This window comes from Cornus florida, unplaced genomic scaffold (assembly GCF_030987335.1).
Source record: "Cornus florida cultivar Cherokee Brave unplaced genomic scaffold, ASM3098733v1 CherokeeBrave_3.0.0_Hap2_Chr05, whole genome shotgun sequence".
NCBI classification, from domain to species: domain Eukaryota; kingdom Viridiplantae; phylum Streptophyta; class Magnoliopsida; order Cornales; family Cornaceae; genus Cornus; species Cornus florida.
The window spans coordinates 72,026,206-72,159,501 of NW_026775575.1; the positions used below are offsets into that span (position 1 = coordinate 72,026,206).

General features: G+C 38.7%; 5 protein-coding genes, 1 long non-coding RNA gene, 1 other non-coding gene and 3 pseudogenes across 10 annotated transcripts; 1 reads left to right on the forward strand and 9 right to left on the reverse strand.

The window, feature by feature from the left end:
* Positions 1–34,020: 34,020 nt before the first annotated feature.
* LOC132310590 (small nucleolar RNA R71) lies at positions 34,021–34,127 on the forward strand. Its single transcript, XR_009482649.1, has one exon. It is a non-coding gene; the product is annotated as a small nucleolar RNA R71 (small nucleolar RNA).
* Positions 34,128–47,478: 13,351 nt separating this feature from the next.
* Positions 47,479–56,085, reverse strand: LOC132310214 (hyoscyamine 6-dioxygenase-like; annotated as a pseudogene).
* A 1,411-nt stretch (positions 56,086–57,496) lies between these two features.
* Positions 57,497–59,599, reverse strand: LOC132306814 (hyoscyamine 6-dioxygenase-like). The gene is made up of 4 exons (XM_059804384.1): positions 58,855–59,599; positions 58,503–58,738; positions 58,073–58,394; positions 57,497–57,946 (listed from the first exon to the last, which is right to left on the reverse strand). The coding sequence occupies exons 1-4, from the start codon at positions 59,056–59,058 to the stop codon at positions 57,698–57,700; spliced, it is 1,011 nt and encodes a 336-aa protein (XP_059660367.1). The 5' UTR covers positions 59,059–59,599; the 3' UTR covers positions 57,497–57,697.
* Positions 59,600–59,775: 176 nt separating this feature from the next.
* On the reverse strand, positions 59,776–63,618 carry LOC132306812 (hyoscyamine 6-dioxygenase-like). 3 transcript variants are annotated; one of them, XM_059804381.1, is made up of 5 exons: positions 63,328–63,618; positions 61,352–61,610; positions 61,013–61,263; positions 60,599–60,917; positions 59,776–60,276 (listed from the first exon to the last, which is right to left on the reverse strand). In XM_059804381.1, exons 2-5 carry the CDS (start codon positions 61,553–61,555, stop codon positions 60,028–60,030), a joined length of 1,023 nt encoding a protein of 340 aa, XP_059660364.1. In that variant the 5' UTR covers positions 61,556–61,610; positions 63,328–63,618; the 3' UTR covers positions 59,776–60,027. The 3 variants fall into 3 exon arrangements, with proteins under 3 accessions (XP_059660364.1, XP_059660365.1, XP_059660366.1); XM_059804382.1 differs by having other exon boundaries at positions 61,352–61,613; XM_059804383.1 differs by lacking the exon at positions 59,776–60,276 and adding an exon at positions 60,298–60,524.
* Positions 63,619–64,914: 1,296 nt separating this feature from the next.
* On the reverse strand, positions 64,915–66,723 carry LOC132310215 (hyoscyamine 6-dioxygenase-like). The gene is made up of 2 exons (XM_059808416.1): positions 65,847–66,723; positions 64,915–65,307 (listed from the first exon to the last, which is right to left on the reverse strand). Exons 1-2 carry the CDS (start codon positions 66,183–66,185, stop codon positions 65,059–65,061), a joined length of 588 nt encoding a protein of 195 aa, XP_059664399.1. The 5' UTR covers positions 66,186–66,723; the 3' UTR covers positions 64,915–65,058.
* A 669-nt stretch (positions 66,724–67,392) lies between these two features.
* LOC132310216 (uncharacterized) lies at positions 67,393–68,857 on the reverse strand. The gene is made up of 2 exons (XR_009482577.1): positions 68,471–68,857; positions 67,393–67,645 (listed from the first exon to the last, which is right to left on the reverse strand). It is a non-coding gene; the product is annotated as an uncharacterized LOC132310216 (long non-coding RNA).
* Positions 68,858–69,361: 504 nt separating this feature from the next.
* Positions 69,362–75,042, reverse strand: LOC132309460 (uncharacterized). The gene is made up of 5 exons (XM_059807765.1): positions 74,639–75,042; positions 72,074–73,114; positions 71,908–71,974; positions 71,720–71,821; positions 69,362–69,370 (listed from the first exon to the last, which is right to left on the reverse strand). Exons 2-5 carry the CDS (start codon positions 73,108–73,110, stop codon positions 69,362–69,364), a joined length of 1,215 nt encoding a protein of 404 aa, XP_059663748.1. The 5' UTR covers positions 73,111–73,114; positions 74,639–75,042.
* A 9,943-nt stretch (positions 75,043–84,985) lies between these two features.
* On the reverse strand, positions 84,986–88,321 carry LOC132310217 (hyoscyamine 6-dioxygenase-like; annotated as a pseudogene).
* Positions 88,322–90,949: 2,628 nt separating this feature from the next.
* On the reverse strand, positions 90,950–114,105 carry LOC132306815 (hyoscyamine 6-dioxygenase-like). Of its 2 annotated transcripts, none has more exons than XM_059804385.1 (5): positions 113,527–114,102; positions 102,564–102,804; positions 102,169–102,419; positions 101,718–102,036; positions 90,950–91,652 (listed from the first exon to the last, which is right to left on the reverse strand). In XM_059804385.1, exons 2-5 carry the CDS (start codon positions 102,768–102,770, stop codon positions 91,404–91,406), a joined length of 1,026 nt encoding a protein of 341 aa, XP_059660368.1. In that variant the 5' UTR covers positions 102,771–102,804; positions 113,527–114,102; the 3' UTR covers positions 90,950–91,403. The 2 variants fall into 2 exon arrangements, with proteins under 2 accessions (XP_059660368.1, XP_059660369.1); XM_059804386.1 differs by lacking the exon at positions 90,950–91,652 and adding an exon at positions 98,107–101,338 and having other exon boundaries at positions 113,527–114,105.
* Positions 109,843–112,467, reverse strand: LOC132309461 ((S)-8-oxocitronellyl enol synthase CYC2-like; annotated as a pseudogene).
* Positions 114,106–133,296: the final 19,191 nt, after the last annotated feature.

A 133,296-nucleotide genomic window follows, 5' to 3' on the forward strand; every position in this document is an offset into this window, starting at 1 on the left:
GGACTCAGTTTTTGACGCCGTTTCTTCCGTTGTTCATCTTTTATCATTTTAAATCTTTTTGTTCATAGAGTTTTGCCGTTTGAGCACGTCTGCTCAAATTTCACTTTTCCAAACCCGGCGAGGCCCTTTCGGGACACTTTTTGAGATTTTCTATAAATAGGGGACTTAAAGAAGAAAAGTCAGATTTTGATCATCTTCTTCCCCCTCTTGGCCAGCAGCCATGCGAGCACCTTGGGCTGCCACCTTTTCTTCTTCTCCTCCACTTGATTTCCTAAGTGAAAAGTCTTCGGCCTTAACGTTTGTTATTCCCCTCGTCGTGCTCTATCTTTCACCCTTATTAGAACTCATTTCTGACCATTTTTTGAGTTTGGGTTTGAAGTCAAGTTGTGATTTTGATGGGGCTTCTTGGGGGTTCATGTAGATCGTGTTGTCCCCGACAAAACCCTTCGGCATCGTCGGATTCGGAGCACTTTTTTTCGGTGGGCTTTTGAGATTTTCATCTCAAATTAGGGTAGGGGATGTTTTAGGATTGTTTATGTGTTGTATTTAGTGTTTCTCATGATTATACAACTTGTATGCATGCTTTTTTTTAAAATCTAGAATTTAATTTAATTAATTTCTATGACTAAGATTTAATTCTCATGATGTTATATGACTTAGAATTAAATTGTGGCATGCTATAAAATTGAGATATGTTTGTTAATATATATTAAATTAGAATTATTTGAATAAGAATTGCACTTTTTATTTAATAATTATCTTTTGTGAAAGTTTAATTATTATGGATGTACCTTGCATGAAATTAACTTGTAGCATGCTTTTAAATTAAGTCTTAACATGTTGTTTAACATACTTTAATTTGAGAGCATTTGGTTAAGTATGAAAATCTAGAGTTTTTAATTAAAATGATTAATTAAAATCTACTTAAAGGTTCTGTTGGCTTAATTAAGTTTTTAACTTAATATTTGTGATGACTAGGACTTCTATACTAGTATATACTAATTTGGGACCATTTGATGTTGTTTTAGAATTTAGTGATTTAATTATCATGTTTTAATTAAATTCCATCCTATTGATCTAATGACCTAAGTAAGCTTTTAATTTGATTCATATAATGAATAAGTTATGTTGTTTAACATGTGTTAATTATGGTTCATTTGATTGAGATATGAAACTTAGAGAAATTAATTAGGTTATATAATTAATTTTCGTTTCTATTGCATTATTGATTAAATCATGTGTTTATGTTTGAAGCATGATTTTAGACTTGTAATAGATTTATGCGATTATGTTTCAATATTGAATTATATTGTTATAGCGTATAACGAATCGCACACTGAAGATTCGACATGTGATGTTATTATAGCGCGTAACGAATCGCGCTCTAAAGATTCGACTTTGTCATCCTATAGTAGTTGTGGATTTAGAACATGTATTATGTGGTTTTAACCTACTTGTGCATGGAATGTAGTTTCATGCTGTATATATATATTTCGTATATAAGTTGTTAACTTATTTATTTTGGAGTCGCTTGGGACATGGTTACTGTAACATGGCTAGAGTTTGGCTCTAGTGCGGGAGGCATGAGTTCTCCCCGTCAAGATAGTGCGCACTAGGGGTGGTATTACCAGCGGGTTAATCCCCGTAATAGCCGTTGAGGTCTCGGCAGAATTCCGAGCTTAGATGTCCAAGTGTTCAACTAATTGATTTCGCACTTTTAGATTTCTAGTTGATAACCTAGAGAATCTATGTCTTGATGTGTGGTATTAGATATTTTAATTATACTAAATTGCTATATTTAGTTGATTTCGCACTTTTAGATTTCAAGTTGATGACTTTGAGAATCTATATCTTATTGCTTGGTATAGCATGCTTCTATGTTGGTTAAATTGCATAGATGACGAGATGAAAGCCATTCCTACACACCAAATTGATGTAGTGAATGTGCGGTTCAAGAAAACCCTTTTGGGTCAAGTTTAAATTTATAAAAACCACTACCAACACTACTACTAAAGTAGCAAGAGTGAGTAGGGATCGTCCCAAGGGATTGTGAGGATCGAATAATGTCGTGGAATCGTTATTAGGGCTAGTAGGTCGAGTGATCAAACAATTGGTTGGTTAGTTGATTAAAGAGCAACTAAATTAAACTAAGTAATAGCAAAGAAAATGCAATTAAGAGTAAGTAAGAGAGAGGGAGATCTTGGGGTTTAGAGATCACCACCAAGCAATGCATTTATATATCATTGACAAGTGATTAATGAGGACAAATGGTGTGTTGCAATATTGGTGTGTGTGTGTTTGGTTGATTCAACAAGCAATGATGACTAGTTAAGCATGTATTGTCTAAACATCATGTGAAAGGCACAATATTTCTAAGCAATGAAGCATATATTGTCTAAACAACATGTGAAAGGCACAATAAATCAAAACAAGTCATTAATTCCTTTCATTAAGCTCACAATCCAAATACAACACAAGGATAGAGACATATGCTGCTTGCATTCAAAAGCTTGGATCATCAAACAACAAGCATAGATTGTCCTCCCATTTAACACTACGCTACAACTACACTACATCAACACTACTAGCATGAAAATAAATTAGGGGAGAGGCATAATCCATCAAGAAATAAGTATGAACCATTGATAAGCACCGAATATTACATATTCAAGCACCCTTTCTTGCATTAGTTAAGTCCATAATTAGAGGATAATGTACAATTTTAATTCAGTTGTGTATATCTTTCTGATTTCAGGTATTTTTCCCAAGAATGATCAAAGAAGCGGTTTTGACAACTTCCCGTTGAAATACGTTTGCCGTATCGGGGAGTTATCTTCGGGAGCTAACCTTTTCAGTCACCGTTTTTGTGAAGTTCATGGCTTAGTGTTCATGGTGGAAGCCGCATCAGTGCTCCAGCTCGGAAAGGCTTACGAGAAGCCTTGGTTTGAATTGCAGGAGCAAGGCCCCACGGGCGCCCGCCAAGCCACCGCGGGTGCCCACCAATTCCCTCATCTCTCTACCCCATTTCGCGGCGCCTTGCTGAGCCCCCGTGGGAGCCCCCGCGAGCCACCGCAGGCGCCCGCTGCGCCATCGCGGGCGCCCGCCAAACACTCCAGTCCCCCTCGAGCCACCGCGGGGGCCCGCTGACCTACAGCGAGCAGCTCAACTGCCCCTGAATTTCATCGTCTTGGTCCCCATATCCTTCTTTTGTGTGGTCTAGCTTCATGCAGAGGGGGGAGCTCAGGATATTCAGTATGGGGAGTAGGTTTTGATGTATAATAAGGGGAAAAACTTATTATTTTAGATATCTCATTTTTTGCTAAGTTCTAGAGAGAGAAAAAGTGAGTTTGGAGGGTCTTGGGTGTTCTTGAGCTTAAGGTGTGGAAATGGAGAGGGATTCTTCATCTTCTCCTTCATCCTTCGTCTTCATGGGTAACTAACTCCCTATCTAGGGAGGTGATGAAGCCCCATTTTGTAAGCATTGCTATGTTTTCATTTATATTTGGGGTATAATGTATATATGTAAATCTTCCATGAACTAAAGCACTTCATATGATGTAATGAATCTCTATATCTATAAATGATCATTTTGAGTCAAATATCTTGTCTTAGATTGTTTTTCTCTCATGATTATATTGCTACATTTTCATAGTGACAATAGAGATGAGTTCATGGAAGTGTTTTTATTGGCATGATATTTAGGAATTTTGATAATCTATTGCTTAGGGCTTTCCTTTGATAGATTCTTCTTGATTTCTATTTCATATGCTCCTATTATGAGATTAAGGGCTTGATGATCTATGGCTTAGTGATCATGTCTAAGGTTGCATCCTAGTTTAGGTGACCAAAACATGTAGTGCCTTGATAGGTTATTCTTGTATCTTGTTTTCATATATTTCTTGAAGATAATGTATCAATGCTATGTTGTTGCATTCCATGGTTATACATATATATATTTCCCCAAGTAAATCATGTCTAGGTATGCTTATGGATGGGTAGTGGATTCACTTCCCTAGTTCCCATTTTAATTGTCTTTGCCTCTTTACTTTTTGGCATTAATGTTTTATGCACTTTTCAATTCATAATCTTAGTGACAATCAAATAAATCCTCTATAACCCCCCTTATCAATCTAAAAATGACTCTAGACACCTAAGTTGCCATAAACTAGCAGTCCCAGTGGTTCGACTTACCCGACCAATAGCCCTATTTTATACTGATTTGTGCTATTGCAAAGGTTGATGTATAATTGACAACCGATCAATTTTTGGCGCCGTTGTCGGGGACTTGCACACGGTTTAGCAACCGAAGTTCTAGGGTTAATTTTGGTTTGATTTTCGATATTGTGATTTGTGAATATTTCTCATGCGGTTTTGACCATATTGATGTTGAAATTTGTTTGTGAGATTCTAGGGACTTGATGCTTGCCGAGGGAACGCTAGCAAATTTGTAAGTCTAGAGGACTGCAGGTAAGTCTCTTGGCCTTTTAGTTTCGAAATTGTTAATATTGTGTAGGTATAAATTTGGTGATAGTTAAGTTGTGAAGCCCTTGTTGAGGCTATTTTCTTGTTTATTTTCAATTGCAAAGCATCGGTCCTTGTTGTGGCCATTTCATTTAATTTCTGTCTTGATAATTGAGGAGAAATGGAACATTGTATGTGGAGTTGATGGTGATGATTTATTGTACTGATTGTGAGATGTGTTGTTGATGTTTGGTCATAGATCACTCTCCCTACCCACTCTAGAATCTCCAGTTGATATAAATTCTCTTGAAAGAACTCTTAGACGAACCCTTAGGGAATCTTCTAGCATAAGAGAGCTTGAAACTGAATTTGACACAATGGATGAAAATGTAGGAAATGTCGAAAATGAGGGGATTAATAATGATAGGGCCAAAATTCCAAATGTGGTTCCCATGACTCTTAGGGACCATTTCATCCCTACCACTTATGCTTCTCCCTCTTGCATAGTGATGCCAAATATTGAGGCCGCTCAATATGAAATCAAATCTAGCACCATCCAAATGCTTCTATCTTTTCATGGCTTTGAAAATGAGGACCCTTATAAGCACCTTGATGAATTCCTTGAAATATGCTCTACCATCAAGTTAAGGGGCTTTCCTGATAATGCTCTCCAATTGCATCTCTTCCCATTCTCATTAAAAGAACAGGTAAAATATTGATTGAACTCCCTTGCTGCTAATTCCATCACCGCATGGGCTCAACTGCAGCAAGAATTCTTAAAGAAATATTATCCAGTGAGTAAAACCAATTTAATAAGGCGTTCTATTCTTAGCTTTTCACAAAGTGAGGGTGAACAACTCCATGAGACTTGGGAGCGATTTCAAGACCTCTTAAGGAAATGTCCGCACCACTTAATTCCAAAATGGCAATTGGTGCAAGCCTTCTATGCTGGGTTAACCAACCCATATAGATTCATGGTTGACTCATCTTGTGGAGGGATGTTCATGTCTAAAAGTGCGGATGAGGCATGGACCTTACTTGAAAATTTGAGTGAAAACTCATTGCAGCATAACTCTCGTAGTGGTCCAACCTCAACCAATACAAAGAACACCAACCCTTGTCAACCAAAAACACTGAGGGAGGAATCTTCCCAGGTGGATGCCATAGCTCATAAATTCTATCAATTGATGGCACCATATCTCTCCCCCTCTTTGTCTCAAAATTCAGCAAGTGTAGTTTGTGCATCATGTACTAGCTCATTCCATCTTTCAGAAGATTGTCCCACACCAGAACAATTTCCTAATTCCAATCAAGAGCAAGCAAATGCAATGTTCTTAAGGCCTAGAAATAATCCATATTCCAATACTTACAATCCCGGATGGAGAGATCATCCGAATTTCTCGTGGAGACAGCAAGCCCCATAAAATTCAAATTTTCAAAATCAAGGGCAACAAAATCAGCCCTCTTCTCAATTTCAAAATAGGCAATTTCAGGCCTCCTCAAGCTATCGTCTTCCTTACAATCCAAATGTCTCCAATCAACCCCATGTGTTCCCAACTGATGAGATTGTGGCTGCAAACAAACAAATGATGGAATCATTGAATAAGCAAATGATGGATTCCAACAAGCAACTCTTGATATCTTTGTAACCCACTCTCCAAATGGTTCATTCTCATACTCAGTCCATAGCTAAGCTTGAGAATCAAGTAGGCCAAATAGCTAACTTTATGAATCAGTTGCTCCAAAAAGACAAGGGAAAGCTTCCCACTTAACCATTTGAAAATCCTAGAGGGATGCATGTGATTGACGAAACCCCTCCTCCAAGTGGGACAATTCATGAACAAGTCCAAGCAATCACCACCCTTAGGAGTGGTCGTGTTGTTGACAACAAGGTTGATGGAAACAAGGATGAGAAAAATTCTCCTTCGAAAAATCCAAATCCAAGTCCCAGCTCTTCTAATCCAAATCATACTCATGAAAATCCCAAGCTTGTCATCCCAAATGTGAAAACTTCTTATGAGCCTAAAGCTCCGTTTCCTCAACGTCTCCAAGAGTCAACACATATTGGGAATAAGAATTGCAAAATTCAAGACATGTGGGAAGTTTTCAAGCAAGTAAAAATCAACTTGCCTCTCTTGGATGCTATAAAGCAAATCCCTCCCTATGCAAAATTTCTCAAGGATTTGTGCACTCAAAAGCGCACTTCCAAAAATCATTTGCTAAAAAAGGTGAGATTAACTGAAAATGTGAGTGCAATCATTCAACACAGTGCTCCTCCAAAGTATAAGGATACGGGCGCTCTAACTATCACGTGTGTCATTGGCGACACCAAGATAGAAAGTGCCCTCCTTGACTTAGGAGCTAGTGTAAATTTGATTCCATATTCAATTTACTTACAGCTTGGGTTGGGAGATCTAAAGCCAACCTCCGTGGTCTTGCAGTTTGCCGATAGATCAGTCAAGCACCCATGAGGCATTCTTGAGGATGTCATTATCAAAGTCGACAAATTCTACTTTTCGGTAGACTTCGTGGTTCTTGACACAGAACCGGTCTATGACCCAAAGAAGCATATCCCGTGATCCTCGGTAGGCCATTTTTAGCTATGGCTAACGCTTTAATTAATTGCCGAACAAGGGTGATGGATATCGCCTTTGGAAAAATGGAAGTCAAACTCCACATCTTCTATGCAACTCAACATCCTTCTGATGAGGATGATTGTTCCTTATTGATGTGATAGATGAAGTGGTCGAAGAATCCCTCCCCTTCAGTCTAAGCAATGATCCTTTGGAAACTTGCATGTCTCATTTTGACTTCTCAAACTTTGATATTGACCAATCAATCCAAGAAGTAAATTCCTTGCTTAACATTAATGCTGTTATGGAAACTCCTCCTTGGAAAATTCTAAAAGAACCGCTTCCTCAACTTTCTTCCACTCCTTCGGTCCCTTCCTTGAAGTCTCCTCCACAACTTGAACTAAAGCCACTCCCGGCTCACCTCAAGTATGTGTTTCTTGGTGCAAATCAAACTCTTCCTATCATCATTGCTTCTGACCTTTTAAAGGATCAAGAAACTAGCCTTTTAGCAGTCTACAAGAGCACAAAGAAGCTATTGGCTGGGCAGTGGCTGATTTGAAAGGAATCAACCCTTCTATTTGCATACATCGCATCCATATGGAGGAGGACGCTAAACCTTCTAGAGATGTGCAGTGCCGGTTGAATCCCAACATGAAGGAAGTGGTCATGAAAGAAGTGATCAAGCTATTAGATGCAGGAATCATCTACCCTATCTCTGAAAGCAAATGGGTGAGTCCAACTCAAGTTGTTCCTAAGAAATCCGGCCTCACCGTCTTTGAAAATTCCGCGAGAGAGCTCGTGCCACAACGCACCACCACCGGGTGGCGTGTGTCCATTGACTACCAGAAACTTAACTCTACCACTAGGAAGGATCATTTTCCACTCCCATTCATTGATCAAATCCTAGAGAGGTTAGCCGGCCAAAGCTTCTATTATTTCCCTGATGGTTATTCCGACTATAACCAAGTGGCAATTGATTCGCAAGATCGAGACAAGACCACATTCACATGCCCCTTCGGAACCTTTGCTTATAGACGCATGCCTTTTGGGCTATGCAATGCACCGACCACATTCCAAAGATGCATGATGTCCATATTTTTGGATATGGTTGAAAAATTCCTAGAGGTATTAATGGATGACTTCTCCATCTTTGGATCCTCCTTTGACTCGTGTCTCCAAAATCTATCTCTTGTACTTCAAAGGTGCAAGGAAACAAATCTCATTCTAAGTTGGGAGAAAAGTCATTTTATGGTCCAAGAAGGCATTGTTTTAGGACATGTCATTTCAAAAAGGGGAATTGAGGTTGACAAAGCCAAAGTGGAGTTAATCTCCAATCTCCTTCCTCCAAATTCGGTCCGTCAAATCCGTTCCTTCCTTGGACATGCCGGTTTCTATCATCGCTTCATCAAAGATTTTAGCAAAATCTCTCTGCCCTTGTGTAATCTTCTTGCCAAGGACGTTCCATTCAATTTTGATGAAGCTTATATGGAAGCTTTCATGAAACTACGCACTCTTCTCTCATCCGCCCTAATCATGAAACCGCCTAATTGGTCTCTTCCATTTAAGATCATGTGTGATGCATCCGATTATGCATTAGGCACGGTTTTGGGCCAACGTGTGGAAAAACTTCCATACGTCATCTACTATGCAAGCAAAACTCTCTCCGATGCTCAGTTAAATTACACCACCACTGAGAAAGAATTGCTAGTTGTGGTGTATGCCTTGGATAAATTTCATTCCTATCTTCTTGGATCCAAGGTTATTGTTTTCTCAGATCATGCCGCTCTTCGGTATTTGCTCGCTAAAAAAGAGACCAAACCCCGTCTAATTCGATGGATACTCTTACTTCAAGAGTTTAACATTGAAATCCGGGACAAAAAAGGGACCAACAATGTTATCGCAGACCATCTCTCTCGTTTACTCATTGAAAAATCTTCTAAATTTGCTGCAGTCCGTGATTCCTTTCCGGATGAGCAACTTTTTTAGATTTCTCATTCCAATCTCCTTTGGTATGTGGATATTGTCAACTATCTAGCGATAGGTAAAATTCCATCCAATTGGTCCAAGCAAGAAAAAAGACCGGTTCTTCTCCCAAATTAAGCATTTCTTTTGGGAAGATCCGGAGTTGTTCAAATATTGCCCGGATCAAATCATCCGGAGATGTATTCCCGACCATGAAACCACAAGCATCCTAAATTTCTGCCACACTCTGCTTGTGGGGGACACTTCAGTGCCAAAAAGACCGCCGACAAAGTCCTTCAAAGCAGATTTTATTGGCCATCCTTGTTTCGGGATGCATACAATTTCTGTAAATCTTGTGAGCGATGTCAACAGCTCGGATCCATGTCCTGGAGGGACATGATGCCCCTCACTCCCATCTTAATCATAGAAATTTTTGATGTGTGGGGGATCGACTTCATGGGACCATTTTCATCTTCTTATAGTTATTAGTACATTCTTGTAGCGGTAGATTATGTTTCCAAGTGGGTTGAAGCCGAAGCTACCAAAACCAGTGATCATAAAGTAGTGATCAACTTCATTCAGTCCAACATTTTTAGTCGTTTTGGTACGCCCCGGGCAATCATTAGTGACGGTGGAACTCATTTCCGAAATCGTTATCTTAAATCCATCCCCTCCAAGTACTTCATCCTCCACAAGGTTGCCACACCTTACCATCCTCAAACGTGTGGTCAAGTGGAAGTATCTAATCGGGAGATTAAGCACATTTTGGAAAAAACGGTTCGACCGGACCGCAAAGATTGGTCATTAAGACTAAACGATGCGCTTTGGGCTTACCGGACAGCTTATAAGACACCCATTGGCATGTTGCCATATCGACTTGTCTTTGGCAAGGCGTGTCATCTCCCCGTTGAACTAAAGCACCATGCTTATTGGGCCATAAAAAGGCTCAACTTTGATCTCAAACAAGCCGGCTCTACTCATAAATTGTAGCTCAATGAACTTGAGGAACTTCGAAATGATGCATATGAAAGCGCTAAAATCTATAAGGCAAAGACTAAAGCTTTTCATGATAAGCACATTGTCAAAAATTCTTTTGCCCCTAGACAAAAAGTTTGGCTTTTCAATTCTAGATTGAGACTCTTTCCCGGTAAACTCTGTTCACGGTGGGATGGTCCATATGTCATAATAGCCGTCTTTCCTCATGGTGCAGTCGAACTCCAAGATCCTACCAATGGATCTCTCTTCAAGGTTAATGGCCAACAGCTTAAGCCTTACATTGATGGCATAATCCCTTTTCGAAAAGTTGAGAAAGTCCTATTAACGGACCCAATCTACGAGGATTAGTGCGCCATGCAATGCCTAGTTCGTCTAGCTATCGACAATAAATTTAGCACTCATAGGAAGCAATTCTTCCAATTTCCAAGCTTCCCTCCTTCAAGTTGCCTTGGCTAAAAATTTTTCGAAAATTCGCTAAGTATAGCCAAAATGTGACCTCTTAGGGAATTATCTCGAATTGCATTCCAAAAGTCACATGCGGTTTTCTTAGTCATTTTAAGGTCTCGGTGCAATTTTTGGACTTTTACAAGGTTATTCCGGCAATTTTCTCTACGAATCCAAAGATAACGGGAGATTCGGAACTCAAGTCTAGTGTTTTTGAAAATGCGCTTCAATTCCTGTTCCGCAGGTTCTACGAGGTATCACGGGTCCTTAGACACTTAAACTTTCAAATTTGGTTGTTTTTTACCCTGGCCCGGCCTTGCAAGGCCATCTTAAGATGCACAAGGCAGCTGCAGAGAGGCACCGCAGGCGCCCGCCGTGCTACCTCGGGCGCCCGCCAAATGAGGCAGTACACAAACCAACTCCCGCGGGGCCCCGCCAAGCTCCCGCGGGCCCCCGCCATCCATTCCGCGGGCGCCCGCCGCTTTCACAAGTAGGGTTTTAAATGGGCTTTCAAGCCCATTTTTCCCTCTTTTCTTCTCTCTTTAACCCTTCTCCCTCTCTACTCTCGCCCCCATCTCTCTCAAACCCTCAAACTATTCCACTCTCTCTCCTAATTCCTCCCTAATCCTCTCATCCATTCATCTCACCCATCATCATCCTCCAATCTCCATCCTCATCATCCATCATTCAAGCTTGAGGAGATTAAGTCCTACACCTTGGGTAAGTGTTTCTACCTCTCTTTTTCTTTAAATTTTTGCACTAAGGAGGATGGGATTCTTGTTCTGAGGGATTGGTGATTGTTGGGTTGTGGTTGAATCTCCATTGCAGGTTAAAATTTTGGGGTTTTTGCATCTCTAACCTTATTTTTGCTCTCTTCCCAATTCTGTTGCACACCAGGTGTTCGTAGAAATTCTCGAACCAGTTTTCTTCATTCCAATGGCTCCTAGGGTTATTTCCAAGCATGCTCGGTCACCCGAGGGCCCTTCTAATGCTCCTCTGACCCCAAATTAGGCTGAATGGCCAATTGAAACCGAAGCTCGATTCGATATTGCAACTACTTTTGAGAATAATTTGGAGACCGCATGGTCCGTCTGCGAATTAAGGGCCCGTGGCCTCGCCTCTCTTTTCAAACCGCGCGCTCATTCTTACTTCCCGCGTGTGGTTCGTCTGTTCTATGCCAACATGGTCCACTCATGTGAGGAAACGGACAAAATAAAAACCACCATTGATGGCTATGTTTATGAATTCAACTTAGATGACCTTGCTATGGCTATGGATTGCCCCTTGGTTTCGCCGGTGGATGAGGCGGGCCTCGCCCTTTATGTTGAAGGTCCCGATCAGCTTACCTTAGCGGATATTATGGGAGAAATTTGTCATGGTCAATTCACCTGAAACAGAACCACAAACACCAATAAATCTTTCTTACCATGCCGGCTCTGGTTTCTCGATTCAGTCCTGGCCAAAAACGTCCTACCCATGCCAGGCCATTCCGAGCGCTAGGGGGAATTTTTGAAAACCCTCTACTATGTTAAAAAGGTGTGTTGGTTTTAGGTCCCACAGCTTGTCTGGGACCAATTACTAAAAATCTATAATGAATTAATCTTGGTTCGGTCATGCACCACCACCACCTGGGCATTCCCATTTCCATACCTTATTACAAGGTTGCTAAAAAATATAGGGTTTTGAGCCCCCTGTGGTGAACAGAAAGAGAAAGATGTGTTGAACTTCAACCTTAGGGTCTGGAAGTCTAGCACAGCTCAGCTTCAGACATCCCTTCAGGCCCGCATTGGTGACGAGTTGGATTGGGGTGCTTCGGCCCCCCCATGGCTCCTACTCCTCCTCCTCCTGATGCCCCCGCTTCTCCAGCTACCCCTTTTATCCCGTCGCCGGATGTCATGACTCGCGCCGACTATCTCACCTTGGATGCTCATCTCGATGCCTTTTCCTTGCTCTTTGATGCTCTAGAGGGTGCAGTCCAGAAAACTCAAGAGAATCAAGAGATTCTGCAGGCTATGCTCCAGTCATTAATTGACCGTGCACCTGGCCCACCTGGTGCCTCCTCCTCAACTCCAATGGTGGAGTGATTTCATGTTTTTCTTCTTATTTCCCATTTCAGTAGTACTTTTTAGACTTATTTTAGGCCGCGTTTGGCATTTACTTTTCAGTTGTTCTTTGGCACTTATAACTACATCATTTTGCTATTTTGCATGGCTTATAGTTTTTAGTCAAATAAATTGTAGTTATTTTCATTGAATTTGGATTCATATGATTCTTGCCTTGTATAGATATCTTTTGACAGGTTTTTGAAACCAAGTTTGGGGGCATGCTCCGGGAATTTACGAGCTGGCCTATTTTTGCACCGCCACTCCAATCCTATCAACTTGGTACTATTGCTCCTTTCCCCCTTTGTTCATTCTCTTTGCTTATCCTTTGTTTTCTCACATTGGGGACAATGTGACATTCAAGTTTGGGGGTGCATGTGCATGCTATTACATTTTTGGTGCATGAGCATGTTATTGCAGTTTTGATATTTTTTGCTCATTTGATATTTTTGCTCATTTTTTATGCTCGTAAGTTAATAAAATCGTATTGTTTAAAGGGAACTTTTTGAAGGTTGAAGCATGTGCTTAATACTTTGTGTATAGAAGCTAAGAAATTTTTTTTTTTTTTAATTAAACATGTTGATTCATAATCGGTTTGTATAAAAACTTCAATTGAATTTTCATCGGATTTCACACTATTATGTTTCACATTGCACATTTGCACACCGGAAACCTAATTGTGAGATATGCAACCCAAATTGACCCTGATCGAGACTCAGTGATCTGAATTGATGACCCTAATGAATGGATATCCTTGGCATAAGTTGAGTAAAAAATAAAATAAAAAAAAAAAAATTTCAATCAATGACCAGTCGAAGTTCGTAGCCTTTCCAACTTGAGTTATTAAGCCCTAGGAATGTTTCTACATTTAGCACCCTAAAGCCATCTGGCTTGGGAGTTGTTGTCCTAACACTTGTTACATGGGTTGGTTAGAAAGCTTAAAGAACTTAGACATTGTACGGTTGTTCAAAAAAAAAAATAAAGATGGTTAGTCGAAATTCGTAGCCTTTCCAATTTGAGTTATTAAGCCCTAGGAGTGTCTTTACACTTAGCGCCCTAAAGCCATCTGGGTTGGGAGTTATTGGCCCAACACTTGCTACATGGGTTGGTTAGAAAGCTTAGAATTCTCGACATTGCATGACCATAGTAGGTGATCTTTTGTTTTGATCAATAAAATTGTCAATAAGCAATAAAAATTGTTCAGTTAATAAAGTTATGCCTTGGAGACCTCATTTAGAAGGAGATTTAAGGATGTGAAAATGTGTTCTTGAGATTGGAAAAAGAGGGTAAAAGCAACATATTAGGAAGCTGGCTCACTTTCACTGAAGCTAGAGTTCACGTTATTCAAGAGATGACAATTGAAGTGTTTATATAGACCTTGATGATTGATACATTTAAGTTGAACTTGTTTTGCCATTTTGTGTTAAGGCTTCATATATGCAAGGTAGTCTGCCTAATGTCTATCTTCAAATCTTCTGTACACCAAATCATAGTTGAGCTTTGTCGATATTTGTATTTCATGATTGATGCATGTGTTAGCATTTCATTGGTCGTCATTTGCATTAAGCTCTTTGTCTTGTTTTGGTAAAGGACTAGCAAAATGTAAGTTTGGGGGTGTGATAAGCACCAAATATTACATATTCAAGTGCCCTTTCTTGCATTAGTTAAGTCCATTATTAGAAGATAATGTACAATTTTAATTCAGTTGTGTATTTCTTTCTGATTTTAGGTATTTTTCCCAAGAATGATCAAAGAAGCGGTTTTTACAACTTCCCGTTGAAATATGTGCGCCGTGTCGGGGAGTCATCTTCAGGACCTAACCTTTTCAGTCGCCGTTTTTGTGAAGTTCATGGCTTAGTGTTCATAGTGGAAGCTGCATCAGTGCTCCGGCTCGGAAAGGCTTACGAGAAGCCTTGGTTTGAAATGCAGGAACAAGGCCTCGCGGGCGCCTGCCATGCCACCGCGGGAGCCCGCCAATTCCCTCTTTTCTCTGCCCCATTTCGCGGGGGCTTGTTGAGCCCCCGCGAGAGCCCCCGCAAGCCACTACGGGTGCCCGCCGCACCATCGCCCACCAAACACTCCAGTCCCCCGTAAGCCACCGCGGCGCCCACCGACCTGTAGCAGGCAGCTCAACTACCCCTGTATTTCAGCATCTTGGTCCCCTTATCCTTCTTTTGTGTGGTCTAGCTTCATGCAGAGGGGGGAGCTCAGGATTTTCAGTATGGGGAGTAGGTTTTGATGTATAATAAGGGGAAAAACTCATTATTTTAGATATCTCATTTTTGCTAAGTTCTATTGAGAGAAAGAGTGAGTTTGGAGGGTCTTGGGTGTTCTTGAGCTAAAGGTATGGAAATGGTGTAATGACCCGGCCTTTTTCCTCCTTTTCCATTTTTGGCGATTTTCTTTTTTCGTCTTTTTCCTATTTTGTCTTTTCCCTATTTCGTCTTTTTCCCGTTTCTTTCATTTTTCCTTGGATAACCTTACTTGTTGTGCTCGGATTTGATTCCGGTTTTGCATGCATTCATGGTATTTAAATTCCATGACATCTACATTTTTACTTTTGTAGAAATGCATATTAAATGCTTACTTTCTTTGTAAAAGCCATGAAAACAAGACTTTTTGTAATTATCCATAACTTGAGGGGTTTTAGGGTAATTAAGTAAACTAATTATTTTTCGTCTTAGAGACCATTTTGCAATTTAATTTGGAAGATATTTTCAAAAAGGACTTGTTTCCAATTTCTGAAAAGTGTAACAAGTGTCACACTCTCATTGGTCCACTTGTTGACATTTGTGTGGAAACACTTTGATGCGTTGGATGATGACATGTGGAGGGTGGAGATTCACCCACTTGTTGGCCTAGGATTGGTACACTTGTTGGCATGAGTGGTTGACAAATGTAGGTTCAATATTAAGTCTTGGAAGTTTACATAGGATGGTGACAAGTGTAGGCTTGAGATTAAGCCTATGAATGAACCATAGATTCATGACAAGTGTAGGTTCACCATTTAGTCTTGCATTACGTGTGTGAGAGAGGTAGTGTAAGAGCACAAAGTGAGTGGAGGATTTCTAGCCCTTCCACTCACCATTTTACACTTTATCATTTTCATTTTCACTTGTCTTCAAGAACCATAACCTAGCCACCATTGGAGAAAAGCTTGGTTAATAGCTTTTTTCTTCATTTTGGCCTCCTTCCACTCACCTTAAACATAAAGCCTTGGAAGACAAAAGCTTCCTCTCTCCCCTCTTCATTAACCCTAAACTTGTTTTCCATTTTGAGCTTGGTTGCTTGGATTATAAAGATTCAATTCTCTATTGAGATAGGGGGTGTTATCATTTATCATCCAAGTGATTTTATTTGTTCCTATAGTGATATCTAAGTTATATGTTTGTCTTGTATTAAAATGAGAAATAAATGATTAATTGTGACTTGTATGTAATTCACTTTAGACTTGATAAATAACATGACCATGGCTTGATTCATAACTTATGTTAATTTGAGGTCATTTAGAGTTATTTTAAAATCTAGAGGGATTAATGAATTAATTTAATTAATTTTTATTTATATGCTCCCATGACTTAAATCAAGTTTTGAAGTGATTTATATAATAACCATGACATGTACTACAACATATGTTAAATTGAGCATGTTTGGATGATAAGTGAAATCTAGGGAATTTAGTCGTTTTATTAAATTGTTTAAATTATGATTTTTAACTTATATCATACTTGTGAGGTTATGTTATTGTTGTTGAATGATATTGTTGTAATTAGTGGCAAATAGCATAATGATCATTCAATGTTCTTCATGCCATTTTAGTTGAGAACTTAGGGCATGTATTGTGTTTCCAAAATTGATTTGTGCATGTTGATGGCTTTACATTGTAAATATATATGTTATATTGATACATATATGTAATGTGCACAAAATGTTAATTTTGAAAACTTGTGGATGTCGTTGTTATGACTATGGCTAGGGCATGGTTCTAGTACGGGGGAAAGTTCCTCTACAAGTCTAGTGCGCACATAGGGAGGTTACCCATGGGCTAGTAACCCTAAAGTAACCACGTTGTCGGTTTGATCCGGCGTGACGTACAAGTATCCACTTTGGTTTGATTTTGCATTTAAATTCCAAGTTGTTAACCTTGTAAAATTACATCTCATTGTGTTATGTTGAAAGTTCTATTGTCACTTGCTAGCATAAATTAAATGGTATTGGATTGTAACTTGGTACAAAGATAAACCCATGCATTCCCTACGAGTAAACTTGTTTACTCACCCCTAAGTTAATAGGTGTTTTACAGGTAAAGAAGCCTTAGTGTGGGATGCACAGCATTCTTAGACTCACTAGAGTTCTTGAAGTATATTTTGATGACATAGAATATGCATATGTTAGCATATCTTGTCCTACTTTTGCTTACTTTAATAAAACTTGTACTTATTGTCTAAGTTATGTAATATGCACTTAAGTGCACCTTTTGACACCCTTAGAATGTGGTTGTAATAAGGCCAAGGGCCAAATACACTTATGTGAAATGTATGCTAACTTTGAACTTCATTGTTGCCTATATAAGATATGTGGATTAATGCATTGAAGGGTTTTATTTTGCATATGACATGCCATGAGGCCATAGGCCATTACAACACATCTATTTTATCACATTACATATGCTTGCATGCTTACTTTGGCAAACAAAACCATCCTTGATGAAACAAAGACTCTAAGTAGCATTTTTAGGGAGTTTTACCCTATTCTGTTCTAGGGTAATTTCGGGTATTTCAAAATGCGTTTTTTTATTTTTCCTCGTAAGTCATATAGAAAACACAATTTTGAGGGTGGTTTCTTCTTTGTGTTTTTCCAAAAACTGCCATATTAGCCCTCAAAAATCGATTTTTTTCCAAAAAATCATTGCTGCCAGGTTTTTGCCGACTTTAGTACAAATATACTTGGTACTATTCATTGACTTTTTTTTTAAAAGCGTGATGACCGATCCGAAACTTCCAGGGGTCTTGTGGGTGTATTTTAAGATTACATTTTCAATTTAGGCAATTTAAAAACCTTCCGAAGCCCTATTTCCTTTCTTTGGGCAGTAGCTTGGAACGATTTTTGACCTCTAGACCTGATTTTCTTGAGGGTATTTTGGACCTTTTGCAATGCATTTTTTTGGTTTCCGTTTTTGTGTCGAGTAGAAAACTTGATTTTAGGGGGGGTTTTTTCTTTGTGTTTTTCCAGAAAAGTCCGTTTAGATGCCCGTTTTTACTCTCAGTTGCAGCAGTAGTGGGTGACGGCACTGTAGCTGTCACGGCCTTCGTTGGGCCGCCGCGACGTTGATTTTGTTTTTGACCTTTCTCCCTCATCCGAACTCCAAATCAAGTGAGTTTTTTTTTTTAAATTGATTAATTTTTCATTGTCTTCCCAGTGGTGTGCTCGATAGCACTTGAATCCATTTTTTTTACAAAATGACCATTTTGCCCCTAGGTTCCTTTTTGTCTGTTTTTGAAACGACTCTTCCGTATTGGTTTTCCTTTGGGTTCCATGACCTCATTGAGGGTCACATTGGTGTCTTAGAGATGCATTGTATCTCTAGAGACCGTTGTTTCACCTTTCGCTTCCGCATTTCAGATCCGTTATCAGGTCATCTTTTGGTCATTATTGACGTACAGGGTTTACAAAACTTGGGCCGTCACAAGTGGTATCAGAGCTCCTAGGTTCGAAAACCTTAGGACGATGGGTTTTGGGTGCACAGCATGCTTTTGTTAGTGTACTTTGATTTATTAGCATACATTTGATAACATGTTTTTGGCATTATAACATGATTACATATTTCTTGGTGACATACTTGTTATTATGATATGTCTCTATGTTTGTATGCTTATATGTTTAAGAAACATCCTTGTTTAACATATTGCTTAAGTGCTTAGTTGTTTAAACAGCCTTCCTTGATTGCCTTATCATGACCGTATGTTACATACCTCATCTTGCTTTGTATTTCTTACTTTCATAGTACGAGTTGCATTCGGTCATAATAACTTATGCTATTATTGACCTCTTTCATTGCATATGTTTAGCATCAAAGTTGTCACACGTGGGGAGTCTTCGCGTCAGGGCGTTGAGGAGCAGGTGGATGACATCGAGTTTACGAGGGGTCCAGGGAGGCCTAGGATTCCAGTTTGTGGCACGGGTCCAAATCTACCACGAGCTCTGACTTACGAGGAGCAGATTGCACAGGGAGTGGCTCTGGGGATGTCAGAGTCCATTCAGGTGATGTTTCGCCAGCAAATGGCGGGGATACAGATTCCAGTACCGGTACCAGCACCGGCAGCAGTTGCTAATAAGGTATTGGACTACTTCATGAAGTTACAGAGGGTTAAGATCGACCAGTTTGCAGGGAGTATGGATCCGCTTACTTCATAGGCATGGTTTGATCTCATAGTACGCAAGCTCGATAGCATGGCAGTACCTATAGACCGATTCAGGATCTCCTTGACAGCCTCTATGTTCATGGGAGATGCTGATATCTGGTGGAGGTCTATGACCAATATCCACGATGTGGAAGTGATAACTTGTGAGGAGTTCAGGACATTATTCTTTGACCGCTTCTTTCTTACGGCTATAAGGTATGATATGAGAGTGCAGTTTACAGGTCTCTATCAGGGCAGGATGAATGTCATTGAGTATGAGACACTTTTCACTTCTCTTTCCCGTTATGCACCAGAGATGGTAACCACCGATGAGCTCAGGGCGAAAAAGTTTCAGGATGGGTTACATCTTGATATTAGGCTACGAATTTCAGTGTTGGATCTGAGGACTTATGGGGAGGTAGTACAGAAGGCTATGCTAGTTGAGGCAGAGGACCGAGATCAGCTTAGGATCAAGGGTTCATATAAGCAGCCACGTGGAGAGGCTTCATCAGTATCCGTTGGGGGTCAGTGGAAGAAGGCTAAGGCTGGGGACAGTTCACGCACTCAGGGATAGTCACAGCAGGCTCGGTCTACATCTGCAGGTCTAGTATCTTCGAGGTCAGCCAGGGGAGTCATTTGTCACCACTGTCAACAGCCGGGGCACATCAAGCCTCGTTGCCCACAGTTGCAGTCTCAGGGTAGTCGTTCTCAGACTAGTAAGTCTTCAGCTTCGACGCAGGGACTTCAGGGGGTTTGCAATTACTGCAAGCAGCCTGGACATTTCAAGAGGGAGTGTCCGCCCCTACAGAACAGGGTACAGAGTGGTGCCGGCCCACAGGCCACACCGGCACAGTCGATAGTTGCACAGTCAGGTTTCAGGGTGCCTCAAGCACCACAACCAGCTGCACCAGTCAGTTCGTATCCAGGTAGGAACCCTACACTTACTGCTTCCGGACATCAGTCAGCTCAGCAAAGCAGTTCACAGTAATCAGGGGCTCAAGGACAAGCTTACGCACTGCCACAGGCCGATACCACCGCAGGGACTTCTACAGTTCGAGGTATCTTTCCAATTTTCAGTTCTTGGGCTAGAGTTCTTGTTGACACAGGTGCATCACATTCATTCATATCTGCATCATTTGCACATTCTTTGGGTCTGGAGGTCACATAGCGGGATGGTTTCCTTTGTGTTGACACACCAGTTGGTGGTCCAATATTTTTGGACCGTGTTTGTCAGGGTTGTGCTATCGAGATAGCTGGATGGACGTTGGAGTTTGATTTTGTTGTTTTCGACATGATGGGTTTTGACATCATTCTTGGGATGGACTGGTTGTCTTTCTTTCATGCCACGATTGATTGCTTCCGTGGGCGAATGTCTGTTTGCACTCCCGTGGGGGATTGTTTTCACTTCGTGGGAGATCGGAGCGATTCCCACCCAATGATGATTTTCAGTATCGGTGACTGGAGTCACCACAGGTCCTACTTGGCTAGCCTGTTAGTTGACGAGGGTAGCAGTCTGGGCCGTGTTTTTCTGACAATTGTAGACGAGTATCTGGATGTCTTCCCGGAGGAGTTGACAGAACTCCCTCCTCTTTGGGAGGTTGTCTTTGCCATCGATGTCATTCCCGGTACTGCACCTATTTTTATGGCACCGTACCGTATGGCACCGATAGAGCTTGATGAGCTGAAAGCTCAATTGGATGATTTGAAAGCTAAGGGCTTTATTCGTCCTAGTGCTTCACCCTGGGGGAGCACCGGTTCTTTTTACGAAGAAAAAGGATGGGTCTTTGAGACTGTGCATCGATTATCGCAAGCTGAACCATGTCATAATCAAGAACAAGTATCCTTTGCCTAGGATTGATGACTTGTTTGATCAGTTGAAGGGAGCGACATGCTTTTCAAAGATTAATCTGAGATCGGGTTTCTATCAGTTGAGGGTTAAGGATGAGGATGTATCCAAGACCGTTTTCCGTATACGGTATGGCCATTATGAGTTTCTAGTGATGCCATTTGGTTTGACCAATGCTCCAGCAGCTTTTATGGATTTAATGAACCGTGTATTTAGTGACCATCTTGATCAATTCGTTGTAGTCTTTGTTGATGACATTCTTGTATACTCAGCTTCGGTGGAGGAGCATGAGTATTATTTAAGGACAGTGTTGCAGATCCTTAGGGATAATCGGTTGTACACCAAGTTCGAGAAATGCGAATTTTGGCTACCAGAAGTGAAGTTCCTTGGACATGTTGTGTCAAGGGGTGGTGTTACAGTGGATCCAACGAAGATTGAGTCAGTGATGGATTGGGAGCGTCCAAAGACAGTGTTTAAGATTCAGAGTTTTCTTGGCCTAGCCGGCTATTACCGGAGATTTATTCGGGATTTCTCTCGTTTAGCAGCACCTATGACTCGACTTACCCGCAAGGGGGTCAAGTTCGTATGGAACGAGGCATGTGAGTTTGCTTTTCAGGAGTTGAAGGTCAGGTTGACATCGGCTCCAGTTTTGATCATTCCTGAACGTGGTTTATGTTATGTGATCTTTTGTGATGCTTCACGAGAAGGTTTGGGTTGTGTCTTGATGCAGACAGAGCGGGTGGTTGCTTATGGGTCTCGACAGTTGAAGACTTACGAGTTGAACTATCCAACACATGATTTGGAGTTAGCAGCAGTTATCTTTGCCTTGAAGGGGTGGAGACACTATTTGTACAGGGAGAAGTTTGAAGTTTTCTCCGACCACAAGAGTCTCAAGTATCTCTTCTCTCAGAAGGATTTGAACTTGAGACAGCACAGACGGGTTGAGTTTATGGAGGATTACGATTTTGAATTACAGTATCACCCGGGTAAGGCCAATGTGGTGGCCGATGCATTGAGTAGGAAGTCACGGGGAACTCTTGCTAGCATTTCCCTTCATAGATGGAAGATGCTAGAAGAGCTTGCAGATCTTGGTTTACAGTGTTATGAGGATGTTTCACCGGCTATTTTGCTTAGCCTTGTGGCTTAACCGGCACTTGTTAGCAGAGTTATTGAGGCACAGTTGGAGGATGGGGAGATGAAGGCCATCCATGTTCGGATTTCAGGCGGCGAGAATGTAGAGGGTTGGACCTTACATTCAGACGGTGGTCTCAGGTACAAGGGGTTGATGTTTATTCCATTGTCTTGTCGTGAGGACGTTCTTCAGGATTTCCACCACTCTAGGCTCGCAGTTCATCCTGGAGGTACAAAGATGTATCACAATCTGCGACGACAGTTTTGGTGGCACAAAGATGTATCACAATCAGGCGGCGAGAATGTTTGTCTTGTATTAAATTGAGAAATAAATGATTAATTGTAACTTGTATGTAATTCACTTTAGACTTGATAAATAACATGACCATGGCTTGATTCATAACTTATGTTAATTTGAGGTCATTTAGAGTTGTTTTAAAATCTAGAGGGATTAATGAATTAATTTAATTAATTTTTATTTATGTCCTCCCATGACTTAAATCAAGTTTTGAAGTGATTTATATAATAACCATGACATGTACTACAACATATGTTAAATTGAGCATGTTTGGATGATAAGTGAAATCTAGGGAATTTAGTTGTTGTATTAAATTGTTTAAATTATGATTTTTAACTTATATCATACTTGTGAGGTTATGTTCTTGTTGTTGAATGATATTGTTGTAATTAGTGGCAAATAGCATAATGATCATTCAATGTTCTTCATGCCATTTTTGTTGAGAACTTAGGGCATGTATTGTGTTTCCAAAATTGATTTGTGCATGTTGATGGCTTTACATTGTATATATATATGTTATGTTGATACATATATGTAATGTGCACAAAATGTTGATTTTGGAAACTTGGGGATGTCGTTGTTATGACTATGGCTAGAGCATGGTTCTAGTACGGGGGAAAGTCCCTCTACAAGTCTAGTGCGCACATAGGGAGGTTATCCATGGGCTAGTAACCCTAAAGTAACCACGTTGTCGGTTTGATCCGGCGTGACGTCCAAGTATCCACTTTGGTTTGATTTTGCATTTAAATTCCAAGTTGTTAACTTTGTAAAATTACATCTCATTGTGTTATGTTGAAAGTTCTATTGTCACTTGATAGCATAAATTAAATGGTATTGGATTGTAACTTGGTACAAAGATAAACCCATGCATTCCTTACGAGTAAACTTGTTTACTCACCCCTAAGTTAATGGGTGTTTTGCAGGTAAAGAAGCCTTAGTGTGGGATGCACAGAATTCTTAGACTCACTAGAGTTCTTGAAGTATATTTTAATGACATAGACTATGCATATGTTAGCATATCTTGTCTTACTTTTGCTTACTTTGATAAAACTTGTACTTATTGTCTAAGTTATGTAATATGCACTTAAGTGCACCTTTTGACACTCTTAGAATGTGGTTGTAATATGGCCAAGGGCCAAATACACTTATGTGAAATGTATGCTAACTTTGAACTTCATTGTTACCTATGGAAGATATGTGGATAAATGCATTGAAGGGTTCTATTTTGCATATGACATGCCATGAGGCCATAGGCCATTGTAACACATCTATTTTATCACATTACATATGCTTGCATGCTCACTTTGGCAAACAAAACCATCATTGATGAAACAAAGACTCTAAGTAGCATTTTTAGGGAGTTTTACCCTATTTTGTTCTAGGGGAATTTTGGGTATTTCAAAATGCATTTTTTTTTTTTTATTTTTCCTCGCGAATCACATAGAAAACTCCATTTTGAGGGGGGTTTCTTCTTTGTGTTTTTCTAGAAACTGCCATCTTGGCCTTCAAAAATCGATTTTTTCCGAAAAATCATTGCTGCCAGGTTTTTGCCGACTTTAGTGCAAATATACTTGGTACTATTCATCAAGTTTTTTTTGAAAAGCGTGACGACCGATCCAAAACTTCCGGGGGTCTTGTGGGTGTATTTTAAGATTGCATTTTCAATTTAGGCAATTTAAAAACCTTCCAAAGCCCCATTTCCTTTCTTTGGGCAGTAGCTTGGAACGATTTTTGACCTCTAGACTTGATTTTCTTGAGGGTATTTTGGACCTTTTGCAATGCATTTTTTTGGTTTCCGTCCACAAATCGGTTAGAAAACTTGATTTTAGGGGGGGTTTTCTTCTTTGAGTTTTTCCAGAAAAATCCGTTTAGATACCCGTTTTTACTCTCAGTTGCAGTCGTAGTGGGTGACGGCACTGTAGCTGTCACGGCCTTTGCCGGGCCGCCGCGACGTCGATTTTGTTTTTGACCTTTCTCCCTCATCCGGACTCCAAATCAAGTGAGTTTTTTTTAACAAAAATTGATTAATTTTTCATTGTCTTCCCAGTGGTGTGCTCGATAGCACTTGAATCCATTTTTTTTATAAAATGACCATTTTGCCCCTAGGTTCCTTTTTGTCCGTTTTTGAAACGACTCTTCCGCATTGGTTTTCCTTTGGGTTCCATGACCTCATTGAGGGTCACATTGGTGTCTTAGAGACGCATTGTATCTCTAGAGACCGTTGTTTAACCTTTCGTTTCTGCATTTCGGATCCGTTATCGGGTCATCTTTTAGTCATCACTGACGCACCGGGTTTACAAAACTTGGGCCGTCACAAATGGAGAGGGATTCTTCATCTTCTCCTTCATCCTTTATCTTCATGGGTAACTAACTCCCTATCTAGGGAGGTGATGAAGCCCCATTTTGTAAGCATTGCTATGTTTTGATTTATATTTGGGGTATAATGTATATATGTAACTCTTCCATGAACTAGAGCACTTCATATGATGTAATGAATCTCTTTATCTATAAATGATCATTTTGAGTCAAATATCTTGTCTTAGATTGTTTTTCTCTCATGATTATATTGCTACATTTGCATATTGACAATGGAGATGAGTTCGTGGAAGTGTTTTTATTGGCATGATATTTAGGAATTTTGATAATCTATTGCTTAGGGCTTTCCTTTGATCGATTCTTCTTGATTTCTATTTCATGTGCTCCTATTATGAGATTAAGGGCTTAATGATCTATGGCTTGGTGCTCATGTCTAAGGTTGCATCCTAGTTTAGGTGACCAAAACATTTAGTGCCTTGATAGGTTATTCTTGTATCTTGTTTTCATATATTTCTTAAAGATAATGAATCAATGCTATGTTGTTGCATTCCATGGTTATATATATATATATATATCTCCCCAAGTAAATCATGTCCTGATATGCTTATTGATGGGTAGTGGATTCACTTCCCTAGTTCCCATTTTAATTATCTTTGCCTCTTTACTTCTTGGCATTAATGTTTTACGCACTTTTCAATTCATAATCTTAGTGACAATCCAACAAATCCTCTATAACCCCCCTTATCAATCTAAAAATGACTCTAGACACCTAAGTTGCCATAAACTAGCAGTCCCACTTGTTCGACTTACCCTACCAATAGCCCTATTTTACAATGATTTGTGCTATTGTAAAGGTTGATGTATAATTGACAACCGATCAACCATCTAGAGAATCACAAAAGCATTCCTTTAAGCACTATGTTTTGACAATCTCCAAATCTATAGCATCAATACACATAGACATACATCAATAACACAAAATCTAGAGACAAGTACATGAACATCTATTCTAGCGTACATAGACATATGGATAAAATGAAATGATCAATTGGAAGCATTAAACCACATAAATCATTGAATAAACAAAATCTATATATATCAAAGTGTCAAAACATCAATTACAACACTAATCCCTCAATAATACACAAGATTAAGATATAGAAAGCATGCTTGGGGCTAACTCTAACCCCAAGAGGATGTCTAGCCACTCATGAAGATGTTGCTCCAACCCTCAAGGGCTAACTCTATGGTTGAAATCTGCTCCTTGTTGATGAAGAACTCCTATGGTGTCTCTAGCCTCCTCCTCCTCTAAGCTTGCTCTCCAAGAGATGATATGAAAATAATGTTGGATCCCCTTTGTAAAAAGCAATCCTTATCCTTATATAAGTAGGTTAAAATGACACCCAAAATGAGCTGGGGTCGTGCACACAATATTCCCTAATGATTGGATAAAGGACAACTTTCAATGAGGTGGAATTTTAACTTTTTCGCATTGGAGAAAGTTCGATCGATCAAACCTTGAACTTGGATCGATCGAACTGGCTGAGATCTATTGAACTTAGGCTAGATCGATCCAACTGGCTGAGCTTTTTGGAAAAAGACAAATCTGAGATATTTTTGGGAGATATTTATGGGAAAATGACAAAAATGGTTAGTGGGTAGTACAGTTGTGGATAGGATCAATTATTTGAATAAGGACAAAAGTGTTCAATCGATCGAAGGATGGTGTTGGATAAATCAAACTTTTGGAACTTTATGCTTTTGGTTCAAGGCTTGGATCTATCTTGAAGTGCTGAGATCAATCATTGTTCGATAGATCGAACCTTGAACTTGCATCGATCGAACTTTGCTGCTTCCCACCTTTGGCTTCATTTGCTTCCATCTTTCTCCACTTTGCTCCTTCCTTTGTTTAATCCCAAAATTGTTTCAATTAAGCTCTTATTTGGCTGAGTTAGCTTATTTTCGGGATAAATGCCTGAAAAAGGAAATAATATGAAATCAATCTAAAACGGTAAAGTAAGATAGATAAAGGTACTAGAATGCCTAAACTTAAGGGGTTTAAATACGCAATTTTCAGCGCTCATCACACCCCCAAACTTAAATATTACTAGTCCCTAGCAATGAACTAAAAACTAAAGGAATGAAATAAACAACTATACAAGTATGAACTAGAAAACAATAAATGGATAACGCCACTTTCGTAGGGAACACGATTGCACTTAGCACATGCAACAAGCCTTTTAAACCCCTAGGTTACCCCTAGTGGACGATTGAAGTCTCATGAGGGTTTCCAAAAATGGTACCCACAAACATTAAGCTCATTCTTTCAAAAGAGGCACCAATATTGCAAATAAGCATTGGGAGAAAACTACCTCAAGTATGCAATTTTTCAACCCTTTCCAAGCAATCTCCCAAAATTTCAACATCAAACAAACAAGTATGGTCCTCCACATATCAAGAAAATGATCATGCAAATCAAAACAACTCTAGAATCCTTTTGAGTGGACCAGCATCAAATATGTTGCTATCTTAGCTAACTAAAGAATTAATCACATCCTTACCCTCAAACTAGCACACAAATTTAGTACCGATCATCAAGACAAAAAGTGGACCTTTTATTAAAGCTTTATTCATCTAAGTGCGCTTATTCTTTTCACTCAATTTTATTTTTTTTTATTATTTTTTTTATATATCAAAGATGGAAATATAGTGTAATGTGTTGATCTCTTAAGCTTTCTAGCGATTCATGAGGTCGAGTGTTAGGTTAATGACTCGCAAACCAGACGGCTTTAGGGCATTAGGCATTCAAATACCCCTACGGACTTACAAGATCAAATCAACTAGGCTACAAATCAAGACAACAACCATCTAATCATTTCCTACTTCTCACCTTTTTGGGAGAAGTCCTCACTTTTTTTTTTTTTCATTGCAAGTTCAATTATTAACTTAGAGTTTGGGCCCTCTACCTTTCAGCGCGAGAAGTTTAGTGCTTGATGAGGCTAGAATCCTGGCTACTTAGTGAAAAGGGGTTGTTATCCACCATTATCAAGAATGAAAGTTTTCAAAGCACCACTAGCTCAATTGGGATATAACCAATTCAATAATCAACAAAGCATGTACCCCAAAAATGAATGCTAGTGTGCGCCTATGCTAGTGTAGAATCCTAGAGTGAATCTCAAAACAATCACAAAATCAAGATGATGTGGACCACAAGTGCAAGCATGATATCAATTTTTTGAAAAATTTACTCCTAAATGGTATTCATAAGGCATACAAAGAGTATTGAACTCTCAAGTCAAATAATTTTTAAATTTTAAGTAATATAGTTCTCAAAAGATCAAAATCATAGCTAGATATGGACCAATCATAGAAATATCCCTCAAATACACAAGTTATGCTCAAAATTTGAATTTAAAACTAACACTGTAAAGCACCAGTCCCCCCAAACTTAAATTGCATAATGCCCTCAATGTGCAAAGAGAACAAAGGAAAGAGTATACAAGTGCAACTAAGCAAGAATGATTGGGACTGAAGTATCCGAAGTGGGTGGCATGGCCCTCCCAAACTTGGGATGAACTGTGGTCCTGAAAATTGGCACTTGGATAAATTCATCTGATAACAAAAATGGGATAATCAGTGCACAGTGCTCATGCAAGTGTAAATGGGATAAACAGATAAAGAAATGAGAGAGGTATAAGGGTGGTCCTAGAAATTGGGTAGCACTTTCTCAATGAAGTCACTGTGATGCACCTGATGGACTCAAATATACGGATATGATAATACAATCATATGACATCCATAGCAAAAATAGATATATATAAAACGGATAAAGTGCAGGTACAACAAAAATATCAAAGCCGACGGACCGGCTGTAAAGATAATAATGTACAGTGACAATAGTAAAGTATCAAAAAGAGAATGGGATCATAAGATAGAAAGAACTGGGAGCTCAGGAAGATGAGGTAGGATGGGCAGGTCTAGCTTCGTGGATGTCTCTGGATAAATCTCTGAACATAGTCGCAACATCCATGCGGAAGGCAACAAAATCAGCTTTGTAGGTTGTGAGGTCAGCTCGGATGGAAACAACAGCATCCTCAAGCGTCTGCAAACACACTCTAAAGCCGGGGGTCATATCTGGAGTCTCAGGCATAGATGAATCAGAAGAAAGCTCCTAAGTCTGCTCCTGCTCATGAATGGGCGACCTGGCTGGAGAGTCCTGGTCTGCATCGTCTGCAAGGCGCTCTAAGTCTATGTCTAAATGCTCAGTAGCTGGATCGACTGGTGCGTCGTCCGCTGTGGGATGTGCTGCTGCTGCCTCTACCGGTGCCTCTGCCTCTGCCTGGGCCTGGGCCTGTACCTATGCCTCCTCCAGCTCCAACTCCATTGCAGCCAGTACTGCGTGGTCCTGTAACCTGGTAATAATGAAGTGATAGGTCTTGTTCCAATCCTTCTTGAGGTAGTGATAGAAACCTCTCTCGGGGTGCTCCCAAGGATGGATGGGGTAGCGTTGGTCGATAAGGATCTGGGTGATGAGGTAGCTGAAAGGAAGAGACTTAGCTCATCCAGGCGTCTCCTTGCTGATGTACTCGTCATACAGCTTTCTCATCACGCTCCAGATGAGGGCGGGAATGGACACCCAGTACCCGGTGTAGAAAGAGTAAAGGGCTATCAGATAATCGCCCCTCCTCTGAATCTTGTGCCCTGCCATGTATATATTCTGATAGAGAACGGAATCAATAAACCATAGGTCATCTGGAAGGAATGTCCGAGTGGCGAAGGTCTCGCCACTGGCATGGTGACCTGTGAGAAAAACTGCCATGTAGGCATATGAAGGCCTGAATAACCTTGGATATGTGTCCTGAAGCTCTGGAGGACATCTATATGGACAGCGGCAAGAGTGGGCTAAAGTGTCCACTATAATGGTGATCGGAATGGCCATCGATAGAAGTGACCATCTCGGCTGTGGTACGCGGCGATGGTCGGAGGTTCTGGTAGAACAACCGAACCAGCCGTGGGTAGACCGGCTCTGTAACAGGGGCAAGAATAGCAGTTAGGCCCCTCTGAATAATATCCTGGTAGGCGGATCGGGTCAGCACTGATCGAGAGAAGAAGGCCGTGTCAAACTCTGACTCATGGTCGAGCGTCATGTACGCATATCGAGGCATAGGCCTATCACGCCCCAGATAAGCTGGCTGAGGTGGTATATGTGAATGCTCAGCTCCAGTCTGCGGTGGAGATGGTGATGGAGTGAAAGCAGGATAAGCCACAGAAGTAGATGGTATGTGGTCATCCTCAGGCTCATGAGTTGGTGACTGAGGCGGGGTAGCCTGTGCTGACTCCCGCTGTGCATAAGAGGGCTCTGCTGGCTCCTCTATCCGTGGCCTAGTATGTCGGGTGGGCCCGTGTTGCCTGTTGGCAACGGTCTTCCTTTTTACCATGGCGTGCAAAAAGAAAAAGAAAAACTTACAATGGGAGTTAGTGCCAAAATAAGAAATTTAAAAGCACAAAATAGAATCATGTATGTCAAGTAAAATAGACAGAACAAATATGACATGAATCTATGTAAGTGGTAGAATATGAAACATGCTAAACAATGTAAGTATGAAATGCATCCAATGTGGAATATCACAGGCATTGGGCATAGATATGATAGCATGAACATAAAATATGATGAATGAAGTGTGTGTGTGTGAGATCTGTGAAGTTCGATCGATCATAAAAGGAAGTGAGATCGATCATAAAAGTTGGATCGATCGAAAGTAAGTGAGATCCATCTCACTACTTCGATTGATCGGAGACATGAGTTTGATCGATCTCCAAAGATCGATTGGAGATACTAGTTCGATCGATCAAACTGTGCGACGTTGAAAACTCAAAGGTCACAGATCTGTGACTTTGGAAGCATGGGGCCCACACGAACGTGTTCGTAGGCCTAACAACACATCAAATCAACAAGTATCCATCACAAATCGAGGCCCAAACTTCAACAAATCTAAACAAATCTCAAAATATCTACAAAACATATACACATATATAAACAATGCTTCAAAGGCTCATCAATGGCGGATTCATCATAAAAATGGCTTGGATTCAACACATAGAGCATGTATGGATGAGATTGAAGCTTAAATGAACATGAGATGCTCGGGTCTTACCTCAATCGAAGGAGAGAAGTGGATGCGAAGAGGGAAAGATGGAATACGAGATGAGAGAGAGATGCGAGGCTTGGAAACTCGCCGGAAAGCTTCGCCGGAGATGGTGAAGTGGTTGGACAGTGACGGCGACGAAGAGAGGTTAGGGTTTTGAGGATGAGGGTGAGTTAGATCAATCTTTGTAATCGATCTTGCAAACCCACAGTTCTATTTTTAAAAACATTCCCGACAGAGTTCGATCAATCGAACTCAACTGTGATCGATCGAACTTTGATAAACTCTCTTCAAAGTATTTTTTGATTTTTGAAATTTTTTGAAAAATGCAAAATGAAAATTAAAAATTGGGATTAAAATTAAAAATTGGAAAATAAAATAAAATATTTTTGGTTTTTTTTTTAATTAAATTTAATTGAATAAACACTAATAATTAAAAATTAATTAAAATATAATATTTTTGAATTTTTGAAAACTTTTTGAAAAAAAAAATAAAATAAAATGAAAAACAAATGCAAATATTTTTGAATTTTTGGAAATTTGAAAAGTCAAAACAAAGTCAAAATAATGAAATGAAGATTGAGATCGATCGAAACAAGAGTTCGATCGATCAGACAGAGAGCAAAAATATGCAGGTTTTTGGCTCAGAAAATTGGCTAAGTGTTGGAACATGAGATCGATCTAACTGGGAAGTTGGATCAATCGAAGAACTTTCAGATCAATCTTGGAATGTTTCGAACGATCAGATAGAGAGCTGAAATATGCAGGTTGATGCAGGCTCAAAATTTTTCTAAATGTTGAGTCATGAGATCGATCAAACTTGGAAGTTGGATCGATCGAAGGTCTCTTGATCGATCTAAGAGTTAGTTTGAATGATGGGACAGAGAGGTGATTTGGATGCAGGTTTCCGCAGGTCGAAAAATTTTCTAAGTGTTGGATGCAGAATGGAGTTCGATCGATCGAACTCAAGTTTGAGATCGATCGAACTATGCAGAATGCTCAATAATGACATGAAAGCTTATGCAATCCTCACCAAAGTTCCTTTCAATGCATATGAACCAAAAACAAGTATCTAGACTTTGCAAGAAATGAAATGAAAGATAGAAATGGGGGAGGAATAGGGTTTTGACACCCTACGAAATGTTTTTGCTAGTCTTTAATGTCTCTAGGAAGACATTAGGCTCTTTTAGCCCGGATCAAAGATCTTATAATGCATCCCCTCCTTGTTGGGGTGATAGATGCTTTGAACTCCTCCCAACAAATGGTTCTTTGAAGAACTTGTTGGATTAAGCTCAAAAGAAATCTTTGGTCCCTTGTCTATGCAAGAGTTTGAAACAAGACTTTTAGAATGCAAGGTTGAAGATGATCCTTTGAAAGTTTTGGTTTTACATAAAAGCTCATTTCCTTGACATTGAAGATCATGGCATTCATCTACAACATTAACTTCTCCTTCATATTTGTCAAATGAATTGGGTGTGGGATTAAAGATATTCAACTTCACCTTCATGTGGCCAAATGAGATCTTCATTATCCCCGTCCTACAACTGATGTTGGCATTGGCGGTTACTAAATAAGGACGGCCAAGGATAATGGGAATTTGGCTCTTTGGATTGGAAATCGGTTCCGTGTCTATGACAACAAAATCAACCGGGAAGAAGAATTTGTTAATCTTTATCAAAACATCCTCAATTATACCCCTAGGCTTCTTAATGGATCGGTCGGCAAGTTGCAAAACTATCGACGACGGTTTCAATTCACCTAAGCCCAATTTGACATAAACCGAGTATGGAAGAAGGTCAACACTTGCTCCTAAGTCAAGAAGCGCCCAATTAATGACATGATCACCAATAATGCATGATGTAGTGGGTGAACCGGGGTCCTTAAACTTTGGAAGAGTGTTATGTTGCAAAATTGAGCTTACTTGCTCGGTCAAAACCACTTTTCTTGGTGCTTGGCTCTTATTCTTCCGCTTTTGGGTGCACAAGTCTTTCAAGAATTTGGTATAAGCCGGAATTTGCTTGATTGCATCCAATAATGGAAGATTAACTTTCACTTGCCTAAAAATTTCCATGATTTCATTGGTTTTTGCCTTTTGCTTGTCTTTTGAAATGGATCCTTTTAAGGCATCCGAAAATGGAACCTTTGGTTCAAACACTTTTTCAAAATTCTCTTTTGAACTCTCTTCAACATAAGAAGTTTTCAAATCATTTTTCAATAAAACCTTTTCAACATCATTTTTCAAAACTTCTTTTTCCAACACATCTTTCAAGACTTTCTCATTCACAAGGTCATGTATATGCAATGAAGGAGGAATGGAATGTGAAACGGAACGGGTGACAACTTGAGGTTGCACCGGTTCACTCTCTTCATTAGACATTCCAACTTGGTTGTCCACAATCATACCACTCCGTAAGGTAGTCACCGCATTAACATGTTCAATGGTGTGGCCTTCCGATGAGGAATGGGTTTCCACAACACATTGTTGCTTAGGTGGGGCATTTATAGGCATCTTTCCCTTCTCTCTTGCATTGAGAGTGCTTGCTATTTGCCCTACTTGGGTTTCTAGCTTCGCAATAGATTGAGAGTGAGAATGAAGCAATTGAGTGTTAGCCTCTAAAGTGCCCAAAGCATTCAAAACTTTCTCTTCAAAGGTGGAACTTCTAGTATTACCTTGGGAATAAGATTGGTTGGGAAAATGAGAATTAGCAAATTGATTCCCTTGTGATTGATAGGGTCTATAACCTTGGGATCCTTGGTTTTGAAGTGGAGGTGGAATGTATTTCCCTTGAAAACTGCCTTGGGAAGGGTTTGAGCCCTTTCCCTGGTTTTTCCAAGAGAAATTCGGATGATTCCTCCAACTTGGATTATAATGCGTGCCATAAGGATTGTTCCCTTGGTTCACAAAAGCTGCATTGACTTGTTCATTAGGTTCACTTTGCACTTATCTGTGAGGACAATGAGAAGTAGAATGAAGAACACTAGAACAAGTTATATATGTTTCATTTGATGCATGATAAGAATGGTTAGGGAAGAAAGATACTTGGTTCGCCAAGTTTTGATTAATCAAAAATTGATCAAACCTTTGAGATAAAGACTTCATTTCGGCGGCTATTTCATTTGAATGGTTGACTTGATGTAAGCCAACACTCTTCCTACCTTGTGAATTTCTACCATTCTTGGATGATAGTGTTATATGCAAAGAATTTTCACTCATGCTCTCATAGAGACGCCACACGTCATCCTTATGCCTATCAATGTATAAGCCACCCATGGAAGCATCAACCATACCCTTATAGTTGTCCAATAAGCTCTCAAAGAAATATTGAACTAATTGCCATTTGGGCATGTCATGATGTGGACACTTCCTAATCAATTCATTGAAGCGTTCCCATGCCTCATGAAATGTTTCTCCATCCCCATGTTAAAATTCTCGAATTGAGGTTCTGATGGCATTGGTCTTAGAAACCGGATAGTACTTCTTCAAGAATTCTTGTTGCATTTCTACCCAAGAAGTGATTGAAAAAGGCCTAAGATTGTTAAACCAATACTTTGCCTTGTCTTTTAAGGTGAATGGAAAAAGTTTGAGTCTTAAAACCTCTTCCGGCATGTCCGTAAATTTTACGGTGGAACATACTTCAAGAAACTCATCCAAATGCTTGTAAGGTTCTTCACTTGGAAGTCCATGATAGTTAGGGAGCATTTAAATGGTTTGTGGCTTAATTTTATAATGATGTGCTCTAAATTAAGGCAATTGGATGCATGTAGGTGCATTATACTCATTAGGCACATAATGGTCTCTTAAAGCAAGAGGTGGATTAGCTACTTGAGGTGCAACATGAACACCTTGGTTTTAAATTCCTTGATTGTTGATGGGAGGTTGTGGAGCATACATTGGCCTTGGCATTCCATATGAAACTTGGCCTTATTGTTGTGGTGGTTGGTGAATGAATGGCCTAGGCATGCCTAATGGTACTTGTATATTCTCATTGTGCACATTGGAATGAAGGATACCTTGTTGGTCTATGTGACCAAGGTCCTCAACATGATTATCATTATGGTCATCCATTGATAGATTGGCTCTATTTGAACTTCCTCTTCCCCTAGGATTTCTAACGATAGATTCAAGATGCAAATCAAGAGGCACAAGAGTTGGTCTCAATGAACGACGTCCATGCATGCACAATGCAAAACACAACAAACATAAAGAATGACAAACAATATGCCTTCACAACAATGCAATTAGACTTCTTCCACAAATATTTAATTCATACTCCCATACTTTAACAACAATGATGCAAGACAATTAAAAATAAACCTCCACGCATGCCGACGATTTAACTAAGGGATTGAGTAAAGAAAATCTCACAAAGGTCCTTTAGCACTTCAACTCCAAATTTTAAAGCTTAGCTTAGCAATTTTAGAATTTTTAGATTTTTGTTTCCTTTGCTTGCTTGAATTAAATGCTCAATGGCTCCTTTGCTTGCTTCCTCACCAACAATGCACCTTGTTAAGTAATCAATACAATAAGTAACTAACAAGAAAAATAGAAGTAAAGTAAAGACACGATCAAAAGAGTACTAATCCTAATCAATTCCACAAATCCGACGTTGCCAAATCTAATCAATCAATCCCCTGCAACTGCGCCAAAATTTGACGAGATGAAAGCCATTCCTACACGCCAAATTGATGTAGTGAATGTGCGGTTCAAGAAAAGCCTTTTGGGTCAAGTTTAAATTTATAAAAACCACTACCAACACTACTACTAAAGTAGCAAGAGTGAGTAGGGATCGTCCCAAGGGATTGTGAGGATCGAATAATGTCGTGGAATCGTTATTAGGGCTAGTAGGTCGAGTGATCAAACAATTGGTTGGTTAGTTGATTAAAGAGCAACTAAATTAAACTAAGTAATAGCAAAGAAAATGCAATTAAGAGTAAGTAAGAGAGAGAGAGATCTTGGGGTTTAGAGATCACCACCAAGCAATGCATTTATATATCATTGACAAGTGATTAATGAGGACAAATGGTGTATTGCAATATTGGTGTGTGTGTGTTTGGTTGATTCAACAAGCAATGATGACTAGTTAAGCATGTATTGTCTAAACATCATGTGAAAGGCACAATATTTCTAAGCAATGAAGCATATATTGTCTAAACAACATGTGAAAGGCACAATAAATCAAAATAAGTCATTAATTCCTTTCATTAAGCTCACAATCCAAATACAACACAAGGATAGAGACATATGCTGCTTGCATTCAAAAGCTTAGATCATTAAACAACAAGCATAGATTGTCCTCCCATTTAACACTACACTACAACTACACTACATCTACACTACTGGCATGAAAATAAACTAGGGGAGAGGCACAATCCATCAAGAGATAAGTATGAACCATCAAGAGAATCACAAAAGCATTCATTTAAGCACTGTGTCTTGATAATCTCCAAATCTATAGCATCAATACACATAGACATGCATCAATAACACAAAATCTAGAGACAAGCACATGAACATCTATTCTAGCGTACATAGACATATGGATAGAATGAAATGATTAATTGGAAGCATTAAACTATATAAATCATTGAATAAACAAGATCTATATATATCAAAGTGTCAAAACATCAATTACAACACTAATCCCTTAATAATACACAAGATTAAGATATAGAAAGCATGTTTGGGGCTAACTCTAGCCCAAAGAGGATGTCTAGCCACTCATGAAGATGTTGCTCCAACCCTCAAGGGCTAACTCCATGGTTGAAATCTACTCCTTGTTGATGAAGAACTCCTATGGTGTCTCTAGCCTCCTCTCCTCTAAGCTTGCTCTCTAAGAGATGATATGAAAATAATGTTGGCTCCCCTTTGTAAAAAGGAATCCTTATCCTTATATAGGTAGGTTAAAATGACACCCAAAATGAGCTGGGGTCGTGCACACAATATTCCCTAATGATTGGATAAAGGACAACTTTCAATGAGGTGGAATTTTAACTTTTTCGCACTAGAGGAAGTTCGATCGATCGAACCTTGAACTTGGATCGATCGAACTGGCTGAGATCTATCAAACTTAGGCTGGATCGATCCAACTGGCTGAGCTTTTTGGAAAAAGACAAATCCGAGATATTTTTGGGAGATATTTATGGGAAAATGACAAAAGTGGTTAGTGGGTGGTACAGTTATAGATAGGATCAATCATTTGAATAAGGACAAAAGTGTTCGATCGATCGAAGGATGATGTTGGATCGATCGAACTTTTGGAACTTTATGCTTTTGGGTCAAGGCTTGGATCTATCTTAAAGTGCTGAGATCGATCATTGTTCGATCGATCGAACCTTGAAATTGGATCGATCGAACTTTGCGGCTTCCCACCTTTGGCTTCATTTGCTTCCCTCTTTCTCCACTTTGCTCCTTCCTTTGTTTAATCCCAGAATTGTTTTAATTAAGCTCTTATTTGGCTGGGTTAGCTTATTTTCGGGATAAGTGCCTGAAAAATGAAATAATATGAAATCAATCTAAAACGGTAAAGTAAGATAGATAAAGGTACTAAAATGCCTAAGCTTAAGGGGTTTAAATACGCACTTTTCAGCGCTCATCAATAGATATTGTGATTGTGTTTTGTTGTTCAAATGTAGCTTAGGAGTGATCCTATAGATTCATTTGGAACATAGACGTTAGGTGGCATGACCCACTTTAGTCGTTTACACACTTTTAGATTTCAAGTTGATTACTTTGAGGGTCTATGTCTTGACATGTGGTACTAGAAATTCCAATTTATGCTAAAAGGTTATGTTTAGTTGTTTACACATTTTAGATTTCAAGTTAATTACTTTGAGAATCTATATTTGGTCGTTTTGTATAGCATTCTCCTATATTGTTTGAATTGCATGAATGATGTGTTTTATGCTAGAAATGATCTTAGGCAGTTTAGGATGCTCCTTGAATCTCACCTTTGACACAAACGCTAGGTGGAATGAACCACGATGTTTAAATCATGCAAACATGTAAAACGTTAAGTCAATGCATGCTCATTTCCTACGAGTAGCTTTATGTTGCTCACCCCAAAGTTACTGGGGCATATTTCAGGTACAGGATACAAGATTGGAGATTTGCACTTGCTTTGGTGATTTGCAGAATTGAAGTTTCTTTAGAAGCATTCTTGTTCACATGCAAGTGTTAGCATGCTTAAGTTTTGCCTATGAAATGTAATTTTTCCAACTTAGAGGTTTGACATGTTAAATGTTGTAAATGAATTGTAATAAGGCCATAGGCCATTTCAGCATATTTAAAATGTTGTTTTACACTTGCGTATATGTTCACATCATCGCACACTTGCATATAATTAAGTTTAATCATGCAATGGGGGATTCAAGTGAGGCTTAAAGTTTCTTTTTTTAGTTTTGGTGTACATAGTCTAGTTTGAACTAGATTTTGTCCCTTTGGTTGTCATTGGTGCCATAGGGTACCATTTGACCCTTTTCATGTTAGTTTTCGCTTCCGGCTATTTCTTTCAACTCCGTGACTTCACAAAAGGTCACATTGGTGTCTTGGGGATGGTTTATATCTCTATAGACTTTGGTTTTATCTTTCGCTTCCGCATTTTGAATCCTTTATCGGGTCAACTTTTGGTTCATTACTGACACACCGGGTTGAAAAAACTTGGGCCGTCACAAGAATAACTCACTAAAGTGCAAGAAAGGTGTGAATTAGAGACCCCTACCTCAAGATTGTGTAAAACCCCCAGTTTTACACTTCAAACCCTAGAATTAGAGATTCTCCAAATAATGGCCAAAAAGGGATTGGCTCCGATCAATTCGAAGCCCTTGATGCACTCTTTAATTTGCCGCAAACAGCACTTGAAAATACTAAGAGATGAAGGAGAGATCTTGGATTGAAGATTGAACTCAAAAGAAAAAAGAAAAACCAAGAAAGAGATGGGAGAGAGTGCACCTGTGGGAGAGAGAAGGAAATGGAGACCAAAATGTGGTCTTGGTCCATTTTCTAAAAGATTGTGGGCCCTACCTTTTTCTTTTTATTTTTCCTTTTTCTTTTGTCTTTAATTTACACCACATACACATACATATGCACAACTATATAAAATGCACATAAGACACATCAAATAAAATGCATGGAGTGCAAATGGACCCAATCAAAATCCCCGGATGCAACAATGCCGGTAGCGGGTCCCACACGGGACAGTCCTGCCCAAAAAGCTGAAAAATGAAAAGATAATCACCCTTACATTTCAAAGAGTCCTGGACTCAATGAAATGTCCCAAATAACTTTCAGACACAACCGGTACACCCCGTAGTGTCCGGTACGCAAAACGGTAAAAGACGAAAATGCCCTTGCGGCGATAAAATTCCAGAAAAAATAAAAAATGCTGAAAATTAGAAACATCACAGTTGCGCTGTTGGAGTTCATCGATTGAGGTTCTGATTGAAGAGGTCGACTTACTTCCACAGAGGGAGGTATAGCCTCTAGTTTTTGTAGTGTTTGTTTTGAGAATGGTATTGATTGGTAGGATGTGAGGCACGGGTTGCCGAATGGTGAATGTGTTTCTAATGTTTGTTATTTATGGAGATGGTCAGAAGATGTGTCATGGATAGTAGTTTGAGGGTGATTAGGTGATGCGATACGAGTTCTACATCCAGATGTTTTTATTGATGTTTGAATTGAGCAGTGCCTTGAGGATAGGTGTTGGTATTGTTGAATGTTATGCAGTTAGAGAATGATTATGGGATTCCATTGAGGGTAATAGGAATGATTAATTTTGGTTTTGAGATATCGGGTGTGAGATGATCGGTTGGTCAATTAACATCAACCTTCGCAATAGCACGAATCATTGTAAAATAGGGCTATTGGTCGGGTAAGTCGAACCACTGGGACTGCGCTAGTCTATGGCAACCTAAGAGTCTAGAATTGTTCTTAGAATGATAAGGGGTAATAAGGGTTTGTTTGATAGTCACTAAACTAGGAATTCAAAGTGCATAAAACAATAGTGTGCTAGGAAGTAAAGAGATTATACAATAGAGAAGAGAATAGGGAAGAGACTCCACAACCATCAATAAGCATGCTAGGATATGATTTACTTAGGGGAATAACATATATGTATAACCATGGGATGCAACAACACAAATTATTACATTCCCTTTAAGAAATTTATGAAATCAATAGGTAAGAATAACCTATCAAAGCATTGCATGTTTTGGTTACCTAAACTAGGTTGTAACCTTAGACATACTCACTAAGCATAGAGTTATCAAGCCCTTAATCACATAGTAGAAGCACATGACATAGAATCCAAGAATAATCTATCAAAGGAAGATCCTAAGCAATAGATTATCAAATCTCCTAAATATCATGCCATTAACAACACTTCCATAAACTCCATTCCATTGTCACTATGAAAATGTAGCAATATAATCATAGGAGAAAAACCATCTAAGACAAGATATTTAACTTAAGATGATTATGTATAGATATTGAAATTCATTACATCAAATGAAGAGCTCTAGTTCATGGAAGGATTACATACATATATTAACCCCCAAATATAAATCAAAACAAAGCAAAGCTTACAAAATGGAGCTTTATCACCTCCCTAGAGGAGGTTTAGTTACCCATGGTGGCCCTAGATGAAGGAAGAAGCAAGGCTTTCCCCTCCATTTTCGAGCTTCCTCCTTGAAGCTTCAAGAACTCCTCCTCTTTGCTCTCTTCTTTCTCCAAAAATCTGATCCAAAAGTGAGATTTATCATGTGTGGCCTCCCTTCTCTTCTTTTGTATAGGTAAGGCCTCTCTCTCCCTTCCAAAAACATCCCCAACCACCTCATAAAGAAGTAAGTAGAAATGAGGAAACCAATGCACAAGTGGCTGCCAAACTGAGAATTCCTGAAGGCAATTCTGCCTGAATTTCGAGCACTCGAAGCAAGGCCTCGAGCACTCGAAATTGGAGCAGATTGCTCCATGCTTGCTTTGCTTCGCCCGGACCTACTTTGGTAAAATGGCTATAACTTTGTGCTCCAAACTTGGAATGACAAACCATTTGAATATTTGGAAAGCTAATTCAGAGCTCTAAAAACTTTATGTTTTAGTGGAGATCCAATTCTCAAGTCTGGTTGGTCGAAATTGAAGAACAAGGAAGACTTTCATTGCTGCCAGGCAGTTCTGAGCACCTCTAATAAGAAGATCATAACTCTCTGCTCCAAACTCCGAGTGATGAAACGCTTGAAGATTTGGAAAGCTGATTCAGAGATTTAAGTCTTTCATGTTATGAGGGAAATCCAGTTCTAGAGTTTGGTAGGTCAAAATGGTGAACAAAGTTTGGGCTTCACTGCTGCCAGAATTTCAGAATTGGCACCTTGATATTCAAAAACTCTACAAAACACCCTTCTTGCTCCTTTATTGCAATTGAACCTGAAAATGCACAAAAACATACAAATGAAAGTAATCTACATAATTAAACGAACAATGGACTTAACTAATGCAATTAAGGGCGCTTGAATATGCAATATTCGGCGCTTATCATGAGATAGTTGTATTGAACATTTTGACGAGGTCAGAATTAAATCGAATAATGTTATGGAATTGTTTACCTGGTATGGGTATTATGAGAAGACTAGAGAGCTTTGATGTTAGTCGATGATTGAAACAGTTAGTACCATGTTATCTTTGTTTATTATAGTTATGTGATTGAGATATGATTGGGGTTCTGAGGATAGGTTTATGATTGTATAGTTATTGGGGTTATATAGAGCGACAGATTGATTAAAGAGTGGATCTCGTGGTTTCTTTGAGAACTATATGGGGGTTGTGTTTAAGGTTTCGACCTGAGGACAGGAACAACGTCTGTGTTGAGATTGGATCAATGATAAGAATGGCCTGGCCAACCATTTCTCGTGAATCAATCCTTCTTTAGCACGATGTTGGGTCAAAGGTCAATAATTGTTTCGAGTTGTCATAAATAGTGAGCGTAAGGTATCGCAGGTTGAGTTGGTGTGATAGTGTGGATTCAAGTGCTTGTCTCGGGGGATGAGGTGTATTAGATGGCAACAAGTGTCCGATAAAAGGTTTGTGATACGATCATTGATTATTGAAGATCTTGTCTTGAAAATTTGTGTCTTGGGCATAGGATAATACGTTTTATTATTTTAGTGACTCGTGATTATGTAGTCGTTAGGAGATTCATTGTTTAATCATTTTGAGATTGTTGAATGTGATGATTGCCGAATTATGCGGTTGGGGGTCACTTGTACTGCTATGTGATAATGCAGTTTAAGTATTTGATAGCAAGTATTTGATTTGTCAGGGACGTATAGATTAGAGCTGAGATTGATTGAGAAATGGACGAAGTTCCTCATTTGGGGTTTAGTGTGCCCTTCGAAGGATGAGTAAAGGTTAGATGTTGTTACGTTCTGGGGTCTTGTAACCATTTTCTTTTCGGGCTTTGGAACCTTTCATGACTGTGGGGAGTAGACTAATGTTCATTTGAGTCAGGCGTAGAGCCTAGGTGGCCTTGTGTTAGGACGTGGTAAGAGTTGGTTAACCACATTGGTTTCTGTGGCGGTATTGGTGTCATCCAATGTCAAAGGCAATAATGTTGTTGAGACCTTAGTCTTGGAGTCATGTGAGATGTTCTTCGAGAATGTGTGTGACTGTGGGCCTTCTTCATAAGGAGGGTAGATTTTGAGGAGGAAATCTCTTTAAGGAGTTGTGATGTTTCCAATTTTCAGCATTTTCTATTTTCTGGAAATGCATTGATATAGGGGTATTTTCGCCTTTTCATGTTATGCGTGCGGGATTTTAGTTGGGTCCATTTGTATCATAATTATTTTATTTAGTGATCGCATGTTAAATGTGCATTTATATGTGTATGAGGTGTAAATGTAAGTATAAAGAAAAAGAGAAAATAAAAAGAGGTGGCGGGACCTACCACTAGTGCATATATGTGGCTAGAGACCATTTTTGGTCTCTCATTTTTCTCTCTCCCCGCTAGTTTCTCTCTCTTTCTCTCAAACTTCTTTTTTCTTTTTTTTCTTTACTTCAAATCTTTGAAGCTTGATTACTTCTTCATTACTTGGGGTTTTTGGAAGCCATTTGTGGCAAAACGAAGCCCACGACGAGCTCTACGCGTTAGTACCAACAATTTCAGTTTTGGTGCTTCCTTATGCATTCAAATTTGGAGACCCATTTCAAGGATTTTACTCAATTTAGAGGTAGGGGTTCTTAATCCATGCAATCTTGTGCTTTAGTGAGTTAACTCCCCTTAAATTATTGTTTAGCATGACTAAATTGCTTAGAGTTTAGTAAGTTGTTGGTTGTTGTATATACATATATGTTAATTGTGTAATTATGGGTATTAAATGAGCTATGTGAAGAGCATACCTAAGTGTTGATTTTTTTTATGTTCATCATGCTAGATTTTTGTTGCATAAAAGCATATTGTGCTCTCCTTGGAAATCCTTGTGAATTATGCCTTGCTGATTAAATTTGAACTAGTTATGGGATGATGAACACGTACATGGCATTGATGCATCCATGCACTGGCATTGGGCATGAAATGGGAGAAATCGTTTTGAAATGAAAAAGGGGAATTTTAGGGAAATGTTTTGATGAATAAGTTTTTAGAAAACCCGGTCGCCGCGAAGTCACCAAAGGGCCTGTAGGTTAATGTAGCCTAGAGGGAACTAGGGAGATTACCCTAGCGTGGTTGAGCTATCTGGGCCCCAAATGACGCTACGGGGGTACCAACGGTCAGGGACAGTAGTCAATCCTTCTCTCGGCGCTGAGGGGGTACCAAAGGGGGTTACATTAATAATTTGAAAAGTGAATGAATTGAAGGATTTGAATGTGAAAAGGGGGAGTGACATCAGCATGCATTGCATTTCATTGCATTATATTGTTTATGTTGAAATTTGATATGAGGTTGTACATTCCCGACATATTGTGATCCCGATCCCTATTGTTCTATTCTTTATTTGGATTCACTCACCCCATCATATTTAACATTTTTTAGCTCTCAGGGAGGAAGTGGCGGAGGACATCCCTCCACAAGCATGATAAGGAAACTTGGAGTGTGTTTTAGCACCTTTTGTAGTCTTAGGCCTTCATTTTGTAAATTAGTACTTCAATGTATAATAATAGTGTTTAGTAAAGCCGTGAAAATTTAACTATGAGCCATAGCTCTATGTTGATGTAAATTGTTCATGATGTAAAGCTTACGTTTAAGAATCATGTAACTGATTTTAATGATGTTTTACTTGATCACATGTTAGTACTCTAGTCCATGATCGTTAAGTAACTCATATCTAGTGATTTAATTCGAGTTAGAATCATTGTAAAGTTTGCATTTCAGATCCCCTTTCATTTTCATAAGGCAATATGTCAAATTCCAGTTTCAGGGCTCGAGGGAGCCACTTCGGTCAACCAAAATGGTGTATCGGTCAACCGAACCAAACGGGTGCTCTCAAGATCTCCTGTTTCGGTCGATCGAAATAGGGTTCGGTCGACCAAACCATTTTCACACTCTTGGGATCTCTCATTTCGGTCGACCGATTGAGGGTTTCGGTCGACCGGTTCTTAAGGGTTTGCTTCGGCCAACCGAAACTCCACTTCGATCGACCGGAGTGCGCCTGTTTTGGTTGCTTTGTTCTTCCTTCTTGTTATTCTTCTCTCGACTCGTGGGGAATTATTTTGAACCTTATGAAAACTCAATGATGACCCTTATGATGATGTTTAACGCTAGAAATGATGTGTTTGACGTAGATAACCACGGGTTCGAGTAAGTTCCCGGCTAACGGTTCGTGCCTCCGAGTCTGGGTCGTTACAGAGACCCTAGCGAGGTTGAGCTACCTAGGCCCGCGACGCCTTAGAGTTGCCATGTGGTCAGGGATAGCTCGCTAATCCTCGTCTCGTAACGCCATGGAGTTGCCATGAGTCGGATTGCACTAATAGTTTAAAAAGGTGAAACGGAGTGGTTTTGGAAAATGGGGAACGGCATTACATAGCATGGCATTTTATTGGCATATTGTGTACACTTAGAGTCGGATGACTTGTTTATGTACTTGATAATGTTATTGTTGCTTTATTTGCTTCCCGAGGCATGATCCCATTTACTTGTTTCTATTCTCTATGTGGATTCACTAGGGGAATAAGAGGTGTGTCTTAGACACTTCCTACTGAGCGGTTGGCTCACCCCATTACTTTAATATTTTCAGGACACAGGAAAGAGATGACGGACGACGATCCATCACAAGTTTAGACAGGATTGAAGATCTATATTTTGCTATCTTTTGTACTAGAACTTTAATATTTTGTGAATGTAATCTTAATTATTATGTGAAACTTTAGTTTAATTTTTATAATGTTGTATAAGTTATGGACTTTTAAATTTTAGCTATATTTCATGGACTGTAACTTAATGTAATTAAAGTGCGTTCCTTGTAAAGGATTATGGGACTAGGTAGTGAACTGGTAATTCCTTGTTTGGATGAGATGAAAGAACGGGACTTTTTATGTGTATGTTATTGAATTTTGGAATGTTATATATATATATTTGCATTGTGCGTTGGGACACGATAGATTAGTTTTAAGGCCAAGTGAGACCATTGCATTTTTTATGTATTTCAGCAGGTCGTAGTAGGACTTTTTCTGCAGAGGTCATACCAAAATATTTATTTATTTTACTTATTAAATGTATTTAACAATTAATAATTTTGAACAATAATTATCATGTTCCTTACAAATTTTTCTTAAAGGCAACAACCCATGTCTGAAAATTCACTACAAATCAAATATTTCATATTTCTTAGTAAAATAAAATTCTGGACAAATCTCATTACGTCTATTTTCATTTCTCAAAATTTTATCCTCAAAATTAGACTGTAAGTATAGAATAAGATTAGTTATATATATTGTTGTCAAAACTTACACAAATTTTCAGCAAAAACCTGTTTACCTTTAAAAACAACCAAAAATAGAATTCTAACTCAATCTACATGAAACCAGAACCATCTTAAAGTTTAAAAACTATCTTTTGATACTATCAACTTTTCTTCATACATTCCTTTACATATTTAATCAGATTTTGAAGGGGAAATAAAAAAGGGAAATTCTGATCATCAAAACAGACTTTACAGCATATAATTCCCGAGTTAAAAAATCCACCATAAATTCAAAACTCAACTATTTCAAGCCAAATAAAAATATGTGAACTCCTTATCATGTGTACTTTAATATCTCAAAATTTTATTGACAAATTATGAGTCAAAAGCATAAGAATTCCAGTGACAAAGGTAGAGAGTTTGAGTCTTCCAAAAGGCACTGTGAAAATTAATTAACAGGTCCAAAAAAAAAAAAAAAAGAGCTAAATTTTCTCTTATAAGCTTTCTAGTATGTGGTATACATATAGAGGGAGACAAAGCACATGCAACAAAACACACAAATGTATCTATAGGCTCAAGCAACAACAAGACACATTGCAGAATTTCTTTCTCTAGCTTTTCATTTTAAAACAACTATTTTTCATATTTATGTTTTCTACTACAACTAACTTAAATAGTAAAATCCCTGTGTGAATTAATTTATTTTGCCATAAACTAATGAGTGCGGAAAAAAAAAAAAAAAAAAAATTTAATATTACTTTCCCATTAATTTTATTCCAATTTAAATTTAAGTAAACCTCAACCATTTTACTAACTAAACAAATTTTAAAAAAATAAAAAAAATCAAGATAAAACAGTACTTTGAAAGCAGTACATAAAAAGCACAATCTTGCCCACAATTTTGAGAAAATGACCACATAGCAGAAAAGCTAATGGTTGAATAAGCTATTAACAAAATGAAGATTCAGAGAATATATATACAAAGTCATATGTTTCAATAATATCCATAAATTCCTTTTATTACCTTTAAGCCAAGTGGACATCAATTTGATTAATCAAAGTTCCATTGTTTTGAATTACCCAATCTCTTATTATCTGCCAGAATCAATATTTAAAACTCCAATAATTGCTTACAAGATATATACTCGCATCAGCCAAGAACATCTCCAACAATTTTATATTATGTAGAATAAAATTTTAATATGCATATTTTGCAAGGGTTGCACTTGCACCTTTCTTGTTAACAAATTGATAGAAAATAAAATAAGATAAGATAATAATTAATAATAAACAAAAGATGTGAACTTGACAATGTAGTTTGTATAAACAAAATGAATAAATCACCCATCTGGCAAGCACTGATATAAAATTACAATTCTGTCCGATAAACAAACAATTGATTATGTGAAGGTCATGTCAGGGCAAGTTAATTGTGGAAGGATTTACATATTTAATTTACACATTTTCTAATAGTTTAAATTTTTAGAGGGTCGTTGGTCTCGAGTTCAAACCTCACCGTCACCTTAATTAAAAATTAAAAAATACTTGTTGGACTAAAAAAAGACAACACGTGAGGGGAGCGTGTTGAAAGATTTATATATTTAAGTTGTCTTGTTAGATTGCATTTTCAAACCACACTTATAATAAATCAGGAATATCATCACAATAGTTGATCTAATTTTTTATCATGTGCTTCACTGCAGGAACAAATTCCCGTAATTGGTTATTAATCATTTGATGGGCAAATAATATTATGATTTACACAATTTATATATACTATATATGTCCAGCAAATGGTTTTGAGTTACACTAGCAAGAGAGGACCTAAACCCTACAATATTCATATAGAACCATAGAAGACATTAAATTGAAAAGTACAGAGAAGAAGAAATTCGATATGTTATATCCAAAAAGCAAATTATATAAACATTCTATTAGAATCCAAAGACTGGCTTGGATCAAGCACTCTTCATGAAATTCAAAAACATATAGAATGACCTTAGAGTTTTCCACTTCAGAAGTATCTCGGCCACCAGAATTAGGCCGTACAAATCAGTGACATTTTACTTATTCAATACAACATAATACACAGAAAAAAAAAAAAAAAAAAAAAAAAAAAAAAAAAAAAAAAACATCATATTGCGAATGACATGTTAAAATGAACCTGTGTTTGACATATCGCATGCTAGTATTTTATTCTGCACACCATTACTTTAAACACGGAGCTTATGAGGCTCCAGTACAGTTTCGGTGTCACCACCGCAGGATTTGTAGGTGCTCATAAACTCTTTAAACTCGAAGGCTCTATAGAGTGGGGGACTGCTTTTACTGACCAGGTCTTCTGCAGGTTCTATGACACTGTACAGGGAGGACTGATAAAGGTAACAATGGTAGTCCGAACTTCTTTTGAATTTGTCACTGCTCGATGTTCAGCACCTTTAAGCTTCCCATTACTAATAATCTATACACCAAATAAAAATAAATAAAATTATTTGAATTAGCCATAAGCATCACAATGATTGCAAGGGATAGTCAAATTATAAGTCAAAATAATTTTGACAAAAAAAAAAACAGTGTAGTAGATATCAAATTCCATTTATGGTTTTTAATCGACTCAAAGGTCTTGTCAATTGAGAAACTCTTTCTATCAAAGTAGCAATAATTTGGGAACCATTGAGCATCATAGGATAAATTAATAATGTAATTTAAGACAACATATTTAGTGTCCTGTAATAACAGGGCTATCAAATTGCATTGTCTGCAAACCAAATCGAGCCATCTTAGAACTTAACAACGATAGTAAAATGCAGCATAAGGAATGGAAAATACCTGTAATTGGTGACCTATGTTAACCACAAATGCATTTGGAAGAGGCTCAATACCAATCCATTGACCATCCTTGAAGACTTGAAGCCCGTATACATCTCTTTGAAGTAGAATGGTTATGAGGTTAGGATCACAATGTTTAGGTACTCCTAAAGCTAAGCTTGGGTCAGGGCATGGTGGGTAGTGATTAACTGTCAGTGTCTGAGATTTGGTCAGTTCATCCTCGAAGTACCCCGGTTGAAGTCCTAATCCTTCACAAATCAGCTGCAAAATCCTTAATGACAACTCCCTTACTTCAACTGAATATGCCCCAATCACCTCTCTGCAAAGGAAACATAAAATTAATTAGTTTTCCTATCTATTATATGATTCACTAGGCAATCAAATTTATGTTGTCATATCACTATATCAGTTTTGATTTAAATGCTTTGCTGATCATTTATGCAGGTTTAGGACTATACCGATATCTGGTCGGCTTTTCAGGCCACAATTGCATGTATTCCTCCAAAGGATGACGGGTGGCTCAAGTTATCTCTCCAATAGCGAACCTTTATCTTGGCATCGTTAAAACTGCTCGTGTAAAGCCTGCAGCCATTACTGGAGTCCTCAGAGTAAAAACGTGCCTTGTCCTTGTCTGGCAGATTGAAGAACTCCTTGAATACGCTCCTTGTGTCTTCCATTAGATTTTCTGAAACTCCATGGTTGATCACCTGTTTTACAATTCAGTTTATGGTTTGTCATATCAAAAAATCCAACATACTAGCAGAAAGATTACTATGGTTGATCATTTTTTAACAAATCTGTGACGTCCCGCATTTTTCCGGATTTTTCCCTTTTTTTTTTTGGATTTCAATTGTCATTATTCTCGACACCTCGTTTTGCGTGGTAGGCCCAGTTAGTGTGCAATGTGAGCCCCGAGAGTCATTTAGGGCATTTCTTTGAGTTTGGAACTCTTAGAAGTGCATTCCGATCCATTTCAGGCATTTTCGAGTTTTGGACCGAGGGGGATCCCGTGTGGGTCCAGGGTGGCCTAAGTGCATGGGAATGGCGGGGGCTTATGTGAAAGATCATTGAAGGACATTGTTATTATATTTTTGGTAAATTGTTGCCTTGGGATAATTTCATAGAAGTTGCTTGGAGAAAGGGAGTAATTAGTTATAGAATTTGGGGTTAAGTGGTGTAATTAGTGAGAAGTTGAGAGGGGGCCATATATATGTGATGTTTGGCAAACTAACCCCACTATTCATCATATTCTTCCCCTCATTTTCTCTCTCTATATCTATATGTATATCACCTCCATGTATAGGCTTTCAAAAGCTTCATTTTGAGGGTCTTAGCCTTTGATTTTGAGTGTACCGAAGAAAAGAAAGTTTTTCTCCTTCTCCTCCTCTATGCAACCTGGTGAGAAATTAGAGATTTGACCACTTTGAAATTTCGAAATCCTTTGAACTTGGATTTAGAAGAGGGGCTGGTTTTCTTTTTTTTTTTTTTTTTTTTTTTTGATAGATAGATTTAGAAGAAGGGCAAGTTAGAGAAGTTGTAGAGCATCTCTTGATCTACAAGATGATGTGATTTTGGAGGCCATTTGAGCACTTTGAGATTTCGACCTAGGCTAGAACTTGAGCTTTTGGGGTAGCTTCAAGAGAAAAGTTTGTCCTCCCCACCTTGCTCTTCACATTGATGGTTAGGGTTGCAAATGAACCGGGCTGTTTACATTGATGGTTAGGGTTGCAAATGAACCGAGCTGTTCATAAACAGCTCGGGCTCGACTCGTTAAAAACTCGGCTAGGGCTCGTTCCTTTAGTAAATGAGCCGAGCTTGAACACATTTTTTGGGCTCGTTTAGTAAACGAGTCGAGCTTGAAAAATGCCAAGCTCGGCTCGTTAGGCTCGTGAACAGGCTCGTTTAGTAAAATGTTTATTTATTTATTTTTTAAAAATCTTCTATATAATTTTTTTAGCCCATATAATATAAATTCAGTCCAAAACTGTGTGTTCATAAGCCCAACTTGAGCCCAACTTAAATCTTCATTAAGCCCAAATTCTTTCAACTTAAGCCCAACTAGCTCCACTTAACCCTATCATCACATATATATATTATGCATGTATCAGATCGATTACATTTAAGATAACCTTTGCCGCAACAGATCTCGTAACTTTCAGTTTCAACAAAGCATCTTCTTCCTCTCTTACTGGACGGCTCAACGGCTCTCTAATCCCTTTCAATTCAACACATCTTCCTCTCACTTATTAGTGACAGTATCCGCAGATCTCTGTCTCTCAAATCTCTTTCTTGGGTTTCTTTTCTCTTATGAGGTCTAAATCTGATCATTTTAGTGTTGATGGGATCAGAGGAAGATGCGTAAAATGGTGGTCAGTGAAAGAAATGCAAAGTGCAGCGATGGATTCATGGATTTCATATTAGATTCGTTGAAAACAACCTACAGATCTAAAGATTTTCTTTATTTTTAATTTTTTTTTTTTTAAGGCGAGCTTGAGCCGAGCTGAGCTCGAGCTTGCCGAAATTTTAGCGAGCCGAGCTCGAGCCAAGGTTCACCAGGCTCAGCCAATCCCGAGCCAAGCCCGAGCACACTCCTGGTAATAGCGAGCCAAGCCTAAACATGGTAAAGCTCGGCTCGGTTCGGTTCATTTGCAGCCCTATTGATGGTGTTGGACTTCGAATTGGTGGAGTTTCAAACTTGGAGTAAGCTAAGGTTTTGTATCTTTGAGTTAAATTATGTAGTCCTAGGATGTTGTAATCAATTTCTTGTTTTCCCCTTGAAAGCATGTTTATTGTGGTGGAATTTAAGTAAATTGGGTCCTAAGGTTTCAATTATGATAATCATTTGCTTAATTATTGCTTGAATTGAAATGAATGCAATTTTATGAGTTGTAAAGCATGATGACTATGTTGTTAAGTGTGCTAATTTAGAAGGTGGTATTTACTATGTGTATGTTGTGTATTATATGTGGTTTAATTGAGGCAAATGTTAAGCATTGTGAGTTAAACCATGTCTAGCATGCCAATTATATGACAACTTGCTTACGTGAGACTATCTCTTGCATTGAAGTCAAATGCTATATAGTTTGGTTGCCAATGTGAACTTCTTGAAGATTTATAAGCAAAAGTATGCCGATTGTTCTAATTGTAATTGTGTATTGATGATGGAATGTATGGTTGTCCTAAATTGGTTGTAATACATCTTCATGACATTACCATGGCACAGTGTTGGTGTGGGTAGAGTGGTGTGTGGGAAAATTATGGATAAATCGAGTTAGTAAAGTTTGTGGAGTAAAGGATTTTCTCAAAACCGGTATTGGGGAGGTACTGTTAGAGTGTTTCTCAATTTCATCATAGTGCTTTATTTGAGGTGGAAAAATCTTTAGTTACGGTGGAGCTATAAAGAGATCCTTGTTCGAGGTAGAGCACGTACGTGAAAACATCTTTTGATCACATGCTGATTATGTGAAGAATTGGGTTGTTCAAAGTTGTGGATTTTGGCTTATCTTTGGCCCGGTTCAAGTGAGGCTGAACCAGTTCAACATGCATGTGTAGTTCTCTGGCTTTGGCTAAGGGCTGTACCAGTTCAACTTGGATAGTGAGTTATTAGAAGCTGCGAGAAACAGTTTCCTAATTGGTTTTGGAAGCCAGAAGCCTTGGAGACAAAGCGGAAGATTTGGGGAAGAAGTTGTACATCTATTTTAGAGTTGGAGACTGATATGGTAACTCCTTGTAGGCAAATTAATCCTTGTCCAGCGAGGATTTGAGTTTGAAGACTCTATAAATAGATATGGGTATGAGAGAGAAAAAGAGAGTTGAGATTGTGAGAAAAAATAGTGAATAATCAAGTTTTTGAAGTAAAGTTAGTCTTTCTTCGCCCGTGGACTAGGCAATTTGCCAAACCACGTAAATCTCGTTTTTTGCTTGTGTGTGATTTTTTATCTGTTATATTTGCCAATTATGTGTGTGAAATCCTAACAACGGTTATCAGAGCCATGGCATCAACTATTATAAATGGAAAGTACGTGGTCGAGAAGTTTGATGGAAGAAAGAACTTCAGTCTTTGGCAAGTTCGGATACAAGATTTATAGATTCAGTGTGGTCTACAAGATGCTTTGGGTAAGCTACTAGAAAAGACGGAAGATGTAGATTGGGCGAAGTTCAACTTGAAGGCAATGAGTGCAATTCGATTAACATTGGCAGATGCTATTGTGTATGATGTGATAAAAGAAGATTTAGCAGCGGACATGTGGAAGAAGTTGGAGAATCTGTAATGGGAAAGAATCTCACCAACAGGTTAGTTGTAAAGCAAGAGTTATTTTCCTTTAAGAGAAAAGATAGGGTAAGCCTTCAAAACATCTTGGTGAGTTCAACAAAATTATTTGTGATTTGTCCAACATTTATGTAAGTTAAGTAATGAGGATAAAGCAATTATTTTGTTAACGTCGGTATGCTCTACCCATAAGCATTTATTCAATACTTTGCTTTATTGGAGAGACACCATCTCGGTGGAACAAGTTAAGAGTGCTTTGTTCTCTGATGAAAAGTTAAATGATGAAGAGAGTCGTGATGCTCAGGCTCAAGTTCTTATTACTCAAGAGAAGAAGAGATTTGGAGCTTCAAGAAACCTTGTGCCATTGTCAGAGAAAAGATGCTACAAGTATGGAAGAAAGGGGCATATTCAGTGGTATTGTCCAAAAAGAAAGGAGAGTGCATCTGCTGCCGTTGTTGTGTCTGAAGATACGAAAGAAGAGAGTGATAATGATAAAGCATTATCAATCATTGATAGTAAGGGAGAAGCTAAAGAATGGATACTTGATTCCGCTTATTCCTTTCATGTGTGTCCTCATAAAGAATGGTTTGCTACCTACAAACCTGTAGGTGGTAAGGTATTTATGGGGAATAATGCCTCTTATAATATTATGGGAATTAAAACAATTAAAATCAAGACAACGAATGGTTTGGTAAGAACTCTAACGAATGTATGCCATATTCCAAGTGTTAAAAGGAATGTGATCTCTGTGGGAGCATTGGATTCCAAAGGTTGCTAGTGTGAAGTGAAAAATGGATTGATGAAGATTAGAAAAGGGCCACGTGTCATGCTTTTGGGAAGGAAGGTCAACAATCTCTATATTCTATTAAGAAATACTATACTAGGTGGAGCAATTGCAAAGATGGAATGGAAATCTGTTTCGAGATCCCCTAGAATAAATAATCAAGAACAACAGCAGAAGGAAGAAGTCTTGACAATTGCAAGAGAACCTACCTTTATCCCAAAAGCAAGAAAAGTTCAATTTGGTGATACGAAAGTAGATTCCAAGTCTAATTATTTGAACTTGGAATTTGCTAAAAATAGATGAGTATAGTGGTGTGGCGAAGAAAGACAAGAAGAAGAATAATGAATTTGAGAAAAGGTGGAGATTATTAGAGTGTTTCTCAATTTCATCATAGTGCTTTATTTGAGGTGGAGAAATCTTTAGTTACGGTGGAACTATGAAGAGATCCTTGTTCGAGGTGGAGCACGTACATAAAGACATATTTTGATCACATGTTGATTACGTGAAGAATTGGGGTGTTCAAAGTTGCGGATTTTGGCTTATCTTTGGTTACTGCCAAAGTTGAACCGGTCCAAGTAGGGTTGAACAAGTTCAACATACGCGTGTAGTTCTCTGGCTTTGGCTAGGGGTTGTACCGGTTCAACTTGGACAGTGAGTTATTGGAAACTGCATGAAACAGTTTCCTAATTGGTTTTGGAAGCTAGAAGCCTTGGGGAAAAAGCGGAAGATTTGGGGAAGAAGTTGTACATCTATTTTAGAGTTGGAGACTGATATGGTAACTCCTTGTAGGCAAATTAATCCTTGTCCAACAAGGATTTGAGTTTGAAGACTCTATAAATAGATATGGGTATGAAAGACAAAATTGTAGAGAGAAAAAGAGAGTTGAGATTATGAGAGAGAAAATAGTGTGTAATCAAGTTTTTGAAGTAAAGTTATTCGTTCTTCGCCCATGAACTAGGCAATTTGCACGTAAATCTCATTTGTAGGCAAATTAATCCTTGTTCACATAAATCTCGTTTTTTGTTTGTGTGTGATTTTTTATCTGTTATATTTGTCAATTGTGTGTGCGAAACCCTGATAGGTACCCCTCTAACGGCGGTACTAATTAGCTATAAGGACGGAAGGAGGTACTCGAAGTCCAGCTACTTAGTACATTTTTGGTGTGGGTGCGTTGAAGTCAGTTGTGTGTGTGGTGTGGACGCATAGTGCATGACATTCATTTGACATTAGGATCTTAGTCTGTGCTTGGAGGTTGATTTGTGATTAAAGTCCCTTGCATGACCCCTCCCATCTTACTATGCTCCTACATGGTTGTTGCTATGCTTACTCGACTTGAGAAAACGCCATTTAGGCATCCTATACTAAGTGGTGGTGCTTACTCCTTATCTTAAACATTTCAGGACTTAGAAAGGACGAAGTAAACGATTCATCCTCACAATTGTAGACTTTGTTAGGAAGTGAAACCTTGACGTCAATTGTAGTTCATACTATGTAAAGTTTTGGGTTTAATCGTGTATTATTTTGTATTTATTGTAACGGCAATGTAGAGGCATGTATTTGTTCATGTATATTCAACTAAATTGCCTTAATTGGCTATGATGATGTATTCGAATTTAATTTCGATGAATGCATGATGTAGCAGTTTCATTTAATGTTTAGATGTCATTTTATCATTATGTGAGCATGTTTCTATAATGATTGGAGGTCGATTTTGCATGGTCAAATGACCAAGTATAGTTCAGGTTTAGAAGCCAAGACAAAGGGGTCAAAAAGGGACCAAATGGGCATTTTCTGGGTTGGACGACTGGTCATCGCTTTGAGGTTTCGAATTTTTGGGCCATGTTACTGCTCACCAGTGAGTTTGCGTTCGGACGACCGGTAGCCAGAATCTACGACCGGTCATCACTTGTCATGCTGTGCGCCAGCATGCCTGTCTTGCGCGCACGAAGGTGTCCAAGGTGCTGGACGACCGGTAGCCCATCCTAACTACCAGTCGTCGCTCCCATACTTGGCCGAATTTCCCTCATTTTCTTTCATTTTCAAACCGAACTTCGTTAAATCATAACTCTCTCGTTTCAAAACCAAATAGGGTCGTTCTGGTGTCTAAATTGCACGTTTTCGAGTTGCCTTTCTAATGGTAAGGGTCTCATCCCATAATTCTGATTTTAAATGACTGTTTTACCCTTGTGAATCTTAGGGTCCCGGAGTCGACCCGAAGTTAAAGTTATCACTCTTTTGTGATCTAAAGAGTTTAGAAACGACCATTACGACCTTCATATGACTTTTATTGTATGGTAAGAAGCATAATGACCATTTTGCCATTGGTGTCCTCAGGTTCAGGTAAGGACCCGGTTAGCGCTTTGGACCCCGGGTTCGGGTCGTTACAAAATCATCCATAAAGATTAGTTGTGGCCAAAATTAAGAAGCAAAAACAAATGTATAAACCTGAAAGAATCCTAACTCCTGGCTAGCATTCAAAATCTGTTGAACTATATCCCTTTGATCATGACCCACTGCCTTTCCAAGATCAATAACTGGAATGATCTTGCTTAGAGGAACAATCCCTGGTCTTTGGTCTGGTGGAAGCACATACGTTTCAGGCAAGGATTGAACAGTAGTATACCAATTTGAAACAAGTTTCTCCATAGTCTCTAGTGACTTCTTCTTCTTCTTTTTTGGTGAGAATTGTAGTGATTCTTCTAAACCAAATTTGGATTTATAAGGTATGGTATACATAGAAAATAAGTATAAGAAATGGTTTTCAAATTGTCTACAAAGTTGGCCATCATAGTCAAGCCGGCTACATAAAACAACAATATATAAAAGAAAAACTAATATATATTCCGTTTCTTAAGCTTACTGTACTGTTATTTTTTGAAAATTAAATTGAAGATCAATAATAGAGAATGTAAAGGGACAACAACTAAATATAAATAAAAAACATGATGATGATAAATAAATTGAGAGAAGACCGCGCTGCTGATGACTCAGATTCTGCATATTCAAATGGAAAGCCATATAACATTTGCATCTTATATAACTTCAAGTTTCAATTTTGGTATTTAAATATATGATACGAAGATAATATTATATGGACATGGTATGGTGTAGACATGTACACAATAAGTCAACAAAACAAAAACAAAAATAATACAAAACAAAATCATTTTCCCTCATAATAGCTTACTGAAATAGCTTCACTAATTTGAACATCAATCTAAATATGACCTCCTGTAGATTGGATACTTACCATGACTACTGTCACGCGCACACAGAAGAGAGAGAGAGAAATTTGTTATCAACAAACTATATCCTATCTTTGAAATGGTTGGATGCTTGATATATATCAAAATTATCATTATACGCTGCAATATGTTTGATGTGAAGCAAAAAAATCATTGCAGGAAAATCCATAAAAGTTGATTTATTCCAACGGTGTAATTTTTATGCCACTCTTTGCTTAGTTTATCAATCTATTGTTTCAGTTACCTTTTTTTGGCATAACCTCATTTTTCATTGGAATTCTGAGTACAAAAGCCCCTTCCAGATTTCATTATAAAAATTAATGCTACCAATGCGTGACAACAAGTAGTTAAGTGCTATAAAATGAATTATTGAAGAAATCCAAAAGTACGAAATGAAAGTAGATTTTGCAAACCTTACACTTACACCTTTATTGGGACATTTTATTTTTATGAAAAGTTTACAACAATCTACAAAGCATGGACCCCCACGAATAATTGATCTATCCGACAATCATTGAAATAAAGTGACAATTCAAGGTGATGATAAACTAAGGAACATCATCACAATAATCGATCAAGTTGTTGATCATGTGCGTCATTGCAGGAACAATTTTTATTCATTTAGTGGACAAATAATATTGACCTGAAAAATATTGCCATTTACACTATAGTCCAGCTAATGCTTTTGAGTACCTAAAAACCTGCAATGAACCTTTTTTTTTTCTGTATTTTATTTTTTTTTTATTTTTTATTTTTTTGTTACTGTAATGAAAAATTCATATATAATAGAAGGCATTAAATTGAAAAGTACGGAACAGAAGAAAATTGGATTCTAATAAATTGACTTTCTATAGGAATCCACACTTGGTGGCTTGGCTAAAACATTCTTCCTGAAATTCAAACCAGTGTCCCAGCCACCAGAATCAGTAACATTTTACTTAGTCAATACATCAAACAGCGAAGTGCCAGTTAAAATGAAACTGTGTGTGACAAATCACACATTAACCATTACTTTAAACACGGAGCTTATAAGGCTCCAATGCAGTTTCTGTGTCACCATTGCAGGCCGTGTAGGTGCTAAAAAACTCTTTATACTGGAAAGCTCTATAGAGTGGGGGATTACATTCACTGACGAGGTCTTCTGCAGGTTCTATAACACTGTCCTCAGAAGGAGTGATGAAGGTGGTAATGGAAGTCCGAACTTCTTTCGAATTTGTCACTGCTCGATGTTCAACGCTTCTAAGCTTACCATTACTAATAACCTACCCCAAATAAAAATAAATAAAATTATTTGGATTGGCTATAAGCATATTCAGTGTCCTGTCTTAATAACAGGGCTATCAAATTGAGAAGACTAGTACAGTATAGCAAAAGGAACAGAGATATACCTGTAATTGGTAACCTATGTTAACCACAAATGCATTGGGAAGAGGCTCAATACCAATCCATTGACCATCCTTGAAGACTTGAAGCCCATATACATCTCCTTGATGTAGAATGGTTATGAGATTAGGATCACAATGTTTATGTAATCCTAAAGTTAAACTAGGGTCAGGGCGTGGTGGGTAGTGATTAACTGACAGTTTCTGAGATTTAGTTAGTTCATCCCGGAAGTACCCCGGTTGAAGTCCTAATCCTTCACAAATCATCTGCAAAATCCTTTGTGACAGCTCCCTTACTTCAGCTGAATATGTTCTAACCACCTCTCTGCAAAGGAAACATAGCATAATTTAGTTCATCTAACTATTATATGATTCACGACGCAATCAAATTTATATTGATCAGTTGAGTTGGGCTATAGAGGCTTTGGATTTTACCTATCTAGTTGGCTTTTCAGGCCAAATTTTCATCCATTCCTCGAAAGGATGACAAGGGTGTCTCAAGACATCTCTCCATAAGTGAAACTCTTCATTGGCGTAGTTCAAACTGCTCGTGAAAAACCTGCAGTCCTCAGAGTAGACACTTGGCTTGTCCTCATCTTGCATATTGAAGAACTCCTTGAATAAACTCACTGCATCATCAATTATATTTTCTGAAACTCCATGGTTGATCACCTGTTTTACAATGCAGTATATGGTTTGTCGTTTCAGAAAATCCAATATACTAGCAGAAATATTAGTATTAGTTGATCATATTTGAACAAATTAAGAAGCAAAAACAAACTGCAAACCTGAAAGAATCCGAACTCCTGGCTGGCATTCAAAATCTGTTGAACTGTATCGCTTCGATCATGATCCACTACCTTTCCAAGATCAATCACTGGAATGGTCTTGCAGAGAGGAACACTGAGCTTCTCTGGTCTTTTGTCTGGTGGAAACACATATGTTTCCGGCAAGGATTGAACACTAAACCAATTTGAAACAAATTTCTCCATAGTCCTCTAGTCACCTGTTCTTCTTCTTTTTTTCTTTTTTCTTTTTTTGTCTCCCCTTTTTTGTTTTGGTAATTTTTCTAACGAAATGTGGATTTATAAGGTATGGAACCCATAGAAAATAAATACAAGAAAAGGTTTTGGAATTTTCTGCAAGGCTGGCCATCATAGTCAAGCCAGCCACAGTGTACAACATGATGCATAATATGGTAGAAAAACAAATATATATTCCTTTTCTCAAGCTTCTTGTTCTGTTATTATTTGACGGCACCCCCAACATCATCACAATAATTGATCTAATTGTTGAGACAATAAATAATCAATTAGGAACATCTTCACAACAATTGATCTAATTGAAGATCAATAATAGAATATTTTGACATTGTGATTGACGACACCCCCAACATACATCATCACAATAATTGATCTAATTGTTGATCATGTGATTCATTGCAGGACAAATAATATTGACCTGAAATCTATTGCCATTTATACTACAGTCCAGCTAATCCTTTTCCATTTTCATTTGTTGAGCCTGTAAAAAGTGGGCATGCCCCGTCTATCTTGTACTTCTGTATTTTTCCTTTAATTTAAACTAACCCATTCGAAAAAAAGAAAAAAAAACATGCACTATAATATTCATATAAAACCATAGAAGACATTCTTAAATTGAAAAGTACAGAACAGAATAAAACTAGTTTGTTATATCCGAACAGAAAATTATATAAACTGACTTCCTATTATAATCCACACAGAGTGGCTTGGTTCAAGCACTCTTCCTGAAATTCAAAAACATATAAATAACTTTTACTGTCTTCCACGATGTAAGTATCAGAGCCACCAGAATCAGTAGGCTTTTTGTTCAAACCAGTGACATTTTACTTATTCAATACATCAAATTGAGAAGAGCTTGTTAAAATGAACCGTTTTTGGCAACTCACACTCTAGCATTTTTATTCTCACACAATTACTTCAAACACGGAGCTTATAAGCCTCCAATACAGTTTCCGTGTCACCATTGCAGGCTGTGTAGGTGCTAGAAAACTCTCCATACTGGAAGGCTCTATAGAGTGGGGGGTTGCATTCATTGACCAGCTCTTCTGCAGGTTCTATAACGCTGTCCAAAGAAGGATAGATGAAGGTGACAATGGTAGTCCGAGCTTCTTTTGAATTTGTCACAGCTCGATGTTCAGGACATTTAAGCTTCCCATTACTAATAATCTATACCAAATAAATAAAATAAAATTATTTAAATTGGCTATAAGCATCATAAGTAGTAATTCGACAATAATTTGATAAAAGAAAAAAATGAATAGTGTAGGATTTGTTTCACACAAAATACAAGATCCTTTCTGTAATCAGGAACATTGAGAAGTAATATAATTTTACTGATAGTCCTGATCACAGAAGTAAATTGAGAATATTTCTGAATGCATCTTCTTGTCAGAAGGGCTATCAAATTGCAGTGTCTGAAAACCAAATTGACACACATTTTAGGACTTAACAAGACCAGTACAATGTAGGATAAGGAATGGAAATATACCTGCAATTGGTAACCTATGTTAACCACAAATGCATTGGGAAGAGGCTCAATACCAATCCATTGACCATCCTTGATGACTTGGAGTCCACATACATCTCCTTGATGTAGAATGGTTATGAGGTTAGGATCACAATGTTTATGTAATCCTAAAGTTAAACTTGGGTCAGGGCATGGTGGGTAGTGATTAACTGACAGTAACTGACATTTGGCCAGTTCATCCCTAAAATACCCCTGTTCAAGTCCTAATCCTTCACAAATCAGCTGCAGAATCCTTAATGACAATTCCCGTACTTCAGCTGAATATGTCCCAACCACCTCTCTGCAATGGAAACATAAAATTATGTAATTTTTGAAATTTATATGGTCATATGAGATTTGGTTTAAATGCTTTGCTATACAGGTTTTGGATTATACCTATATCTAGTTGGCTTTTCAGGCCAGAATTGCATCCATTCCTCCAAAGGATGACAAGGGTGTCTCAAATTATCTCTCCATAAGTGAAACTCTTCGTTGGCGTAGTTCAAACTGCTCGTGAAAAGCTTGCAACTCTTATTGGAGTCCTCGGAGTACACACTTGCCTTGTCCTCGTCTGGCATATTGAAGAACTCCTTGAATAAACTCACTGTATCATCAACTAGATTTTCTGAAACTCCATGGTTGATCACCTGTTTTACAATGCAGTATATGGTTTGAACAAATCATCCATAAAGATTGGATGTGGCCAAATTAAGAAGCAAAAACAAATGTATAGACCTGAAAGAATCCGAACTCCTGGCTAGCGTTCAAAATCTGTTGAACTATATCGCTTTGATCATGATCTTCGGCCTTTCCAAGATCAATCACTGGAATGGTCTTGCATAGAGGAACGATGAGCTTCCCTGGTCTTTGGTCTGGTGGAAACACATAGGTTTCAGGTAAGGATTGAACACTATACCAATTTGAAACAAGTTTCTCCATAGTCCTCCAGTAACTTGTTCTCCTCCTCCTTTTTTTTCTCCCTTTTTTGGTGATTCTTCTAAACCAAATGTGGATTTATAAGGTACAAGGTTGGCCATCATAGTCAAGCTAACCACATGGTACAACATTATGTATAATATGATAGAGAAACAAATAGATGGTTTGAAAATTAAATTATGGTACAACATTATGGTCTTAAGCTTGTTGCGCGTTCTGTTATTCTTGGAAAATTAAATTGAAGATCGATAATAGAAAATGTAAAGGGGATCTGACTTTGTAATTAGAGACAGTCCCAAGATACCTTTCCTATGTGGCTTTACAACAAAAATGGAAAGCCAGATAACATTTGCATCTTATATAACTTTAAGATAAGTTTGTTATCAACAATCCATACTCTTTATCTGACACAGAAGCAATAAGAAAATCTAATCAACTGAGGGTGCAAATATATAATTCCAACTGTTCTTAAACAATTCAAATTTGACTCAATATTATTGAATCAGTTCTCGGGTTTGGAAACACATGGTTTGAATCAGCTCATTTACCTATACATTCATAAAGAAAACAATAAAACTATAACGACCCGAACCCAAAGATCCAAACCGTTATTCGAGTCCTTACTCGAACCCAAGGTCATCTACTGTCGCTACATTCATTCCCAATTCTAAACTATAAAGGAACACAACATACCAAATCTGAAAACTGAAATACAGATTCTAAGTTTTCTAAAGTCCTGTAACACAAGGAAGTCCGTCAAGTCCTGTCTAAGCCTGTGGGAGAATGTCTTCCACCACTTCTTTTCCGTGACTTGAAAATAGTAATAAAGGAGTGAACACAACGGTTCAGTAGGAGGTGCCTAAAACGCACTCCTTAATGTTTCCATGAATCCAAACAAAGAATAGTAATTAGAAAAGTGTTCATGCTTTGTCGGAAATAATAATCATCCTATAATGCAATCCCGTAAATGAAATGTCAATGTTTCTCCCCATTTCCAAAATTCCATCCAACGCCTCAATCGTCAAACCATTAATGTAACCCGACCCGAGGTAACTCCCCAGCGCCACGAGAGGATGATTGACTATCTATCCCTGACCTAAGGTAATTCCTTAACGTCATTTGGAGCCTAGCAACTCAACCACACGTAAGGCAAGCTCCCTACATTCCCTCTAGGTCCCATTAACGACACGGACACAAGATAACTCCTTGCCGCCCACTTTTCGCAAACAATATTTCAAAACATTTCCCCAAAAATTCAGTTTGCTTTCCTTTCAAAAATACAATCTCCTCTTTTGAAAAAAAAAAAATCTGTTTTGCCCCATTTGTCACCCAATCTAATGCATGAGTATTACATGCTCTTCAATATCATGTTAATATGATATTTTCAGCCTCAAGTACCACAACAATAATTCATGCTTTGAAACAAAATAACATTTCAGTTTTAACCACAACACCACCACCACCTCTAAGCTTACAACAAAGCAATCCCATAGTTGAGGTAATTTTTAACATAGAATTTTCAGCTTGTAAATTACAACAACCCAACAATTAAAATTACTAAATTTCAGTTTTATGCACATCAACACAATCAACAATTAAAGAAGCTCAATTTCAGTTTTAAAGCACACAATACATCATTAATATAGAAGCTAAAATTTTAGCATTTAAACACATATGACCATAAGAGAAATGTGTAAATCTAAACATGCTAATGACCACATTCAAAGAGAAAATTCACAAGAGGCAAAGGAATTGAGTTTTAGGACAACTCCTACCTCAAACCAAGTAGAGTCCCACAAAACAGCCCCAAATTTGTACTCCAAGGATCACCAAATGGCAGCCAAGAAGCACCAAAGAAAAGAAGAAGATAAGAGGAACAAAGTCCCTTCTTGAAACACCAAAAATTTCCCACTCCAAAGGGAAATTTCGAAATTCAGCAAAGAAGAAGTGGGTTTGATTTTTGCGTCACTGAAATGCTCTCTTCCTAAGGGTCATTTTTCCCTTCTATGGCAGCCCCAAATTCCCTTTAAAAAGAAAGAAGAAGAAGAAAGGAACCGCTGCTAGCTGGAAATGGTCTTAAAAAAATTAGGAGCATGCTGCCAAATATGTGTATATATGTCACACACAAGCTTGGTCAAAGGTTTGACCAAGTGAAAAGACCAAAATACCCCTCTTCAACCACGAAACCCCAAGTATGTCATTTCTAAGTCAAATGTCAACTCTACCCTCTGGACAATTAACATATAAAATAGTTAATTATTGCTAGAAAAATATTTCGGGACCCAAAAATTCAGGCGTGAGACCCACAATGGTCTTCCGGGCCAAAAATTCAAAAAAATTAAAAATGGTCCAAAATGTATTTATAAGAGTCCTAAGCTCAAAGAAATACTCAAAATCAGTTTAGAAATCCTCGAGACACGCTAATCAATGTATGACATGCAAAACGAGGCACAAAAATAAATAAATGCAAAAAATGCGAAAAATACCCAAAAATTCAAAAAAATGAGAAACATCACAAAAACATCATACAAACTTCAAAATAATATATCCCATATGATGACAAGTTGAGCCCTAAAGTTACCACACTCGAGCTCAACTTGAACTTCTTTAACTGGTCAAGAACATGAGTCGAAAATTGCAAACTTAAGTATATTCTGCCTACGCAGTCCTCAAATCTCCCTTCCATTCAATTTTCAGCATCAAGATCCACACTATAATTTAAAGCTATCATCTAGTCATATCTCTCTGTCAACAGCAGTGTCATTCGAGTCAATTTCAGTTCTCTTTCAAACTAGCATCTCAATGTATCAGCAACTACATGCGTTCCTTAAAACTTTCCTCGGTCATTCAATATGCATGGACAGTCTAAAATCAGATGACAACATTTTAATATAAGAAAATATGACTTCGATAGCAGAATGGAACAAGCACACTCTTGCCAACAATTGTGAGAAAATGACCACATAGCAGAACAGCTAACGATTGAATAAGCTGTTAAAAATGAAGATTCAAAGGATATATACGAGGTCATATGCTCAAGAATATCCATTTTCTTTTCCTTTCTATTCCCTTTAAGCCCAGTGAACATCACTCTGATTAATCAAAGTTCCACTGAGTTATGAACACCCTATCTCTTATTATCTGCTATTCTCCATGTAAATCTTCTAAAAAGAACTTTGGGCAACAATGGCTCCTAGATTTGCTTGCAAGATACCGCCTCCAGCCAAGTACATCTCCAACAATTTTATAATTATGTACAATAAAGATTTAATATGTATATTTTGATAACCTTACACTTTAATATTCCTTGTGAACTAAGTTGACTTTTATAGTTTGGTTAAACAAAATGAATAAATCACCCATCTGGCAACCATTGATATAGAATGACCATTCTGTCTGACAAGGTGATAAACACACAGCTGATTATGTGAAGGTTCATCACAATAATAGATCTAATTGTGTTTGACATATCACACACCATAATTTTTCTTTTGTACACCTTTGCTTTAAACATGGAGCTTAAAAGGCTCCAAGACAGTTTCTGTGTCAGCGTTGCAGGCTGCATAGGTGCTAAAAAACTCTTTGTACTGGAAGGCTCTATAAAGTGGGGGATTGCATTCATTGACCAGGTCTTCTGCCGGTTCTATAATGCTGTCCACAGAAGGATTGATGAAGGTGACAATGGTAGTCCGAACTTCTTTTGAATTTGTCACTGCTCGATGTTCAGCACTTTTAAGCTTCCCATTACTAATAATCTACACCAAATTAAAATAATTTAAAGTAGCTATAAGTATCACAACGATTGCAAAGGTATATATTATATGGGATACTCGATCATAATAAGTAATTCGACAATAATTTTAAAAAAAATAAAAAAATAAAAAAACATGCAGTGTAGCAGATACTAAATTCCATTTTAATTGATTCAAAGGTCTTGTAATTAGAGATTTTTGTTATAAAAGTGTAGATAATTTGAGAACCAGTGAGTACAATGGGATAAATTAATAAAATTTAATTTGTCAGATTGATTATGAATGTATTTGTGGACTTATTTGACCCACTAAAACAATACAAGATTGTAAACCACAAATGCATTGGATGCATCTTGTAGAGAAGTAATATTAGTTTTTACTGACAGTCCAAATCACAGAAATAAATTAAGAATACATATTGAATGCATCTTGTAGCCAGAAATATATATATATGCACTGTCTGAAAACCAAATTGAGCCATCTTAGGACTTAACAAGAGACACAAGACTTGTAAAATGTAGTATAAGGAATGGAAATAGTACCTTTAATTGGTAACCTATGTTAACCACAAATGCACTGGGAAGAGGCTCAATACCAATCCAATGACCATCCTTGAAGACTTGAAGCCCACATGCATGTCCTTGATGTAGAATGGTTATGAGGTTAGGATCACAATGTTTAGGTAATCCTAATGTTAAACTTAGATCAGGGCATGGTGGGTAGTGATTAACTGACAGTAACTGAAAGTTTGTTAGTTCATCCCGGAAGTACCCCGGTTGAAGTCCTAATCCTTCACAAATCAGCTGCAAAATCCTTAGTGACAAATCCCTTACTTCGAATGAATATGTCCCAACCACCTCTCGGCAAAGGAAACATAACATTATGTAATTTTTCAAATTGTAGACATATCAATTCTGGTTTAAATGCTTTGCTATACAGGTTTTGGATTATACCTATATCTAGTTGGCTTTTCTGTGTCACCATTGCAGGCCATGTAGGTGCTCAAAAACTCTTTATACTGGAAGGCCCTATACAGCGGGGGATTGAATTCACTAACCAGGTCTTCAGCAGGTTCTATAACGGTGTCCATAGAAGGACTGATGAAGCTCACAATGGTAGTCCGAGCTTCTTTTGAATTTGTCACTGCCCGATGTTCAGCGCTTTTAAGCTTCCCATTACTAATAACCTACACCAAATAAAGGGAAAAAATTATTGAATTGGCTATAAGCATCACAACGATTGCAATGATATATATTATGTGGGATAGTGGATCAAATGTTAATTTGATAAATGAAAAAATAAATAAATAAATGAACTGTTGTATATATTAAATTCCATTTATAATTTTTAATTGACTCAAAGGTCTTGTCAATTCAGAAACTTTGGCTATCAAAGTAGAAATAATTTGGGAACCATTGAGCACCGTGGGATAAATTAGTAAAACGTAATTTAAGTCAGACTGATTTGAATGTATTTTAGGACTTATTTCACCCACTAGACATACAAGATCCTTTACGTAATCAGGAAAGTTGAGAAGTAATATAAGTTTTCTGATAGTTCCTATCACAGAAATAAATTGAGAATACCTATTGAATCCATCTTGTTGCCAGAAATGTATATATACATATTCCGTGTCCTGTCTTAATTGTAAACTAATTTGAAAAACTCATACACATACATAAGACAAGCCGACAAAATAATTAGGTTAAGCATAGATGCAGAAGCCATTAATAAACTCAATAGGAAGCCAGAAAATGAAGAATTTCGACCTCTGCTTTGGTCTTCTACCCTCGACACTTTTTCACTCACATCTCTCAATGGCGCAAGACAGCCCTATGGAGAGTATGTCGTGTGATGGTTGGGACCAAGGCTGTATATGGTTGGCACACCTCCTTCCCTCATTCAAGGGACAAGAGGATGTGTAACGTCTCAAAACTAATACTTTTTAAACAAAAAAAAAAAAAAAAAAAAATTCGGCATGACCTCCCCTAAAAATAGGCCTATCACAACCTGTTTAATTGCATTTTTAACCTGTCACGGCTCAAATTCCGAATTCACGGCAATAGTAGATGATAATACACAATCAAATGACCTCGATAATACCTCAAACTAGTATTACTCTCCCCATGCATCAATAAGGTTTACATGTTATCAAATTCACATCCAAAATATCATCAAATACCTTACATTACATAACAAAGTTTTGCAAAATATACATATACACCTTCACACTTTCAGTGCTTTGCAAAAATAATGGGAGATATACAAAAGAAACAAAAGTGAGCTTCTAGTATCGCTCAAGCTTGAGGTGGGTTGTCGTCCACCGGTTCTTTTCCAAGACCTGAAAAAATATATATAAATAGTAGGGTGAGCTATATGCTCAGTAGGTGACACTTAAGACACAATTCTTGTGTCCTAGTGAATCCAATCAAAGCATAGGCCAATGGGAGATAGGGATCATATAACATAGGGGATCGAATACAACATACAATTCAATTCCAATTATAAACAATGCAATGCAATGCAATGAAATGCAATGCATGTCAATGACACTCCCCATTTTCATTCTCAAAACCATCACTTTCAAACGTTAATACAGCCCGCCCTTTGGTAACCCCGCCGCGACACGAGAGGAGGATTGGCGAGTGTCCCTGACCCTTGGTAACCCCGCGGCGTCATTATGGGGCCCAACTAGCTCAACCACACTAGGGCGACTCCCTAGTCCCCTCTAGGCTATATTAACCTCCGGCCCGTTGGTAACCCCGCAGCGACCGGGTTTGTCAAAACCAATTTTTTTTTTTACAAAACATTCATTCCCAAATCCCCATTTTCATTTCAAGACAACCACTTCCCTTTTTCATGCAACCCAATGAGATGTAGGCTCATGTCATGATCTCAATATAATGACAAATGGGAACTTAGCACAATAATAAATAAGCATGTTCTCATGGCATCATTATAGCATGTTAGTAACCTCAAAAAAAAATGTAAACAACCATCACATAGACATACTTTTCATTCAACCATGTTATACACATTTACATAACTAGCATGTTGTCAATTAAATCATTTTAATCAAAATCAACAACAATTAAACATACTATAACACACATAGAGGAGCATGATTCATTATAGAGCAAGATTCCACGACTTAAGATGTCCCTACCTCAAAAATGAGCAAACCCTAGAAAATGGGTCCTAAATTTCGAAGTCCAAAGGGTGCACCAAATCTGGAATTGTTGGTATGGATGTGTAGAGCTCGACACAAGCTTCGTTTTGCCTCAAACGACACCTCAATCCGACAAAAGATGAAGGAGTAATCAACAATGGAAGCTTGAAATAAAAAGAAAAGAAAAAAAAAAAAAAAAAAAAAAAGACAAGAAGGAGAAGCAGAGGCGTCTGTCGGGAGAGAGAGAGAAAGGCAGAGACCAATTTTGGTCTCACAATTCACTTAAAAAGTGATGTGGGTCCCACTTCTTTTATAATTTCTTTTTCTCATTTCCTTTTTCATTTAAATCACACACCACACACACACAATTATATACAAACATCACAGGATGACTGCTCCCTTCAGAGAGAAGGGTGAGAAATTAAAATCTCCACTCATTAAAGGGACAAGGGGGCGACTACTTCCTCCATAGAGAAGGGTGAAACCATTAAAGCTTCCTTCCTCATTAAAGGGACGGAGGGACGACTGACCGAAGCATATCCTCCAAAATCAAGTACGCATGTCCCAAATCAAGTACGCATGCCCGAAGCATATCCTCCAAAATCTGGATAGTACGCTCCGACTGACCGTCCGTCTGTGGATGAAATGCCGTACTAAAATGCAATGCTGAACCAAACGCTACTTGAAGTCCTTCCCAGAACTTCGAAGTGAACTTAGCATCCCTATCTGACACAATGGTTACAGGAATTCCATGCAACCTTACAATCTCCTTCACATAAAGAACACCAAGCTTATCTGCATCATCTGTTGCCTTAATAGGCAAAAAGTGAGCTGTCTTGGTCAATCTGTCAATGATGACCCATACGGCCTCATTGCCCCTCTGTGACCTTAGAAAACCTGTCACAAAATCCATAGCAATATGCTCCCATTTCCATTGCGCTACAGGTAATGGTGGCAACAAACCAGCTGGCCTCTGATGCTCGGCCTTCACCTGCTGACAGGTAAGGCATCTAGCCACAAACTGTGCAACATCATTCTTCATCCCGCTCCACCAATACTAACGTCTCAAATTGTGATACATTTTAGTACCACCTGGATGAACTGCAAAACGGGAAGTGTGAAACTCCCGTAGGACATCCTCACGACAAACTGTGGGAACCACCAACAAACCCCTGAACCGTAGACCCCCATCTGTATGCAAGGCCCAATCTTTCACTGTCTCACCACTAGAGATCAAAGCGTAGATGGCATCTAAGTCCGGGTCCTGTCTCTGTGACTCAATCACTCGTACAACAAGAGTAGGCTGAGCCATAAGACTAAATAAGAATGCCGACTCACTGCAACCATCATCATCACAACACTGTAATCCCATCTCTGCCAGATCTTCAAGTATCTTCCACTTCCAAATAGCTAAGCTGGCAAAAGTTCCACGAGATTTTCGGCTTAAGGCATCAGCTACAGCATTTGCTTTGCCCAGATGATATTGCAAATCAAAGTTGTAATCGTCCAAGTACTCAACCCATCGTCTCTGTCTGTTGTTCAAGTCCTTTTGGGAAAAAAGGTACTTGAGACTTTTGTGATCTGAAAATACCTCGAATCTCTCACCATACAAATAGTGTCTCCAACACTTCAAGGCAAACACAACTGCCGCTAACTCCAGATCATGAGTAGGGTAGTTAAGCTCGTGAGTCTTCAACTGTCGAGACCCATAAGCCACTACTCTACCATCCTGCATCAACACACATCCCAACCCATCACGTGAAGCATCACAATAGATCACATAACCCAAGCCTCGCTCAGGTATCACCAACACTGGAGCTGTAGTCAATCTCGTCTTCAACTCCTGAAAAGATGAATCACAGGCCTCATTCCAGACAAACTTGACCCCTTTCTGGGTCAAACGGGTCATAGGAGCTGCTAAACGGGAGAAATCCTTCACAAATCTCCGATAGTAACCCGCTAAACCAAGAAAACTGCGGATCTCAAACACATTCTTGGGTCGCTCCCAAGTCAAAACTGCTTCAACCTTTGATGGATCAACTGATACTCCACCTTCTGAAACAACATGCCCCAAAAACTTCACCTCCTGTAGCCAAAACTCACATTTCTCGTATTTGGCATACAATCGGTGCTCCCACAAAATCTGTAGAATAATATTCAAATGGACCTCGTGATCTTCCCGAGTCCGTGAGTACATAAGAATGTCATCCACGAAAACTACCACAAACTGGTCCAAGTAATCGTGAAAGACGCGGTTCATCAAGTCCATGAATGCCGCTGGCGCATTAGTCAAGCCAAAAGGCATAACAAGGAACTCATAGTGTCCATACCGTGTACGGAATGCTGTCTTCGGGATATCCTCATCCCTAACCCGCAACTGATAATAGCCAGACCTCAAGTCAATCTTCGAGAAACAACTGGCTCCCCTCAACTGATTAAATAAATCATCTATCCTTGGCAAAGGATACATGTTCTTGATGGTGGCATGATTCAACTTCCGATAATTAATGCACAACCTCAACGAACCATCTTTCTTCTTAGCAAACAAGACCGGTGCACCCCACGGTGACACACTCGGTCGGATGAAACCTTTCATCCTCAAATCATCAAGCTGCCTCTTCAATTCTTCCAATTCAACTGGTGCCATACGATACGGTGCCATAGAAATCGGCACAGTACCAGGCATCAAATCAATAGTGAACTCCACTTCTCGGTGTGGAGGCAACTCTGCCAAATCTTCTGGAAAAACATCCAAGAAGTCACAAACAATCGCCGGATAAACTTCTCCCACGACATCATCTTCTTCAGCTGAAAGGCTAGCCAAGAAGTAATCACCACGACTCCGTTTATGAATTCCATACAACGACGATGATTGGGAATCACTCCGATCTCCCGTGAAAAAGAAACAGTCTCCTTCTGGAGTGCAAACTGTAATTCTCCCTTTGAAACAATCGATCGTGGCATGAAAGAAGGCCAACCAATCCATCCCGAGAATGACATCAAAGCTAGTCATCTCCAGGAGGATAAGGTCAAACACAAAGGTACGCCCGGCTATCACAATGGGACACTCCCGCACAATTCGGCTCAAAGACACTGAAACCCCAACTGGCGTATCAACACTCAACGCCTGTTCCAAGAAACTAACTTCCAACCCCGATGCAAGTGCAAATGATGATGAAATGAAAGAATGAAATGCACTAGAGTCAAATAATACACGGGCCCAACAACCAAACATTGGAAATATACCTCGAAGGACTGACGATCCAGAAGATGCATCTTCTGTGCCAGTGCAAAAACACGTCCCTGTGGTACCTGTGCCTGAGGACTGCCAACCTGAACACCTGACTGCTGCACTGACATAGTAGGAGTATCCCTCCTAACTGATCGTGAACCCTGTGAAGACATAGTAGGCTGTGGTGGTGGTGGTCTGAAACCTGACTGAACTGTAGCCGATTGTGACGGCCTCTGCTGTGACCCTCAGCCACTAATGGTGCCTGCTCTCTGACTCGGACAATCACAAATCAAGTAACCCTGCTGCCACACCCATAACAAGCCTTCGGAGCTGACGAAACTGAAGACGATCTCATCGGACAACTGGACTTGTAATGTCCGGGCTGCTGACATTGATAACAAACAATTGCACTCCTGTCAGATCTAGCTGGCATAGGAGTGGTAGGAGCAGATCTTGTAAACTGTTGCCCCTGAAACTGAGATGGACTGCCCCTGTTCCTTTTCCAAGAAGATCCCTCTGAGGATGGCCCTGCACCCCTCTTTTGCTTCAATTGCTCTCTTCTTGCATCCTTCTCTCTATTGTCAGCCTCTAGCATCAAAGCCCTTTCCACTGCTTCAGAGTAAACCTTAATAAACTGTGCCGTGATCAACGGCCTCATTCGATCATTAAGACCCGATACAAACTTCCGAGTCTTGTTAGCTTCATCTCTCACCACTTCTGGAGCAAAACGGGAGAGTGAGGTGAACTTGTTCTCATACTCTGCCACTGACATGTTCCCATAAATAAGATTATGAAACTGGTCTTGTAACTCCCATCTTTTGGAAAGCGGAAAGTACTTTTCATAGAACAGTTCCTTGAACTTGTCCCAACTCATCTCTTCAATCTTGTACTGGTTAGTGATCGACTTCCACCAAACCTTGGCATCCATAGCAAACTTGTAAGTTGCTAGGATGATCTTCAAGTGATCCTCTGTCACATCCATTGAGGTCAACTGAGTTTCGACTTGATCCATGTAGTTGTCGGCTACCATTGGATCCGCACCGCCCTCAAACATAACCGGCATCAGCTGAGAAAACCCCTTAATGATCTTGAGACGCTTCTGAGCTGGAGTCTCCTCAACTCGAACTGTAGGTTGTGGTACCAACTGCGGCTGAGCAACAATCGTTGCCCTCACGACATTTTGCAACAAACGATTAAACTCCAGTGCCACAGAACCTTCACCCACTTCTACGGGTACGGGTGTTTCAACATTCTCTCTTCTTGAGGGAACAGCTCTTGGGGGAATCAAGTCCCTAAGAAGCATGTTCTCATCAACTGGCTCCGCCGGATTGGAGCTAGAGCTCTCACCAACATCACCCCTTGTTGGTCTAGGGCCAACTTCTCTAGGTTCCTCACGCCGTGACATCGTGCTATAAAACGAGAAAACGATTCAGAAACATGACACTAAGGTCCACTGTGGACGACTCAACAAGAATTAATACCGTACAACACTTAGCATGCAAGACTATGCAAGAAACATTTTAACATAAACAAGTAAGCAAGTAAGCACATAGGCAGTTAAGCATGCTCATTTAAATAAGATACCACGTAGCAAGTAGTCAAGTAAGCAACACAAACAACATTCCATGCGACTCTATGTTGGCCTCTACCCGTCGTCCTAAAGGTTTTCGAACCTTGGCTCTGATACCAAATTTGTAACGTCTCAAAACTAATACTTTTTTAAAAAAAAAAAAAAAAATTCGGCATGACCTCCCCTAAAAATAGGCCTATCACAACCTGTTTAATTGCATTTTTAACCTGTCACGGCTCAAATTCCGAATTCACGGCAATAGTAGATGATAATACACAATCAAATGACCTCGATAATACCTCAAACTAGTATTACTCTCCCCATGCATCAATAAGGTTTACATGTTATCAAATTCACATCCAAAATATCATCAAATACCTTACATTACATAACAAAGTTTTGCAAAATATACATATACACCTTCACACTTTTAGTGCTTTGCAAAAATAATGGGAGATATACAAAAGACACAAAAGTGAGCTTCTAGTATCGCTCAAGCTTGAGGTGGGTTGTCGTCCACCGGTTCTTTTCCAAGACCTGAAAAAAATATATATAAATAGTAGGGTGAGCTATATGCTCAGTAGGTGACACTTAAGACACAATTCTTGTATCCTAGTGAATCCAATCAAAGCATAGGCCAATGGGAGATAGGGATCATACAACATAGGGGATCGAATACAACATACAATTCAATTCCAATTATAAACAATGCAATGCAATGCAATGAAATGCAATGCATGTCAATGACACTCCCCATTTTCATTCTCAAAACCATCACTTTCAAACGTTAATACAGCCCGCCCTTTGGTAACCCCGCCGCGACACGAGAGGAGGATTGGCTAGTGTCCCTGACCCTTGGTAACCCCGCAGCGTCATTATGGGGCCCAACTAGCTCAACCACACTAGGGCGACTCCCTAGTCCCCTCTAGGCTATATTAACCTCCGGCCCGTTGGTAACCCCGCAGCGACCGGGTTTGTCAAAACCAATTTTTTTTTTTCCAAAACATTCATTCCCAAATCCCCATTTTCATTTCAAGACAACCACTTCCCTTTTTCATGCAACCCAATAAGATGTAGGCTCATGTCATGATCTCAATATAATGACAAATGGGAACTTAGCACAATAATAAATAAGCATGTTCTCATGGCATCATTATAGCATGTTAGTAACCTCAAAAAAAAATGTAAACAACCATCACATAGACATACTTTTCATTCAACCATGTTATACACATTTACATAAATAGCATGTTGTCAATTAAATCATTTTAATCAAAATCAACAACAATTAAACATACTATAACACACATAGAGGAGCATGATTCATTATAGAACAAGATTCCATGGCTTAAGATGTCCCTACCTCAAAAATGAGCAAACCCTAGAAAATGGGTCCTAAATTTCGAAGTCCAAAGGGTGCACCAAATCTGGAATTGTTGGTATGGATGTGTAGAGCTCGACACAAGCTTCGTTTTGCCTCAAACGGCACCTCAATCCGACAAAAGATGAAGGAGTAATCAACAATGGAAGCTTGAAATGAAAAAAAAAAAAAAAAAAAAAAAAAAAAAAAAAAAAAAAAAAAAAAAAAAGACAAGAAGGAGAAGCAGAGGCGTCTGTCGGGAGAGAGAGAGAAAGGCAGAGACCAATTTTGGTCTCACAATTCACTTAAAAAGTGATGTGGGTCCCACTTCTTTTATAATTTCTTTTTCTCATTTCCTTTTTCATTTAAATCACACACCACACACACACAATTATATACAAACATCACAGGATGACTGCTCCCTTCAGAGAGAAGGGTGAGAAATTAAAATCTCCACTCATTAAAGGGACAAGGGGGCGACTACTTCCTCCATAGAGAAGGGCGAAACCATTAAAGCTTCCTTCCTCATTAAAGGGACGGAGGGACGACTACTTCCTCCACAGAGAAGGGTGAGACAATTAAAGCTTCCTTCCCTCGTTGAAAGGACAAGAGTTCCACTATTCCTTCCACAAAAAAGGGTGAGACAGTTAAAGCTCAAACAACTCTTCCTCTTATTAAAGAGTAGAAACTGTGGCAATTATGAGTGATTGACCCAACCAAAGAGCTCAACTATTAGTTAGAGGGAAACTTGGAAGATCTCAAAGAAACATGTTAGACAAGGCTCTCAAAAAAGAGGTTCATTCAAGCTTCAATAGCAGAAAAAAGGAAAGACATAATAAAGCTGAAGGCTAAGCCTTATTCTCTGAGCCTTCATCGGCATCCATAGCAATGTTGGAGATATGAACATAGGAAAAGTCCATATCAGGGTACCACAAGTTGACGCTGGCTCCAAAGGCCTCAAAGAAATCATAAAAGGCTTTCGCCCCATAGTTTTAATAGTAGGCCTTAAACCTTGTGATGGCAGACGTCCCCTCCATTGCTGATTTGTTAGAAATTTTTGTGCTAAGGCTTGTCATCTTAGACTCAAAGCTAATTTGCTCGTTTCTGGCTATGGCCAGTTCTTGCGCCGCCTCCGCTGCCTCAGCCTTCATCTGGCAGCCCCTCTCATACCTAATTACTGTCTCACTCAACTTATATGCAGAGCCAAGATGCCCAACGTCCAGGAGATGCCCACGCACCCTGCCCAAGAGGTGCAGGGCCCAATGCCCAGGAGGAACGCTAGGCACCTTGTCCAAGAGGCGTGGGGCCCAGCCCCCAGGAGGAATGCCCAGTTTTAGTTTTAACCACAACACCACCACCACCTCTAAGCTTACAACAAAGCAATCCCATAGTTGGGGTAATTTTTAACATAGAATTTTCAGCTTGTAAATTACAACGACCCAACAATTAAAATTACTAAATTTTTCGTTTTATGCACATCAACACAATCAACAATTAAAGATGCTCAATTTCAGTTTTTAAAACACACAATACATCATTAATATAGAAACTAAAATTTCAGCATTTAAACACATATGAGCATAAAAGAAATATGTAAATCTAAACATGATAATAACCACATTCAAAGAGAAAATTCACAAGAGGCAAAGGAATTGAGTTTTAGGACGACTCCGACCTCAAATCAAATCAAGTAGAGTCCCACAAATTCCCTTTAAAAAGAAAAGAACGAAGAAGAAAGGAACTACTGCCAGCTGGAAACGGTCCGAAGAAAATTAGAAGAATGCTGCCACATATGTGTATATATGTCACACACAAGCTTGGTCAAAGGTTTGACCAAGTGAAAAGACCAAAATACCCCTCTTAAACCACCAAACCCCAAATATGCCATTTCTGAGTCAAATGTCAATTCTACCCTCTGGACAATTAACAAAAAATATTTCTTGACCCAAAATTTTGGACGTGGGACCCACTTTGGGCTAAAAATTCAAAAAATGCAAAAATAGTCCAAAATGTATTTATAAGAGTCCCAAATTCAAAAAAATATTCAAAATCAATTTAGAAATCCTCGAAACATGCTAATCAATGTATGAAACGCAAAACGATGCACAAAAATAAATAAATACAGAAAATACGAAAAATACCCAAAAATGAGAAAAAATGAGAAACATCGCAAAAACATCATACAAACTTCAAAATAATATATCCCATATGATTACAAGTTGAGCCCCAAAGCTATGACACTAGAGCTCAACTTGAACTTCTTTAACTGGTCAAGAACATGAGCCAAAAATTGCAAACGTAAGTATATTCAGCCTACTCAGTCCTCAAACCTCACTTCCATTCAATTTTCAGCATCAAGATCCATGCTATAATTTAAAGCTATCATCTAGTCATATCTCTGTGTCAACAGCATTGTCATTCGAGTAAATTTCAATTCTCTTTCAAACTAACATCTCAATGTATCAGCAACTACATGCGTTCCTCAAAACTTTCCTCGGTCATTCAATATGCATGGACAGTCTAAAATCAGAAAATAACATTTTAATATAAGAAAATATGACTTCGATAGCAGAATGGAACAAGCACACTCTTGCCAACAATTGTGAGAAAATGACCACATAGCAGAACAGCTAACGGTTTAATAAGCTATTAAAAATGAAGATTTAAAGAATAGACAAGGTCATATGCTCAAGAATATTCATTTTCTTTTCCTTTCTATTCCCTTTAAGCTCAGTGAGCATCACTTTGATTAATCAAAGTTCCATCGAGTTATGAACACCCTATCTCTTATTATCTGCTAGTCTCCATGTCAATCTTCTACAAAGAACTTTGGGCAACAATGGTTCCTAGATTTGCTTGCAAGATACCGCCTCGCCTCAGCCAAGTACATCTCCAACAATTGTATAATTATGTACAGTAAAGATTTAATATGTATATTTTGATAACCTTACACTTTAATATTCCTTGTGAACTAAGTTGACATTATAGTTTGGATAAACAAAATGAATAAATCACCCATCTGGCAACCATTCATATAAAATGACCACTCTGTCTGACAAGGTAATAAACACACAACTGATTATATGAATGTTCATTACAATAATTGATCTAATTGTGTTTGACATATCACACGCCAGAATTTTTCTTCAGCACACCATTTGTAACGATCCCAAAACTAATGCCAAGAATTTTTTTTTTTTTTTTAAACAAAAATTCGACATAACCTCCCCTAAAAATGGACCTACCGCAACCTGTTTAAATGCATATTTAACCTGTCATGCAACTAATTTCCGAATTCACGGCAACAAAAGATAATGATACAACCTACTAATCTAGACAATGCTTCAAGCTAGGAGTATCCTTCCATTCATCAACAAGTTACATATCATCAAGTTCGCATCCCATATGTCACCAAGTGTCATAAGTGTATTACATGATCATGGTTCTTCAAAAGAAATTTACATCATTACACCTTTGGAATTTTACAAAAAATGAGGGATGAACAAATGAGTAGTCTATTACAAAATAACAAGGAAAATGTTCCTCTAGCAACTTTCAAAGTTGGGGTGGATTGTCGTCCACCGGTTCTTTTCCAAGACCTGAAAAAAATATATAGATATAGGGGTGAGCATATAGCTCAGCAGAGACACTTAAGACACAAATCTTGTGTCCTTGTGAATTCAAGCAAAGCATAGGCCAATGGGAGATAGGGATCATATAACGTAGGGGATCAAATACAACATACTATTCAATTCCAATTATAAACAATGCAATGCAATGCATGTCAATGACACTCCCCATTTTCATTCTCAAAACCATCACTTTCAAACGTTAATACAGCCCGCCCTTTGGTAACCCCGCCGCGACACGAGAGGAGGATTGGCTAGTGTCCCTGACCCTTGGTAATCCCGCGGCGTCATTATGGGGCCCAGCTAGCTCAACCACACTAGATCGACTCCCTAGTCCCCTCTAGGCTATATTAACCTCCGGCCCGTTGGTAACCCCGCAGCGACCGGGTTTCGCATAAAATCATTTCATCAAAAACACTTTCCCGAAATTTCCCCTTTTTAAAGTAAATCAATTCTTTCCCTTTTCCTGCCCAATATTAATGCATGAATACCTCAATAACATACACAAGTTCATCATTTCATACTTTATTCAATTTAAGCAACATGGCATAATTCGCAAGAATAATCAAGAAAGTCATAACATGCTTATACATAACAAGTTCTAGCACAATGAACATATATAATCAAGTCCTAAACATGCTTCACATAGAACAATCAACAAATATAGTCACACAACTAACATATATGCATACATATCAACAATTCTCTAGATTTTAAACAACTAATCAAATTAAACAACAATTAGAGGCAATTAACTCACTAAGGTACAAGATTTCATGAATTAAGGGCCCCTACCTCAAGATTGCACCAAAACCCTAGAAAATGGGTCCTCAAATTCGAGCTCCAAGGAAGACTCAAAACTGGAAATTGATGGTATGGATGTATAGAGCTTGACACGAGCTTCGTTTTGCCTCAAACGGAACCTAATTCCAACAAGAAATGAGTGAGAAATCTAACCTCAAAGTTAAAACCAAAAAATAAGAGAAAAATGAGCTTAGGGGTTGAGAGAGAGATGCACGAAGAGAGAGAAAGGGAATCAGGAAAATGAGACCAACTTTATGGTCTTGACCCTTTTCTAAAGTGCCTTGTGGGCCCCACCATTAAATTATTTTTCTTTTACTTCTATATCACACTACACACACACAATAAATACACAGACATCACATTCTCCCCAACTTATAAGGATTTCATCCCCGAAATCAAGACATACCTGAGGAAAAAAACAACGCTGGGTACTTGGACCGAACCTCCTATTCGAGCTCCCAAGTAGCTTCCTCGACTCCATGGTGTCTCGAAAGAACTTTCACCATTGGTATCGTCTTGTTCCTCAACACCTTCTGTTGTGTGTCAAGAATCTGAATTGGTCCTTCCTCGTAGGAAACATCCTCATCAATGTCCACATCTACCCAACTCAAAATGTGAGATGGATCCGCTTCGTACTTCCGTAACATCGATACATGGAAAACATTGTGGACCCTATCCAACTGTGGTGGCAAAGCAAGCCTGTAGGCAACCTCTCCCACTCGGTCCAAAATCTCAAACGGTCCAATAAATCGTAGCGACAACTTGCCACTTTTTTCGAATCTCATCAATCCCTTCCGTGGAGAAACCCGTAGAAAAACGTGGTCTCCCACCTCAAAGGATAACGGTCGTCTCCGCTTATCCACATAGCTCTTCTGTCGGCTCTGAGCTGTAAGTAACCTCTGTCTTATCAACTTAATCTTCTCAGTAGTCTCGAGTACAATGTCGGGTCCTAAGGCGGCTGTCTCACCTACCTCAGTCCAACAAACAGGAGACCTACAAGGTCTACCATACAACGCCTCAAATGGAGCCATCTGGATACTCGCTTGATAACTGTTGTTGTAGGCAAATTCAATAAGTGGAAGGTGATCCTCCCAACTACCTCCCAAATCAAGTACACATGCTCGAAGCATATCCTCCAAAATCTGGATAGCACGCTCTGACTGACCATCTGTCTGTGGATGGAATGCGGTACTAAGATGCAACGCTGAACCAAACACTGCTTGAAGTCCTTCCCAGAACTTCGAAGTGAACTTGGCATCCCTATCTGAAACAATGGTTACTGGAACTCCATGCAACCTTACAATCTCTTTCACATAAAGTACACCAAGCTTCTCTGCATCGTCTGTTGCCTTAATAGGCAAAAAGTGAGCCGTCTTGGTCAATCTGTCAATGATGACCCATACGGCCTTATTGCCCCTTCGTGACCTTAGAAAACCTGTCACAAAATCCATAGCAATATGCTCCCATTTCCATTGCGCTACAGGTAATGGTACAACAAACCTGCTGGCCTCTGATGCTCGGCCTTCACTTGTTGACAGGTAAGGCATCTAGCCATAAACTGTGCAACATCATTCTTCATCCCGCTCCACCAATACTGACATCTCAAATTGTGATACATTTTAGTACCACCTGGATGAACTGCAAAACGAGAAGTGTGAAACTCCCGTAGGACATCCTCACGACAAACTGTGGGAACCACCAACAAACCCCTGAACCGTAGACCCCCATCTGCATACAAGGCCCAATCTTTCATTGTCTCACCACTGGAGATCAAAGCGTGAATGGCATCTAAATCCGGGTCCTGTCTCTGTGACTCAATCACTCGTACAATAAGAGTAGGCTGAGCCACAAGACTAAATAAGAATGCCGACTCACTGCAACCATCATCATCAAAACACTGTAATCCCATCTCTGCCAGGTCTTCAAGCATCTTCCACTTCCGAATAGCTAAACTGGCCAAAGTTCCATGAGATTTCCGGCTTAAGGCATCCGCTACCACATTCGCCTTGCCCGGATGATACTGCAAGTCAAAATTGTAGTCTTCCAAGAATTCGACCCATCGCCTCTGTCTGTTGTTCAAGTCCTTTTGGGAGAAAAGGTACTTGAGACTTTTGTGATCTGAAAATACCTCGAATCTCTCACCATACAAGTAATGTCTCCAACACTTTAAGGCAAATACAACTGCCGCTAACTCCAGGTCATGAGTAGGGTAGTTGTACTCGTGAGTCTTCAACTGTCGAGACCCATAAGCCACTACTCTACCATCCTGCATCAACACACATCCCAACCCGTCACGTGAAGCATCACAATAGATCACATAACCCAAGCCACGCTCAGGTATCACCAACACTGGAGCTGTAGTCAATCTCGTCTTCAACTCCTGAAAAGATGAATCACAGGCCTCATTCCAGACAAACTTGACCCCTTTCCGGGTCAAACGGGTCATAGGATCTGCAAAACGGGAGAAATCCTTCACAAATCTCCGATAGTAACCCGCTAAACCAAGGAAACTGCGGATCTCAAACACATTCTTGGGTCGCTCCCAAGTCAAAACTGCTTCAACCTTTGATGGATCAACTGATACTCCACCTTCTGAAACAACATGCCCCAAAAACTTCACCTCCTGTAGCCAAAACTCACATTTCTCGTATTTGGCATACAATCGGTGCTCTCGCAAAATCTGTAAAACAATACTCAAATGGACCTCGTGATCTTCCCGAGTCCGTGAGTACACAAGAATGTCATCCACGAAAACTACCACAAACTGATCCAAGTAATCGTGAAAGACGCGGTTCATCAAGTCCATGAATGCTGCTGGTGCATTAGTCAAGCCAAAAGGCATAGCAAGGAACTCATAGTGTCCATACCGTGTACGGAATGCTGTCTTCGGGATATCCTCATCCCTAACCCGCAACTGATAATAGCCAGACCTCAAGTCAATCTTCGAGAAACAACTGGCTCCCCTCAACTGATCAAATAAATCATCTATCCTTGGCAAAGGATACTTGTTCTTGATGGTGGCATGATTCAACTTCCGATAATCAATGCACAACCTCAACGAGCCATCTTTCTTCTTAGCAAACAAGACCGGTGCGCCCCACGATGACACACTTGGTCGGATGAAACCTTCCATCCTCAAATCATCAAGCTGCCTCTTCAATTCTTCCAATTCAATTGGTGCCATACGATACGGTGCCATAGAAATCGACGCAGTACCATGCATCAAATCAATAGTGAACTCCACTTCTCGGTGTGGAGGCAACTCTGTCAAATCTTCTGAAAAAACATCCAAGAAGTCACAAACAATCGCCCGATAAACTTCTCCCACGACATCATCTTCTTCGACTAGAAGACTAGCTAAGAAATAATCACCATGACTTCGTCCACAAACTCCATAAAACGATGAAATGTGGGAATCACTCCGATCTCCCACGAAAAAGAAACAGTCTCCCACGGGAGTGCAAACTGTAACCCTTCCTCTGTAACAGTCGATCGTGGCATGAAATGAAGCCAACTAATCCATCCCGAGAATGACATCAAAGCTAGTCATCTCCAGGAGGATAAGGTCAAACACAAAGGTCCGCCCGGCTATCACAATGGAACAATCCCGCGCAACTCGTCTCAATGACACTGAAACCCCAACTGGCGTATCAACACATAACGCCCGATCCATGAAACTAACCTCTAACCCTGATGCAAGTGCAAATGATGATGAAATGAAAGAATGAGATGCACCAGAGTCAAACAAAACATGGGCCCAACAACCAAATAGTGGAAATATACCTCGAAGAACTGACGGTCCAGAAGATGCATCGGTCTGTGCCAGTGCAAAAACGCGTCCCTCTGGTACCTGTGCCTGAGGACTGCCAACCTGAACACCTGACTGCTGCACTTACATAGTAGGAGTATCCCTCATAACTGATCGTGAACCCTGTGAAGACATAGTAGGCTGTGGTGGTGGTGGTCTGAAACCTGACTGAACTGTAGCCGATTGTGACGGCCTCTGCTGTGACCCTCTGCCACTAATGGTGCCTGCTCTCTGACTCGGACAATCACGAATCAAGTGACCCTGCTGGCCACACCCATAACAAGCCTTCGGAGCTGACGAAACTGAAGACGATCTCATCGGACAACTGGACTTGTAATGTCCGGGCTGCTGACACTGATAACAAACAACTGCACTCTTGTCAGATCCAACTGGCATAGGAGTGGTAGGAGCAGATCTTGTAGACTGTTGCCCCTGAAACTGAGATGGACTGCCTCTGTTCCTTTTCCAAGAAGATCCCTCTGAGGATGGCCCTGCACCCCTCTTTTGCTTCAATTGCTCTCTTCTTTCATCCTTCTCTCTATTGTCAGCCTCCAGTATCAAAGCCCTTTCCACTGCTTCAGAGTAAACCTTAATAAATTGTGCCGTGATCAACGGCCTCATTCGATCATTAAGACCCGAGACAAACTTCCGAGTCTTGTTAGCTTCATCTCTCATCACTTCTGGAGCAAAACGGGAGAGTGAGGTGAACTTGTTCTCATACTCCGCCACTGACATGTTCCCTTGAATAAGATTATGAAACTGGTCTTGTAACTCCCATCTTTTGGAAAGCGGAAAGTACTTCTCATAAAACAGTTCCTTGAACCTGTCCTAACTCATCTCTTCAATCTTGTACTGGTTAGTGATCGACTTCCACCAAACCTTGGCATCCATAGCAAACTTGTAAGTTGCTAGGATGATCTTCAAGTGATCCTCTGTCACATCCATTGAGGTCAACTGAGTTTCGACTTGATCCATGTAGTTGTCGGCTACCATTGGATCCGCACTGCCCTCAAACATTACTGGCATCAACTGAGAAAACCCCTTAATGATCTTGAGACGCTTCTGAGCTGGAGTCTCCTCAACTCGAACTGTAGGTTGTGGTACCAACTACGGATTAGCAACAATCGTTGCCCTCACGACATTTTGCAACAAACGATTAAACTCCAGTGCCACAGAACCTTCACCCACTTCTACGGGTACGGGTGTTTTAACATTCTCTCTTCTTGGGGGAATCAAGTCCCTAAGAAGCATGTTCTCATTAACTGGCTCCACCGGATTGGAGCTAGAGCTCTCACCAACATCGCCCCTTGTTGGCCTAGGGCCAACTTCTCTAGGTTCCTCACGCCGTGACATCGTGCTATAAAACGAGAAAACGATTCAGAAACATGACACTAAGGTCCATTGTGGACGACTCAACAAGAATTAATACCGTACAACACTTAGCATGCAAGACTATGCAAGAAACATTTTAACATAAACAAGTAAGCAAGTAAGCACATAGGCAGTTAAGCATGCTCATTTAAATAAGATACCACGTAGCAAGTAGTCAAGTAAGCAACACAAACAACATTCCATGCGACTCTATGTAGGCCATTACCCGTCGTCCTAAAGGTTTTCGAACCTTGGCTCTGATCCCAAATTTGTAACGACCTTAACTGATGCCAAGAATTTTTTTTTTTTTTTTAAAACAAAAATTCGACATAACCTCCCCTAAAAATGGACCTACCACAACCTATTTAAATGCATATTTAACCTGTCATGCAACTAATTTCCGAATTCACGGCAACAAAAGATAATGATACAACTTACTAATCTAGACAATGCTTCAAGCTAGGATTATCCTTCCATTCATCAACAAGTTACATATCATCAAGTTCGCATCCCATATGTCACCAAGTGTCATAAGTGTATTACATGATCATGGTTCTTCAAAAGAAATTTACATCATTACACCTTTGGAATTTTACAAAAAATGAGGGATGAACAAAGGAGTAGTCTATTACAAAATAATAAGGAAAATGTTCCTCTAGCAACTTTCAAAGTTGGGGTGGATTGTCGTCCACCGGTTCTTTTCCAAAACCTGAAAAAAAATATATAAATATAGGGGTGAGCATATAGCTCAGCAGAGACACTTAAGACACAAATCTTGTGTCCTTGTGAATTCAAGCAAAGCATAGGCCAATGGGAGATAGGGATCATACAACGTAGGGGATCAAATACAACATACAATTCAATTCCAATTATAAACAATGCAATGCAATGCATGTCAATGACACTCCCCATTTTCATTCTCAAAACCATCACTTTCAAACGTTAATACAGCCCGCCCTTTGGTAACCCCGCCGCGACACGAGAGGAGGATTGGCTAGTGTCCCTGACCCTTGGTAACCCCGCGGCGTCATTATGGGGCCCAGCTAGCTCAACCACACTAGGGCGACTCCCTAGTCCCCTCTAGGCTATATTAACCTCCGGCCTGTTGGTAACCCCGCAGCGACCGGGTTTCACATAAAATCATTTCATCAAAAACACTTTCCCGAAATTTCCCCTTTTTAAAGTAAATCAATTCTTTCCCTTTTCCTGCCCAATATTAATGCATGAATACCTCAATGACATACACAAGTTCATCATTTCATACTTTATCCAATTTAAGCAACATGGCATAATTCGCAAGAATAATCAAGAAAGTCATAACATGCTTATACATAACAAGTTCTAGCACAATGAACATATATAATCAAGTCCTAAACATGCTTCACATAGAACAATCAACAAATATAGTCACACAACTAACATATATGCATACATATCAACAATTCTCTAGATTTTAAACAACTAATCAAATTAAACAACAATTAGAGGCAATTAACTCACTAAGGTACAAGATTTCATGAATTAAGGGCCCCTACCTCAAGATTGCACAAAAATCCTAGAAAATGGGTCCTCAAATTCGAGCTCCAAGGAAGACTCAAAACTGGAAATTGATGGTATGGATGTATAGAGCTTGACACGAGCTTCGTTTTGCCTCAAACGGAACCTAATTCCAACAAGAAATGAGTGAGAAATCTAACCTCAAAGTTGAAACCAAAAAATAAGAGAAAAATGAGTTTACGGGTTGAGAGAGAGATGCACGAAGAGAGAGAAAGGGAATCAGGAAAATGAGACCAACTTTATGGTCTTGACCCTTTCTAAAGTGCCTTGTGGGCCCCACCATTAAATTATTTTTCTTTTACTTCTATATCACACTACACACACACAATAAATACACAGACATCACACCATTGCTTTAAACACGGAGCTTAAAAGGCTCCAAGACAGTTTCTGTGTCAGCGTTGCAGGCTGCATAGGTGCTAAAAAGCTCTTTATACTGGAAGGCTTTATAGAGTGGGGGATTGCATTCATTGACCAGGTCTTCTGCAGGTTCTATAATGCTGTCCACAGAAGGATTGATGAAGGTGACAATGGTAGTCCGAACTTCTTTTGAATTTGTCACTGCTCGATGTTCAGCACTTTTAAGCTTCCCATTACTAATAATCTACACCAAATTTAAATAAAATAAAATAATTTGAAGTAGCTATAAGTATCACAACGATTGCAAAGGTATATATTATATGGGATACTCGATCATAAGAAGTAATTCGACAATAATTTTTTTAAAAAAATAAAAAATAAAAATACAGTGTAGCAGATACTAAATTCCATTTTAATTGATTCAAAGGTCTTGATATTAGAGATTTTTGTTATAAAAGTGTAGATAATTTGAGAACCAGTGAGCACAATTAGATAAATTAATAAAATTTAATTTGTCAGATTGATTATGAATGTATTTGTGGACTTATTTGACCCACTAAAACAATACAAGATTGTTAACCACAAATGCATTGGATGCATCTTGTAGAAAAGTAATATTAGTTTTTACTGACAGTCCAGATCACAGAAATAAATTAAGAATACCTATTGAATGCATCTTGTAGCCAGAAATATATATATATATGCACTGTCTGAAAACCAAATTGAGCCATCTAGGACTTAACAACAGACACAAGACAAGTAAAATGTAGTATAAGGAATGGAAATAGTACCTCTAATTGGTAACCTATGTTAACCACAAATGCACTGGGAAGAGGCTCAATACCAATCCATTGACCATCCTTGAAGACTTGAAGCCCACATACATGTTATGAGGTTAGGATCACAATGTTTAGGTAATCCTAATGTTAAACTTGGATCAGGGCATGGCGGGTAGTGATTAACTGAAAGTTTGTTAGTTCATCCCGGAAATACCCCGGTTGAAGTCCTAATCTTTCACAAATCAGCTGCAAAATCCTTAGTGACAACTCCCTTACTTCGACTGAATATGTCCCAACCACCTCTCTGCAAAGGAAACATAACATTATTTAGTTTCTCTAACTGTTATATGATTCAGTAGGTAATCAAAATTTATATGGTCATATGAGATCTAGTTTAATGCTTTGCTATACAGGTTTTGGATTATACCTATATCTAGTTGGCTTTTCAGGCCAGAATTGCATCCATTCCTCCAAAGGATGACAAGGGTGTCTCAAATTATCTCTCCATAAGTGAAACTCTTCGTTCGGGTAGTTCAAACTGCTCGTGCAAAGCCTGCAACTTTTACTGGAGTCCTCAGAGTTGACACTTGCCTTGTCCTCATCTGGCATATTGAAGAACTCCGTGAATAAACTCATTGTATTATCCATTAGATTTTCTGAAACTCCATGGTTGATCACCTGTTTTACAATGCAGTATGTGGTTTGTCATTTCAGAAAATCCAAGATATTAGTAGAAAGATTAGTATGGGTGATCATATTTGAACAAATCATCCATAATAATACGTTTCTACTTGCTTATGCTGATTATTTTATGGAATAAGTATCATCTTTTTGTGCCTAGGTGTCTTTCTTTGACTTCAAAAATACAACAGATATATTTGCTGCCTCTTTTTCTCAGTAGACCTTTGGTGCATTGTTAGCCTCACATGATGCACCAATTCTGTACAATAGTTAGAATTACATTGTATTGGCTCCTCTTTTTCATTTATTTATTTATTTTTTTTTTTTATTGGCAAAAATGAAGAAGGAAAAAAATTGTATTAACCTGAAAGAATTCGAACTCCTGGCTGGCATCCAAAATCTGTTGAACTATATCACCTTGATCATCACCCACTGCCTGTCCAAGATCAATCACTGGAATGGTCTTGCATAGAGGTACAATGAGCTTCCCTGGTCTTTGGTCTGGTGGAAACACGTATGTTTCAGGCAATGATTGAACACTAAACCAATTTGGAACAAAAATCTCCATAGTCCTCTAGTTACTTCTTCCTTTTTTCTGTTTTTTAGTGAGAAATGTAGTGATTTTTCTAAACCAAATGTGGATTATAAGGTATGGAGTACAAAGAAAATAGGTATAAAAAAAGGTTTTGGAATTTTTTGAAAGGCTGGCCATCAGAGTCAAGCCAACCACAAGCTCCAATTATTTATAATATGGTAGAAATACAAATTATTTATTATTTGAAAATTAAATTGAAGATGGATATAAAAATAAAAATAAAAATGTAGAGAGAATTTGATTTGGTGATTAGCAACACTCCCAAGTTATCTGTCATTGGGTGACAACAACTACAAACAATAAACCTGATGATGTTAAATAAGTTAAAAGAAGACCAAAGTACTGCTGAATGTAAGGACAAGATAATTTTCATGAGAATCAGATAAATTAGATTCTGCATAATCAAATGGTTCATTTCCTCTATGGCCTCACACCACAAATTAGTCCATATAACGTTTGCATCTTATACAATTTCAAGTTGTAATTTTGATTTTTTTTCAACCAACAAAAAAAAAAAAAAAAAAAAAAAAAAAAAAATGGAAAACCTGTGTAGGACAACTGATTAAGAGAAATATGTTATCAACAAGCAGTATTCTTTAAAATTGTGGGATGCTTGATCTATGCCAAAATTGTCATGACAGAAAACCCCATGTAATCTTCATATATACTATGTACAGCTAATGCTTTTGAGTTGCAATAGCTGACCCTAAACTGATACCCTTTCTAAAAAAAAAAGATTTAAAAAAAAATTGGCATGACCTTCCCTAAAAAGGGGCCTACAACCACCGGTTCAATAAAAAAATAAAAATAAAAATAAAATAAAAATAAAATAAAAATAAAAATAAAATAAATAAAAAATAAAATATCTAGCCTTCCAATACATATTCAACCCTTCCCAACACACAATACAAATAACATATTCCAACATCCCTTTCCTCCAATCATTATGCCTTAACTTAGTTCATTCCATGGTGGTACAACCACATACTATTTCATCTAAATATCATAATTACAGTCCCAAAATACAATATTAAAATCAAATGTCCATACTTTACAACATTCAAACAACTTATATAAAAGTTACAGCCCATGGGTATAATTATAATATTAAGAGTCCATAAATCTCTATACTGAATATAACAACTAAGATTTTACAAAAAAAAATATGGGACTTAAATACAAAATAGCAAAATGGTCTTCTAGTCCAAATTAGGCCTGTGGTGAACCATCATCCGCCACTTCTTTCCCGTATCCTAAAAAAAATATTAAATATAAGGGGTGAGCAAAGTTGCTCAGTAGGTGGTACCTAAGATACACCTCTTGTAACCCTGTAAATCCAAATAAGAATAGGACAATAGGGGAAGGGGTCATGCTATGTCAAAAAAAATATATACAACATAATAATCAATCTCAACATACACAATGAGATGCTATGCATGCCGATGTCGCTCCCCATTTTCAACATCCAAATCCATCACTTTCAAACTGTTAATGTAACCCTCTTCAGCAACTCCTCAGCGCCGAGAGAAGGATTGGCTACTGTCCCTGACCGTTGGTACCTCCGCAGCGTCATTTGGGGCACAGATAGCTCAACCACGCTAGGGCAATCTCCCTAATTCCCCATAGGTTACATTAACCTACCGGCCCTTTGGTGACTCCGCAGCGACCGGGTTTTTCATAAAATACTTTAATCAAAGCTTCTTTCCCAAAATTCCCCTTTTTCATTTTGAAACACTTTTCCCCATTTTCATACCCAATGACATGCATGAACATTATATACTTTTTCAATGTCATGACAATGAAAGACTTTTATACTACACAAATTAACATGCTTCCATTTAACAATTGCTAATAAATTACTAACACCATAGGCATAAAAGAATTTATACGTAAACATGCTTTCCACGTAGTAAATTCTAACAAATTTACAAACATATAAGTATATAAAATCAACATTTAAGCATGTTTTTCACACAAATTCATATATACACATAATCATGAATTTCATAGACAAAACCAAATCATTTTAGAGGCATTCATCTCAAATCAAGCATGTTTAGCTATAATTAACAAAGAAAAATTCACAAGGGAGAAAGAATCTTATGGATTAGAAACCCCTACCTCAAGTGTGATACAAAACCCTAAAATGGGTCTCAAATTTCGAAAGTGCTAGGGAGCACCAAAACTGAAATTGCTAGTATGGATTCGAAGGCCTCGTCGTGGGCTTCGATTTGCTGCAAACGACACTCAAAAATTCCGAAGGATGAAGGAGAAATCAAGATTTGAAGTTGCAAAAAAAAAAAATCAGCGAGGGAGAGCAAGCAGAGAGCAGAGAGTGAGAGATAATGGCTTTATGCCATTATAAGTTATGTAATAACACGTGGATCCCACCATTTTTTTTTTTTCACCACACATATATATACATACACATACACATATTAAATTACCACCACATAAAACGTATTAAATAAAAATAATTATGGTGCAAATGGTCCCAACTAAAATCCCCGTAAGCAACAGTTCCAGTAGCAGGTCCCACACGGGACCGTCTGGCCCGAAAAACAGAAAAATGCAAAAATGCCTAACCTTGCATTTTCAAGAGTTCTGAACTCAATGGAATGTCCCAACCAACCATCCGACACACCTGGCACACCCCACAGTGTCTCGTACGTAAAACGGGAAATGACGAAAATACCCTCACATTATCAAAATTCTGGAAAAAATTAAAAATGCCGAAAATCGAAAATATCACAGTAGCAAGAGAGGACCTGTACCATGCTATCATCATATAGAACCACAGAGGACATTAAATTGAAAAGTACAGAAAAGAAGATAACTGGTATGTTCTATCCAAATAGAAAATTATACAAACTTTATATAAACTAACTATTGGAATCCACACTCAGTGGCTTGGCTTAAGCACAACATGAAATTCCAAAACATATAGAATGACCATACTGTCTTCCACTTCATAAGTATCCAATCCACCAGAAACAGTTGTCCTTTTATGCAAAGCAGTGACAGTTTACTTATTCAGTACACCATATTGCGAAGGTCCTTTTATACTGTTTACTTATTCAGTACACCAGAAACAGTTGTCCTTTTAAACTGTTTTCCACTTTATTAAAATGAACAGTGTTTTGATATCTCGCGCGCTAGAATTCTACTTCTGCATACCATTGCTTTAAACATGAAGTTTATAAGGCTCCAATACAGTTTCTGTGTCACCATTGCAGGCCATGTAGGTGCTCAAAAACTCTTTATACTGGAAGGCCCTATACAGTGGGGGATTCAATTCACTAACCAGGTCTTCAGCAGGTTCTATAACGGTGTCCATAGAAGGACTGATGAAGGTCACAATGGTAGTCCGAGCTTCTTTGGAATTTGTCACTGCCCGATGTTCAGCGCTTTTAAGCTTCCCATTACTAATAACCTACACCAAACAAAGAAAAAAACAATAATTTGATTTGGCTATAAGCATCACAACAATTGCAACGGTATATATTATGCGTGATAGTTGATTATAAAGTTAATTTGATAAATGAAAAAATGAACTGTTGTATATATTAAACTATATTTATAATTTTAAATTGATTCAAAGGTCAATTTAGAAACTTTGCTTGGGAACCATTGAGCACCATAGGTTAAATTAATAAAACTTAATTTAATTCAGACTGATTATCAATGTATTTTAGGACTTATTTCACCCACTAGAAATACAAGATCTTTTCTGTAATCAGGAAAGTTGAAAAGTAATATAAGTTTGCTGACAGTCCTGATCACAGAAATAAATTGAGAATACCCATTAACTGCATCTTGTTGCCAGAAATGCAAATGTATTTTCCGTGTCCTGTCTTAATTGTAAACTAATTAGAAAAAGTCATACACATACATAAGACACACCGACAAAATAATTATGTGATGACTCGGATTTTTTTTTTTATTTTATTTTTTTAGATTTTAATTATTTCATAATTTTTAGTGTATTTAATTTTATATTTTAGTGTATTTAATTTTATATTCGAGACTTACAGTTTACATTTTGGTGTATGTATGTCTGATGGAGATAGCAGCCAGCCGTGGGAAGAGAAATTGGTTTTGACTTGATTTGGTTGCATTCATATATAATAGTATATTTTTATGGATATATTTTTATAGTATATAATAGTATATTTTTTGATGATGTTGATCTGATAGTGGGTTTTGATAAGATATGTAAGTATAACATATATATTGATGATGATGGTTATAAGGGAAATTGTATTTGTATTGTGAGGTGTGGGTGGGCTGCCCGAAATGAAAAGAAAAAGGAAATGGAATTGGCGGGTCCCACAGGTGATGGTTTAATAGGCTTGAAATTGGTTACATTGTATATATATATATATATATTGTGTGATGAAAAAGGCAGCAGGTGCCGAATTAGAGTGAGAGAGCAAAGTTGATATTGTGATAATGGCTTTTGTGGGATCCACTAGGACATGTGTAAAGAGTCTGAAATTGGTTTTTGGTGCTATGATATATATTTATATATATATATATATAGCATCTGATGGGATAAGTGAGGCACTGAAATGATGAGAAAGGAATTTCTTAGCCAAGTTTTGGCCTTGGCTCTGAAGTTTCCGTGAGTTATCTGATGAGTGGAAAGATAAGGGAGCAGTGAAAAGATAAGGCAAGGATTTGGTGGCGGGTCCACCAATGTGTAAGCAATTGAGTTGATTTTTTTTTTTTTGTATAAATTATTATGTCAGTGGAATGTGTTTATATAAGGTGTGTTTTGTGCACTGGTTTAGAGTATTAAAGATGAACAGAAAGAGAAAAATGGAAACTTACAGAGAGAGTTTGCAGATAGAGTGCGTAGAAAGAGAGAGAGAGAGAGAGCCGAGAGTTTTTGTACTGAGAGAGAAGCCGAGAGTTGCAGAGGAGGCCAAGACTTGGTGATCCAGTGAAGAAATTCTTTTTCATGATAGGGGTCTCTAATCCACAAAATCTTGTACCTTTGTGAGTTAATTTTATTTAATTAGTGTCCTAGCATGCTAATTTGTGATATTTTACTCTAAAGTGATTTAATTGTATATATAAAGTATATGAGTTTGTACGTAGTTGATGTTGTGCAAATTAACATGCTTAATTTGAATTGATTGCCTTGAAAATGATTTTATTGTTATAAATGAAATCTATGATTATGTGTATTAATTAAATTGTATAAAAAGCATGCTTATATGTAAATTTCCATGCTATGATGTTTAAGACCTTGCTAGAAATTGCTATGTGGAAGCATGTTAAATTGTATAGTGAAAATTTATTTATTTTTATAGTAATGACAAGCATGTGAAATGCATTCATAGCATTGGGCATGGAAAAAGGGTAAAATGACTTTAAAAAAATGGAAAAGAGATTTTTGGGGAAATGATTTGATTAAAGTGTTTTTGAGAGAACCCAGTCGCCGCGGAGTCACCAAAGGGCCGGTGTGTTAATATAGCCTAGAGGGAACTAGGGAGACTGCCCTAGCGCGGTTGAGCTATCTGGGCCCCAAACGACGCTGCAGAGGTACCAAAGGCCAGGGACAGTAGCCAATCCTTCTCTCGTGCCGCTGCGAAGTCACCAAAGGGCGGGTTATATTAACAGTTTGTGAAGTGATGGATGTTTTTCTAAAAATGGGGAGTGACATGCATGGCATTACATTCATGTCATGGCATTGTTATTTTGGAATTGGAATTAATGTTGTGTTCCCTCCTGGTATAGCATGACCCCGTTTCCTATTACTATTCATTGTTTGGATTCACGGAGTCACAAGAGGTGTGTCTTAGGCACCACCTATGAGCAATTTGCTCACCCCTTATATTTAATATTTTTTCAGGACACGGATGGCAAGTGGCGGATGACGCTCCTCCACAGGATTCGAGGGGTTCGTAAACCGTTTTAATATACTTTGTAGCTATAATCTCAATTTAGTATTATTATATTTAATTATTTATTTATTATTACTTTTTTTTTTTCATAAAACCGGAATGACACGTATAATATATATTGATCTAGAAAAGAATAGTTTTATCCCTAGTTGACCTCAGGTTCAGTTAAGGACCCGGCTAACGGTTCGGACTTACGGGTTCGGGTCGTTACAAATTTAGTATCAGAGTAATGGTTCGAAAACCAGTAAGACAACGGGTAGTGGCCTACCTAGGGTTGTGTGGAATGTGATTGCATAGTTTACGAGTTTATGTGTTAAAGTGTTTAATTGTTTGAGAAGCATGCTTAATTGCTTACTTGTTTATATAATCACATGCCTACTTGTTTAAATGCTAAAATCTTTGTTACATGACCATGTATGCAGTATATTTATGTGAGGTAATTGAAATCATGTTAATTACGATGAGATGATAGGTACCAGAAGTATGGTAACGACAAGTGGTAGGCATGGTGTGTGTAATTTTATTTTAAATGATAATGTGGTAAATAGTGAACACGGTAGGTGTAAGTATGTCTCTTATGGTATTGTGACGAATATTTAGGCATGGTTATGTAAGTATTATTTTTTTTTTTAATGAAAGACGGGGTGTTTATTTACTTTTAAAAGATGGGACACGATTATATCATGGTATGGAGTATGATTATTATGTATGTGTGATCGCGTGTACGGGATGGTTGCTAGTACGGTGGGGTACTTGTCACGGCATTGAGGGTTGTGTAAGTTTGACTTGAGTAGGCGAGGAGCTCGGTTGCTCCAGGGTTGTTTGGGTGTCGGTTCTTGTCGAACTAATGGCGTGGTCTTCTAGCTCGTGGACTAAGCTATTTGGCGTGTAGTCATCCTGATCTTCTTAGTTGCATTTTGTGCGGTGCTTAGAGCACGACTTTAGAACAGGTTCATATTTCATGGTAAGGTGCCCTTATTATGTGTGAATTTCATGTTTTGGTGTATGGGTTCTAGAGACCATGGGGGTCAAGTGTACAAGTGAGGGTGTTGGTATGACCTTAGGAGGTCAGTGTTTGCGACTTAGGTCATGGTTTGGTGTGGAAGTTCTTTTCAAACCGGTCGTGGTAGGTGTGACGGGGGTTGTTTGAATCACGAATATAGTCTATGAACTGTAAATATGTATTTCGAGTATTTTGGAACGGCTTAAGGAAGTGTGTTAGTTTTGACTGTCGTAGGAACTTGTTTGATTCTGTAGGTCCATGGTGATTTAGGACCGGTTGCGGAATGTAGATCATTTCATGGTCTTGCAGGAGTTTGTTCCAGGGGTTAGTTTGTCGAAGAGTGATTCTCATTTTGGATAGTTATAGGAGCGTGTTACAGGTAATCGACTCTCGGTGAGTCGGTTGCATGGCTTGGTCGATGAGCGGGGTTTTGGGTTGGTGTAGCTGTCTAAAAGGTCTCAAAGTGAAGTATGGTGGTTAGTTTTAGCTGTGTAGGGCAAGATTACACTATAAGGCAGGTAGTATGGGGTCATTAGAGTGCTTGGTTGTTTATGGATGAAGTAATAGCTGGTGAGTAGGGTGTTATCAAATAAATTATGTTTTAGAATTTGAAAGCTGTGGATTCGGGTTGTATTTCAATTGTGTCTGATGTATCAGGAGATAGTACTCGGTGTTTGATAATCCGGAAGAGATAGACTGATGATAAGAACGATTGGGACGAGGTTGATTTTGTGGATTTAGTTGTTAGCCCCATTTGACTTTTGTTGGAACCAATGGTGTTCTGAGGAACGGTGAAGAGGGGAGGTAATGGTGTTGAACCTAGGTTGTGAAGTTCTCCTGTTTAGGCATGCGGATTGCTTAGAAAGAGTGGTTTGAGTAGCCGATTAAGTGTTAGAGATTGACTGCATCGTCGATGGTTTTGAGGTGACAGTTGGGGGCTGGGCATTCTAGATTTTTGTGTTCATTTTGTTTTGAGGACTTGTCGGCATGATATTGCCGTATTAAGGTTCTTTTCTAGTGGTATGTAGTAATCGTTATGGGGAAAATCGAGAGTAATGCTTGTTCTTTAGTTACAATGATATTCTCTTAAGGATAATTGAGGAAAAATCCTTTAGTGGTGACTTGATGGTCCGATGGAATAATAGGGTTGAACTGTTGTTGGAATGAGTGGCAGTAGAGGTGTTGTGGTGGTATAGTGTGATGTTAGTACTGATGAGCTTAATGGTTTAAGGTATTATCCGAGGGTGGATTAGAAAGTATGAATTGTTTGTTGTGTGTTGTCAAGTATGTGATGGGATTGTGCGCCAGTTGAGACGATTGTGGACAGTTTAGTCTTTAGAGCCAGTAAGGACAATGTTGGCATATAGACACCTTTTTCTTTAGACGAGTCAGTGGGTTGTTGTGACTGAGGTCACGGGTCGTATGTGCACAGTGTTCGAGGGAGTGTCACCCAGAAAGGTAAAGATGTAATGGGTGGTCTAATGTCATCGTATAGCATAAAGGTTGTTATTTAGGAGTAACGGGTTCCAGATAAAGCAGGATACAGTGTCCGATAGGCTATGATCGTTCCTAGTGTTTATACGCTGTGAGCAATAGGTGCTCTTATTTGCTTGATTTTGGTTAGCATGGGTGTTGCAGAGAAGCGTGTGCAAGTTTTCGGTGTTGATAGTGTGTGATGGTCCGTTAGTGGCGAGATCGCCTAGAATTGTGTTCATAGTTCCGTACGGGTATCCGGTTGGTTCACTTCCTTGTGCGTAAGGAGTTCATTTCATCTCAGGTGAGATTGGGTGTCCATGGTTAGACGATTGGTGAGTAGAGTGTGACAAGGTGTCGAGTGCATTCAGGTGTGAGTCATCGGTCTCTTGTGAGAGCAGGGTTCGTTAGCCTTTCCGTTTATTCTAGTCCTAGCAAGGACGTCATTCGTCGTAAGTCTTGTTCTCCATTTAGCAGTTGTACGCATCCGTGGGTGTTCTCCATTTAGTGGTGCTTATTTTGAGAGTAGTTTTGACGGCACAAGTTGCAGAATAGGGGTTGCGTTTCTAATGTTTGGTGCTATCGGTGATGGTTAGGGGATGTGTCGTGAACGGCAGTTTAAGGATGATTAGGTGATGTGATGTGAGTCATGTACTCGGGTGTTTTTATTGATGTTTTATTTGAGCAGTGTCTTGAGGACAAATGTTAGTATTGTTTGCGTGCTATGCAGCTAAAGAGTGAATACGTGATTCCATTAATGAATAATAGAAGTGATTGACTTTGGTCTTGAGGTTTCAGGTATGAGACGGTCGTATTATGTGTTTTAAAGAAGTAAAAATTGAATCGAAGGATGTTATGGAGTCGTTTACCTGGTATGGGTGCTATGAAATCATTAGAGAGTTGTTATGCTGATCAATAATGCTGATGTTTGGTGCTGTGTTATTTTTAGCTTGTTGAGGGATTGTGTAACTGAAGTATGATTGGGATTTTTAAAGTAGGTATGTGACTGTATAGTCGTTGTGGTTATGTAAAGCGATGGATTGAGAGTGAGCGAATCTCATGGTTGTTCTGTGGACTGTGTGCGATGGTGTTTAAAGTTTAGACCTGAGGACAGAAACGACGTCTGTGCTGAGATCGGATCGAGGATGAGGATGGCCTGGCCAACCATTTCTCTTGAATCAGTCCCTCTTAGCGCGATGTCGGGTCAAAGGTCAATGATTGTTTTGACTTGTCAGAGACAGCAAGAGCATGGTACTATGTGTCATGTCAGTGTGACAGAGTAGATTCGGATGGTTTGAGTCGGGTGATGAGCTGTGTTAGGCAAGACCATGTGTCCGATAAAGGGTTTGCGGTACGATCACAGTATCTCACATCGCCTAAGGTAGGGATTTGTAGATTTGGTTTTGTGGTTATTGGTGTTTTCGAGTATACGAAGATTATTAGATCTGAATTTCGGGAACAAAATTCTTTTTAAGTGGTGGAGATTGTGATGATCCGGATTTTTTTTTTTTTTTTTTTTTTAAATTTTAATTATTTCATAATTTTTAGTGTATTTAATTTTATATTCGAGACTTAACGTTTACATTTTGGTGTATGTATGTCTGATTGAGATAGCAACCAGCCGTGGGAAGAGAAATTGGTTTTGACTTGATTTGGTTGCATTCATATATAATAGTATATTTTTATGGAGGAGATGATGTTGATCTGATAGTAGGTTTTGATGAGATTTGTAAATATATACATATATATTGATGATGATGGTTATAAAGGAAATTGTATTTGTATTGTGAGGTGTGGGTAGGCTGCCCGAAATGAAAAGAAAAAGGAAATGGAAATGGTGGGTCCCACGGGTGATGGTTTAATAGGCTTGAAATTGGTTACATTGTATATATATATATATATAGTGTGATGAAAAAGGTAGCAGGTGCCGAATTATAGTGAGAGAGAAAAGTTGATATTGTGATAATGGCTTTTGTGGGATCCACTAGGAGATGTGTAAAGAGTCTGAAATTGGTTTTTGGTGCTATGATATATATTTATATATATATATATAGCATCTGATGGGATAAGTGAGGCACTGAAATGATGAGAAAGGAATTTCTTGGCCAAGTTTTGGCCTTGGCTCTAAAGTTTCACGTGGGTTATCTGATGAGTGGAAAGATAAGGGAGCAATGAAAAGATAAGGCAAGGATTTGGTGGCGGGGTCCACCAATGTGTAAGCAATTGAGTCGATTTTTTATATATATAAATTATGATGTCGGTGGAATGTGTTTATATAAGGTGTGTTTTGTGCACTGGTTTAGATTATTAGAGATGAACAGAAAGAGAAAAATGGAAACTTACAGAGAGTTGGCAAATAGAGTGCATAGAGAGAGAGACAGAGAGAGAGCCGAGAGTTTGTGTACTGAGAGAGAAGCCGAGAGTTGCAGAGGAGGCCGAGACTTGGTGATCCAGTGAAGAAATTCTTTTTCAGGGTAGGGGTCTCTAATCCACAAAATCTTGTACCTTTGTGAGTTAATTTTATTTAATTAGTGTCCTAGCATTCTAATTTGTGATATTTTACTCTAAAGTGATTTAATTGTATATATGAAGAATATGATTTTGTGTGTAGTTGATGTTGTACAAATTAACATGCTTAATTTGAATTGATTGTCTTGAAAATGATTTTATTGTTGTAAATGAAATCTATGATTATGTGTATTAATTAAATTGTATGAAAAGCATGCTTAAATGTAAATTTCCATGCCATGATGTTTAATACCTTGCTAGAAATTGCTATGTGGAAGCATGTTAAATTGTATAGTGGAAATTTATTTATTTTTATAGTAATGACAAGCATGTGACATGCATTCATAGCATTGGGTATGGAAAAAGGGTAAAATGACTTAAAACAAATGGAAAAGAGATTTTTGGGGAAATGATTTGATTAAAGTGTTTTTGAGAAAACCCGGTCGCCCCGAAGTTACCAAAGGGCCGGTGTGTTAATATAGCCTAGAGGGAACTAGGGAGACTGCCCTAGCGTGATTGAGCTATCTGGGCCCCAAATGATGCTGCGGAGGTATCAAAGGTTAGGGACAGTAGCCAATCCTTCTCTCGTGTTGCTGCGGAGTCACCAAAGGGCGGGTTATATTTACAGTTTGTGAAGTGATAGATGTTTTTCTGAAAATGAGGAGTGACATGCATGGCATTACATTCATGTCATGGCATTGTTATTTTGGAATTGGAATTAATGTTGTGTTCCCTTCCGGTTTAGTATGACCCCGCTTCCTATTGCTATTCATTGTTTGGATTCACGGGGCCACAAGAGGTGTGTCTTAGGCACCACCTACTGAGCAATTTGCTCACCCTAATATTTAATATTTTTTTAGGACACGGATGGCAAGTGGCAGATGATGCTCCTCCACAGTGTTCGAGGGGTTTGTAAACCGTTATGATATACTTTGTAGCTATAATCTCAATTTAGTATTATTACTATTTAATTATTTATTTATTATTACTTTTTTTTTTATATAAACCCGGAATGACACGTATAATATGTATTGATGTAGAAAAGAATGGTGTTATCCCTAATTGACCTCGGGTTCGATTAAGGACCCGGCTAACGGTTCGGACCTACGGGTTCGGGTCGTTACAAATTAGGTTAAGCATAGCTGCGAAAGCCATTAATAAACTCAATAAGAAGCCAGAAAATGAAGAAATCCGACCTCTGCTTAATCTTGAGGTCTGGATCAGTATCAGATTTTAGAGAGAATGATTCGACCTCTGTTTTTGTCGTCTATCCTCTGCACTTTTCACTCAAGTCTCTCAATGGGGCAAGACTACCCTATGGAGCGTATGTCGTGTGATGGTTGGGACCAAGGCTCTATATATATAAACTATCTTATGAGACTCCTCCCATCAAGTAATAGTCTATCAGATCAACACCTACCATGTGTAATCCTTATCATGATAGGCAATTATATATATTCTTTATCCTATCTCTCAATACACATTATCAGATGTAATTAAGGACCATAAAACAAACTAATAATCACTAGAAGCTCAAAATTCCTACATTCTCCCACTTGGGGCAAACATTGATTACATGGTATAATTTTCCTAAAATTAAATTTTCAGATTGGATAACTTTATTGGCCTCAGATATGATAAATACCTTATTTCAAGATCCTGTCAATAATAATACCAATACGAACCATACTGGATTATGTAAATTTAATCATGCATGACCATCCATGATCGCAACACCAGTATCATAATTCACATGGATCCCCGAAAATATGGAATACAGGAAATAGCATCCATATATCCATATTTGGTCCAACTTTACAGCTTTTCACAAAACCCCTTGTGCTTCAAGCCGAGCCCTTTATGGACATTATGCCTTTTAACTTTACAACTTTGAAGATACGAGAGAAAATGTTTCAAAAGATTATAATTTTGTACAAAACGAAATGGTTCTTATGACGTGTACAAAGAGCTCTAATACCACAAATAAACTAATTTGAAATAATCATACACATACATGGCACACACCGACAAAATAAATAGGTAAAACATACTTGTGAAAGCCATTAATAAACTTAATAGGCCTTGAGGTCTTGATCAGTATCACATTTGATTGAAAGATTCCACATTTTTGGCCTTCCACCCACTGCACTTTTTATTTTTGGTCTCTCAATGTAGCAATAATATGTTATGGAGCATATGTCTTATGAGGGTGGAATGCCAAGGCTGTATGTAGATAAAATATCTGATGAGATTCTTCCCATCAAGGAGTCAATTAATCAACCCCTACAATGTCTAATCCTTATAATAATAGGTAACTATATATATTCTTTATCCATATCTCAAGACACATGATCACATGTGACTAAGGTACAACATAGCCCTAAACTTAATAATCACATTTGTATAGGAGATCAGTAACTCATTATTTGGTCTTAATCATCAATCCTAGTTTTTCTTTAACTTTTAAAACAAACTAATAATCAATCGATGCCCAAATTCTTATGTTAATAACATGGCTATCAAATTGCACTACTGAAAACCAAATTATCTTAGGAATTAACAAGACTAGTATAGTGTAGTAGCATAAGGAATGAAAATATACCTGTAATTGGTAACCTATGTTAACCACAAATGCATTTGGAAGAGGCTCAATACCAATCCATTGACCATCCTTGAAGACTTGAAGCCCATATACATCTCCTTGAAGTAGAATGGTTATGAGGTTAGGGTCACAATGTTTCTGTAATCCTAAAGTTAAACTTGGGTCAGGGCATGGTGGGTAGCGATTAACTGTCAGTATCTGAGATTTGGTCAGTTCATCTCCGAGGCACCCCATTTGAAGTCCTAATCCTTCACAAATCAGCTCCAAAATCCTGAATGACAACTTCCTTACTTCAACTGAATATGTCCCTACCACCTCTCTGCAAAGGAAACATAAAATTATTTAATTATATGATTCAGTAGGCAATCAAATTTATGTGGATTGCGGACATATCAGTTCTAGTTTTAATGCATTGCTGATCATTTGAGTTATACGGGTTTTGGATTAATACCGATATCTAGTTGGCTTTTCCGGCCATAATTGCATGCATTCCTCCAAAGGATGACAAGGATGTCTGAACTTATCTCTCCAAGAGTGAACCTCTTGGTTGGCATAGTTAAAACTGCTCGTGCAAAGCCTGCAACTCTTATTGGTGTCCTCAGAGTAAAAACTTGCCTTGTCCTCGTCTGGCAGATTGAAGAACTCCTTGAATAAACTCCTTGTATTTTCCATTAAATTTTCTGAAACTCCATGGTTGATGACCTGTTTTACAATGCAGTATTTGGTTTGTCATATAAAAACATCCAAGACACTAGCCCAGAGATTAGTATGGTTGGTCATTTTTTTAACAAATCGTCCATAAAGATTGTAAGTGACCAAAATTAAGAAAGAAACTATTGTATAAACCTGAAAGAACCCGAACTCCTGGCCGGCATTCAAAATATGTTGAATAACATCACTTCGATCATGACCGACTAGCTTTCCAATATCAATCACTGGAATGGTCTTGCATAGAGGAACAATGTGCTTCCCCGGTCTTTGGTCAGGTGGAAACACATATGATTCAGGCAAGGAATGAACAGTACTAGACCAATTTGAAACAAGTTTCTCCATAGTCCTCTAGTAACTTCGAGCTTTAGTGATTCTCCTAAACCAAATGTGAATTTATAAGGTACGGTATACATAGAAAATAAGTATAAGAAAAGGTTTTAGAATTGTGTACAAGGTTGGGCATCACAGTCAAGCCGACCACACATAGTACAATAATATGTGTAATAATATGGCAGAAAAAACTAATATCTTTTCCTTTTCTTAAGATTGTTGTTCTGTTATTCTTTAAAAATTAAGTTGAAGATCGATAATAGAGAATGTAAATGGAATTTGTCTTTGTGATTCGCAACAATCCCAAGATATCTATCATTGGGTGGGAACAACTGGAAACAAAAAAACATGGTGATGATAAATAAGTTGAGAGAAGATCAACTACTGATGAATTAGATTCTGCTTATTCAAATGCAAAGCCGTAAAACATTTGCATCTTATATAACTTAAGTTGCAATTTTAATATATTTTTCAATATGGAAAATTGTGAAAGACCTTTGATTAAGAGATATATTCTGCTTAATGTGTTCCACATAATGACAAGTTGAGCCCCAAAGATTTTTTTATAAGTGAACCCCAAAGCTATCTCACTCAAGCTCAACTCGAACTATTTAAACTGGTCAAAAACAAGAGCCAAACAGTGAGAACTTTAAGCTGCTCAAACTCGATTATATTCTACTCATTTATATAATTACAGCCTACCCAGTCGTGAACCCTCTCTTCCGTTCATTTCTTTGGCATCAATCTCATTTTGTGTGAAAAGGTATTAACTACTTCAATGCAACTATTAAGACATATTATTTGCTTATGCAAGAAATAATTGAATTTAAATTTTAAGAGTCGAAGAGTTAAAGCAAGGATAAAAATAGTCAAATAATATAATATTGTTTTTATTATTTTTATATCTCTGCCAGTGTCCAAACAGAATTTGGGTACCTGCATAGTCCCCCGTAGGCAGCAATGGACCCAGAAGGGGAAGCCTTTAACAACGACGACATAAAAAAAAAAAAACAAAGGGTAGAGTATAATAAACTCCCTTCAATTATGAGCCAAGTGCAACTAATCCCCTCCAACTACAAAAACCCCCTTCAACTATGAATTTGGTTAAGTTAACCCCCTCCAACTATTAATCTGATCCCTTCCCTCACCAGAAAATGGTAAAGACCTTTTTACCCCTTAACAAATTAACTATTCAACTATGATGGTAAAGTTGACTAAATGATGTAGAAGATTATAATTTAATGAACCACTAAAAATTTAACACGTCACCAACCTTATCACAAGAACCAATTATATGCTGACAACTCACCCAACTTAAAGAGAGAAAAGTGAATTGAAAATTCATTGAAAACATGTTACGCGACGGAGAGTTTGTCATGGTAGAGACGCGGTCGGAGTCTACTGCTCCGTCCAGTCACCGGAGTCATTAACTCTGGTGAAATCCTCTGCTATTTTTCTTTCGCTTTTCGCTCTCTCGGTTTAGTCTGTGGTTCGTGGTTGGTGTGTTTTGCTGGTCTGGTTTGGTTTTTCTACTCTGTCATGCGCTCGTTCTTGGAGGTTGCTAGATTGCCTCGCTTGTTCCAAGGTGGATCTGCTAGATCTGCAAATCCGTATAGAGGCCCATCTATTTTCTTGGATGATGATTCGGTACGAAGAAGAAGAGAAGACCTTCGGTCGTGTCTGGTTGGAAAATTTGATAAGGAAGTGGGTGATGGGGATCAAATTGCTGCCTGGGCTTCGCGTGCTTGGAAGGTCTCCTCTGGTGTGATGGTCTCGTCTCTGCCGGATTCTTTATTGCTTTTCCGGTTTCCTTCCTCGACGGAAGCTTCTCGAGTTCTCAAGAGGGGTCGCCGTGACTGGGGAACGGCTTCTCTTTCTCTGGAAGCTTGGAATTTTAGGGTAGGGTGCTCGGAGGTGTTGAAAGAGCAGGGTCTGAAAAAGGTGACGCTGTACGGTCTTCCTCTCCACCTTTGGAGCCATGCTCTGTTTGTGACAGTTGGTGATCTTTGTGGTGGGTTCATTTGGGTGGATGCCGATGAAGCTTTGGATGCTGAAAGAGTCCGAATCACTGTCTCTGATGGGAAGGTTTGTCCTCCGTTTGTGTTCATTCATGATGACCAGTTCTGCTATAAGGTGTTTGTTTGGGAGGAGAAGCATCCTGAGCTTGTTCCGACGACTGATAGCCTGGAAGGCGGGGATGGTTCGCACTTGATTAAGGAGAAAGTATGGTAGAGGTGGGAATCCATGGGGAAAAAAGGTATGGCTGAGTTCCAGGCATGGAAGGAATGGAGTGAAGACTTATGGATTCGCAATTCGGAGTGTTTTAGAAGGATTTACAATCAGAATCGCAAGGATGGGCTTTCCTTTTTGTCGGATCGCCGATGGCAGGAAGCGTCTCGGAAGTTGCAGTGGGGTGGAGGTCTCGCCGGAAATAGTCGTAGACCTTTTGCACAGCAGCGAGATCAATCAAGACGACGAGGTGGCTTCCACGCTCAGCAGGCGCGTGGGAGGGGGAGGGTTCCAGCTTTTCCACGTGGTTAGCGCTCAGGCGTTGCCCGTTCCCAATGGAGAACAACTGTTCCCACGATCTATTCAAATTCGGCTCCCCACTCAGATGGGCTTTATGGTGGTCTTGAGAATGGGGCCCTTGTCTCTAATAATGTTTTGCCTGGGTTTGTTGGGCCGCTTGTTGGGCCTAATAGGCCTACTGCTAAAAGGCCTCAGTCAGATGCTTTGGAATTGGATTGTGGTGGGCAAGTCTCTTGTGAGGTGGCTGGTGGGCCGAGCGCCCATTCTTCTAGAGATGATTCTGTTGGTGGACTTTCGGGGTTGAAGAGTGGGCCGAGTTGTGGATCTGGGTTTCTGTGTAATAGGTTTGAGCCTTTGGTATCAATGAGTGATGACAGAGTTTCCTGTGCTGCCGGGTCGTTATCTGCGAATGTCAAGGTTGATCGACGAGTGAAGGATCCGGTACTGAGACGTCGGTTGCATAAGAAGAAAATTATTCTTCCCACTCTTCGCAAAAAGTGGTCAAGGAAAGATAAACAGAAATGGGTGGCATCTTCACAGTCGGGGTTCGATCCGGGTATGTTTTCAGTTTCAGTTCCCTCTGACTCCTCTCCTCCTAAGTTGTGATCTCCTTCTACTTCTTCTCCTTCTTTGGGGGGGTCGATGACTTCTCTGGATCGGGTGATGGGTGGGACTGACACGGTTTCTCAATCTTGGCTCCGGTGATTGAGAAGGACTCGGTTTTGGCTGGAAGGCATGTTGGTGATTCTGGTTATAGGCTTGGTTTCTCTCGGCGAAGTGAAGGTATGGGTGAGGGAATTACGGTTTGTATTGGTCGGGATGTGAAGGTAAAGTTGGATGATGAAACAGCCTCTGTTCTATTGAAGGAGTTACGGGGCCACTTGGCTTTAAAAGGCTTTCTTTCTGATTCAGGAGATGTTTTGACAAAGGAGGAGCCTGTTTCACGATATTGTTCGCATTCTTCTTCAGTTCTTGATGATTGGGAGGGAGCTGCAGGTTCATCCCTTGATGGGGACTCGGGCATGATTCCATGGGAAGATTTGGAACAAGCAGTGAATTTGGCTGTCCCTTTGGCTGTTGTTCCACCAGGGGAGAATTGGGTTAGTGACTCGACTGAGGTTGGAGTGAATGACCTTGAGGAGGAGTGGGTGAGGGAGAAGGGCTTGGAAGTGGGCCCTTTGTTGGGTGTTTCTTTTGAAGGTAGGGTGGATGAGGCAATGTGTTTGTTTAATGATGTCCTCAGTTCTCATTTTAAGATAAAGGTGAGTGATAAGGTGGGGCGGCAGGAGGAGAGAGGGGAGACAATGTTGCAAAGTCCCAATGATGTTATCACATACGAAAGGAGGAATAGGGGGTCCATATCTGGAGGGAGAGGTGGTGGAAGGAGGGGAGGATTTGCTTTTACAAGTGTTTCCCTATGAAGCTACAAATTCTCTAATGGAATGTCCGGGGTCTCAATGATCCGGTTAGAAGGAAAGTGGTGAAGTCGGTTATTCGTAAAAGTAGGGGTCATGTGGTGTGTCTCCAGGAGACTAAACTGGCTTCGATGTCTGATAGGATTGTGAGGAGTCTTTGGGGGGGGAGGGGGGCGATTTGTGGAGTGGGTTGCTTTGGATGCTATTGGCTCCTCGGGGGGCATTTTGATCTTGTGGGACAACAGATGGGTGTCTAAAGTGGATGCTAAGGTTGGGCGTTTCTCTGTTTCTTGCATTCTTGCTTTAGTTGAGGATGGAGTTCATTGGATTCTTTCGGGTGTTTATGGTCCTTCAGAGGACGGTGAGCGCCACTTGCTTTGGGAGGAATTGGGGGAGATTCGAAGTCAATGGTGTTTGCCTTGGTGTATTGGAGGGGACTTCAATGTTGTTCGTTCTCCGTTTGAGAGGTCAACGGGAGGTAGGTGGACGTCTGATATGGAGGCTTTCTCGGAGTTTATTGATGAGTTTGGGCTGATTGATTTGCCCTTAGTTGGAGGTCCGTTTACTTGGTCAAGTGGCCGCTCTCCCCCTACCCTCTCTCGGATTGACAGATTCTTGGTGTCAGGGGAGTGGGAGGAGAGGTTCTCTGATGTTGTCCAGACTACTTTAGCATGTCCTATCTCTGACCATGTTCCGTTGATGTTAGATTGTGGGGGACTGTGTAGTCGACGTTCTCCTTTCAAATTCGAGAATATGTGGCTGCGGGCTGAGGGCTTTCTGGAGAGGGTCCGTCTTTGGTGGGAGGGGTATGGTGTGGCCGGCACCCCTAGTCATGTGCTCGCAGGCAAATTGCGTCTTTTAAAGGTGAACCTTAAGACTTGGAATAAAGAGGTCTTTGGGAATCTGGAATGGAGGAAAAATCGGGTTTTAGCTGAGATTGCGGCTATTGACCGGATGGAGGGTCAAGGGGATTTGGTGGAGGCTTTGAAGATTAGGAGGGCGGAGTGTAAGGCGGAGTTTACTGAGATTGCAATTATGGAGGAGATCTCGTGGAGGCAAAAATCTCGAGCCTTGTGGCTTAAGGAGGGAGATAGAAATACTAAATTTTTTCACAGATTGGCCAATGCTCATAGAAGAGGCAATCACATAGGGAGGATTCGGGTTGAAGGGGTTGTTTTTTGTAAGGAAGAAGAGATCTGCAAAGAATTTTCAGAGTTCTTTGAGAAGTTGTTCACAGAGACTGTTGAGTGGAGACCTTTGCTTGAAGGGTTACAGTTTGACTCTATTTCTGAGGAGGAATGCTTGAGTTTGGAGTTGCCTTTTTCTGAGGAGGAAGTTCTGTTTGCTTTGAAGAGTTGTAATGGGGATAAAGCCCCAGGTCCCGATGGTTTTACCATGAAATTTCTTTTGGAGTGTTGGGAGGTGGTCAAAGGGGAGGTGATGGGCACTCTTCATGCTTTCCATTCTCGGGGTTCGTTTGAGAAAAGCTTGAATGCCACGTTCATTACCCTTATTCCAAAAAAAGGGGGGGCGTTGGATGTTAGGGACTTTCGCCCTATTAGTTTGGTGGGTTGTATCTATAAGTTGATAGCCAAGGTGCTAGCTTCTAGACTGAGGAAAGTTATGGATGGCATCATTTCGGATTCTCAAAATGCTTTTGTCGGTGGTCGTCAGATTTTGGATTCAGTTCTTATTGCAAGCGAGTGCGTGGACTCCAGACTGCGTAGTAGGGTCCCAGGTGTTCTGTGTAAGCTGGACATAGAGAAGGCATATGACCATGTGAGTTGGAGCTTCCTTCTCTATCTGATGGAGAGGATGGGGTTCGGTGATAGGTGGAGGAGATGGATTCACTTTTGCATTTCCAGTGCTCGGTTTTCGATTCTTGTTAATGGTGCTCCTTCCGGTTTTTTCTCTAGCTCAAGGGGCTTGAGACAAGGGGATCCTCTCTCTCCCTTCTTGTTCTTGTTTGTGATGGAGGCCCTTAGTAGATTGATGAGAAAGGCTTCAGATTTGGGTTTTTTGAGGGGCTTCCGGGTGGGCAGGGATGTTGCTTCTCAGTTGGAGATCTCTCATTTGATGTTTGCTGATGATACTTTAGTTCTTTGTGATGCGAATGTGTCCCAGATTAGATATTTGAGATGTGTTTTGATTTGGTTTCAAGTTGTCTCCGGCCTTAAGGTGAATGTGGGCAAGAGTGTTTTGGTGCCGGTTGGGGAGGTCCCTGAGATTGAGATGTTTGCTGACATTCTTGGTTGTAGGACTGGGTCATTTCCCATTTCTTACTTAGGTTTGCCTCTGGGTGCTCCTTCGAGATGTGTAGGAATTTGGGACCCAGTGGTGGACAGATTTGAAAGAAGGCTAGCGGGTTGGAAGAAGCAGTATCTTTCCATGGGCGGTAGGGTCACTCTGATTAAGAGCACCCTCTCTTGCCTCCCCACTTACTTTATCTCTCTTTTTCAAATTCCCTCTTCAGTTGCGGAGAGGATTGAGAGATTGCAGCGTAATTTTCTTTGGGGAGGTAGAGCTGATGAGTTTAAGTTCCATTTGGTGCGATGGGATCAGGTTTGCAGGCCTATTCGAAATGGTGGGTTGGGTCTCCGTAGATTGGTGCCATTTAATAAGGCCCTTCTCGGGAAATGGTTGTGGAGATTTGGTGTGGAGAGACATTGGCTTTGGAGGAGGGTTGTGGCGTGTCGTTTTGGGGAATTGAGAGGAGGGTGGAGTTCCTTGAAAGTGCGGGATCCTCGGGGGGTAGGGGTCTGGAAAGTGATTCGGAAGGGTTGGGATGAATTCTCTAAACACATTCGATTTCGTCTTAGAGATGGGAGGAGGATTTGCTTCTGGGAGGATGTGTGGTGTGGAGATGTTCCTCTCGCTCTCGCTTTTCCTCAGCTCTACAGGATTGCTTCGGATAGGCAGGCCATGGTGGTCAACTGTTATCATCTTGATAATGGGAGACTGGTTTGGGATGTTCGATTCAGGCGTCACTTTCAGGATTGGGAGATCGAGGAGGTCATTCGCTTCTTGGAGCTGCTTTATCGCCAAAGGATTGTGGAGGAGGATTCGGACTGTTGGTCTTGGGTAGCAAACTCTCATGGGCGTTTTGAGGTGAGGTCCTTCTTCAAGTGTCTCTCATTTGATCCTGATATTCGTTTTCCTTGGAAGTCTGTTTGGCGCTCTAAGGCTCCTCTCAAGGTGGCTTTCTTTGTGTGGTCTTCGGTTTTGGGAAAGATCCTAACCCAGGATAATTTGCGAAGAAGAAGCCAAGTGGTGATCAATCGTTGTTTTATGTGCCTTCGTAATGAGGAATCAGTGGATCACCTTCTCATTCATTGCTATGTGGCTAGAGAGTGTTGGGATTTGATGCTTGGCTTATTTGGGCTTTTTTGGGTTATGCCTAGATCTACAAGAGGGTTGATTGAGGCTTGGAGAGGTTGCCCTGTGGGGACTCACAGTCAGGATGCGTGGAGGGCTACGCTGCTTTGTGTATGGTGGTGCATTTGGCTTGAAAGGAATAGGAGATATTTTGAAGGAAAGGCGATGTCGATTTCGGTGCTTAAATTCTCGATTATTTCCACTCTTTTTTGTTGGGTTTTAGGGAGAGATCATAGATCTTTGGAGGAAATTGTTGATTTTTTGGCCTCTTTGAAGGATTGAGTGGCTTTTTGTATCGTTCTTGGGTTCCGCTCCCCCTTGGAGTGTTTTTTTATAAAATTTTTTATTTATCAAAAAAAAAAATAAAGAGAGAAAAGTGACCAAAAAAAAAAAATGATACATCATGCGTATACACACATATATATATATATATGGTTCAAGTGCAAAAAACACCCCTATAGTATGCTTACAATGCATATTGCACCCCTCTCGTGCAAAAAACACCCCTAAACTATGATATTTGTGCAAATAAGTCCTATTTATAAAAATTGGACTAAAATACCCTTCGCAACAAATTTTATATAATATATTAAAAAATATATATTTTGTGAAATGATTAAAATATCCCTCAATTTATTGTAAATTTACAATATATATATATATATATATATATACATACATATATACACATATATACACGGGCATATATATAGCAGGTCTCGGTAGAGCCAGCAGGATGGAGAACTCGTCGAGCATGGAGAGAGTTACATGGTGGGTCACTTTCTGGTCAATGAGCTCCGACGGGATAGAGAACTCGTTGAGCATGGAGAGAGGTATGGCGCCAAATATATCCCTGGGACGATGAACCGTCCACGATAAGCCCTCCTTCTTCCCAACCTCTTCCCACAAAATATCTTCCAGGGTATAGTAAAAATTGGGTGCATCTAGCCTAGGAAAATCCTCATGAAACGGAGGGTCATGGGGTTGAAATTTGCCCCACAGTTCAAACGGACCTACGTAATGCTTTTGACCCGTTTGAAGGCAAATGTGCTGCAAAATTGGGGAATTAGGTATCACTGCATTGAGCACATTTCTCAACATTTTTCCATTCACTTCGCAACTTTTGATTTCAATGGATCGATTGGCCCAAGTTACATGGAAGATGTGAGTGATGTCTTGGAGGGTTGAGAGCTTGGATTAGGTTTCTTCGGGGTCTGAGACATCACACCGGATGTATTCGACGGGGTGATCAGCGTTCCAAGCCGGGCGTGGGCGGCGGGTGATGCCGTAGACCTTCCATGGGCCGCCAGGGGTGTCAGAGAGAGGGAGGATCTCGGCGAGGCTATTGCCGACGATGTGAGTCACGCCGACGCTTTGGTACTCTAGTGCCGCATCGTCGTGTTCCAATTTCTTCTGTAATTATATGATTGGAATGTGGTAATGGATTAGATCGATTTGTTAGTGCGAAAAACAATATTGGATTTGTTAGTATGAAAAATAATATTGGCGACGCGATGGCTGAGTCGAATTTGTCAATTTTGGGTTTGTTAGTTGTGCTTCCAGGTACAACACTCGACGGCAATTTGAGAGACCCACGTTTTTCTTCTTCTTCCCTAACCACAAGTTCCAAAACACCATCAACAACGCATACCTCTCCGGCAGCCTCTTCCCGACCGTCCACAACCTCCACCTCTAAGACCTTGGCATTAACAAGATCTGTTTGGTAGGAGTATTTTTGGAAGAGTAAAAAGGTAAAATAGGCATTATATTAATTAAGGAGTGTTTTCGCACAAATTGTAAAGAATAGGAGTGTTTTTTTGCATATCTTTTAAATAGGGGGTAAAAATGCTATGAAAAGTATACTTTTAGGTTGTTTATTGCACTTACCCCATATATATATAAATATATATCGTGTATATCGCTCCATTCGCCTACGGATTTTGCTACACCTCGTCTTGGTCTCTTCTGAAATTAGCCAGAATGTTGAAATTCAAGAAATCAAAATTCAATTTTCAATTTAGGGATTGGGGCTGTACTGTAACGACGTTCTAGTTCTAAAATGAAATTGTTCTAAACGTTTTCTGATTTGGGTCGTTAAAATTCTTAGGTAACGATCTTCTGAAACTGTTGCTTTCACAAGATCGCACCGAGCTGAAACTTTGAAGCTCGCCGAAGCAGTTTGAACTCTGCACCTCGTCGGTATTGTTGGTGAAGAATTTGTGTTGTTCGCTGAAAATATGAATGTGCGTGAAGTCAGGTTCACTGCTCTCAATCTTCAGTCGTCGTTTTAGCAGTGACCCTTCTATCTTAGATCACGCCGGTAGCGAGACCTTATTCTCCTTCAACCAGGTCTCCGACAGCGACCTGGTATCTCCCATGGACAGCAACATTACGTTGCTGTCCTCCTTAGCACCACGATGAGAACCAGGTCACAAAAACAACTTGGTCATACTCTTTCACGGCAACACAAAAATCACCGTGGTGTTCCGATCAAGGTCGTCGCCAGAGTTCATGGTTTTGACACTTCTGGGTTTTGGCTCTCGTTTTGGTGTAGAGATGAAGCTCTGTTTTTCGGTCTTCAATGGAGACAGGAAAGAGAGAGAAAGTTGGGTTGAGTGCACAATAATCGGTATAATAGAGGGGGGTAGTGTGGTCATTTAATTTAAGTATGATACTCACGGGACAGGCACGCCCAATTTAACGGCCAAAAACAATCTTCTGGTGGCCGGATTGGGTAAATTTCCACCAAACCCACTAAGTTCAGGGGGTAAAATGCATTTACTTAAAGGGGTTATTTGCTCTTAAGATCATTGAAGGAGATTTATTGCACTTCACCTTTAAAAAAAAAATAACAAAAAATAAAGTCAATAGGTTAGGGTTTGATTTCCACCAAGAGGCTTTTCCACAACACTTCCAATTGAACCAAATCACTATCAATAACAAAATAAAAAATTATACAAATTTAGAGAATTTTCAATAGTAAATTTGACTTAAATGCAGCTTTATTGAACGAATTCGAACCAAAATGAGAGATATCCTTGGACAGTCTTTGTAGAAGATTTTCCGGAATCAAAGAGTGACCGGGAAACCATACGGAAACAAAAAGAAAAGTGAAAAATATATAAATAAATAAGCAAAATCTTGGGAAAAGAAGAACTGAAATGGTTTAAATAATTGATTTAATTATTAAAAGAAAATTTGAAAGTGGTCTCAAAATTGCTTCGTTTGTGCATAATTTAATCTTCAGAGACCCAATAAAGAAGGGAAAAAAAAGGTGATACTTATGTAAGCCGAAGGTTCTGACAAATTACCAATAGTATACTGATCAACTCCTTTTTCTTTTGTGATCTTCATTCTTGAAGAAATCCAAAAGTAAGTCATGAATATGTGCATATATAGGGAGAGAAAGAGGAGAGAGAAACAGAGTAAAAAGGGGTTTGATCTTACACCTTCAATGAAGCCTTTGTTGAAGAGGACTGTCGTACTGTTGTTTGTCCCAAGCTTTAGGCTGAACTTGAAATAGCCGCAAAGGCAAAGATTTTGAGAACTAGGGTTTGAATCACCACTAGATAAAATTAGGGTTCTTGGCCAAGTGTGTGTGTGTGTGTGATTGAAATCTTCAAGCATGAAAAATATTGCAAACCTTGTACTTTCACCTTTCTTGTGAACTAGTTGCCTTAAAGTAATGAGGAAGGGAAAAGTTTGTTCACTTTGTTGTGAAAGTCAATTCTATGTCGGGTAAATAATTTATTTCTTTGCACCAATTATATGTACTTACGGGTGTAAGAAGAGGAAAATATGGAGATGCAGTGTATTGGCGTGAGAAATGAACAAGAGATGAGGATAAGGTCAATAGAGAAGAAGGAAATATTGGAGATGCAGTGTATTGGCGTGAGAAGTGAACAAGAGATGAGGACAAGGTCAATAGAGAAGAAGGAAAATATGGAGATGCATTGTATTGGCGTGAGAAGTGAACAAGAGATGAGGAAAAGGTCAATAGAGAAGAAAAATATGGAGATGCAGTGCATTGGCGTGAGAAGTGAACAGGAGATGAGGTAAAGGTCAATAGAGCGTGGGGTAAGGCCATCCGCAGTGGGCTCGCGGAAGGCCCTTTCCGCGAGCCAAACCAATTTTCTCTCCTCCAGCGGGCTTGTGAAAATGGTAGGGCCCAGATTACGCTCGCAGACCGGCTCGCGGTATTCAGCTAACCGGTCCGCGATCGTGATAATTATTTTTTTGTTTCTTCTGGTTTGAAACAGCACCCTTTGGGCTGCCTTTTTTTGTCCAAATGCAAGGCAGTTTTCAAACAGTGCCTTGGCAGATTTTTTTTTTTTTAAAAATCTTAAAATAGTTTATTTAGAGCTTTTTTTTTTGGGAAAAAAATAAAATTAAATTCATTAAATAAAAAACATATTGTTTAGGCATTGTTTGCTCAAAAAAAAAAAAAAAAAAAAAAAATTGGGCCAAAAATATATTAAAAAAACTTTTTTTTTTTATTTATGCCGTTAAAATTTGTTTTTTTTTTAAATTTTTTGCTTTAAATTTTAAATTTGTAGGCCAAATAGTGTATTTGGCCATTAAGACACTATTTCTACAGTACCAAACTGTGCCTTAACGGCTATAATTTTAAAAAAAGGTTTAAAAATTCAAATTTTACCTTTTTTCCCTTAAAATTTGGTTTTTTTTAAATTTTTTTGCGTTAAATTTTAAATGAGTAGGCCAAATAGTATATTTGGCCGTTAAGGCACTATTTCTACTGTACCAAACAGTGCCTTAACGGCTATAATTTTAAAAAAAAAGTTTAAAAATTCAAATTTTATAACTTTATTAAAAAAAAAAATTAAATTAAAATTTTTAAAATCTCTATAAATACCCCAACTCCTACCATCACTCATCACATCTCTATTATCTACCATTCAACTTATTTTTTCTTCTATTTTCTCAATCTTAGATATTATTTTCAGAGTCATTTCGATTCCATGGATCCTCGACATCCATATTATTACAATACCCAATTCAACCCATCAAACGATGAGTTTTTGCCATTTCCCGAAGAGAATATCAATTTTCATGGAGAAGATTCTCAATTTCTTTCTCATCAACCATCCCAACCTTGTTATCAACCATCCCAACCTTCTCATCAATATTGTGGTACTAGTGTTCCACAATCAAGTAATTCAAAACCCCTGTCAAAACAACCGTCTACCCGACCTAATAATTGGACCAAGGCTGAAGATGAAGCTTTATGTTGGGCGTGGTTGTCCATTACCTCTGATGCGATTACGGGGGCAGACCAAAGTAAAAAGAAGTTATGGGAGCGAATTCTGGAACAATATATACAACATATTGGTGTTCCTCCAACTGAGCGAAATGATATAGCTTTGATGAATCATTGGTCGGTGATCCAACAAAAAATTAGCAAATTTTCCGACTGCATGACTACCATAGAAATGAATCGTCCCAGCGGCTTCAGCAGTGATGATATGGTGAGTTATTTATTGTTTAAATATAACTCGTAAATATTTTAAATAGTCGGCTTTTAATTTTTTGTTATTTTTTTCGTTTAGATGATAGCAGCTAAAGACCTATTTCGTAGCCAAACGGGTGGTCAATTTAAGTTAGAAAGTTGTTGGGAGATCTTGAAGCATAACAATAAATGGAATTCACATTGTGCCGAACAAGTAGGAAAAGGAAAAAAGAAAAAAGAGCCGAAGAAGAGGAGTGGATTTGACTTTGACATAAATGAGTCTGTTGGGCAGTCATTACTATCTACTCCGTCAAGTCATGCAGCCACGACAGATGGAGCTTCAACTGAAGAATCACCACACATAGGGGAAAATGATTCACCCGGTGTGGAAGAATATCAATTACAAAGACCAGCAGGAAGAAAAGCGGCGAAGCAGCGTCGAGCAAAAATTAATTCAGCGAATAAATTGCAAACGTCATTCGTTTCGAAATTTAATAATATCACCACCCGTTTTGAGAGTCGTCAGGAGAAAATGCAGGATGCCCAAATGGCACGAGAGGTAAGGAAAATGGAGAAAGAGAAGACAAAGGCAGCTAGAGATTAAAGAGAAACAGAGACTTGAAGAGAAGGAGCTTATGTTAACAAATCCAAATTCGGCACCAACAGAAGCGGGGAAAGCTTGGGTTATTGCACGACAAAATGAGATATTGGCATCTTTGAATTCACGGTCCGCCCCAAAGTTCCCATAGGATTTTGTAATCCTTAGCCTATTTATTTTCTTATTCCAATTTAGGATATTGTATTATTTAAGTTATTTTTAATTATTTTATTTTTTTTTTATTTTTTATTTTAATCCATAATGGATAATGTACTATTTCAAGTTCTAATATCAATTGTAGTTTTTTTAATAATTTACAAAAATATTATTCGATTGAAAAATATTGCCGTTGAACAAATATAGCCATTGCAAATATAGCCGTTTAGGAAAAGCTTAAAAAAATAAATTAATTAATTAATTAATTAATATTAATATTAATATTAATTTTTATTATTATTATTTTTTTTTAGAGCGAAAATTCGGAGAGCCTGATGGAGTACATGTTTCTGGAGAGCAAAAACTGCTGACGTGGCTCTTGGAACTACTGATGTGGCTCTTGGAAAAGCTGAGGTGGCGTTTTTAGAGAGCCAAAATGCGGAGAGGCTGGTGCAGATGGCCTAAGAAGAAGAAAAATATGGAGATTGAGTGTAGGGGCATGAAAAGTGAACAAGAGATGGCGGAAAAGGACAATAGAGAGTGAGTGAAAATCTGCACATGAATTGTGTTGATTCTACACACCTAAAAGTGAGTAAAAATCACCTTCGAAATAGTGTGTCATTTATTCCATTTTAAAATAAGTGGTCCAAAAATGACTACGCGTTGTTTCATATGTTTTGAGTGATGTTTCTGTATATCTTGAGAAAACTCTAACAATGTACTTTGGATCTTATCGTGACTTAACTGTAATCATAGGTTAAATATTATGAATTTGGAAGCAGTTTTAATGGCTTGCTTGGATTTCTTGAAGAATTTTGAAAAAATATTGGGATACACCTGATAAAAATGTTGGAATGTACTTTTACTTACAAAAATGGAGGAAATAGACTACTATGCAACTTGAGGTTATCCTTGTCCCCTAAAAGAGAAGAAATAATAGAAAACTCCTCTATCTTCTCGTTCTTTCTCATCTCTTGTATTTTAGACTTCTTACTCTATATTTGTTCTATATTTAGCTGAGAAGAAAATATTATTTTTCTTTCTCACTTCAAAGGGTAAGAAAAATAATCAATTATATTAAAAGAAAAATAATTATTTATATTAAACTGTTCTTGTTCATACTTTATAAATAATTAAAATTGTTGAGCCTGAAGTATCACAAATACTTATTTATTTATTTATATTATAATATTTTAGTTCATTCTTTACAGAAAAATAAGCCCTAAGTCTCCTAAATACTAAATTATTTATATTTAATGATTTTTGCAAACCCGAAGTTTTGCATATATTAATATACTCTTCATGAGCATGAAGTTTCACGAATATTTAGTACTCTTTGCGAACTCGAAGTTTCGCAAAACTTGTTAGCCTGAAGTCTAACGAATCCAAAGTTCCGCAAAATTTGTTAGCTTGGAGTCCAAGTGAACCTGAAGTTCTTTGAGCTGAAGTCATCTACACTGAGTACCCTTGCAAACCTGAAGTTTTGCAAAATGTAGAAATATAAATTATATACTATTTAACGAATTACATGCCTTTATTACACATTTTGACTTTATTTATATATACAAACAGAAGTACATGCCTTTATATATATATATATATATACATGTTCACATTTTAACTTTTTGTATGTTTAAATTTTATTACACTTTTGACTATTTGTTGACGCTAAAATCGGCTCCTTAGATCCGATTTGGAATTGATGTGATACGGCGTGCCAAAACCAACTATATAGTTCGAGTGTGAGTTGTCAACTTGCAGTCTCTTTAAGAATATTGACTATCAGGCGATTACAGGAGAAAGAGAACAAGTATACTCCTTAATGAGTTCTAATTGCCTTAATTAAAAGGACTTTTCAGTGAATAATTTATAGTAATAATTAAGAAAATAGAAAGGGGAGAGAAATAGTATAGAAAGAAGAGAGAGAGAAAGATTTAGAGGGAGAAAGATAGAACAAGAATAAAAGAGATAGGGATAGAGAAAGATAGCAAGGATGTTATTCTAGGAAAGTGCTTAAGAAAATAAACAAATAAATTAAAGATTCTGAGGGTGCTGGACCTCTATCGCAGCATGCCTCTTTGTTTATTTATAGAATAATTCGTAAAACAAATACCTGTAAACAAGCATCCTAATTACATTACAACTCTATCACATAACTAACTATAAATTCAAAATACATTAATCCTAGAGATAACCCATAACTATGTAACTGAGATCCACTAAAAGATAAATATTGAATATACTATCCATATCCAGTATTTAATTCAAATATGTCTTCCACTTTTGTATGCAATTTGAATCCATGTAAAAATATAACCTTATTTCAATTCAAACTATTGTTGCGTCAATGCCCATGTATTTGCCGAATATTCCATTTCAGTTCAAGCTTACTGCCACGTCACCTCCTAGTTATTGCCCACAAAATTTACCAAAAAGGGTGTCAACAATACCCCCCAATTTTAAATGTCTTATCGGCTGTCAGCCACCCAAGCCGATAAGATATTTGAAATTTAAAGTACATTGGAAAGAAATTTTGTACAAAAGTTGTGCTGGTCACTTGGAATCAGATTGCAAATCAACGAACTCCAAAGCTTTATTTCTTCTGAATCACCTTAAAGATGACCTTTATTTCATATTAGCCAAATCTGCCGATTTAGGTTTCTTCCTAGATTTTTAGATAGTTTGCTGATATTTCCAGCCCATAAACCAATAAAGGACTTGCCTTGCCCCCCATGCATTTTCCAACTCCGCTAGCAAATTATGATCATGATCGGCAGAAATTAAATTATTATGAAACGTAATTTTAGCCGATCTGCCTATTAGTTGTACTAAATGAAAGAAATTGTGCCAACAAGGAGTTTTCTTAGCAGATTTTCTTTTAGCCGATTTTGCGTCGGCCGATTTTTCCTCAGCGGATTTTTCATTCAGCTCAATCGGCAGGACTGCATCATGCCCAAAAGTCCATTAATCGGCAAACATGACCTCACTATAATCGGCAGGCTGAAGTAGAGGGTATGAATCAACTAACTTTTGTTAGGGGTTTGCAATCACATGCCCCCCGGCAGCCACTGGTTTTTTAGCCGATTTTCTTTCAGCCGATTTTGCCTTAGCCCATTTTCTCAACCGAGCTCTAAGTACCATTTTGAATTTAACATCGGCTTGTCTTTTTCTTCTTTTCTTGAAATTAGGCTGAGGATAGCGAGTTAAAACAATTCTTTCAGCTGATGATTGTTTTTGCCGATTATTAAATGTCACAATCGGCAAGGAATGCTGGTACATAGGCCGCTTTGCTTTCAGCCAATTTGTACCCGTCCATTCATGGCAGCAACCATGGTGACATGCTGATTTACATATGTAAGGTTTTTTAATGTTAATCTCGGCAACATCAACTTCCACTTCATTATCAACTTTAGCCAAAAACACTTCATAATTAGGGTCTTTGTAGTAAGTACCCTTAGAAGAATTCTTTCTTTCCTTCTCCTCTTTAGGTATCTCCTCCCATATTTGAACCATTAGTGTTTTCATCCTCTATTTAAATTCTGGCTAACTTTCTTGCTGATTGGCCATCAGCTGCTCCCCGAGTACCCAAGATTGTGATACAGGGGTGACATGCTGATTTACCACTTGTCGATAATCGGTTGTTGGCGTCTGCCGATAATCAGCTGCTGAAACTTGCTAATATTCTGATGCTGAAAGTTGCCGATAATTAGCGACTGTTGGCTCCTCCTGTATTTGAGCCATTAGTGTTTTCATCCTCTCCTTAAATTCTAGCCAACTTTCTTGTTGATTGGCCATCGGTTGCCCCCCGAGTACTAAAGATTGTGATACGGGGGTGATATATTGAGTTACCAGTTGCCGATAATCGGTTGCTGGCATTTGCCGATAATCGGCTACTGAAACTTGCCGATATTCTGATGCTGAAACTTGCCGGTAATCAGCGACTGTTGGCTCCTCCCATATTTGAGCCATAAGTGTTTTCATCCTCTGCTTAAATTCTTGCCAACTTTTTTGCTGATAATCAGCTGTTGAAACTTGCTGATAATCTGATGCTGAAACTTGCCGATAATCAATGACTGTTGGCTTCTCCTGTATTTTAGCCATTGGTGTTTTCATCCTTTGCTTAAATTCTAGCCAACTTTCTTGCTGATTGGCCATCAGCTACCCCCAAGTACTGAAGATTGTGATACGGTATGGGACAGTGGCATACTAGGTATGGATTAGTTCAAACACTATAACCTACCTATTCTGGATTGAGGTATGAATTTACCATAAAGGTTCAGTTCCACTCATATTTGTGTCATATCAATTATGAATTGAATAACTACTTTGGTTTCTGGATGGCTTGTTATACTTATATCAGACCACTATAAAAGATGGATGATATTTTGTATTAGGAGTTTACGGACTTTATATACATATCATTATGGTGCCATGGTATGAGCTTAAGTCTCAGGACCATGGTTAGAGTGCGTATATCGCCTAGGATGGATAACTGGACACGGGTGTTGCTCCCTGGTAAGTCTAGATACACATGACCACAGTATGTGCGATTTACATGGTATCTCTACTCAAGCTGAGACAGGCTTATTGGACTAGTGAGTGTCCTATAGTGTGTATCTATATCTCAATGGACTATTTTAGCTATTGCCGAGCTATCTAGGATGTATCTGCCTATCGGGTTTATGCATGGATTGTAGTAGTATGGAACTTGCATGTAGGCCTGACCCACTCTTATTTTTCAGGTGTTTGTCAGTACCAGGCTTAGAGCTTGATCGTGTTGATACAGATACAGACACTCACTCTTCCGCTTACATAGGACTTCCTTTCTATTTTGGTTTTGGATTTTTTATTCTGTAAATTTATTTAAGAATTTAGGATTAGGGGTCCACTAGGTGGATTCCCAAGTTGTACGGATTTTAATTATATTAATTTATTCTTTAAGGTTTGAGGATTTTCATTTTAGATTTCTTTCAGCAAATTATTATTTTATTCTTAAATCAGTTTTTATTCTTACTTGTTTACATATTCACAGCTGGTATCCCTCGGATCTGTGCTCGGACTTGATCACCTGTGGCTCTAGAATCGAGGGGTATCACGGGGATGACATGCTGATTTACCATTTACCGATAATCGGTTGCTGGCGTCTGCCAATAATCGGCTGTTGAAACTTGCCGATATTCTGATACTGAAACTTGCTGATAATCAATGACTGTTGGCTCCTCCTGTATTTGAGCCATTAGTGTTTTCATCCTCTGCTTAAATTCTGGCCAACTTTCTTGCTGATAATTAGCTGTTGAAACTTCTGATAATCTGATGTTGAAACGTGCCGATAATCAGCGACTGTAGACGTCTGCCGATAATCGACTATCGGTACTTGCCGATAATCGACTGTTGGAACATGCCGATAATCGGCTGCTGAAACTTGCCGATAATCTAATGCTAAAACTTACCGATAATCAGCGATTATTGGAATCAGTCGATAATCGAATGTTGGTGTCTACCGATAATCGACTATCGGTACTTGCCGATAATCAACTGTTGGAACATGCCGATAATCGGCTGCTAGAATATGTCGAAAATCGACTACTGGTTGTTGATAATTCTCTGGCCAATCATATGGCTGATTAAAATACTAATATATCGGCTGATATGATTGATCAGAATATTCATAAGTTGGTTGAGAATCCGACTGCAAATTTTTACTATTAATTTATTGTGATGTTTCTGTTTTTTAACTATTTTCTAATTTTATGAATTTTTTTATTTTTCAGGGGCATTTTCGTCTTTTCTCATTTTGCGTACCGGACACCATGGAGTGTGTAGGTTGTGTCCGAGAGTTGATTGGGGCATTTCATTGAGTTTAGGACTCTTTGAAATGCAAGGGTTATCATTTCAACACTTTTCAGTTTTCCAGACCGGACAGTCTCGGGGGAAACCATTACCAGAGTTGTTATGTATGGGAATTTTATTTTGGGTTCATTGCATACCATACGTAATTATTTTATGCATATTTAATATGGTTGTGTGCCATTTTGTATAGTTATATGCACATATGTGTGTGTAGTGGGAAATAGAAGAAAAAAGAAATGTCAAAAAGAAAATTTTGTAGTGGGACCCACCATTAGAGATTTTGTGACCAAGAGACCAACATTGGCCTCATTCTCCTTCTCTCACCCCGCACTAGTTCTCTCTCCCTCTTTCTTCTTCATTTTTCTTTTCTTTTTGGCTTCAAGTTTCAATCTTCAATTACTTTTTCGTCTTTTGGAATTTTTGGGGGTCGTTTGCCGCAAATCGAAAAGCTTGTTGAGACCTACACTTTGATAGAAGCAATTCACTATTTTCGCCATCTGTGAATTTTTGAAATTAGGGCTTTGACTTGGAGTTTTTGGGGTTTTCATCTCCATTGAGGTAGAGGTGTTCTAATGCATGATTTCTTGTACTTTTGTGAGTTTTATAACTTGAATTAATGTCTAGGATGTTCAATTAGTATAATTTTTTGTAAAAATTGCTTAAATGAAAGTATGGAATAGATGTGACAAATTGTTAGTTGTTCTATAGTATTTAAACATGCTTACATGAAGTTGAATTCATGTCTTAGATGTTTGTTATGTAAAGTTGATGTTAAATGAGAACTTTAGTTATGTAATTTAGAAATTTGTTTTATATAGCATGTGTGAGAATTTTATGATAGAATTGATGAACTGAAATATGAAATATTCCATGCATTCATTGGGATAGAAAAAGGGAACAAAAATGTCTTTAAAACAAGTGAAATTATTTTTGGAAAAAAGTTTTCTAAAAGTGTTTGCGAAAACCCGGATGCCTAAGAGGCACCTAATGGTCCGTGGTGTTAGTGTAGTTTAGAGGGGAGTATAGTGGAGCTAACCAGGCCGGATGCGACACCTTGGAGGTGCCTTGTGGTCGTGGATGGTTAGCCAATCCTCCTTTCGTAACGCCTTGGAGGTGCCTTGGGTCATATTACACTAACGGTTTGAAAGTTGAAACGGAAATGTTTCGGATATAGGGAATGACATTGCATGACATTGCACTTCATTAAAATATATGGTGTGTATGTGTTTGGGTGACAATTGTTATTTACTTGTCGCCGTAGTTATTGCCATGTACCCCTATGATATGATCCCGTTTTCTTTTACCTATTCCTTACGTGGATTAACGGGGTCATAAGAAGTGTGTCTTAGACACTTCATACTGAGCGTTTAGCTCACCCCATTATTTTAACATTTTCAGGTTCAAGAAAAGACGTGGTGGGCGACAATCCACCACAATCTTAGTTGGATTAGAAGAATGTGTTTTTTTGCTACCGTTTGTATTAGGCCTCATTTTGTAAAGTGTCGACCCAAATGTATCATTTTGCCGCATGTGAAATATTTAGATACGTTTTGTATATGGCCATTGGAGAAATGTAATTATGTTTAATTACACTAAATCATTTAGTGTATTTTATGTAACGTGTTGTAAATTATGTTAACGTTGTTGTTGTTGTTAATGTATTACATGTTAAAATGTAATTAAATATGTACATGAGTGTAGTGACATGAATGGTTGATTATCAATTGTTGGTGTATTTTGGTTTTCCTTGGACAGTGAGTATTGAGTGTGGATAACCTAAACCAGTCGACGTAAAACTCCAAACATCAACTGAAAGACCTAAACCAGTCGACGTGTAGCCTCCCACACGTCGACCGGTATCTTTGCAGTAGCTATTTCACTGTACATGACCTGAACCAGTCGACGTGTAGCTTCCCACACGTCAACCGGTATCTTGGCAGTGGGCAATGTCACTGTGTGTGACCCAAACCAGTCGACGTGTAATGCATACACGTCGACCGGTTCCTGTTCCACACATTTTTTGTTTAGTTTTGCTAATTATCCTTTTATTCAAAGTTACGAGTATTTATTTTAGGACCCAATAAAATTCATTAATTATTTTTTTTTATCATAGAAAAGACTATATTACCCCGAACTCTATCTTATTTATTAAGTGACATAAGTAAATGACCATTATGCCCTTTGCATCTCATACTATAGATTTGTGGCAAATGACCATTTTGTCCTTGTTGGGTTTTAATATACAAATTTAACATGAAAGGACCATATTACCCTTGGATGATTTTGGGTCAGATAAAGATCCGGTTAACGATCCGGACCAAGTAAGATTTGGGTCGTTACAAATTTGGTATAAGAGCTTTAGGTTCGAAAACCTAAGGACGACGGGTAGGGTTGACCTAAAAATGATTTGAGCTGATTTAGATGCATTGCATGTTAAAATGTTTATTGTTTTGAGAAGTATGCTTACTTGCTTAGTTGCTTATGTGTTTACGGTTTTGAAAAGCATGTTTACTTGCGTACTTGCTTATTTGCTTATGTGATCACATGTTAATATGTTTAAAATAATGCGTACTATTACCATGATGATGATAGAAATCATGTTAATTTTAATATGATGACAAGTATGAAGAATATGGTGACGAAAAGTGATAGGCACGGTGTGTGCAGTTCTAATTTAAATGTTAATATAGCAAGTAGTGAGCACAGTATGTGCAAACATGTTTGTATGGTATTGTGATGGTTATTTCAGCATGGTTTATATAATCATTTTTCTTATGGAATACGGGGTGTTTAAATTTTTTTTAAAGGAAGGAACACGATTGTATCATGGTTGGGGTATGGTATTTATATATGTATGTGTTTAGGTGCGTTTACACGGTCGAGTATGGGATATTTGTGTGAGTTTTGGCCTAAGTAGATGAGGAGCTCGGTTCCTCCAGAATTGATGGGTGTCAGTTCTTATCGAACGAATGGTTTGGTCTTTTAGCTCGTGGATTGAGCTATTTGGTGTGCAGTTATTTTGATCTTCTTATTGCATTTATGCAGTGCTTAGAGTACGACGTTAGAATGGGTTTGTATTTCATGGCATGGTGCTCTTGTTGGGTGTGAGTTTCATGCATCGGCGAATAGGTTTTATAACCATGAGGGTCATGTGTGTGAGTGAAAGTTTTGTGGGAGAAGGGTATGACCTTAGGGGGTTAGCATTTGTGACTTGGGTCACGGTTTAGTGCGGAGGTCCTTTTCGAACTGGTCGTAGTAGGCGTGATAGAGGTTGTTTGAGTCATGAGTATGGTCTATGGGTTGTAGATGTGTATTGCGGGTGTTCTGGTACGGTCTAGGGAGGTATGTTGATTATGGTTTGTTGAGAGGTGATTCCCATTTTGGGATATTGCCAAAGTGCGCTGCGGGTGATTGACTCTCAGTGAATTGATTGCATGGCTCGGTTGATGAGCGAGTTTTTGGGTTGGCACAGTTATTGAGAGGGTCTTGAGGTGGTGTATGGTGGTCAATTGTAGCTGTATAGTACATGATTGCATAATAAGGTAGATAGTATATAGTCAACAGTATGATTAGTTATATATAGATGGAGGGATATATGATAGGTATTATGTACCAAATGAGTTGTGTTTTGAAAAAAATTAAAGTTGTGGGCTGGAGTCATATCCCAAGTATGTTTAGAGTATCAGGTGATTGTGCTGGGCATTTGAGGATTCAAGTGATAGATTGTTGATTTGAAATGATTAGGACGAGGGTGATTCCGTAGGCCTAGTTGGTAGACCCATTTGACTTTTGTTGGGGCCAAGTATACTTTGAGGAACGAGAATGATGAGAAGAAATGATGTTGAGCTTAAGACATTAAGTTTTCTTGTTAGGTATGTAGATCGCCATAGGGTGAGTGGTTTAAGTAGTCGGTTAAGCATTTGTGATTGATTGTATCGTTAATGACTTTAAGGAGACAATTGGGTGTTGAGCATTCTGAGATTTGTGCTCATTTTGTTTTGAGGATTTGTCAGCATGACATTGCCATATGGATGTTCTTTTCTAGTGTAAATAGTGACCGTTGTGGAGGAGTATCAAGAGTGATGCTTATTCTCTTATTGTGATGGCGATTATCTTAAGGATGTTTGAGGAAGAATCGCTTAGTAGTGATTTGATGGTCCGATGGGATGATAGGTTTGAACTGTTGTTTTAAATAAGTAGCAGTGAAGGTGTTATAGTGTGATGTTTAGTGATGAGGAATGAAACAATTTGAGGTATGATTCGAATGTGGTTTAGGATTGTAAGTATTGTTGTATGTTGTCAGGTAAGTGATGGGATTTTGCACCAATTAAGGCAATTGTGGTTAGCTTAGTCTTTAGAACCAAAGAGAGGTGTTGCCATATGGGTATCTTTTTTTTGAAGAGTCAGTGGGTTGTTGTGACTGAGGTCATGGGTCTTGTGTGTTTAGTGATTGAGACAGTGTCACTTGGGAAGGTAGAGATAGAATGGGTGGTAAAGTGTCGTTTCATGACTTAGAGGTTGTTATTTGGGAGTGACAGTTTCTAGAGGGAGCAAGACGCTGTGTCCGAAGGGCTGTAATTGTTTCTCGTGTTAGTGTGCTGTGAGCTTGAGTGCTCTTGCCTGATTAGTTTTGGTTAGCGTAGGCGTCGCGGTGTATCGTGTGCAAGGTTTCTGTGTGATAGTGTTTGACGGTTCATTTGTGGTGAGGTCGCTTAGATTTGGGTTCATAGTTCCGTACAGGTGTCCAGTTGGTTCTTCTCCTTGTATGTAAGGAGTTGGTTTCATCTCAGGTCAGTTTGGGACGATTGGTGAGCAGAGTGTGACAGGGTGTCAGGTGCATTCAAGTAGGAGTTATCAGTTTCTGGTGAAAGCGGGGTACGTTACCCTTTTCTGTTTGTTCTGGTCTTGGCAAGGACATTGTTGGTTGGGAGTCTTGTTCTCCATTTAGGAGTTGTGCATGTCCATGGGTGGACGAACCTTTGTGTGGTTTGTTATGTTGTTAGAGCTCACCGGTAGAGGTCCAGGTTGAAAAGGTCGACTCACTTCCACGGAAGGAGGTGGAGTCTTTGGTTTTTGTAGTGGTTGTTCTGAGAGTGGTTTGACTGGTGGAATGCGAGGCAGGGGTTGCTGAATAAGGATTGTGTTTTCGATGTTTGGTACTAGCGATGATGGCCAGGAAATGTGTCGTGAATCGCAGCTTGAGGATGAATAAATGATGTGATATGAGACATGCACTCGGGTATTCTTATTGATGTTTGATTTAAGCAATGTTTTGAGAACATGTATTGGTATTGTTTAAATGTTGTGCAGCTATGGAATGAATATGAGATTTCATTGAGGAATAATGGGGATGATTGACTTTGGTTTTAAGGGTTCAGGCATGAGATGATCGTATTGTGTGTTTTGAGGAAGAAAGAATTGAATAAAACAATGTTATGAGTTATTTACCTGGTACGGGTGTTATGAGGAAATTAGAGATCTTTCGTGTTGATTGATGAATATGACGTTTGGTTCTATGTCATTTTTTGCTTGTTATGAATTGTATGATTGAGGAATTATTGAGATCCTTAGAGCTAGTTGATGACCCTATAGTCGTTAAGGTTATGCATAGCGATGTATGGATAGTAAGTAGATTCATGGTTGTTTTGTGGGCTGTGTGATACTGTGTTTGAGGTTTGGACCTAAGGACAGGAACGATGTCTGTGTCGAGGTCGGATTAAGGATGAGAATGGCCTGGCCAACCATTTATCTTGAACCAATCCCTTTTTAACACGATGTCGGGTCAAAGGTCAATGATTGTTCTGAGTTGTCACGAATAGCGAGAGTATGGTATTGGGCATTATGTCGGTGTAGTGGTGTGGATTCAGGAAGTTGTCTCAGGTAACGAGGTATGTTAGGTGAGACCAAGTGTCCAATCTGTTTGATTATTAAAGATCTTGTTTTGAGGATTTGTATCTTGGATACAGGATGGTACGCTTTATTAATTTGGTGATTTATGTTTAGGTAATCAATGGGAGACTCATTGTTTAATCATCTTGAAGTTGTTGAGTGTAATGATTGTCATATAGTGCGAATTGTAGTCGTTGATACGGTTATGAGGTAGTGTAACTACGTCTTGGTTATCAAGTGTTTGGTCCATCAGAGATGTATAGATTAGAGTTGGGATTGATTGAAGGATGGACAAAATTCCTTGTTTGGGGCTTAGTGTGTCCTTTGAAGGATGAGTGGAGATGGTATGTTGTCATATTCCAGGGTCTTGTGGCAGTTTTTCTTTTAGGGCTTTGGAGCCTTTCGTGGCTGTGTGGAGTAGGTCGATGTTCGTCTTGAGTCAGGCATAAAATCTAGCTGATCTTGTGTTATGAGGAACAAGAGAGATTAGTACCCGTATTAGGTTTTAGTGGCAGTAGTTTGTGATTGCCTGGTGACGTCTGGCGTCAAAGGCAACAATGTTGGTGGGTTCATGGTCTTGAGGTTTTGTGAGGTTTTCTTGGGGTTATGTGTGGCTGTAGGCCTCCTTCTTTAAGGAGGGTAGATTTTGAGGACGAAATCTTTTAAGGAAGGTAGATTGTGATGTTTCTGTTTTTAACTATTTTCCAATTTTGGGAATTTTTTGATTTTTCAAGGGCATTTTTGTCTTTTCTCGTTTTGTGTACCGGACACCATGGAGTGTGCCAATTGTGTCTGAGAGTTAATTGGGGCATTTCATTGAGTTCAGGACTCTTTGAAATGCAAGGGTTACCATTTTAGCATTTTTCAGTTTCCGGACCGGACAATCTCGGGTGAAACCGTTACAAAAGGTGTTGTGTACGAAAATTTTATTTTGGGTTCATTACATACCATACGTAATTATTTTATGCATATTTAATGTGGTTATATGCCATTTTGTATAGTTATATGCACATATGTGTGTGTAGTGGGAAATAGAAGGAAAAAGAAAAGTCAAAAAGAAAATTTTGTAGTGGGACCCACCGTTAGAGATTTGTGACCAAGAGACCAGCATTGGCCTCATTCTCCTTCTCTCACCCGGCACAAGCTCTCTCTCCCTCTTTCCTCTTCATTTTTCTTTTCTTTTTGGCTTCAATCTTCAATTACTTTTTCGTCTTTTGTAATTTTTGGGTGCCGTTTGCGGCAAATCGAAGAGCTTGTTGAGACCTACGCTAGGATAGGAGCAATTCACTATTTTCACCATCTTTGAATTTTTGAAATTAGGGCTTTGACTTGGAGTTTTGGGGGTTCTTATCTCCATTGAGGTAGGGGTGTTCTAATGCATGATTTCTTGTACTTTTGTGAGTTTTATAAGTTGAATTGATGTCTAGCATGTTCAATTAGTATAAATTTTTGTAAAAATTGCTTAAATGAAAGTATGGAATAGATGTGACAAATTGTTAGTTGTTCTATAGTATTTAAACATGCTTACATGAAGTTGAATTCATGTCTTAGATGCTTGTTATGCAAAGTTGATGTTAAATGAGAACTTTAGTTATGTAGTTTAGAAATTTGCTTTATATAGCATCTGTGAGAATTTTATGATGGAATTGATGAACTGAAGTGTGAAATATTCCATACATTTATTGGGATAAAAAAAGGGAACAAAAATGTTTTTAAAACAAGTGAAATTGTTTTTGGAAAAAGTTTTCTAAAAGTGTTTGCGAAAACCCGAACGCCTAGGAAGCGCCTAGTGGTCCGTGGTGTTAGTGTAGTCTAGGGGAGTATGGTTGAGCTAACCAGGCCAGATGCGACGCTTTGGAGGTACCTTGTGGTCGTGGATGGTTAGTCAATACTCCTTTCGTGACGCCTTGAAGGTGCCTTTGGTCGGATTACACTAACGGTTTGAAAGTTGAAACGGAAATGTTTCGGATATGGGGAGTGACATTGCATGACATTGCACTTCATTAGAATATATGGTGTGTATGTGTTTGAGTGACAATTGTTATTTACTTATCGATGTAGTTATTGCCATGTACCCCTATGCTATGATCCCGTTTTCTTTTACTTATTCCTTACGTGGATTCACGGGGTCATAAGAAGTATGTCTTAGACACTTCCTACTGAGCGTTTAGCTCACCCCATTATTTTAACATTTTCAAGTTCGGGAAAAGACGTGGCGGGCGATAATCCACCACAATCTTAGTTGGATTAAAAGAATGTGTCTTTTTGCTGCCGTTTGTATTAGGCCTCATTTTGTAAATTGTCGACCCAAATGTATCATTTTGCAGCATGTGAAAAATTCAGATACGTTTTGCATATGGCCATTGGAAAAATGTAATTATGTTTAATTACACTAAATCATTTAGTGTATTTTATGTAACGTGTTGTAAATTATGTTAACGTTGTTGTTGTTATTAATGTATTACATGTTAAAATGTAATTAAATATGTACGTGAGTGTAGTGACGTGAATGGTTAATTATCAATTGTTGGTGTACTTTGACTTTCCTTGGACAGTGAGTATTGAGTGTGGATAACCCAAACCAGTCGACGTAGAACTCCAAACGTCGACTGAAAAACCTGAACCAGTCGACGTGTAGCCTCCCACACGTCGACCGGTATCTTGGCAGTAGCTATTTCACTATACATAACCTGAACCAGTCGACGTGCAGCCTCCCACACGTCGACCAGTATCTTAGCAATGGGCAATGTCTCTGTGCGTGATCCAAACCAGTTAACGTGTAATGCATACACGTCGACCGGTTCCTATTCCACACATTTTTTATTTAGTTTCCTTAATTATCATTTTATTCAAAGTTACGAGTATTTATTTTAGGACCCAATAAAATTCATTAATTATTTTTTTTTTATCATAGAAAAGACTATATTGCCCCGAACTCTATCTTATTTATTACGTGACATAAGTAAATGACCATTATGTCCTTTGAATCTCATATTATTAGATTTGTGGCAAATGACCATTTTGTCCTTGTTGGGTTTTAATATACAAATTTAACGTGAAAGGACCATATTACCCTTGGATGATTTGGGGTCGGATAAAGATCCGTTTAATGATCCGAACCTAGTGGATTTGGGTCATTACATTTACTCACCTAATGGGGTCCCACTGGGGGTGCCAAGAACGTTGATACAATTCGGAATTGATGTGAGACGAGCGTGCCAAAACCAATTATATGGTTCGAGTGTGAGTTGTCAACTTGCAGTCTCTTTAAGAATATTGACTATCAGGCGATTACAGGAGAAAGAGAACAAGTATACTCCTTAATGAGTTCTAATTGCCTTAATTAAAAGGACTTTTCAGTGAATAATTTATAGTAACAATTAAGAGAATAGAAAGGGAAGAGAAATAGATATAGAAAGAATAGAGAGAAAAAGATTTAGTAGGAGAGAGATAGAACGAGAATAAAAGAGATAGGGATAGAGAGAGATAACAAGGATGCTATGCTAGGAAAGAGTTTAAGAAAGCAAACAAATAAATTAAAAATTATGAGGATGCTGGACCTCTATCACAACATGCCTCTTTGTTTATCTATAGAATAATTCGTAAAGCAAATACCTATAAACAAGCATCCAAATTACATTAGAACTCTATCACATAACTAACTATAAATTCAAAATACATTAATCCTAGAGATAGCCCATAACTATGTAACTAAGATCCACTAAAAGATAAATACTAAATATACTATCCATATCGAGTATTTAATTTAAATATGTCTTTCACTTTTGCATGCAATTTGAATCCACATAAAAATATAACCTTATTTTAATTAAGACTATTGTCGTTTCAATACCCATGTATTTGCTGAATATTCCATTTTAGTTTAAGCTTACTGCCACGTCACCTCCTAGTCACTGCCCACAAAATTTACCAAAAAGGGTATCAACACTATTTTGGCTTTTTGTATGTTTAAAATTTTTTGCACTTTTGACTATTCCATTTACGAAAAATTATGCCTTTTGATATATGATACATATATGAAAAAGGTATAAAAAGAAAAGAAAAAAAATTACCACAAGATTCGAACCGTGGCCCTTTAATGCGCAAATTGAGTTAACAAGCCACCAAGCCACTTGTTTTGTTGTGAATATAAATTGACTGTTATTTATATATATGATATCACCACTACGCAAATCATATTATAATGACTGCGGTATTTTAATAATCTCAAATTGATTATTCTTTTTATTATGATGCATACCTCAGTTCGATTATGATGAAATAATTATAACTATATTATTTTATCATTTATAGTTTCCTGATAATGTCGAATCTTACCAAGTTTGAATTTGTTGCCCTTGATATTTCGGGCAAAAACTACTTATCATGGATCCTTGATGCCGAGATTCATTTCGATGCCATGGATCTTGGGTATACAATTAAAGCAGATAATGAAATGTTCCTGCAGGACCGTGCAAAAGTTATGATATTTCTTCATCATTATTTACATGAAGAATTAAAAACTGAGTACCTAACGGTTAAAGACCCACTCATCTTACGGAATAATTTTTAAAAATGATATGAGCATTAGAAAACTGTTTTTCTTCCAAAAGCTTGTTTTGACTGGATACATCTGCGATTATAGGATTTTAAAAACATAAGTGAGTATAATTCATCTCTTTTCAAAATCAGCTCACAATTAATTTTATGCGGAGAAAAAATCACTGAGGAAGATATGTTAGAAAAAATATTCTCCACATTTCATGCCTCGAATGTGCTCTTACAGCAGTAATATCGAGAGTGTTGATTTACCAAATACTCTGAGCTGATTTCTTGCTTACTAGTAGCTGAACAAAATAATGAGCTTTTGTTGAAAAATCACCAGTCCCGTCCGACCGGAGCAACACCATTCCCAGAAGCGAATGCATCCTCATCACACAGTCGTATACATGGTTATGGTCGTGGTTATGGCCGTGATAATAGGGATGGTTATGGTAGAAACAATTACCACAACCATGGTGATCAGAATCCCTTACAGTTTCCTAGAAGGAACCCCACACCATTCCATTAAAAGTGGAAGTCATTCCACCAGAAGTGGAAGCCGTTCCACCAGAAGTGGAATACAAATATGACTAAGCAGGCAAAAGAAAAAGGTTTGCAAACAAAAACCTTTAGAATTATCGAGAGAAGCCTTATTATCGGTGTGGCATGAAAGGGCACTGGTCGCGTACCTGTCGTACGCCGAGACATCTGGCCGAC

Coding starts and splice junctions, on each gene's coding strand:
- LOC132306814 (XM_059804384.1), bottom strand. CDS start 59,058: ATGGAGAAATTTGTTTCAAATTGGTTTAGTGTTCAATCCTTGCCGGAA. Junction 58,395..58,502: donor CCTGAAAAGCCAACTAGATA/GGTAAAATCCAA, acceptor ATGTTTCCTTTG/CAGAGAGGTGGTTAGAACAT. Junction 57,947..58,072: donor ACATAGGTTACCAATTACAG/GTATATCTCTGT, acceptor TATTTGGGGTAG/GTTATTAGTAATGGTAAGCT.
- LOC132306812 (XM_059804381.1), bottom strand. CDS start 61,555: ATGGAGAAACTTGTTTCAAATTGGTATAGTGTTCAATCCTTACCTGAA. Junction 61,264..61,351: donor AGGAGTTCGGATTCTTTCAG/GTCTATACATTT, acceptor ATTGTAAAACAG/GTGATCAACCATGGAGTTTC. Junction 60,918..61,012: donor GAAAAGCCAACTAGATATAG/GTATAATCCAAA, acceptor TTTCCATTGCAG/AGAGGTGGTTGGGACATATT.
- LOC132310215 (XM_059808416.1), bottom strand. CDS start 66,185: ATGTTATGTTTCCTTTGCCGAGAGGTGGTTGGGACATATTCATTCGAA. Junction 65,308..65,846: donor ACATAGGTTACCAATTAAAG/GTACTATTTCCA, acceptor AATTTGGTGTAG/ATTATTAGTAATGGGAAGCT.
- LOC132309460 (XM_059807765.1), bottom strand. CDS start 73,110: ATGTCACGGCGTGAGGAACCTAGAGAAGTTGGCCCTAGACCAACAAGG. Junction 71,975..72,073: donor CAGCAGCCCGGACATTACAA/GTCCAGTTGTCC, acceptor TGTCCGAGTCAG/AGAGCAGGCACCATTAGTGG. Junction 71,822..71,907: donor ATCGGCTACAGTTCAGTCAG/GTTTCAGACCAC, acceptor ATGTCAGTGCAG/CAGTCAGGTGTTCAGGTTGG.
- LOC132306815 (XM_059804385.1), bottom strand. CDS start 102,770: ATGGAGAAACTTGTTTCAAATTGGTCTAGTACTGTTCATTCCTTGCCT. Junction 102,037..102,168: donor GAAAAGCCAACTAGATATCG/GTATTAATCCAA, acceptor TTTCCTTTGCAG/AGAGGTGGTAGGGACATATT. Junction 91,653..101,717: donor ACATAGGTTACCAATTACAG/GTATATTTTCAT, acceptor TGTTTGGTGTAG/GTTATTAGTAATGGGAAGCT.